At 43.6% G+C, this 144179-nt stretch overlaps 3 protein-coding genes across 4 annotated transcripts; all 3 read right to left on the bottom strand.

Moving 5' to 3' along the window:
- Positions 1-81124: 81124 nt before the first annotated feature.
- HSD17B3 (hydroxysteroid 17-beta dehydrogenase 3) lies at positions 81125-99352 on the bottom strand. Its single transcript, XM_044446595.1, has 11 exons — positions 99199-99352; positions 96461-96507; positions 94764-94839; positions 94001-94108; positions 92885-92952; positions 91318-91353; positions 89866-89900; positions 88409-88490; positions 87148-87213; positions 83496-83642; positions 81125-81723 (listed from the first exon to the last, which is right to left on the bottom strand). The coding sequence occupies exons 1-11, from the start codon at positions 99350-99352 to the stop codon at positions 81613-81615; spliced, it is 930 nt and encodes a 309-aa protein (XP_044302530.1). The 3' UTR covers positions 81125-81612.
- A 7713-nt stretch (positions 99353-107065) lies between these two features.
- On the bottom strand, positions 107066-127533 carry SLC35D2 (solute carrier family 35 member D2). 2 transcript variants are annotated; one of them, XM_044446582.1, is made up of 12 exons: positions 127334-127533; positions 123171-123204; positions 121772-121858; positions 118974-119041; positions 116964-117035; positions 115558-115626; positions 112312-112414; positions 111530-111622; positions 110631-110698; positions 109912-109990; positions 109089-109171; positions 107066-108992 (listed from the first exon to the last, which is right to left on the bottom strand). In XM_044446582.1, exons 1-12 carry the CDS (start codon positions 127492-127494, stop codon positions 108890-108892), a joined length of 1020 nt encoding a protein of 339 aa, XP_044302517.1. In that variant the 5' UTR covers positions 127495-127533; the 3' UTR covers positions 107066-108889. The 2 variants fall into 2 exon arrangements, with proteins under 2 accessions (XP_044302517.1, XP_044302518.1); XM_044446583.1 differs by having other exon boundaries at positions 110631-110653.
- Positions 127534-135713: 8180 nt separating this feature from the next.
- ZNF367 (zinc finger protein 367) lies at positions 135714-143606 on the bottom strand. The gene is made up of 5 exons (XM_044446861.1): positions 142998-143606; positions 141812-141962; positions 140538-140657; positions 138565-138703; positions 135714-138300 (listed from the first exon to the last, which is right to left on the bottom strand). Exons 1-5 carry the CDS (start codon positions 143358-143360, stop codon positions 138066-138068), a joined length of 1008 nt encoding a protein of 335 aa, XP_044302796.1. The 5' UTR covers positions 143361-143606; the 3' UTR covers positions 135714-138065.
- Positions 143607-144179: the final 573 nt, after the last annotated feature.

The following is a 144179-nucleotide window of genomic DNA, read 5'->3' as shown; positions in this document are numbered from 1 at the left end:
TCTTTCCCCATAAAACCTGCTTTCTTTTTAGGCCACTGCTCTGCTTTTGTTTGGAATGGGCTGCAAGAAGCTGCAGCATGTGCCATTTTTGCTCTCCTTTCCCCTACAGCCCGGGCAGCACTTTTCACCAAGTGGCCGAATGTCGAGACTCTCAATGTCCAGACTGCAGCACTCAAGTGGTCTTCCCAACCAATCTAGCACCCTCCAAATCTATTGGATGGCAGCTCCCACCATCCGTATCCAACAGGACTGGTCGTCATGCTGGCTGAGGCTGCAGCAGCTGTAAGTCCAGCAATGCTTTGGCCAGCCGTCATGGCCCAACCGTGATAGCACACACCTGAACCTGATGTGTGTATGAGTGCATGGAGGAGACACGGTACCGCTGGAGCAGGCTTTCCCTCCAAAGGTGCTGGAGCACAACTCACATCATGGCCAACCAGCACTGGTGGAAATTGTCGTGGAGTGCATCTAAAGGGCATTGGGCTGGGGATGCTCTCGCATACCCTAGGCCAGTGGTGGCGAACCTATGGCAGGCATGCCACAGTGGGCACACAGAGCCCTCTCTGTCTGCACACGAGCCAAGCCGCCCCAGCATCGCCCCAGCAGCCAAGCATCAGATAACAGTGCACATAGGGGCCATGCGCATGCTCGGAAAGGAGTAGCAGCACCAGGCAATGATGTCACGAACTGTGACTCATTAGCTGTGACTCGTCCGAGCTTTTGCATGGCTGGTCAGTGCACTGCCAAGAAGAGAGAGAGAGAGAGAGAGAGAGAGAGAGAGAGAGAGAGAGAGAGAATTGCTTGGACTGGCTGTGAGTTTTAATATGTTCGTTTTTATTAACTGAAGATTTTAGCTTTGAGTTTTCTTATGTATGAGTTGTTTTTTCTAAACTAAAACCTCAGTATTCAGGTTTTATTGCAGTGTTGGCACTTTCCGATAAATAAGTGGGTTTTGGGGTGCAGTTTGGGCACTTGGTCTCTAAAAGGTTCGCCATCTCTGCCCTAGGTAATTGCATTTTAAATGCAGAGCTTTAAGAGCTCTAGAGCTGTTGTTCTCATCAGTGCCAGCACTAGGTTTTCAAGGTCCTTTGAACCAGGCAGCCTCCGTGGGCCCTCTCCTGCCATGGGTCTAACTTCTCACCTTCAGCAGCTGCTCTTGCTCCTCATCGTCTTTTCACTGTGGCTACTGCTTGCTTGCAAGCAAGCAAGTCTGGGCCGGATTTAAAGTGCTTGTGCTTACATATAAAGCCCTAAACAACATGGGCTCTGGGCACCTGAAGGACTGCCTTCTCCCATAGGTCCATATCCATCTGTTAAGATCTAGTGCAGAGGTCTTTCTTAAGGAGCCACCCCAAGGGAGGGGGGGGGGGGAATGGCAGCTAGAAGAAGGGCCTTCTCAGTGGGTGTGCCCCACCTCTGGATTAGGCTCTCCCGAGAAGTGCACCTGGTACCATCACTGCTTTCATTTTGGTGCCATTTCTCTTCTCTGGCCGTCTTTGGTGCCATTTCTCTCTGTTAAAAATCTATTTAACAGTGGATTTTAATGGCAATTTTTATTTTTACTTGACCCTGGCTCATGGTTTTATTTTAGTTGATATTATTTATTAAAAATGCTTCATTTGAAGTTTTTATGTAATGATCTTAATTTGCTTCGTCAGTTAGTTATGTGTTGGTCATTTTGGGGGATTGTTTTTAGCGCTACTGATTTTAGAATGTTATGTTGTTTGATCACTGTAAGCCACTCAGGGAGCAGAACTATGAGCTGTTGCGGCGGCACACAAATGGAAATAATAAAGAAACAAATAATAGGTACGCAGCCAGGGAGCAAGGGGGCTGCGGCAAGAACTATTGCTCGTCTTTCACACCATTACTGTTGGAGCAGAGCTAGAGGCAGGTGAACGGGCAGGCTGCAATGGCGAAGAGCAGAAGCAGGTTCAGCGGGCTCTTGTCACTGGGCCCCTGCTGAGCTGTGGACTGAACCTGTTGGAAGGTAACACAGACGGCCCAGCGGCAAACCTTTTCACATGTTCAAATCATCTGTTTTACCACAAGGGTTGGCAGCAGAGCAGCTTCCCTGCCTGCAGCAGGTCCCTAGGTCAATGATGGGGCTGGAAAAACCTCCGCCTGGGGTTCTCCTGGGGTTCTGCTGCCAGTGAGTGTTGCCAGCAGTGGGCTGGATGGACCAGGCTTGGTATAAGGGAACTTTTATGTTCCTATTTCTACTAAAACAGTTTTTCTGCTTCATGTTCATTGTGGTCAGTGGGCCACAGGAGCAAAGAACATATTTCTGAATCACAGCCCTAAATTTAAAGGTATGGCTGAAAAATCATGGGACCTGTTAATTGCACTAGAGGAAACTTGTGCTGTGGGAGCAGTCAGCTGAGGAAACTCAGACGGCTTTTGAAACTAGTTCCATCAAAGGCTACTGCTTGACATTAGCCCTGGCTTTACTCTGGTGCCTAACCAGGTTGACAAAGATTGCTTTTCATACCGTCACTTGTACTGATTGTGCTGATTCTTGATTCTTCCTTTTTAACGCCAATGGTAATGTTATTTAAGCATGTTCCCCCAGATCAAGTCACCGGAAAATGTTCCAGTGATTTCCACCTTATAGTGGGCAACACTCAGAAACTTTATTATTTTATTTCCTGGCCATCTGATGCTCAGTGTTTGACTGAGGCAGCTAGTGGTGAACCTTAGGTACCAACACTGTAAGTTTCTTGCATTCAATCCTATGCAGGTTTAGATGGGGGTAAAAGTCCTACAACTCCCAATATCCCCCAGCCAGCTAGGCTGAGCATTACATCACTCTGGAAACTAAATGAAAATGAAACATAGTCACAAGAGGCAGATTTAATGCCTGTTTTAGCCTGGAAACTGTGTTTTAGGGTGCAATCCTCTCCCCTCTGGCTTGCATGCATACAGCACTGCTCTTACCATTTAAAGGAGCACTTTTATTCCAGCGGAATCTCCACTAATGGAAGGGGAGGGTGCTTCCCACCACTTTCCCTTGCAGCCCCACATGCCCCCTCCCACACACTTTAGGAGCGCCTTCCAACCCTCTGGAGCAGAGGGGGCTACAGGGGGAAGCCCTGTAGGAAGAGAAAACTCGCTGCAGCTAAAGCCCTTCCACAAACAGAAGGACTGCACTCAACACGATGTCATGCATTAGAGTGCAGTGTTAAAATGCTTCATTGGGAAGGGCAGGAATGTGGCTTCGGCAGTATTAATTTCAGGACTGTAGCACTAACTCTGTTTTTATACATGCAGGATTCTTTTGTTCTCATCCAGTGGAGCGGCTTTCTGCTTCGGAACGCGGAAGGTTGTCTATGTCAGGAACAAAGTCGGAGACTCACCAAACAATCGGCGCTTACACAAGAGGGAGCATGGACCTCTGGGGGGCCCCAGCCGCACAACAGCGCCCCGGGCAGGCTGGGCACACTGACTTGGGAAGAGGGCCTATTGAAATCAGTGGGGCTTACTCCAGTGTTGGTACACATTGCACTTCACTGCATGGAATGCAAAACACCTGAAGTAGGATAGGAAATACTAAACGCATTACAGCGAAGGTGCCTCTTGAATGGACAGGCTGCCCACTGCCGAAGAGAAAATACATGGCAACAGCACTGCACATTTAGGAAATGGCAGGAATCACTGTTGCAGTACCCAAGTGCCCTCGGACAGCTCTTTCTAGTTTATGAGGTGCTAAGTTGGAAAGACACCCAGAAATCCAGATGAACACATCTCTACTTTGCACATGTATAAGAGAAAGAGGGAAAACAGAAAGGCAGGTGACGTGTTCTTATGTTTTCCTTCCTTCTCTGTAATTAATGAAGCAACTCAGGGGAAATTTGTGCAACCAGTGTGTGTCTGCTTTTAGGTCTTGTATATGTATGATATATGTATGAATGCTGTTAATGTGGCATGCGGTTTTCTTTTTTTAAAAAAAGACTTTTGAATTGGATGTAATTTCTAGCACTTCTTTCTCTAATTTATTACATTTCTTTACTGCCCAGTAGGTAAATCTTTCACAAAATAAAACTGAAAAACATACAATATAGAACATAAAACCTAAGTAAAGTCCTAGCAAAGGAAAGGTTTAAAACAGCAACAGAATAAGCCCAGAGTAAAAAATAACACAGTTTTTAAAAACCCTGAATGACCAGGAATGGCAACGTACAGATTTAATTCAACTGTGAATTAGTAAAATGAAAGAAAAAACCCATACCTCTCTGTTTGTAAAACATACAGTTGCCAAATGAATCATATCAGGAGTTATAGTTAAATACATATGCATGAATACGCCCAGTAATGGAATGGAATTTATTTATTGAAGTAATTTATTGCAATTTAAGTAATAGATTGAATTTGCTACAGGCATCTTCCCGTATCATGTTAACCCACCCTGTGAACAAGCTGTGGTGTGTTGCTTGTTCAACCCGCTTTGCCCATGGGTTGTTCTCCCAGCGCTTCCCACTCGGTCTTCCAACTCGTTCTTCTGACCTTCATGCCAGCACCTCTTCTCTCCTGCTCCTTCCCACTGTGATTGTTAGCACTTTTCTTTTGCTACCACTTTGGAAGATGTTCAAAGAGGGGTAGAAGTTATACTTTTTCAGTCACTGAAATCGGCACAACTGTATTCACAATGTTTTTATTTTTATTTTATTTTTTGTTAGTCTTAATTATTTTTTGCCAAAGAGATTTCCCTCCTCCCTTCCATTTTTGCCGCTCCTGTTCAGAGCACTTAACTGCCCTGACACCAGGACCCCCTTGCAAAAATACACACAAATGGATGGGAAACCTGCACCAATTTAAGGGCTGAAAAGGAAAGGGAGGCGAGATCTGTGCACCTGAAGAAATTGTTTGATAAAGGACCATGGAAAGGGGTTGGGGGAACTAATCCTTGCCTGTCCATTTGCAATATGATCCCCCCACGGCTCATTCCCAATTTTTGTCTCTGGGATTTTGGAGTTCAATTTTTCCATGCCAGAAGTGGTTGCCCAGGCTGTCTCAAAGCCTGATAGTATCAGGTTTGGGATGGCCATAAGCTTTTCCAAAAAGAGGGCAAGAGCGGATACAGAATTTCATGAACTAATTTATATGTATAGATGCACATTTAGAAAGCATTACTAGAAATGCGGTACTGTCATGGGGAAAACTGTTCTCCAGGTGCTAACTGCTGATGGACAACATCAAGGTCCCTGCTTATGATTTTTTAATCTTAAACCAGGCTTGGACTGGACGGCCCTTCAAACAGGGGACATCTTTAAAGAGAGACACATGGCCACCCTACGCCCTCATTGCTACACATTTAAATCGGAACCCTTTCTCTACTTCCTATCCCGGCAGTTCCATTTTATAGGAGAGCTTAATTTTTTTCTTAATCTTTCACTTCACATGAACACAGTTTGTATGTAAAAGAGGCAGAGAGATACTCAATATATATTTAATTAAAATTTGCATACTAATACTTAAATATAAAGGTGTTTTAGTGCACATTTAAAACTAGTTCTTAAACTCCTATTTAGCCCAATTTTCCAAAGTTATGAAAATCGTGCAACAGCACCTTTATAGAAAAGTGCTTTAGCACAAGTTTAGACATTTTTAAAAGAAAAAAAAAGGAAAAAAGTAAGGTGGCATAATTGTCTCTTCTATCCATGCAGCAATATCATGCCCATATGTGTGCAAAGAATATATCACACATGCCTATATAGAAGTATGGTGTTGTTACAAACTGCCAATCATCACCATCATCATCATCATCATCATCATCACTATCATCATCTGCCAACATGCAGAAACTCCAGATTTAGCTCACAGTACAAGAGGAATCATTAGGCAGTGCCTGGAATCAGTAGTCTGGAAACCCTTCTGGTTGTAAGCACAATGCATCTGCCACTGTTACAATTATGCAACCTTGTTTTTAAGTTTAAACTTGCCAAATATAGCATATGGGGCAAAGCAACACGCATGCAATTGTCTGGTCCTCCAGAACATGCAGTTTCCAGATGTTGGTTGATCTTTATTCATTGTTTCCATTTTATCATCCCTGTTCAGGAACCACTCTCCTTTCACATGCATTGATCCTTTAAGGTAATTCCAGTCCTTTCTATTCTTCCTCTGGAATCGTTGTAACAGTGGGTAGACAAAAATCTGTTTCTTGTGGGTTTGTACAAGCTTGCTTTTGCCTCTAGGCAAATCACCTCTTCCCCTGGCACCAGTATCTCAAGTGTCCTTCCCACTGGCGTGGGACCCCTGAATTGAGGTTAACTGATGACAAGGTGCCTTGTCTCACTGGCATGAGTGCAGCTTGGGTTTTGTTGATATGATGCTTATTTTCTGTTTGCAGAGCAACAACCATAGCAGGTGTGTGTATGTATGTATGCCTACAGTGACTCTACTTTAAAGTTAATTCCAAGTAATTTGAATTAAATCAAGTAAAAGGACTTGGTTACCTGAAGGAGCATCTCCTTCCATATGTGCCTCCCTACTCCTTAATCTCCTTCATGGATCGCTGCCTTGCCGTGGCGAAGGGGCTCGCGTAGCTCAATGAAGCTATGAGGTATGCCGTGCAGGGCCACCCAAGACGGACAGGTCACAGCAGAGAGCTCTGACAAAACGTGATCCACTGGAGAAGGAAATGGCAACCCACGCCAGTATCTTTGCCATGAAAAACCCCATGGACAGTACCAAAAGGCAAAAAGAAATGACGCCGGAAGATGAGCCCCTCAGGTCGGAAGGTGTCCAATATGCTACTGGGGAAGAGCGGAGGGCTAGTACTAGTAGCGCCAGAAAGAATGAAATGACTGGGTCAAAGCCAAAAGTACACTCAGTTGCTGATGTATCATGTGGTGAAAGGAGAGTCTGATGTTGCAAAGATCTATACTCCATAGGAACCTGGAATGTAAGATCCATGAATCAAGGCAAGCTGGATGTGGTCAAACAAGAGATGACAAGACTGAACAGCGTCATCTTAGGAATCAGTGAACTAAAATGGACAAGAATGGGTGAATTTAATTCAGATGACCATCAGGTATACTACTGCGGGCAAGAATCCCTCAGAAGAAATGGAGTAGCCTTCATAGTCAATAAAAGAGTAGGAAAAGCAGTACTGGGATACAATCTCCAAAATGACAGAATGATCTCAGTTCGAATCCAAGGCAAACCATTCAACATCACAATAGTCCAAGTCTATGCCCCAACGCCTGGTGCTGAAGAGGCTGAAACTGACCAGTTCTATGAAGGCCTACAACACCTTCTAGAATTAACTGCAAAAAATGATGTCCTCATCATCATGGGGGATTGGAATGCCAAAAGATAGGAAGCCAAAAGATCTTTTGGTAGGAAGCCAAAAGATAACCGGAATAACAGGCAAGTTTGGCCTTGGAGTACAAAATGAAGCAGGGCACAGGCTGGTAGAATTTTGTCAAGAGAATTCGATGGTCATAGCAAACACTCTTTCCCAACAACCCAAGAGACGACTCTACACATGGACATCACCAGATGGTCAACACAGAAATCAGATTAACTATGTGCTCTGCAGCCAAAGATGGAGAAGCTCTATACAGTCAGTAAAAACTAGACCAGGGGCTGACTGTGGCTCAGATCATGAGCTTCTGGTTGCAAAATTTAGGCTTAAGTTGAAGAAAGTAGGGAAAAGCACTAGGCCACTCAGGTATGACCTAAATCCTATCCCTGATGAATATACAGTAGAGGTGACAAATAGATTTAAGGATGCGGGTGAAGGAGGAGAGCGCAAAAGTTGGCTTGAAACTCAACATTAAGAAAACTAAGATCATGGCATCCGGTCCTCTCACTTCCTGGCAAATAGATGGGGAAGAAATGGAGGTAGTGACAGATTTTATTTTCCTGGGCTCCAAGATTACCGCAGATGGGGACTGCAGCCAAGAAATTAAAAGACGCTTGCTCCTGGGGAGGAAAGCTATGGCAAATCTAGACAGCATGCTAAAAAGCAGAGATATCACCCTGCCAACAAAAGTGCGTATAGTCAAGGCTACGGTTTTCCCAGTTGCAATGTAAAAGCTGTGAAAGCTGGACTATAAGGAAGGCTGAGCGCAAAAGGATTGAGGCCTTTGAATTGTGGTGCTGGATGAGACTCCTGCGAGTCTCTTGAACTGCAAGGTGATCAAACCGGTCAGTCCTAGAGGAGATCAACCCTGACTGCTCTTTAGAAGGCCAGATACTGAAGATGAAATTCAAATACTTTGGCCACCTAATGAGAAGGAAGGACTCCATGGAGAAGAGTCTAATGCTGGGAACAATAGATGGCAAAAGAAGAAGGGAATGGCAGAGGATGAGGTGGCTGGATGGAGTCACTGAAGCAGTTGGTGTGAGCTTAAGTAGACTCTGGGGGATGATGGAGGACAGGAAGGCCTGGAGGAATGTTGTCCATGGGGTTGTGATGACTTCGCGACTAACAACACTCCTTGATATTTGGGGCAGAGGCCCTTCTCTAGGAGCCCTCCTTAAAGGAGATTAGGAGGGTGACTACCTGGATAAGGATAGGGCTTCTCTGTGGTGGCACCCCAATTGTGGAATATGCTCCCCAGAGAGGTTCACCTGGCACCGTCACTTTATACTGTCGGTGCCAAGCTAAAACCTTTCTATTTTCCCAATATTTTAAGGTTTGACTGTTATTTTAATATGGGTTTTATTGTTGACTGGTTAAGAATTTGATTAAGATGCTGTGTTTTATTTTATTTTTGTCTTACTGTTAAACCATCCCAAGACTACAGTAAAGGGCGATCTAAAAAAGTTTTAAATAAATAAATTCATGAAATGTGTGATTTGAGATTAACTGGATTTCAATTTGCAAATGTCAAGGGTTCTGCTTTGGTAAGATGTGGCAGGGGCCAGTTTACTAAGAAACGAAAAATTCAAATGGTGACTCATATAGAATGCCATATAATGCTCGCTCGCTCGCTCGCTTGCTCTTTCTCTCTCTCTCTGAAATGGTGAACAAATCCGAGCTTTTAACTCAAACCTGCATCTTCCCATGTGGAGAACGCATGAACATGGTTTATGAGTAAGCTTAAAGGCAAAAGTTTGTGACAGGCAATATGTTATCTATTACGTCAAGTAATGCCTCTTGCTGCATTTACACTGCATCACATCAAAAGACAAATGTTATGACATCCCGACCGTCATAAACCTTGAAGGATTTTCCCACCCAAACAGAGCTCTCTATCTCTGAAACAGGATGCCTGCTGTCACTGTCAATCGCAGCCGCCTCTGATCTCCGCAGCCTGTGGCTGAGCGTGCAAATACTTACCTGTCAGTGCTCTGCACAGAGCCAGGAGCAATCAGTGATTCAACGTCACCTGCTCTAGTTACAGCCTGGATATGAGCTTGGCACCTTTCCAGCTTTGCCTGCGATCGAAGCACACGGAGGAGGATTCCAAAGGCAGAGAAGGCAGATGATTCTGTGCCGCACTGTCTGCTTCCAGGATCTTGTTTGCTTCGGTCAAGAATTCTGTTTTTCCCTTTCCTTATCCAGAATCGGATACATAGATACTTTTATTGGTCTTGTCATTTCAGTAGGACATGATAATGCATGGAGAAGAGAGCTTGATTTTGGACAGTTGTCACAATAAGGGGAATCGCAAAGGTTAACTGAAATTTCAGATGACTTTGGTCATTTCTCCCCCTCTGCCCTCTGCTCTTTGTGGTCACAATAGGAACCACTTAGATATGTTGGGGGATCTGTGACAATCTCCCAAACCCCTTTCATGGCTTGAAACAGAGATGGGGACATCAGTTTTGGGGGTCGAATTAGCATGAGGAATTTGTGTGGAATATCGGTTTATTGCAGGTCATCAGTGTGAAATCCAGTGTGGTGTAGGAGTTAGAGTGTCGGACTGGGAATCCGGGAGATCTGGGTTCTACTCTCCAGTCAGCCAGGAAGCTCATTGGGTGACTTTGGGCCAGGCTCAGCCTAACCCTCACTTCACTGGGGTGTTGTGGTGAGCATCAAGTGGAGCCATGTAAGTAGCCTCGGAAAAAAGTGGGCTATTAATGCAATGCAATGATAATAATATCAAGCATCTCTCACTGAGACAACTGTCTTTGCTAAATATGTTGACTCCATTTCAAAACACTGCGCCAGTGGGGCTCATTCACCTTGCCTAAATAGTTAAGCACTAACTATTCCTGCAATGTTTTATTTGATCTAATTACATCCACTGCCCTGTGATTACAGAGGAACAGATTTTAACGTAGGCAGGATAAGGTAGCAAGCTAGCTGGGTGCTGGGAATGCTGGTATTAGCGCAGGCATGCTTAGAAACGCGCTTCTGCTTCCTGATTCTTCCCAACAGCCGAGCTAGCTCAGCTATTAACACTGTTTCATATGGCTCTAGAATAAGAATGTTTCTGTCTACTTTGTTCATGCAGAATGAACTTGCATTGCACCACTAGGTGTGAGGAAGATTTTACTGCTTTCATACCACACCTGGGCCTTTCTTCTTAAACTTCAAACACAAACATTCTCGGGAAGTGTTCCAATGTCACTTCTGCCCTAAGGAGAAATCTAGTGATTTGAGGGTGTATAGAAATTCACTACAGGTCAGTGCCAAGTTCACAGGATGCAATTCCAAAGCCCAGGACCACTGGAAGGAGCGGACACACAGAGCATCACATAAGCCATTAAAGGAAACCGAATGTGAACTAAACAGAAGGCAAATCAAAGTGCAGCCCATTGATACTCCTGGCATTTTACTTTAGGGATGTGTCAGATTTCTGATAGTTTAAAAGTAAATCTGCAGAGTAAATCTGTAATATCTGTTGGCTTAAATTAAAGGTGGGCTTTTCTTTTCATTTCATATTTATTGTTATTCTTGTCTGTGTTGTGAACTTCCAATGCACATGCCTTAATTTCTAAAAGCCACCTGTAACGGGAATAAAAATGGAATATGTCACTGTGTTACTAGGCACTAAACATCAGGACAATTCAACTGTTCCCAAAGAGTGATGCTACACTGCCAAGGTGCAGGGAGGGGTTTTCAATCTCTAGCCAAGATGAATTTGTGTCTTCTTGGGCACTTAGCTTTCAGCTCCTTCAGTCACCTCCTCTTATGCCACCCTAAATTAAATGAAACTCCCTGGAAGATCCTACTTGATCGCAATGTGGAAGGCAATGCTGGCTGGGTTGACATCCACAACATTTCGAAAGGGCGAGAGTAGCTACTTCTTTGGGGACCGTGCAGGATATGTCACTAGATAGTCAACCAGCAGTGTCCAAAACAAGCATTGACTTACAAATGAGGTTGGAAAGAAAAACATAGTTGGCTGAAAGCCAGCCTTTCACACTGTGAACTCCCTGTGCCAGAACACTGAGAAATTTTATGACCCTCATTTTCATAGCATTGGGCACACAGGATTGTATGAGAAATTGCTCTTATTCAGACTAAAAGCTTTGGATAGAGCAAAGGATGCAATGAAATAAATCTGTAAATCTCGTTCATTATCCCCTCCGCAACTCCATTTCACTCTGTTTTTCCATCCACTGGCATATCCCCATCATACTGATTTTTCTGTCCCTTTTCACTCTGTATCCTCTTCTGTTCTTTCTTTCTGCACTTGAAAAGAAAACCCATACCTGGCTGCCTTTTCCTGCTCACAGCTACCAAAATGGTAATAATTAGGTCTAGGCAGCTTATAACTCATCAATTACACATCCATAAAATGGTGTTAAGGGGGTTAAAATGCCAGAATATAACATGCAGCCAAGCACTGCACCATGATGCAGACTGGCAATTCTGTACTTCAAGGTCAGGGCTCTCCAAGCCTTTTGATCTCCCCCAGGAATGCAGAGAAGGGTACATACAGGAAGGTAGAAGAGAGGCAAGGAGATTCTCCAGTCCCCTGGGAGCGGCCTTGTACTGGGTCAAAGGGACAGGCCACCCATTGGCTGCAGTTCCGTGGTGGAGCACATGCTGTGCCTGCAGAAAATCAGCTTCCCAAGTAGGGCAGGGATATTCTGGAAAGTCCCTCTCAGTCAAGGTCAACAGGAGCACCAAAGGTCCGACAACTCAGATTCCGATGTTCCTGGCATGTATTCTTGGCAATGACGGGCTGCAGCCCTGCAGGGTTTCAGGCAAGAGAGTTTTCCTGCCCTACCCAGAGATGCTGGGGATCAAGCCTGGACTTCCTGCTTGCAGAGCAGGTGCTCTATTCCTAAAGCCACGGACCCATGCCCAGCTTGGAGATGGTTAACCTGCCGTGATTTGGGGAAGCTCCCTAATGCCACAGGCTGCTGGGTTGCCTTCCTCAGTGAGTTCAGGACACAGTTAAGGGAGCCTCCCTTTCGCTGCCAGGACTGGCAGCCGAAGTTGCAAAGAGGTAGCCCTGGAGTTCAGAGGTCCATGGGGAAAATGGCAAGCAGGGAAAGCGTGCTTTGGGGCAGAATGCCCCATAGCTATGTTCCCCCTCACTTGCATCCGGGTAGGCTTTACAGGACTACATGGCTCATGAACCAACACAATGCAGCTCTTTATTGTTCTACTCCCCTTCCACCTGATTTATATGACATCGCATTTGCAACAATACCAACTCCGTTCTCACCATTAATAATTATTCATCATGCCTCTGCAGAATTGTTGCTTTGTTTCAAGGATCTTTCACTCTTTTATTTAGATTGTAATTCCTTATAAAGTGCTACATAAATTTACAGCATTGTGTAATTTATGATCATATGCATAGGACAGATTTCAGTATGCCCCTCAAATTTATGTTTTGATAGTAGTAAATATAGTCCCCATGACTGTTCTCAGGCATTTTATTTTTAAGTGCTTGTCTCGATTTTGTTAAAAACAAAACAGCACCCAAATGGAATTTAAACAGAAATCTTCATTGCAGCTTGGAGAGCTGGAGGACCAAAAACATTGTTTTATAATATTCATTGGCCTATATAGAGAACTTGTTTGTAGTTGACCAGAATTTCATAGAAGCTAAAACGGCTCAAAGAATGCAAACGTGCTTGTGAATTAATCTGAGAAACATAAATGTTGTTTTGATACTGAATGGACCAAGTACGAATGCTCCTTTCTTAGGAAAATATTTGGGCACAGCTGTTGCTCTCAACTGTCCCATATGGTTGTGTTTTTAAGTATGGCTTGAACTTGAAGCAGTTTCCATTTATAAAAATTCTTTAGCAAAATCATCTTTCCAATAATAATAATATTCACATGTGTGCCTTTGCTTCTGATGTTTTTCTCCTAATTAATTAATCTGCAAAATGTAGTTCTCTTGCTCTCTTGCTTTGCTGCATTTTCTGTGTGCCTATTCTTAATGGCCTTTATGGTGTGGAAAGTTTAAGTCACCTTAATTAATTAATTATGCTTCCAAATCAGAAGGAATTCTGCCACTATCCCATCTTTCCTTCCTTAATGGATTTTCTGTGTCAAGGAAAAAGAAGGAAGGACTGGGAGGATTATGAGTAGAAGTTAGTATTGTCTGGATCTAACCCCATTGTAAAATCCTGACAATGTGAGCATGATAGAAGCTTGTCCAAAGCAGACTCTGTTTCAAAGAAATTAGACTCCTCTTGTGGTTGGGGGGTGATGTGCCATGATCATTTTTGTAATGGGTTTTTGGCCAAGCCTGTCTGATTCTGGACAGAGAGAACTGATGGGCCACTTTCTAGTAACCAGCCTGGGGCTGGTAGTGAAATAAAATGCAGCTGAGACAAACTGCCTTGCAGAATCGGATGCAAAAAGTGGGCCACGGTATTCGTAGAAAAGCTTACCAAGCAGGTACTTGCACAAAGGAGCTCACAGGAGTGGATTTCTACAAAATTTAGTACCCAGAGACTCTGCTGAATAGAATCCAGGAATGTCAAGGCCCCAGTCAGTACACAGGGATTTCTGGAAAGTTCTGCTTTCTGGGAGAAGCCAAATTACCTGCCCTCACTCCCCCCACCACACTACCTTATATGATGTCTTGATGCGACAGTCTTGCTCACAACTGTTGTTGTCCATGCAGTTATCTTTAAGTAAACCTGTATTGTCATGCTTTACAGATGGAAAAACACTTTTTAAAAAAGTTAAACTTGTATTATTTCGACAATAGTCGGAACGCACATTTAGGTGTGTGGGAAGAGGAAGGCTAAAGTAGACTTTCCTACCTTCTTCCTTTGGTGGACCCTCCCAACTCATGGCACCCCCCCCAGCCCTCAAACATTCAACACAGAAGGCTGGGGGACCCTGTTGAATAGGGAGGGTTTTAATATGGGCAGAATTAGGAATCCCTGAAAAAGGAGCTCAGGCACCTTTCGTACACAGCCCTTCCGTCCAACCTGACGTGTAAAAAGTGCTCCACATACCAGTCATTAGGTCCTCAGCCCGATCACCACATTTTTAACCCAACTGTTATTGTCCACACCGCTGAAAACATGAGAGAATGTTCAAGCACATCTAGGGCACAAATGCTCACAAGCATTAGTGGTGCCACAGGCACACGTTCCCCGCCCCTCCCCAAGTCTGTGGCAAGGCTCAATTTCTGGCCCTGGGGCTCAGGACTCAGACAAAAATGTGAAATGAAATGGTTTCTTGGCAGTTCTCTGTTGCCTGCTCCCAAGAGTCCTCGTTCTTTGCCCACTGAAAATGCCCAGCCCTCGCTGGGTTCAATTTGCTTTTTTCCTGCAAGTTTTGGAGGAGGAGAATGATGTAAGCTACTTTGAGTTCATTATAGGATAAAGTGGGATATAAATCTAATGAATGAATGAATGAATGAATGAGGGCCTGGAGTATGGTCTGAAGGCACATAAGGCATCCACATGCTGAAGCGAAGCATGTCTGGTGCTGGCCTGAGTGTGGAGGGGAGACCACCCAGAAGCCGCATGTAGCCATCTTGAGTTCTACAATGGGAGGAAGGTGGGCTTTAAATATAATAAATCAATAAAAGCTCTTTGCTACCAACAGCAGTAATCATCATTGAACAAAGGTTCAACTGAGCCTCCTCCCAGGTTTGTATACTAGTTTGTACTTCCTTTATTTCCTGTAAGGGAGTATTTTAAAAAGTGGGCCCCTTCCCAGCAATCTGAATTGGTGGTACAGTCTGTTGTACCTTCTCAGAACTGCCACCTGCTTCTGCTACAAGTGCAGACCAAACCTGTATCTCTCAGCAGCCAGACTCTTTGTAATGCCTTTCCCCTGACCTTTCCTTGTGCACTTCGGTTGCTTTCAAACTCACTCAAAGGCTTCTTATGCTCAAGACAAGAGAAAGCATCAAGAGGGACATCTGTTTTCCTGGGCACATGATCTGTTAACTGCAACGCCAGCTAATGAGGGCTCCTAGTCTGAATTACATCAATGCATAGACAGTGAATGGATAGCGCCGGGTCAGTTCTACAGGGCTGCTGAAGACTTTTGTACTACGGTACATCTAGCATCATTATAGCTAATTTTGGCAAGAGTTTGGATAAAATACTATCAGTGAACCTCATTTGCATGATTTCTCCCTCCTATGTGTGTCTGAAATTCACAAATATGTTTCAGCAGCTGGTAAAATTTCTTGTGCATAGTCGGGAGGGGAATAGCTTAGCTGGGGAATGGCAGCATACAGCTGACAGTTAAATTAGAAGAATAAAAGATGCACAGCAGTCTTGAAGCAAAACTGAATAAACAGTGTGTTATCAAAGCAAGTAAGCTCAGTTTCATTCAGTGTGATGTTGTGTATCATTTTGAAAAAGAAGGAAACAGTGTACAATTTGGGGGTGGATAGAAGGGGGCAAACAAGAAAAGCAATGTTTTCAGTTATCCAAGCCACTTTTGTGTGTGTGTGTGTGAGAGGGAGAGAGGGAAATTTTGGTTGGAATTTCTGTTTCAAGGACAGTACATGATAGATCAAGGAGAGGTTGCAATATAAATTGAGAGGGAGTTTACCACACACACACACACACACACACACACACACGACCGTGAAGCCTCTGGCAGTGACGTTCCCAATGCCACGGAGGAACAGGACAAACTGAAGTGCCTTTCTTAGTCCGGGTCAGGGTGGGCAGAGAATCCAGGGAAGAAAGAGCAGGCAAGGCAGAGAGAGTAAGCAGCAGGGGTTGGCTTGGTCCAGAGGCAGGGCTGGCCCTAAGGGCTGTCGCCTCAGGTAGCAGATACCTGAGAGGTAGCAGCACGGTGGTGGAAGAGCTGTGTGCCACATGACCTGCTCTGTGCCACCTCTGCTGGCCTGCAGACTTCAGGTGCTTTGTCGCTGCTGGCCAGTCAGTTTTCATACATGGAATGGACATGGGTGCCATCGTGTTCGTCGCTTCACCCAGCAAACTGTCTTGGCCAGTGCTGTCTAGAAGAAAAGGCCAGAGGAAATGGCAGGAGAGGGAGGGCGGGTATATTTACATGGCCAGGAGCTTCAGAACGGAGAAAAACCTGAAATGCCCATATGAACTTGAGATTATAACTAGTGTTGGGGGTGGGAAAGATGGTTGCTTTGGGTGCCCATTCTCTGGGGCTGCTGGCTGGTCCCAGAAGGAAAAAGAAGGAAGAGAGGCACAGGGGAGGGCCTGGGAATGTATGTTCTTCCAAGACTCTGAGATGAGAGAAGCAGAGGTGCTTGTCTCAAGGCCAGGTTTCCCCTGTGGGCAGGCAGTCTCTGGGAATAGCCAAGATGTGCAGTAGGCAGGAGGGGACTTGGAGCAGGGGAGTTTCTCAGATACAGACGAGGTATTCATGGCTCTTGACCCCAGAGGAGGGCAGCCCAATTAGAAGATTGACGCACAGAGAGGAGGTGTGCTCATTTTCGGAAGTCTCCTCCTGAAGGGATGGGGTCCAGAGATGCTCATAAGGAGAGTTCCTGGAGGTGAATACTAGATTGGGTTCAACAAACCACTCTGTGCATGCTCAGAGATTTATTCTGGGTGTTTTGTGCTTTTGGTCAATAAAGAATGCTTTGTAAGGAAAAGGTCTATGGCTTTTGAATGCATGAAGGAGGAATCTCAGCTCCGACAGTAGCCATAATCATAACTAGTTTTGGCTGTCAGTCTCCAAAGCAGAGGAAGAACAGGGGCAGCAGAAGGCTCTTTCCTAGTTCTGGATTAATCCAGCTCATGTTTCTTTCCGAGACCAACTTGACTATCTTAAAGATTCTAGGTGTCTGCTTGTTTTGTTCTGTTGCTCTGGAGTTTGTGCAAAGAGTCAAGAGTTACAGTGATTCTGTGTCATTCGCTGTGTCATTTGCTCCTTTCTGCCCCATTGTGAGCCTTCCTCAAGCTTTTGTAACTCATTGCATGTAATAATCTTACCACCCCTACCCTCAGTTCATGCTTCAACAAGGCAATTCTATACATGTCTGCGCAGAATTAAGTTCAAAGTGGCTTTCCAGATAAATGGGCATATTGTAGGAGAACTGATTGGTTTTACTAAACCTTTTCATCTTTCATGGTGTCACAGGATTGCGAGGAACTAGATGCCCTCGCCTTTCAAAGCACAGTCTTTCACTTATAAGCCTGCCACCACTTCCTCCATGCACTGCACAGCACAATGTGCCTGAGCAGAAGGTAAAAGTGAGCAAGGGATATTTTATCCAGGCAGTCCTTAATTTTCAGCATCTGGTCCTGGGCTTCAGGCCTGTCTCCAAGTAACTCCCTCTGGACTTGATATCTTGTCCTCTTCTTCTAGGGTGTGTGGTCTGTTTTTGTGGCAAGGGAGGCAACGCAATCTGTCTGTATACTCTTCTTTATTTATCACATCCTGTTGTCTAGCCTGACTTTGAAAATAGATTCCAGGTTGCCTGCCTAATTGCTCCTCCACCCATCTAGATACGTGTGAAGATTTCTGTCTCTATAGTTCACCTCCTGGCATGTTTACAAACCAGGCAAGCAATGGACCTCCCAAGGTGTTACTTGTGAGGTTTGTACACAAGCCAGAAAACTGAACGGCACAGGCAGGTCTTTACAGGTAATGAAAGACCATGGCAGTAACAACAGAGACGGCAGTAACCACAGTGGAAAGGCCTTGTAACTGTGCCAGGAGCTGAACTGTGTCAGCAAATGTCTTCATGTATGGCTGGACTGGAATGGGAATAGCCACAAGGTCAGTGGCAGCCAGGTGTGTTCAGCATGACTTAAGGTGTGCTCAGAAAGCCTGCAGAGAAAGAGAGTTTCAGATGATTGATGAGTATCAGTAAGTACATAACTCAAAGTGTGTGTGGGAACAGAGTGGGGTGAAAAACTAATTGCATCTGGAACCTCTTTGGATCTTGTCTACTGTTTTCCTTTACATTATTGGATCCATTGAAGTTTTGCTCTGGAACAAATGGAAACTTGGGGAGGGCGGGGGGCTGGATGAGATTCCACAGGGCTGCGGGATGACTAGAAAGGACTAAACCTCCATCCAGCCCAACCAGATACAAATCTCCTTACAGTCCATGTCTGTTTAAAGATTCAAGTGCAAATCACAAATTTAACATAGTGTGTTATTTGGTCCATAATAGGAAATAAGATCAAGTGGATGCTTCATACCTACAAGTTAAGATCCTTTTTCTAAAATATTGTTATTCTTTCTGCTGCAGGCACAGAAAGTGTTGTCTTTCTCCAGGCATCTTTCCTAGACCACAGAGACAAAATTTGTACCATTCTTTTGATATCAATCTTCTGAGTTACCAATCACTTTTGTGTTATAGTCAAAAGCCACTGGGGGAAAAAAGGCAGAGTCCACCATCTTCAGAGAACACAAATCATTATATGCAGGTGTAAATAGACAAACTAGCAGTAAAATTAAAATCTAAAAGATAAAATTTGGGTAAAAAGTTTAAATGCATTATTAGAAAAGAGATCAATTATAACATTTTTGTTCTATAGCACACTAAAAATTAGAGTAAAAATATTACATGGGTTTGTCCTTATTATTTAACAGTCTTAATAATTAAAACATGTTCTCCTTGATTAAAATTGACCCTAACCCTACTTGATTACAGCACTAATTATCATCTTTCTTTTGCTACTTTCCTTCCTTGCAAAAAAGCAACTAATGAGTTATTGTTTTATTTTCACTTGAATAGGTTTGAGACTACCACTAACTACCAGTGATTTGACAAGAAGCTGAAAGATAAAGCCTGCTTTGAAATTTAATGCAAAAGTCATTTCCATACTAATAGCACTTTTTGACCACGCTGTATGTTCACTGGAATTTTGCTTTGACTGTGAACCAAAGTACATTTTTTTCAAAGCCTCATGTGTCCATCCAGCAAATGTTATGTCTTAAATCCCTCTTTTTCTCTTCGCAATGACTTCATGTGCTAACAATTTGACTTAATGAGTAACTGCAATAAATGTACAGTGTGGAAATAGTGTTAAAAGCCTGCAAGAGCATTCTTGGTCTTTCTAAACCAATGCGTTGAAAGATATGTAAAATGTATAATTACTATGAGGCCTTGAAGAAAATCCTGTTCTTATTTCATTCCTTTTTCAAACTTTGCCCGATGTATAAAAGGCCCTTTAAACACGTGGAATTTCCGACTCTGAAAGTACTTCCATTAAGGAATAGCTGAAGGTGGAGAACAATGACCAGACATGCATTTATTTTATGACAAAGTCACATTTGACCACATATATTGATTGACTGGGCATACACAATACAATAAGCCATGGTGGTTATGAACCAAACAGACTGGTTAACAAACCACACTACTGGGAACAGACAATGTGATAAGCCACCCCTAGTTTTAAACCACCATAGCTTATCATATTGTGTGAACCCAGATATTGTTTCTGATATCTTAACCATGATTAGGAGAATGGGATCATATCATAGCATCTGTGCTTGCTTTCGGATTGTGTATTGCTTCCTCCATCCTTTTCATAGTTCCATGGTTCAGTCACATCTGCACTGATGCTAACTGGAGTTTTAATCTGAAGTTTGAAATTCTTTTGCAAACCCTGGTCATGAGGCAATATGCTTAACATTAACCATGGCTAACATGCTGATGCCGTGGTTTTGCTACGCTATGTCTGATGTCAGTGATGCAGCCACATTTTGCAGTTAGTCGGCTCATAGGCTGATACACAACCATTCATAATGCTTGCCTTTGTGGCAACTTGGACAATTTAGCTGCTGGGTTTGGAACTGACTTCAGGCTTCAAAGCATGAGCTAAATTACCTTCCTGGTCTAATTTTCACTTGTCCTACCACCTAGATCCCTGAAAAACTTACTTGCTGTAGTCTCATTAGCTGCTTCCCCCATTTTCCCCATTTTTCCTGCTCCTCCTGAGCTCTGGCTCTGAAGAGAAGGATTCTGCAAGCCCCCTTTCATACCAACAATTGGCAATGGTGAGAAATATACAACATAATCATCACATGTATGCTCATCTGAACACCCAGACCATGCCAAAACGACTGATCAGGATGAGGCCACATACCATGGTGACACTGCCCAGTTCCAAACCATCGCACTCAAGATTCACCATGTGAATACAAAAAACTTATACATAGAATGAGAGTCTATACTAAAGGAGGGCTACTGTCTGAACTTACGTGGACAAGTTTTTTATTTTTCAAGACAATAACAAATTCATTTAGGGTAAGCTCACCCATCGCAGCTCAAAATAATCCAAGAAGGGGAATGTTCACAGGAAACAAGAAGATAATGGAAGGGTAAATAAGATCTGGCCTTGGAAGTCAGGAACAACATGTCTGTACTGTCCCAATGAGACAGGAATATGTGCTATCACCAACCCAGCCCGCTGCACACATTGTTTCCACACTTTGGACTGGATCCAGTGGTGTCATTCTGCTAGAGGAATGCTAATGGAATTCCATCTGTCATGAAAAGGGAGATGGCCTGCACAAGCGCCCCCGATGCACTCTCAGAATCTGCCTTGAGGAGCTGGGAAACCCTGTGGAGCAGATATTTGGGCAGCCCAGAGGGCTGCAGGGGAGGAAGTGAGAGGAAGAAAGCCGTACTGCACGTACGGATGTCCATTAGCGTGACATTGGATTTAATCCTCTGTCTTATGCAGAAGTGCTTACTGAGTAATAGATGTCTAATCTTTGAAACAACTGTAGGAATGTCTTTTCTCCACATAGAGGTATCAGCACTTAAGGATTCATGACTTGGTTTCCTTTTCAGGGATACAATCAAACTGTTCCAAGCAATAGAGTTCTCTTGTTTATTTTATTGTGAATGCTGCCCATTTCCTTTCCTAATGAATCCTTTACAAGATTTCATATATGCATCCTAGTAATTGTATTTGGAAATTTAATTTGCTTGGATGCAACAAACAAGCTGAACTTAGATTGAAATGCAAGGAGATTTCCTTCTCTAAATATTTACTTCAATTAGACAGTCTGTTAAATCTGCCTTCCATCCGCTTTGGTGCCAGCCTGTTGCCAATTTGTTTCTCATTACTCAACACAGTGGAAAATTATTACGATGAGATAAATGTGGAATCCACAAGTCAGTGATGTATCTGTCATCAATTATAGTTGTTTTCCTCAAAATCTAAGCTTTTATGATTTAAAGGGATAAAGGATGAATTGTGCTAAATTATACCCTCTAGGGGGGAAAACAGCTAGTTCTTGTTTATTTGTATTATAGACTGAAACACAGAACAGTTTTTATATTAGGTTGTGGCTATACAGTCCAGCCACAGGACTTGGTATGGTAAGTTATAGGAGAAATAGTTGAAGAAACCAAATTGGGACTGGACTAGCTTGAGATCCCCTGGTACAAACACCTCCATTAACACAGCCTAAACATCAGGGTAGCAACTGGAGCTCAGTACTGCTGGTTGTGTGATTTTGCTGTGTGCCAATGCACATTTGATGGACAAAGAAACCACAGCCGATTACTCGTATTTCATGGGTGAGTTATGTGTTCCAGTAGTGCATTCCAGTCTTTTGGAACGGGGAGAACTGCACAAAACTGGGGAGCCACACAATGATTGGAGGGTGGAGGAAAGAGGGTGGGGCAAGGAGAAGGATCGTGGCATTAGCAACACCCCTGGAGGGGCGGATTTGACCTCTACAGCTGACCTGAGGTGCTGCAGTGCTGGTCTAAGGGCTGCTTTACATTACATGCTTTCTGCAAGCAAAGAAATGTATATGTAACATCTGGATGTGTGACTATCCTACATACTCAAAAGCAAATCTTGGCCAGAACTTCCCTACATGCTGGATCGCCACATATGGCCTGTACGACGACCTGTGCAGGGAGAAGGACAGGGGGAGTACATCCCTGTTGGTTCTTCTGGACCTCTCGGTGGCTTTCGATACCATCGACCATGGTATCCTTCTGGATAGACTTGAGGGATTGGGGGTTGGAGGCACTGCTTTGCAGTGGTTCCGCTCCTATCTCGACGGTCGATTCCAGAAGGTAGTGCTGGGGGACCATGTCTCTACGTCATGGCAGCTATGCCATGGGGTACCACAGGGCTCCATTCTATCCCCTCTGCTATTTAACATCTATATGAAACCGCTGGGAGAGGTCATCAGGAGGTGTGGGCTGCGGAATCATCAATACGCTGATGATACCCAGCTTTACCTCTCATTCTCCACTAATCCAGGTGAGGCAGTGGCTGTGCTGAACCGGTGCTTGGCCGAGGTAAGGGAATGGATGAGGGCCAATAAACTGAAACTCAACCCAGACAAGACGGAGGTCCTGTTGGTTGGCGGATCAGGTTTCGGAGAGGGTGGATTTGACCTGGTCCTGAATGGTGCAACACTCCCTCTTAGGGATAAGGTCCGCAGCTTAGGTGTACTCCTCGACCCGGAGCTTTCTTTGGAAGCTCAGGTGACAGCGGTAGCGAGGAACGCCTTCCTTCAGCTTCGGCTGATTAATCAGCTGCGCCCCTACCTGGAATACGACTGCCTGGCGACGGTGACACACGTGCTGGTGACTTCCCGCCTAGACTTCTGTAACGCGCTTTACGTGGGGCTTCCCCTGAAGACAGTCCGAACACTTCAATTGGTGCAAAATAGAGCTGCCAGGTTGCTGACGGGGACGGGGCGTTATGCTCACATGACTCCAGTCCTCCGTCAGCTTCACTGGCTTCCCATTGAAGCCCGGGCCCAATTCAAGGTGTTGATTATGACCTACAAAGCCCTAAACGGCTTGGGTCCTGGCTACCTGAACGAGCGCTTACGTCCGTATATGCCTGACCGCCCTTTGAGATCTGCGGGAGAGTCCCTTCTCCGGGAACCCTCCATGAAAGAAATTAGGAGAGTAAGTACCCGGAGGAGGGCTTTCTCTACGGTGGCGCCCAACCTATGGAATTCACTCCCCAAAGAGGTCCGCCTGGCACCGTCGTTACTGGTTTTTCGGCGCCAAGTAAAGACCTTTTTATTTAAACATCATTTCAATTGTTAAAACATATGATCTGGCCTGGGCAACTTCTTCTTCCTTCTCTTTCTCCTCCTATATTTTTATTTTATACTGATAATTTTAATTTTGTATTTGTAAATCAATGTATTTTTTGTATTGTTATATTTAATGGTAATTTATTATGTACTATTGTATTTCAATGTATTTTATCATGTTGTAAGCCGCCCCGAGGTTTCGGCAAGGGGCGGCATAGAAATGTTATAATAATAATAATAATAATATGGTGATCTGCATGTGACACAGGTTCCCCATATCTTCCAAGGCAGGAGTACTTTGTAGCTTAAAAAAAGCAGGAGATGAGCTTCAGTTGAGCTTCCAGCAGCAAGGAAATGACCAAATTTCCGCAGCTCATGAAAGGTCCCTTGATTCCCCATGATGCTTTGTGTTCCTGGTGGTCTATGGGTGTTCTTCCTTCCTTTCTTCTTTCACCCCTGCTAGTTTTAAAATGGCCAATATTTAAAAAGTCACAATTAAAACTGATTAGATGTTTGAAACATCAAATTTCATCATGTCCTTCTGTTTGCAGAATTCACCAGTGCTGTATGTTTTATAAAAAGTGAAATTTGTGGTAGAGCGAAATCTGCTGAGTTAGATATCCAGTGCTGGTGATTCAAAGTTAAAATATGATGTATCCTAACCAGTCAGCTAAAGAGAAATGGCATCCATTCATATCAATGGAGGAAGCTTATGGAGCCCCTCTGTTGAAGTAAGGCAGAATACTGCTTACATGAGTACTTCACAGGTTCGTTGTGTCCATCAGAGCCATTGTGTAACTTAGAGAAGTCACTCTTGTCCTTGCCTGCTCTTTAAGCTCACACCAACCAACAACCCTTTTGCAATGATGGACATGATAAAAATGGCTGGAGGGCCAGCCTTGGTAGCAGCAACACACACACATTCTTCTGGCATCTAAAGGAGCAATCCTATAGACATTGTCTGAAGATCCATAAGATGCTGAGGATTCCCCCACTCTGAGGTCAGAGGCAGCAGTCCAACTTTGGAAGTAGAAGTCAAACATCTAACCCACCTCCCTTGTGCCCTTGCAACCAGCACAGAAAGAATATGTCGGTTGCTCTCCAAGGCTGGAGAAGTGGCCTTGGAAAAAGGGGAGAAGGGGGCATTCTGAGCTAACCTGAAGCAGCATCCTTTCCTCCCTCGATGAAGATCCATTGCTGGATGGACAAACAAGTCCTTCTAGAAAAAATGTAGGGCAGGAGGACAAGGAAGTGAAGTTCACCTCTGGTTCTCCTCCTGCTTTATGATAGGAATTCTCTGATTTTGTGGGTTACCCAGTCATTGAAGGCACGGCTGACAGGTGTGGAGCACCGACTTCACCACTTCCATTAAATGTTTTCCTCAGTGGGCAGGTAGTGGGAGTGTGGAATTCAATATAGTGAGGTCAATGGAAATTGAAATGCAGGCAGTGATAATTCCCTTATAAATCGTGGGTGATCAAAAGTCTTTGTCCTGCTTGTCTTTTGGGACAGAGGAAATTCTGAGGAATGGGGTTGTGTCTTTCTGCCTCCAGCTCAAGCCTGATCCTTCACACTCAGCTTGTGCATGAAAGCGAATGAAGATTTGGCATAGTTCCTTTTGACAGGTAGGCCTGTTATAATGGGGAATCCCTGTGGTGATTGGCTGCCTCTCCATCACTTCACCCTTCCTCTTAATGTCACAATTCTTTCTCCAGAACAGTTTTCAATAACAGTTTTAAAACAGTGGTACCCAAACTTGTGACAGCTCTGTTCCGTGGTTTTACAAGCTCATAACTTGATCCCCTTGCTGGGGTGAAGTACAAAGGCTTTGCATTCAGAGCCCCTCCATTTGGTGGCTGGATTACTGCCTTGTAAAACGGCAGGGCAGAACAGTTATTGCTGGAAAAAGAGCCAGTCACCTTGATTTCATGTGACATAATATTTATATTCTTTAAGGTACCATATAAAACGCAAGGTTTGCAACTCTAACACCTAATAACTTTCATTCAGGGGGCAACTGGAAATCTTTAAAAAAATAAAAATTGCTTGCTTAATTTATCATGCCCCTGTTGATATGATAATTTGCAACTATGCAGCATTCTTTGGCTAAATCAGGGGCAGGCATCCCTGATGCACCTGCTGGCCAATGTGGCTGGCGCACTGCCTAAAATTGCTCCTGCACCACTGTGGTTCTGATGGGGGACAAAGCATGCAGAGAGCTCTTCCTGTTGCCCAGCAGAATCTAGTTCCGGGTTCACAGGCTGAGGGAAGTACCGTTCTGCGGGCAAGCAAGGTGCACACTTCCTGTGCTCCTGGTTTCCAGGAAAGAATGCCAGGATTCTGGCCCTGCAGCCAGTGCCGCCAGTGCCGCGGCCAACTTTGAGGGGTGAAGGATTCTCAGGACAATGTGTCCTTTGAAGTTGCTCCCCCACTGGCTAAAAGCTTAAACTTCTGAACTTCTGAATCGTCTCACAATGGAAAAAGCCACCTTGCTCTGAGGAAAGGGGGAAGCTCTGCCCTGGGAATGAATACTGGGGTGTCATGGCTCTGTAGCAATGCTGCAGTACTTTTTTAGTGCAATGGCCTTCAGTTGATTTTTTGATTTTTTGGATTCCAGGCAGGCCTGCTGCCAGCACCTGGCATGATGTGGCATTTTCCAAGACTCACACAACCTGGAAGGCCCCACGAGACTGGCACCTTATCTAGTGTCCAGCCCTTGTCCATCACACTTGGGCCTCCAGAGGCACAGAGCAGTGGATCCTACTAGAGCAAAAAGTAGATCTCCAGATGTTTTGGACTTCAACTCCCAGCATTCCTGACCAATGGCCATACTGCCAGGGGCTTCTGGGAGTTGAAGTCCCTGCAGATTATCCTCTGGCAAACCCTAACACTGTCACAAAGCCCATGAGCACTACTGGGGAGGAAAAGGCAAAGCTCCCACCTCAGATGCTTCTGCATAGAAGCTTACCTGGGTTTGGGCCAGTAGCTGCCACCATTGGTCAAGCCCGCTGGTGAGTGCCATGCTAACAAGGTGGTTGGCCCCTGGGATGGGCTACTGAGGGCTGCTGCCCCAGACCTCATCCCCCTGCTCCAAATCTGGACTTTCTGGTCCTGAGTCTGAAATATGGCAGTCTACTATTCTGCAAATAAAGCATACCCATTTTCCCCCCTAAACTGAACATTTTGTTTTTATTTTGAAGAATTTGTTTCTCAGCGGTTGAGGGAGTATGAAGAGACTGATGTAACCTCATCCATCAACATGTAACAAAGGTAGTTGTTTTTCCCTTCCAAATCCTTATTTCCTATTTCCGATTGAAGACAATATTTTGTACTACAAAGCAACCCAGGCTCCCAGTGGGTGACACTCCACCAATGCTGCCTTAGGACAGGCATTCTATAATGATCTGGCAGTCCTGCCAAGGGTGTTGCTTGAAGCTTAAACCCCTATCCAACAGCTAAGTAGTCTCTTTATATTTTTATTGCATGGTTTATAAGATGGTAATGTTCGGTGTCAACCCCCCAGCATTTCACACCCTAATGAAAACTGCCCCCCTCTTCCAGAGAGAACAGTTGAACAGAAATGATCTAAAGCAGATTAAACACACACCCATTTAGGAATGCACTTTGTCAGGCTGATGTTGCATCAGAATGAAGTGTCTTTTAATGGAGTTACAGTGCTCTGGTTTATTTTAATTAAATGGGGCAGTGCAATTCAAGGAGGCGGCCTGTAAACCTCCAAACTTGTGGGATTATGGGCACTCTGTGCATGCTGGGAGGATCCCAGAAGCAAAGGTCACCTCTGTGTTCCTCCCGTCATGCCAAACAGATGGCCACCAAAATGCTTTGGATCACATACAACCCCATCTGCTTCCCTCGCAGTTCCCAAACTCTGCAGCAGGCATAGATCTTTCCATGCTGGGCACTAGGGGAGGGGGGGGGCACTTGGGGCTTGGAGCCCCAGTTCCCACTCTGGGAGAAAAGAGCTGTGACTCTCAATTCTACTATGGCCATCTAGACAGCTTCTAGCAGCTATAGGGCTTTTGTCCTAAATGGATATAATCCATTGCTTTTAATCAGCATGTTATTAGCCAATTTCAATTTATACAGGAATGTTCAGATGCAATTTCATGTAGGTTTTGCTTCTTTTACTTTGTTTTTTTAATAATAGCAATGTAAAAGATTGTACTTCCATCTCAGTCCTTACATCTTCCATAGTTCAAAAATGCCTTCAAAATCTGCCTAAACAGGTGTACCAACTTCTTGTTGTTATGTGCCTCTGACTTATGGATACCCTATGAATAAACGCCCTCCAAAGTGTTCTGTCCATAACAGCCCCACTCGGCTCTTCAAAGCTCAAGGCTGTGGGTTCCTTTATGGATTCAGTCCATCACATGTTTGTTCTTCCCTTTTGCCTTCTGTCTTTTGACTTTTCCTAACATGATTGTCTTCTCCAGTTAGTCTTCCCTTCTCATGATGTGCCTGAAATGTGACAGCCTCTTTTTTTCTTTTTTCTTTCTTTTTTTTTTTTTGTCATTTTTTATTCTAGGGAAAGTTCTGGCTTGATTTGATCTAGGACCCAGGTGTTTGTCTTTCTTTTGGTTCATAGTGTTCACAAAGCTCTCCCCCAGCACCATGTATAACATCCAAACTCATGGAACTGTGGTTTGTCCTAACTACTTTTAGTTAACAAGCCAGTTTCACTGGGGTATATATAGCATTTTGCAGGAAAAGGCCACTAAGAGATAGACACTAATGAATTACTAACAGCAAGAATTAAGGGAAACTGGAAGGATGGAAGGATGGTGAAGTTCATTTTTTAGTTGATTCTTGTATATGGTTAAGCTAACGCATCCAAGAGTGGGAAATCCTTTGGGTCATATGGGGACATTTGAAGTGTTGGAAAAACACTGTGGGTACCACTTCTAAGTTACTCTTCTTCATCCCTGTAGGTTCCACAGAGACAGAAAGCAACACACATACACTTTACTTTTTCATGGACTCTTAAATAACAGTCAGATCCAGTAGAATTAAAATGGACCCATGTGAATTTGCATGATTCTTACATGGATTCTCGCCTAGCCAGCATTGATTGCTGACTATAGACTGCACAATAAAAATTTCCAATACTTGTAAGCACCACCTTGACATAAGTAACATAGCTCTTCATGCTTTTTATATGAGACACCAAGAAAACCCACACTGAACCACAGGCCAAATATGTAGACAGGGCACCTGCAGTAAATCAGACGACAGTCTCTGAAGCAAATTTATTATTATTATTATTATTATTATTATTATTATTATTATTATTACATTTCTATGCCGCCCCTTGCCGAAACCTCAGGGCGGCTTACAACACAATAAAATACATTGAAATACAATAGCACATAATAAATTACCATTAAATACAAAAATACAAAAAATACATTGATTTACAAATATAAGATTAAAATTATCAGTATAAATTAAGTAAATAAAAATATAGGAGGAGAAAGAGAAGGAAGAAGAAGTTGCCCTGGCCAGATCATATGTTTTAACAATTAAAATGATGTTTAAATAAAAAGGTCTTTACCTGGCACTGAAAAACCAGTAACGACGGTGCCAGGCAGACCTCTTTGGGGAGTGAATTCCATAGGTTGGGTGCCACCGCAGAGAAAGCCCTCCTCCGAGTACTTACTCTTCTAATTTCTTTCATAGAGGGTTCCCGGAGACTCTCCCGCAGATCTCAAAGGGCGGTCGGGCATATACGGACGTAAGCGCTCGTTCAGGTAGCCAGGACCCAAGCCGTTTAGGGCTTTATAGGTCATAATCAACACCTTGAATTGGGCCCGGGCTTCAATGGGAAGCCAGTGAAGCTGAGGGAGGACTGGAGTCATGTGAGCATAATGCCCCGTCCCCGTCAGCAATCTGGCAGCTCTATTTTGCACCAATTGAAGTATCCAGACCGTCTTCAAGGGTAGCCCCACATAGAGCGCGTTACAGAAGTCAAGACAGGAAGTCACCAGTGCATGTGTCCCTGTCGCGAGGCAGTCGTACTCCAGGTAGGGCGCAGCTGATGAATCAGCCGAAGCTGGAGGAAAGCGTTTATGTGCCTGAAGCATAGCTGGGTGGCAAGTGTGTGCGCATGTGCCCTTCTTCACTTTCTGATACCTCAGACTCTTCACTTGCACCGCATTGTCTCCCCCTCTCCCTTTCTGTCTCTACTTCTTCTTTCTGAAAGTCCTCTCATTCTCCTGTTCCCTGTTCCAATCAATTTTCTCCCCCCTGCATTTCTCTCTTCCTCCTCAGCTCCATGGTTGTTCCTTCCCCCCGTGTTTCATTCTTCATCCCACTTCTCTTCCTGGTTATTCCAATTTTTCCATTCCTCCATTTCCCCCCTTCCTCTTGATGTCCTTACTTTCCCTCTTTGTGTCCTTATTATGGTACTGCAGTTTGGAAGGCACTCGCTCCCATCCTTCTGAGGCCATTTTAGAATTACACAAAGGCATTTTCTGGTCTTAAAGCATATCTACATTTCTTAAAGCATTAATTGTGCACTTGTGATTTGTTGCTTGCCATTGTTTAAAGGCTCTTTAGATGACATCTTCCAGTTTCACTTCTTTTTTTTAAAGTGCAATTCTCCAGCTTTGTTCATTTGTTTTTCAGAACAAGGAAAATGGGGTATTATATTAGACAACAGGAAATGCCATTGCCTCTTCTTGTGTATTTCAACTATTCCACTATAGCAGAGCTCCACCTAGTGGGTATATTTTAGAAAAACAGCAAAGGAAATGCTTTTCATGTAGAATTTGATCTCAGTGCTGCCACAACATGGAAATAGCTGCAGCGATTGGCAACCTTGTGTAGAAAAATCTTACTGAAAGAAGGGAGCAGTTGTAAAATCCCTCTTTGTAGGGGTCAAACAAGCAGGGTATTTCGCCAATTTTGAGAAGTTGGTAAAATTTGCCACCAGTTTCATGATGACCAGGAATGGAAAGAGAATTTATTATAGCAGCAGTAGCAGCTGGCTTTGCTTTGTTCTGGTTTTGCCAGAACCATGATAACAGAACAGCATCTTTTGCAGTGTCTTGGCCACCATTTTGTTCTCCACAGAATTCTCTGGACATGATCCCAGGTTATGATGTCTGAATCAGACACACCCTACCATACCTGCTATTTTTATTGAAATGGTTTTGAGCTATTTATATTGCTTTAAAATTTTCATATTGTGATTTTATGTGGCATTTTATTCTTTATGGTTTGTAATTTTATCAATTGTTGTGAACTGCCCAGAGAACCATAGCTACTGGACGATATGGAAATATATAAATAAAGTCCCAGAAATTTGGTGGGCAGCTCAAACTGGATGTGATACAATTATCTCTGGATCTTAAAGTCTATTATGGATAGTGTACACTCCACCGGAGGTAAAGTTGCCTTGCAGGTCAAGGGCAGAACAGATTACGGTAAATCAGAACAAGGTTGTATCTGTGTAATCCCTTTCCAAACACAGAATTTCAAAGCACACGTTCTGGCAGAGCAAAAACAACTTTACAACAAGGCAAGCCAAGAAGGACTTAAAGCATAAATTGCTAACCATTTCTGCTGTTGTAGCTGCGTTTTACACATCTATCTAGAGGTGAGCACTAGAGCTACTGCACCGTGGCTGGAAGTCCCAGGGAAGGAGCCCCTGTGGCTGCCTGTGCACAGCCTGGGCCTCCTTCGTTCTGGCCTTCCGTCTTGCCATGGCTCAGAGCACTCCTAGGCAGGCTAACCTGGGGCCAGCCCTTCGGAGCACAGTACGATTTCCTTGCAGGACCTGTTGAATATGTATACAACTCCTCTAGGTCAGGAGCTCTGCCCAGTGCTGACGTCGGGCATTTTTGTTCTCATCTCCACTTGACCAGGAAGCCCAATGAGTGGCTTTGAGTCACTCACACTCTCCATCCAGCCTACCTCGCAGGGTTGCTGTGGCGAGAATGAAATGGAGCTATGTAAACCCCCTTGGGTTCCTCACAAGGGGGATGGGGTAAAGGCTGGGATAGAAATGCAATCGCCATCCTCATCCCCACTGGCGTTGGACAGAATTTGATATACATTAACAAATTGCATTGGTTTGTTACAGCGAAGCACTGAAAACAAGCAAATGCATTTGTCAGTGCTGGACACGTCGTGCTCAGGGCTGGTGACCGAAGCCCAGTCTACTCACATGTCCACACAACTGGTCTGAGACAGGGCGACCACATGTTACCCTGTGATCTACTCCCCAGCTTCAAACTGTGCAGAGCGCAAAGCTGTGTGCTACTTAGGGGAGTGAGCAACTGAAGGTGTTTCTGCAGACTTCAAAATATACAGACACATTAACATTAATTATTGTGTTTTAATAACTCACTCCAAGGTGCACACCCCTAGGGTCCCCTTAGTTTGCATGCTAACTTTCAAGTGCCTCAATTTCACAATCTTGGCACCACGATACTGACAGACAGGCAGGCACATATCCTCTTGTTTGTTATAGAAGAGCGAGATACAGACTAGAGATAGGAAAATGGCACCCTTTCTGGAGTGAAAAGCCTAGTGTGGTTTCTTCATGGATGTCTTGGTCCAAGTTCTGCCTCAGCTTGAGCAGTCTTGAGCAGTTCCAAGAACAAATTCACAAAGCAGTAAGCCAGAACTCCAGAGGCTCCAGTCAGTCCTGAGTAAGCAGGTGAGGGCCTGCTTCCCCTTGGCTCCTCCCACCAACTCTGCCACCAGGATCTTGGGGCAAGAAAAAGCATCATGTTACAGCCAAAGCAGGAAAGTGGCTCCTGGCTCAGCCCAAGTCACCCACCTCCGAGCTAGCAGGAGGGAACTGTTGGGCAGCTGCCTGCTCCAGCAGCTTGCAGCCGAAGAGCATCCTACAGAATCTGGGTGTATCGTTTTGTCTGTGCACAACAACAGGATGCATGCTGAGTTTCGAAAACCGAATCACAGAACAAGAGAGAGAGATGCTGGAATTAATTATTCTGCGTGAGACGTTGGTGTCGATATTCCCATACTGTCTACAACGTGTTGCATTCAGAATGTCATTTGGCCCAATGCCCTGCAAGGCTGCCTTTCAGTATAGGCAGAACTCTAAAGGGCATTTCGATCCAGCTTGACGCTTCCCACAGCTACTACTAGCTGAGTTAAGACAAAAAGACAGAGCACTTTTAGTAGAAACATATACATGGTCTAATTTCCTGCATCTGGGTTGTTACGACATCACAACTGATCTGCAAACGTTAATGAGTTATTGCCGGATCGAATGAACTGTGTGGGACTTGCGCTAATGTAACCCTGGTGAAGCTGTCTCCATGAGATCGTTGGTAGGAGAGGCAAGCTACTCAGCCAGCCAGCCAGCCAGGAGCAGGAGAGAGTCCCAGAAGGGAGAAGGCCTGTGACTAAGGGACTAAGAGTTTCCCTAATTTTATAGGCCAAGCTGCAGTTCCAGCAAGAGGATTGCTCTTCAGCACCAGTATGTGGAAGAAGAGGCCTTGAACTGAGCCAAAGACCCTGAAAGCACCTTGTGGGGATTTCTCACTTCATTTCTCCCGCAAAGATGCTGCACAACCCTTCTGGTTCTGTGCACTATTTCTTCTTATGCAACTGGAATTGTACTGTTGTTAGTACATGTCACACATTATTTTGCTTCATAGATCTCTGATAAAAAAATAAATATGAATATTTGATCTCAGAGATTTTATGATCTCTGATCTCGTGATTCCAGGGCCACACAGGGTAAATTTTTGAACGAACCTGTGGGCAGCCTTTGGGCAGGTTTACCCTAGACCTGTGGGATTCTTGTTGCCACCCCCACACCCGACTGCCTGCTTGTCAACAGTAGAATCTCATGCTGTAACACGAACTACATTTGAATTTTCCCTTAGTTTTGACTCCAGTTGGCCATGAAAAGTTTTAAATGTCTGTCTTGCATTTTATCATCTGCATTTATCATTTTAATTGCTGTGAACCACCCAGAGAGCAGTTGGGTGGTATGGAAATGTACTCTAATAAATGCATACGCAGGCAGGGGATGGCCAGCGGGGCAGGGCGGGGGGAGAATTCTCAAGGCTCCTTGGGTTGATGGGACAGGTTTCCCCATCTTGTGGATCCTGCCTGAAATTTCATGTGCGCAACATGCTGGACATCAATGGGAAGATCCTTCCCAATGTGAATTCCAGCTTCACTGGAGAGATTTTGGGCACATGGTGGTAGTGGGGAGAACAAGTTACATTCCCACCCCCTTCCTGCCAGGGTCCCTCTCAGCACACCCTGCACAGAAGCGACTGATATTTTCAGTAAAAGCAAAATTACACATGATTTAATGCAACACAGAATTTGGCACTTGGGTATGAGCACCTTTTTTGTGTCTTTTTTTTTAAGAAACAAAATAACAGGCATGGGGCAGTCAGGATCAGGCCATGGCATGCAAGAAGGGGATGAGGGTAACCCTTCTGATAAAAGCCCCCACCCGTATTTGTGGAGGGAAGCTGTCAATGGCTTGGAAAAAGAGCACCATCCGGCCTTCCTCCTGAACGTGTATTAGTATCAAAAACAAAAGAGACATTCAGTGTCCCTTCTGAAAGCATGTGAAGTTTGGATGTCACTCGTTTTTTGCAACCCAGTGGCTTAGGCGTCAGCCATCCATTAGAGCAGTTTATAGACTTCTCAGTGGTGCAGAAAAACTGACTCCAGCAAACACAGTGACTTGCCGGAACTGGCGAGAGCGAGGAAGTGATATTTACATTATATTTGCATTCCCCACAAATTGGCATCTGCTCTGAACATTTCAGCCATAAATGAGGATCTAGCCACTGGGTTTTTCTCTGTTTTTTCCTCCTCCTCCTCCTCCCCCCCCCCACCCAGACATCCCTTTTGATATTTAATGCAACGTGATGACTGTGATTACTAAAACCAAAAAAACATTTGCAAGCTATCAAAAGCAGGAGAGCCACTCATCCCGCTAAATGGGAAACACTGTTGGGTCTCAGGATATTTATAGAAGGATAACCTCAGCACCGTTCGGACTTTCAGGGAGGTCCTCTTGATTACTGATAGTGTGTGCTTTGGCCATGTGTGGTGCTGTGTACAGAACGCAGCATAAGGAGTCACATCTCTCCTGTCCTAGTTCCCTTTTAACTTTACAGCTCACTGCAATAAGCGTGGCCACCCAGAGAGCTGGTCGAGTGGTGTGTGTGTTTTGGAAACACTCTCCACTTCTTTGTGCTACTCCAGCCATCGTACAGAACTATCTCACTGCACCAGCTCATTGCTTCCATCCTGCTTGTGGAGGACAGAAAAGCAGAGAATCCCAATTCTGTGTTCCTAAGGCCAAGATGGATCTTAATTTAACAGTGTGTCTAGAAACTGTACCTTCTTTTCCTATTTACAGTAGAGGTGCAGGGACTTGATCCAGCTCATAAAATCCCAGTGACCATGCACTGACTCTAGAGTGAAAACCATGGAGGAAGGTACAGGTGTTAGGCCCACCTGTAAAGTAATCTCTGAATTTCGTATCTGTCAGTAAGCAGAGGGCCTATTTTTGATGTTGTACCCCATTATGGACTGAATTTCCTAGAGAAGGTTGCCCAGCACCTGTACTGTATCCTTCCCAGTGACACGGAAAATAAGACATTACTTTCCCAGGCATTTTAGTTTCAGCTGCTGTTGTCTTAAAGTCTTTGTACAGCTACTAGGTTTTTCTCTGGGTTTTGTTTCTATTTTATACTATAGTTTTAAACATTTACATTTTTATGCTGTATTTTATGTTTTTAAATTATTGTGGACTACCCAGAGAGCTTTGACTATTCAGTGGTATTAAAAAGTAACAAGTAAGCAAATAAATAAATAAATAAATTTGTGGCTGTTGATCAAATATATTTCACAGAGGACAGTGAGTAGTTTTATTTTGGGAAATCAGCAGAACCTGGGTGCTTTGGCCCACTGCACCTTGTCAACCGTCCTGATTGTTGCTTCACCCATGCTCTGGTGTGGTTAATATTTGTGCATTTCTTCTGGATTTGCATTTGGGTCGGTTATTAGGATTTCTCCTTCTGGTCAATTGCTCCTTTCCGCGTTCATGATTGTGGCAACAGGTATATAAGGGGAAACATGACAGAGGTGTTTCAAATTATGCATGGGGTGGAGAAAGAGAGACATTTTGCTCCTTCTCCCATACTAGCAGCAGGCCCATCTCAGGAACCTGGTGGAAGCTGCCAAACAGATAAAATGAAAACTATGTGCTGTGTACTTCCTTACACAGCACATAGTTAAACTATGGAATTCACTGCCACGAGAATGCTGGTTTCACCTGCCACCTCCTTACAATTGCCTGTTTCTCTGAGTTTAGCTGAACTCCTTTTAGAATCTTGGGGTGAGCTTTTCTCAACAACAATCCTTGTTTTTTATACATACTTTTGGGGTTTTGTTATACTTTTTGATATAGTTTTATATCAAAGTATGTTGGGGTTGGCTTGGTCTTGAATGGACAGGTAAGCTATATAAGCTTCACTGATAAAAATAACTAGAACTGGTTCCTTGATGTAGATCAACTGCCTGAAGTTGTGAACTTTTCTTGCGGGGTAGCTATGCAGACTGTCATGATCAGTTCCAGCACTCCAAAATCTATAAAAGAGCTGGAAACTCACTGTGTTTATTTTCTTCTCCACTCTTTGCACTTTATTCCTTCTCTCTTTGCACTCTTTTTTATATCATATCTTTTCATTTGGAAGCCATGATTATGAAATGTAAATAGGCTTCAGTGTTTTGGGAGACATATGACATTAGCCAATAACAATTAAAACATTCATAATTATTTACATATTCTTGATAGCAACTCTCTGAGTATCTACTGTGTATTCAGTGTTGCTGCTAAACCAAGAAAAAAATTATCTGTATCTTTGATATAGTTTAATAACAAATGATCAGGATGTAAATTCGATCCTCACGTCTTTCAGGGTTAACTCTCCTCAGATACTTTTTCACAGCTGGACGGGTGCACCATAAATGTGCTGTAGTGAAATGGTTAGCATATGGGGCTGGGTCTCAGGAGACTCCCCACACAGCCATGAAACTCACTAAGTGACTTTGAACTGCTCACTGACTCACAGCCTAACCCACCAAACAGGGTTGTTGTGAGGATAAGATGGAGGAAAGAAAGAGGATTATGTAACCCACTTTGCGTTTCTTATAGGAAAAAGGGCAGGATATATAAATAAATAAATATCCCCTCCTGCATTTTGGGAGATGAGTTCCAACATGTATGCTTTTAATTCCTATTTTGTCATTAAACACATATGACATTATAAACCATCTCAAATCATTTAAAAGCTATTTTCACTTATATCCATAAGCCGACATTCTGTTTTCCACACTGCATCTCCATGCATGCTCTCCACTGCAATTGTGCAAGTGCGCATCCCAGCGCAGATGGAAGCAATGTATGGAGCTTTGATAGAGGTTTTTGTTTTGTTTTGTTACTCTGTTTCTCAATTTGCCACCTCTCTTAGAGAGCATTCCTGTAAATTACCAGACCTACTCAGCAAGCGTAAGATTGCCCCTATTTCTTCTTTGCACCTCCAGTGTGTATAAATATTTGGGCAGAGAAAAAAAAACATGTTTACCTTTGGGACTGCAGGAAGACTCATGCCAGTGGAACCCAATGCCAGCAGGGCATTGCCAGTGCAAGGAAGAGAAGGTGCCCTGCGTGGCCAAGGAGACGCATCCTTATCCTTGCTCAGGGAATGATCCTGCCATTGGTGATGATCTAACAGCTGAGAGTTGAAATCCAAAACATCTGGATTTCAACGAGGCCTTGGCAAGGGGCGGCATAGAAATGTTTTAATAAATAAATAAATAAACAAACATCTGGAAGGTACCAGGTTGGGAGAAGGCTGGTTCAAGCCTTTTCAGCCTTGTACGGGTCCCATAAACCATTTCTTTACTGTTGGAAGCTGTTTTGAACACCTGTCCCACCCTTCCTTCTGCCTTCCTCCAGCCAGGCATCTTGAGGACACCAGTCTGGGGAAGGCTGGTGGAACATCAAGCCTTCCAAAATTGCATATGGAAGAGGAAACAAGGTTTTGACATTACTGAAAGCTGCTTTCCCTAACTAGGCACTCTCCAAATGAATAGGACTACAACCCCCATTATCCCCCAGCCAGGTACATATTATGGAGCTACCCGCCCCCCAGGAGTCAATAGCGTTGCTTCAGAATACTGCATATAAGAAAATCCTCACACCTTCTTCAACAGAAGTTGAGTTAAGTAGGATAAACATTAAAATAAGGTGCGTAGTACCTGGAATAGCCTGCTCAGCCACAAAGAAAGAGAAGTTTATCCAGTGGTCTCAACAGTTTCTCTTAGGATAGCTAGCAAAGCCCGATCCATCATCCTGTCAAAATGTATACTCTGTGTTTTTGAATGTAAACTTTAAACAGTCCCTGGTGCCATGATAAATGACTCCAGCGAATGCCTAGCTCCAGAATTTAGAGCATGTTAGTCATTTGTAAAGGATTTAGTCAGATAAATTGGCACTCAGATCACTGTGGTAAATATACATAAATAAAAGGCACTGCACTCACCTGTCAAAATATCCTATATTGTTATAGGTCAAGATGGGAGGCCCCACTGTGGGACTGGCTTACTTGCTGTGAGGATTCAAAGGCTGTTTATCTCGATTAGTTAAAGACCTATAATTGCAGCAGTTTGACCTCAAGTAAGGTAATTACTCTACAAAAGCCCTCTACAGGAAACCAGACATTAGACTTGGCTAATTAGGCTGACATTCACAAGCTGCCCTTATCAGAATGCAGATGGTTTGGCAAAAGCATCTGTAAAAGCAGCATGAGTGGTTCACAGAAAATTTTGGCCACAAAGATGGCTGGGATTGGAGTGCTTTTCCTGCTGCCTGGTAATACCTTTCTTCAATTAAGAAATAAAGGAAACTGGGTTGCAGGGGGTGGGTGACAGAGCCCAGGGAAAAGATCCCTTTTTTCAGGTGCAGTTTCCCAGGAAGGATAAAGGAAGCTGGCAGGAGACCAGGATGATTTATTATGGGATGGAGTGGATATGAAGCATGTTCAGTAAATGTTTTTGTCCTTCCACAACCTGATGATATGGACTCTTCCTCTTGCCACCTGTTGGCACATTCTTCAGGCCCTGTTTCCTTTCCTTTTGCCCAAGAATGCTTATTGTCACAAAAAAGAAGGACATGATCTCCTCTTGGTCATCCCAGAGCGCAGGATACAGAATAATGGACTTAAGTCATAGAAAACCAGATTCCAAGTAGATATCAGGAAAAGATTCCTGATTGTTAGAGCAGTACAACAGTGGAACCAATTACCTAGGGCGGTTATGGGCTTTCCTGTGCTAAAAGCATTCAAGATGCAACTGGACAGCTGAGTGGGATGGCGTAACGTGGTGTCCTGCAACAGCAGGGGGTTGGACCGGGTGGCCTTCACAGTCCCTTCCAACTCTACTATTCTGTGATTCTGTATTGGTGCTCCTGTCCTGTTTACATTCAGGATGCACTTCCCAGTCTACATGATCTGAATGTGTTGTATCAGTGATCAAAGCAAAAATGGCATATGACTGGTGTGAACACGTCTACAACATGCTTACTAAATAAGGCCTTGTATGGTTTGGTCACCTGTTATACATAAGCAACATTCCAATGCACAACTGTGGAACTCTTGATGTTGTGACATTTGTGTATATGACCAAATACACATGCGTACACAAAGGATGCATGTGTATATTTGACCATGTACAATGACACACAATGTTGGAAATACATTTTTACCCTTCATTAAACATGGGAATGTCTTATGACAGTTTAAACAAGACAATGTTAGCTCTGACCGTCTCTAGCCTGGTGCCCCCAGTTCTGTTGGAGTTAACTCACATCATCCTCAGCCATCATGGCACTGCTGGATTGCGTGCCCAGAAGATACCAGGTGGGGGAAGGATACTTTAAGAAAACTAAAGACACTGTATTTTGTACCACATCAGTCAAGCAATACTAGATGTTTCACTGTAGGATAATCAGACTGCTTGCATGTTACAGAAATTACTACAAAAGGTCACATCTCATTGTTGGGAATTATTCAAAGATACTTTATGTATTATTTCTTTTTAAAAATTGCACCTCAAGTTTCTAACAAATAATTTAGGCAGCTTACAATCAAACTATATACCATGATTTATCAAGGCTGGCTGAATAATGGAGAGAATATCATTTAACATTACAAATGCATTAGCAGCAGAGATACATTCTTATTATATTGCCGTTATAGCCTGCTTTCCTTCCTTTTGTGAGGAACCCAACATACCTGACATTATTATCCTCACAACAACCCTGTGAAGTAGGCTAGGCTTAGAATCCGTGACTGGCTCAGAAGCCCACTAAGTGGGCTTCATGGCTTAGTGGAGATCAGAACCTGGATCTCATGTCCCAGTCCAACACTCAGACTACCATACCCCTCTGATTTTCTTTCAAAAAGCCAACACACACACACACACCAGCATTTCCAGGTGAAATCCCATCCAAGTACTAACCAGGGTCAATTCTGCTTAGCTTCCAAGATCAAACAAGGTCAGGTGTGTTCAGGTTGGTACACCTGTAGGCAAAAGCAGATCAGACACACCACACATTAAGCAAGAAGCTCAAAAGTGGCAACCAAATTATTTGCTGAACACAAACAACATCTGAATAAAATCAACTGGTAACACGCTTACTTTAGATTCCAAGAGGCGCCACTCTGGATCAGAATGTTCACACACGGGCCGGTCAGCTGCCTGTGGGAAACTACCGTGCGTTAGCTTTCTCCTGGTTGTGTCCCCCAGCAACTGGTTTGCACAGGCATACTCCAACTGCCTTTTAAACCAGAAGTCCACAAACGAAGGGGGAACTTTGCCTAACAATAATGAAAAATTTCCCCAGGCAAATCCCCTTGGGAAGCAGGGGCTCCCACCGAAAAGAGCTTCTCCTCAGCGATCGCCACAGGCAGGCCTACAAGGAAAATCCCAGCGGCTTAGCATCTTGTTACTCTGCTTTCCCCTTGGCTTTGGTGGTGCGTGATTGCATCGCATAGAAATGCTGCCCTGCACCGTAGTGGTAGAAACTGATAAGGGGGTGAAAATCAGTCAGATTTATGCAATTCCGCACCCCAGGATTCTCGTTTGTTAGTCCTGCCCTGGCACTGGTGCATTATTTATTTTATTTATTTTTCAATTTATATCTTGCCTTTTCCCTACAAAGGGCTCAGGGCAGCTTACATCATTCTCCTCCTCCATCTTATCCCCACAACAACAACCCTGTGAGGTAGGTTGGGCTGAGAGTCTGTGACTGGCCCAAAGTCACTCAGTTGGCTCCATGGCCGAGCGGGGACTAGAACCCAGATCGCCTGAGTCCCAGTCCCACGCTCTTAACCACTGCACCACACTGGCTCTCCTGGCATTGTTGAGTGAATTCAGTCAGCTTGTGGACTTCCAAGTCCAAGACAGGCCACAATTTGTGCATTTAAAAAATGCTAAGGACATGTACATAGCCCATGCTATTTTTGCTAACTGGAAGCCAAAAACTTTGCCGTAATTATGTAGTTTGCAGAAAACAATGTAATTTCAGACTCTGACTTGGTACAAATAGCTAATTTGTGCGAATTTGCTCAGCATTTTTTTAAAATGTGCAAACTGTGACCCACTTTAGAGAAAGAAATCTGTGGGAAGCCCCTCTACCCACAACTTGATCCACTTCTGATCAGGAAGTCTGTCAGGCTTAAATGATCCAGATTTCCCAGCACCCACAAAGCCCAACTACAAACTCCTGCTGTAGTGTTTGGCCGGCCGGCCGGCCCGCCTGCCTGCCTTGTGAATGATAACACTAACTGTGTTAAAAGCACTACTACATACCAGCAGTGTCAAAAGAGTGTCAAAAGTGATTGTAAATATACTTAAAGCTTCATTTCTTAAAAAGATGCTGATGATAGAATCATAGAAGAGAAGAGTTGGAAGGGGCCATGAAGGCCCGTGGGTCCAACCCTCTGCTGTTGCAGGACACCAAACTACACCATCCCACTCAGATGGCTGTCCAGTTCCTTTTTGAATGTCTCCAGTGTGGGAGAGTCCACCACCTCTCTAGGCAGTTGGTTCCTCTGTCGTATTGCTCTGGCAGTGAGGAAGCTTTTCCTGATGTCCAGCCTGAATCTGGATTGTTGCAGCTTGACTTGATTATTCTGTGTCCTACAGGCCAGAAGTTCTGAACTGCTATATCCTTATTACATTAGGTACAGCAAAGGACTACAGTTTTGCTAAGTGTTTTTACAAAAGTTTTCCCCTTTGAATGGCCACCTTTAGCCACCTGCAGACCTAGGATGAATCCACAGATATGAATATATGTACTAATACTGAGCACTGATGCGCTTAATGGTGAGGTTCAGAAAAACAATAGCCCATACTCATGGGCTAAGTACAGTTTGAGTGTGGGTTGTTTAAGATCTATGGGTTGTTGCTGAAATCTGAATTAGCATCTCATCTGAACCCAGTTGTGCTAACAAACCATGATTTGTCAATCATGAACAACCCATGAAGAAAACCCATAGCTTGTTGTGTAGATTGTTGTGAATCATGGTTTGTTCATAGTTAACAACAATGGTTAGTTAGAGCAGCTGGATTCAGATAACATGATAACACACATTTCCACAATAACCCAGAGTCAACCGTTATCATGTTGCCTAAACCCAAACACTGTTTTTCCTTAATGTCTCCCTTCCACAGGAGCTAAATTCAGTACCGAAAAGTATGAAAGATCAACTTATTGGGTTGTAACTAGAAAATGAATTTTACACGATTCAGGATACTGCTAGCAGAGCAGGCCATGTGCATCCTGCTTTCCAAATCTCCTGCTTTCCAAATCTGCTCCAGAGGCTTCAGGGGTGGAGAGAATAAAGATGACAGAGGAATTCCGCTTACATTTCAAGGAAATCCCCATAATGCTTATGAACGTAATGCCATCAATGATGTGATCTCACTTACCTGTGCAGCAAAGTTTGTTTGTGCAATCTGTCTGAGAAATATCCCAACTGAAATGGGTCTTTTATCACAAAGATGCAACTATCCAAATTTGTTCACATGTGGTCAGAAGTCTCACCAGACCATCTGGGTGAAAGAACATAAGAAGAGCTATGCCGGATCAGACCAAGGGCCCATTTAGTCCAACTTCCTGCTCACACAGGTAGCAGTTCACAAGAAAGTCACAAGCAGACTTATCCTCCATGAATTTGTCCAGTCCCCTTTTAAAGCTGCCCAAACTGGGGGCTATCAGTACAACTTGTGCAAGTGAATTCCATAGTGTAACTGTGCATTGTGTGAAGAAGCATTTTCTTTGATCTTTCCTGAATTTCCCACCAATGCGTTTCATGGGATTCAACATTGTGAGAGGGGAAGAGAACTGTCACCCTCATCACTTAAGAGTTTCTAGTAGGTGTTTTGCAAACTCTAGTGTGAATATACATCTCACCTCCAAGACACAATGAAAAAGGTAGCCAGCATGAGAACCTTTTGAATCAACCTGTTGCTAAGCTTCTCTACTGCAACATTTTTTGGTAGGTCCCCACTAATGCAAACCCAGTTCAGGCTAAATCTGCTTTCAGGATATGAACATGGCTTAGTTTCAGGTCAGGATCCAAAGATCTGCACAAATACTTCCCCATTCCCAAGGCATCTCTGAGCCTGTGTTTGCCAAATAGCAAGTCCATCGCCCCCCCACTGTGCCAGATGGCAAACTACTTCTGAACGCAAATGTCTAAAATCAGTCTGTCATATGGCATGGGGCTTTCTATGGCTCAGAGGAAATAAGTCAAACATTCCATTGGGCATGCCAAGCCCAGAGCAGCTCTTTGGATTTCAGACACATTGTATTATAAAACTTGCGGTCCCTTTCCACATGAGAAGTCAAGTATTCATCACGGATCTAGGTCATGGTTGGTCATCTAACAAACATTAGATTCAATCCATTGAACAATTCACATGGTTTAATTAAAACATTTTATTGGAAGATGTCTTTTTAATGAGTTCATATTTTTTGAAAAGGCAGAATGATGTAATGTTGAAAGGACATCAGTTGGTTCAATAATGCCATAAATAGGCACTATGAGTGAAGACACGCTTTGCAGAGGAGAAACATAACTGGGATGAAGATGAATCAAGGATCAAAAATATGAAAATACCCCAAAATAAACGTTTGGTTTCCATCCTGCCCACAAAACACCTCTCTCTCTCTCATTTATATATATGGCTCTCTCATGATATATATGGCTTTCTATCATCCAAACTATTCTTACATTAATCTCTGTGCAATTATATCTGAATTTAATAGAGGAAAAGTCTACTCTATCTTTCTTTGTTTTAAAATGAGATACAGCTGACATAAACCCTTCCAACACTTTCTATAGGCTTCCTATTCATTTTAAATAAACTATTGTTTGTTGGATATATGAGGTGTAGCAACAAGGGGGAATTGCAACACCTCTGAGCTTGCTTATCATTTTCCAGTCTTCGTTTTATAGCTAATATAGTAGGTGACATAGAAGTGTTATTAGATATTTGAGAATCTTAAACTGATGCAAGTAAGTCAATACATGGAAAATTACAGGAATTGCCCCCATAAGAATATGTTTAAACAAATGTCATAGCTCACCAACAGGAGGCAAGTTCCTGGAATGTATGTGGGCACTGAATCATATAGTCCTGCTGTAAGTCATGGAATATCTCAGTTATCCCCAAAGTAGTGTGCTCCAGATGTGGTGGAGTACACCTCTCGTAAGTCTGGGAATCATGGGAGTTGTACTTCAACCCTTCTGTAAGGCACCAGTTTGGAGAGGGCGGGTATAAGAAATGAACTCCTGATGGGTCCAGGACTGAGGGGATGACAAATCACCGTGGTCTCCTTGGACATAATTCAGGCTCAAGGAGAGATAGATGCCAAAGAGGAAATTAGATATGCCATTATGCCAGGGCAATGGTATTAAGTCAATAAAATGAAGTAAAATATACCATTATAATAAGGCTTGAAGCTTACATTTTAATCTACTCATGTGTTCTAGCAGTTTCTTCACCCTGCATCAATTAGTGTTCAGGAATTTCCAGAGAGGCAGCCATGTTAATCGATCATAGCAAATACGGCAAAGAGTCTTGTGGTACCTTCAAGACTAACAAGTGTATTATTAGGGCATAAGCTTTCAACAACCAAAGTCCACTTAAGTAGGTTCATGAAGTGCTGTTGAGAGTTGGAAGTGCAGGGAAATGGACAATGGGAAATTAAATGCAAAAAGTACTGATAGCGACAATATTATAAAAATAGCAGGCATAATGCTGCTGTTGTGGATAAACCCAAACATCCTGTAAAACAAATAGCATATGCGGATTGATGAGGGCAGGCGGAAACAAGATGCTCTGTCAATAGTACTGGATCTCTTGATGAACTGCAGCTCAACAGTTTCTTACTCTAATCTCCCCTTTCTCCTTGCTATTTTAAGGACAGTGGGATTGATCTTAAGGGGCTGAATTTTTCTCCTACTGGTTTCCAAATATTGCTATTTCTTATGTTCAGTTTGGGTCCATTATTCCTTTCTGTACAGACGGTTTACCCTTTGTACTATGCTGTCAGTAAACGGCATATATATATCACATTGGAAAATGAGCAAGTGAATGAACTTTTGAGATTGTGGGTAACTTTATTAGGTCAGACATTTGCCAGACTAAATATGGGGACAGGGTTGACCTCCAGGTTTGCTGCGGATGTCCTTGTGATGTGGGCAGTTGCTGCTAGTAAGTATCTGCTTTAGGCTGTGCTGCTTTTTCTAAGCTCTGACTCCCCTGAGTAGAACCACAGGGAGCTACATAACTTGATGAAATAATTTCTGACAGATATGCAATGCCAGATCTATACAGACACACCACACATGTGTCCAGGTTTTCCTCTGCTCACAACCCAAAATGCACAAGCCTGGGCCCCAGTAGCCTCGGGCCATGGTGCAATAGCAATTGGAGGCATCTGACCTGGAGCATTTCATGCACCTTTGGCCCTTCCTGCAGATTAAACCAGCAGAGTGGCAGTGCTGGAGGTCTTCTCAAACTTGTTTTGTTAAGTTACCTACAACCTGATAGCCCACATAGCCAGAAAGCATTTAGATAAATCTTGCATTACTGTACAACTGGTGTGCTGTTAGGATTGTCTGTATAAAAGTTATTAAAACTAACCCTAAACCTGGAACTTCATTGGTCAGGGCCACTGGGAGCAAATATTTTGATGCTGACACCATTTTCTTGATCTGAACTCCCTCCTTGTAGCTGCAATTTGCTCCATGAAGGGGAACCTCATATTATTCTGGATTTGAAATGTTCTGCCAGTATATAAATCAAAACCTGGAAAGATTTGAGCTTATGATATAAGCGAATTAAACAGTCTATTGCTACACAATGATCAGTACAGGACAATCGAAAACAACAGTGTGGATTTTATGATATATCTCCGATTCTTCTCCCCATTACTGCTTCATTTTTGGAGAAGTTGTTTATCATAGAAGACTGTGCCGGTGTGCCTATCCAATTTGCTGTCTGGATGCTCACTTCATGGTCTCCGATTCTCCACCTAGTTAGTCCTTTGTCTTTAACCAGGACTTGGATTGGATGGTCCTCCAAATAAAGGAAGTCTTCAGCTAGGGGCCTGTTCACTGACATCATTTTAAAAAGAAGAAAATGTTCTGTAAAGTAGGTCACATGCCCCCTTAGCAGGCCAGCTCTTCCGAGATGAAAATTCCATCACATGTTGGTAGCCTGCTGAGTTACTAGTTCTCATCACAGTCTGAAAATGAAAATGCAATGCATGATGAATGTGGAAAACTGTATTCTAAGAAACTGAAAATTTAAAAAGTAAATATTAGAAGGACAGACACGATACAACAAAATACATTCTTTTATATTTCCACCATCAGCTGCCAAGGATCCCTCAGGTTCGTACCCATCTAATGTTTGGTACACCATATGTTTTTGAAGCACTGGATTAGACGTTCTCTGTGCTTGTGCAAAACATCATTGCATTTGTCCTGGCCATTTTTCCTCAGCATTTGTTGTTAATTTACAAGTTTCTCACATCCCTCTGATGATTTCTGTCAGACTGTTTACATGTTTTAAATTTCCGATGGAATGTACTTTTGCCTTACTGGAGTTGCTGCAGATTTTCCATAGGATGAGTTGATTGAGCACAACTGTGCTCTGTTGTACATTTCAGATCACTGGCAGTGAGTACCTGTAGCACTCATTGAGCCCCAAGAACAGAGGATCAGGAAGATTTATCTTGCAACGATCAGCACTGCAAAAGTGAAGTGGTGCATTTAGGGACATTGCTAGGCCTGGGCCCCAAAGCCATTTCTCTGTGTCCTGCATGTCGGTCAGCCACTGTTGCTTAGCCAGTAACAGCCTGGGCCTTCCCTGCCCCTAGCAACCAGTGAACTGAGAAGACAGCTGGGAGGAGCTGTGTGGAGAGGACAGGTCTGCCTCTTTTTTGGGAGACTGTCCTCTGCTGAAAGGGCTATTCACTCTAAGTCCAGTAAATAAGGAAGCCTTGGAAGGGTGAGCAGCAGCAGGGGCCTTGAAATGATCAATCAACAGCATTTGGTTACAGACCTGTCAAGGCAAAGCCATCACCCAGACATAGTCTTCCTCACTATAGTAAGAAAAACGGTATTCCTTTTGAAACTATAATGCACATTTCTAAATTTGCAGCTGGCAAATATAAAATGAACTCATGTGTGTTTTATGCAGAGAGGTATCCCCTTTTTCCTTACTTTTTATGATACATGTTCTTGTTTTAGTCATTTTGCAAATGTCCCCTGCCATGTTGCCCAAGCTGCAGCCACTTTCTCTTGTCTTGAATGGAAGGGGAGCGGTGGGCAGGATTGAATCTGCACAGCAGGACTTGCTGCTTGGCCACAGCCAGAACCTGCCTGGTTCATAGCAGGGGATCCCCACCTCCTGCACATCATCTGGTGCCATCTCATAAGACTTTGGTGACGTTTTTGGAAAACCTACGTGAAACCTCTCCCAAAGTGGCCTAGCCTCAGTCTGTGGATAGTCTGTGCCTCCAGGCTGGGGACTCCTGCGGCTGGCCGGCCCAGCTGGGTGCCAGCCGTGGAGTGCTGAACCAGGAACTAGGAGGAAGTAATACCCTGCAATACCCATGAGTAAATTTTGGGTTTATTCTTTTAAAAAAAATATTTGCAAATACAGCAATAACTAAGACCAAAACAAAGGCAAATCAGAAAAGGGGGAAACAATAAATGAGAAACTAAAAAAGGAACATACCATAAAATAAATCCATGCACAATAATAATTTGCATTACTCTTAATATAAACAGAAATATAAAAATGACATAAAAAGAAAAGGAAAAGAGGGAAAGAATGATTTGATAATTTACTCCTACAGCTGTAAGGGATATGTTCAGATAATGCAAGAGCAGTAAGATCTTCAGTCCAGTGAATGATAGGTGGAAGATGTTTATCCTTCCAAGCTCAAAGAATGAGTCTCTTCACAACCATAAGGACTCAAAGCATCCACTTTGGCTATCTATTAATCCCATATTGCAGGAAGGTGATTTAAAAGTGCATGCACATCCTGTATTATCACAGTTTTCAAGAACAAAATTTATACAGGCATGGACTTTCAAGTAAAAAGAATCCACTACTGGTCATAGCCACAACATATGTCTCAAGGAGGCATTGTCTTCATTACATTGCCAGCAACTGGCAAAACTCCAGGCGTAAATCTTATGGCTGCCAAAATCTGCATGGACTCTGAGATCATTTTCCCAGGCCCTTCTAGTCACCCCACTGCCTGATATAAAGTGGGGAATAACCCAAAATAGGACCTTGTTCTCCTCCCCCGAGAGGTTCACCTGGTGCCAACATTTCTGATACCTTTTGTTTGTCTAGGCTTTGGGATGTGTTCATTCTTCTTTTGTCCTACTGGCACAGGTTTTTAAATGGGTTTAACATCTGCCACTACGTCTAATGCGCTGCAGCTTTAATATGATGGTTGGTTTAAATGGTTCTTTTTCATTGTCAACCCCTCTGGATAGAATGAAGAATTCTATCCCCTTATGGATAGAATGAAGAACACTCTTTGTGCGCGTGTACGCTTGTGCGCATGCAAGCTATGTTCAAGGCATGAAAAAGGGCAAAGTAATCTCTACAGACTTTTCAACGTAAAGAAATGCCAAAAAACGACCTTGCTTAAAGGAGCCTAGCATTCGTTTCACTGACACTTGAGGCAGACATTTTCAGCTAAATATTTCTCTTTGCTGTCTGGTCTACATAAGGGTTAGTTTGATTCAGTGGGAAGTGTTGGATGGACTTGGATCGAATTCTCACTGCGAAACAAGGTTACTGGGTGGCCTCGCATGTGTTATACAGACCCTCCCACAGCCCACAGCCCAGTTGCTGGTGTGGAATCTAGTTAGCATGGCCAAAGGGAAAATGTAAGAAATTGACTAATCCCCTACCTGCCTGCTCAGTTGAATTTTTCAGGGGACCCAAGAGCTGAGAGGTTTGGTCCAACATGACTCGTTAACTTTTAGTGTTGCAGTGTTTGCTGTCTTGATTTTCTTTAATACTACAAATTAGATGCCAATATTTCTGGGTTTTCAGTGCCTACTAAGAACGTTCCTCTTCCAGCAAGGGCTCACAGAAATGTAACCTTGTTCTCTGCATGAAGACTTGTTTTTATATTGCTTGGAAAAGTCTTTAATATAGTCATATAGGTAATTCATAAATATTGTTAAATTATTAGACAATTAAATAATAATAGACAATTAAACAAACAATAAAAGAGGACACAATCCCTGCTCCTTTAATAGTTTTGCAGAAGAAAGAACTTCAGTAGTTGTAACTTACCATACAAATTAAACCTAGTGCAATTCTCTACTCTGTGCAACTATTAAAGGTGTAGCAACCATCCTATTTTCCATCTAGTCACATTGAATGTTGTGTTAAAGCAGTTGCTCATTCACCCCACACCCCAGACACTCACCCCACACCCCAAACACTTGCATAACGCAATGTGTGAAATGTCCACAACAACTTAACACCATCATTTATTGATCCATTTTAATTCCTTCCTTCTGGGCAAATGGGAAGGGGGCCAGTGCAGGTTCAACTCTGTGTTTGTGTGTGCACGTGCGTGCAATGAATTAATCTGTTTGATCCCAAGATAAGTCTGAGTTCCCTGTCCAATAAATAAGCACATTGTGGGTGACATCTGCTGGTGGAAGAGAGTTCCGGGAGCATAACTGCTCAGTCCCCTTCTCTGCATCAGCTGCTCATACTGCAGCCCAACCCATCCAGGAGGATCTGCCAACCATCTTTGTTCTGTGTTCATGGAGTTCTGGGGACTGCTGGGAGGAGGAGGAGGAGGAGGAGGAGGAGGAGGAGGAGAAAAGGAAGTTAACTTCCCAGAATTCCCTCTTGTCAGTCAATTGTTGGATACTGCTTGCCTCACCAGTCAAAAGAGACAAGCAAGGAACCCTTCATTTTCATGAGCATAATACAGGACTAGGAGAAGAACAAAATCAAAAGACTGCCACTGAAATTCTTCAAAATAAGTTGAATATATAATGTGCTATGGGACTGTTGCATTCACGGTCATGCAGGGTGAGACACACCGAAATAATGAGCAAAAATAGAACTGGCTCAGTACTGCCAAGTAAACAAACCCCAACATTGTTTTTGAATTGTTCAACAAATATGTTTCATATGGACTTGTACCCTTTTGGTGGTTTTTTTGGTTACATTTGTGTCCCTTTCTCCAAAGAGTTCAGGGATAAATTTTAGCCATTCTGCCAAATGTTCAGAACTTGCAGTTAGATGAGGCATGAAAAAGTACAAGATCCACTCCTTTGCTACAGGAATTATAACCCAACTTCTCTACCTTTGCCCTGTCCCCTTGTCAAAAGACCGGCAGTCAATATTGTGCTTTAGATCTTACAAAGGAAGAACTGAGTGTTACACAAACATAAAAATTCTGCCATTCTAGTCCCCCTTTCCTAGAATTTTCTATCCAGCAATGGGCGGAAGATAAGTTTTCAGAAGTTTCAGACTTTAGAAGCTCCTGTTAACATGGCCATTCTTCAGGATTCTAGGAATTATTTTTAAACAAATCAGGAGATCTACTTTCTGCCCACCTCTGATCCAGTGGACACACATTTTATGGATCATGGGGCAAGTGCATTTTAAAAACATACTGTCATGTTTTGTGCCACGGAGGAACTATTCTTGCCCATTACAAATGCATATGATAAACTGCCTTTTGTTCAGGAGAAAGCCATATTCTTCATAACCTCTCCTATTAGAAAATAAAATGATAGCTATGATAGTAAAGGAACATAGGAAGTTACCTCATGCTGGGTTAGACAATTTGTTTACCTTATACAAAATCAGAAAGTTATTTATTTATTTATTTAAAGTATTTGTATGCTGTCCTGTCACAAAAGCTTCAGGATGGCTCACATAAAGTACAAGAAAATATAACATAAATAAAATTATCGACCCACACTGGCAGCAATAAAAACATATCGGTCATGATATTAAAACTTATTAAAATATTGTTGAAATAAAAAGGTCTTAACCTGGGACCGAAAAACATATAAGGATGGCGCCAGGCGGACCTCTCTGGGGAGTGCATTCCATAGGCAGGGCGCCACCGCAGAGAAAGCCCTCCTCCAGGTACTTTGTCTCCTAATATTTTTCACGGAGGGTTCCCAGAGGAGGGCATCTGCTGCCGATCTCAAGGGGCGGGGTGGGGGGGGGCAAATATGGAAGAAGGCGTTCCTTTAGGTATCCAGGTCCCAAGCCATTAGACCCAATATTTACTGTGGTTGGCAGCAATGCACCGGGATCTCGTGTGAAGAACTTTCCTTTCACCTGCAACCTGATCCTTCTATCTAGAAATGCTGGAGATTAAACTTGGGACCTTCTGCATGCAAAGCATATGCTTTGCTGATATGTGATGGGTTCTCCCTGTAGCTCAGGTTACTAAAATCCAGGCTGAATTCTGAATCCTTGGAACAGCAGCCTTGTAAGTCAGCTCTAAGCGCCCCCAAATATACTTGCGTGAAGTCCTAACCTAATTTTTTTTTGTGCAACACAGTGGAGTTGGAAATGCATTCTTCTCTCATCTCAATGGATTAGGAGGACTCATCTCATGGAAAGCAGACTCCACCTGATTTTTAAGGATCTGCTATACCTCTTTGTAACACAACCTTCCCTTTCTGCAGGATTTCCCAATCCTCCTGGGTAGCATTTTCAGGAGACTGGCGGGTTTGCTATGGAATTGTGGGAGTCTATTTCTGCCGGTCTAGTTGCATGCTTGTAAAACTGGATTAACCCACTTCAACGCTCAGGGCTATCCAGACTAACTCATTCTAACTCATCTCCCAAGAAATTTGGGGATTGGATCAAGATTTAAGCCAGATAAATCATGCTGGAGGAAGTAGTGTTCTTCTCTCCTTCTTTTCCACAGCAGCCCCTCCTGAAAATACTGTGCATGGAGACCTGCTGAACGGAGTAAACATTGGTGTCAAGGGAGGGAGGGCTCCCCAAAATGGGGACAGGAAGCATTTGAAAGCAGAGCCCTTCCTCTCATGGATGGTCTCTTGTGGAAGGCAGGTTCTAGACACAATTCCGTTTTTGTTCCCAAGTGTAATCCAACAGCGCAGTGTCCTCCTGGTTATATATGTAAGTCATGTTTGCATCAGTCCTTAGCACCTACCCCTGAAGAAAAGCCTAAGAGTCATAGAATTATAATTTTTTAAAATGCAACTAAACTTGTCCTTCAAATGCCTCCATTAAACCAAGACAGGAAATCAGAAGTCTCATTTCCAAACATATTCCAGTTCAGGTTTCTTTCATGCTTGTGGCCACTTTTGAATGCCATTTCAAACCTAACTATAGTTTTATTGCTCAATATATTCATCCACAAAACATGTGCTAGTTCTTGAATGTGTTCGCCCATGTGCTCATATTTCATGGAAGAGAGGGCATGTGGATTTTTGCATGTCTATCCGTGCATATCTAGCTGAATCTTAAAATAGGATCGACTGGCTTTTTTCTAATCACACACATTCTGCAATAAAATATAAAACTGTTTTTGAGAAAACGGTGTGGGTGACTACTATTCAAACCAGTGGCCCAGAGAAATGACAGCTGTTTGTTCTCATGGGGGCTCTTCATGTCACAGCTCCTCTGAATATTCAAAGGGATCATTTGTGTGTGAGGAGGCTAAAGAAGGGTCAGGGTCACATTGTTCTTTCTTGTCTTTGTTCTCTTAGAACAAAGTGAAGAGTCAAACTTGAATCCTCGGAGTGGAGGGAAGCCAAAGAGCATGCTTGGGAACCTGTTTGCATTTGTAACAAGTGTAATGTTAATTAAATTGGGACACACAGGAACTCTCTGTCCCCGCTTGCTTTTGGCTTTCTCAGCTTCTCAGGCAGTGTTTTCCTCCTCCACTTCTTAAAAAGCTCAAGCCTTTAAAGCCCTACAATCTACTTATGAGGGGTTTCTGGTTACATTTGGGCAGCGTCTTTCAAAGCATGGATCAAGAATGTTATCATTCTCAGATGGAGAATATCGTCATATTCAATTATAAGGGGAATAGGACAGGCAAAAGCAAAAACGTGGGCTCTGATGATATTGTTACACACACACAGGGTGAATAGTATCCAAAGGTGTAGTACTTACCAGGATTTGGCTTCATTTGGAATAAGATCCATGCAGATGGTTAGTAGCTGCATTTATTTACAAATATACAAGTTGAGCCTAGGTAACAGTCCAAATCCACGGCTCCCACAGTAGAGGAATTTTTATTGTGTCATTATCCTATCTTATTCACAGAATTTGATGCCATCTTCCATTCTTAACCTCCTCATGTTTCCCCACTTGCAGAAAATCTGTACAGGAGAAGATATGTGAATGGCTGCAGAATGCCTTTTGGCTAGTAGTCTAAAAATGTATCTGGAAGCACTTAGGATCTTTAAGGAGACAGCCAGCACTCCTAGAGGTTTAGAGCACCCTAACTCAGCTTTCTGTCTCTCCTTTGTCCCTTCCTGTGGCATTAAAAACTGCAGTCTAGTGTTCTTCTCCCACAGTTGCCCTCTTCTGCCTGCCCAGTGTGCAAATATGTGTGGGAGAGAGGGAGAAACCCAGATAAGCCAGCTCCTCCAACCATTACCTTATCTTTTGGCGCTATATTAGTCTCCATCTCCTGAACATTGCAGGATACCTTAATTATTTTCTCAGAGTAATTCCTCTTGCTCAGGCATGCATCCAGAAAATTCTCAGGACACCGAAGTCTTCTGTCAGCATCAGATTTTGTTATGGCAAATACATGAATGGCCTCAACAAACACTCCCAGGCAAAAACCATCAAACACCAAACAAGACTTGGCTAGTTTTATTTTCCCATTTGCTGGACAACTATTTCCTACAATTCTCTTAAAGCAGCAGAGCAGAACCTGACAGCTGGGGGCTGGATTCAGCCTTTTGGGAGTCATAGAACATAGAATAGCAGAGATGGAACAGGCCAGAGGGCCATCAGGTCTGTGGAGTCAGGTTAAACCATCCCTCTCAGATGGATGTCCAGTCTCAGTCCAGCCTTCCCTTTCATACAAGCAGAGACTGTTTGGGGTTTCCCAGCTTTTGCACAGTTCCTTCTGCATTCTGAAAAGGTGAAATGCTTCTCCTAAGACTTAGTCATGGGTAGTAAGAGATTTCAACTAAAACATGTTAGCTTTTGGGAAGCTGTCCCTTTTTCCTTTGGTCCCACTGGTAAGCTACACCCTGAGTTAAATTTGGCCATCACATGGGAAGAATCTCTGCAATGAACAATGTACCACAGTCAATGCTGGCCAGGTATTGTCTCGGACCAACCTGCACTGATATCCCTTTTCAAAGTTCTCTGACAAGACATGCAAAGTGTTATGTTCTACTTGAAAGTGTGGTTTTGAAGGTGCCTTAAAATGTTCCATTTGAAGGTGCAGGATTTAATACACAAGTTTCATGAAATAATAGAAGTTGTATGAAAATTGTTTTGTTTGTTTAGTCAGTCATGCCCAACACATCACGACCCCATGGACAACATTCCTCCAGGCTCTCCTGTCTTCCACCATCCCTCGGAGTCCACCCAGGCCCACACCCACTGCCCCAGTGACCCCATCTAGCCATTTCATCCTCTGCTGTCCCCTTCTCCTTTTGCCATACGTACAAAAATAGGGCCAACATATAAGATCTGGCATTTGCAACATTAATTACTTCCTTGGTAAGCATGGGAAGTGTAGCTCCCATGGTATCTGGTGTCCCTGGATACTGCTTATGGTAGTGTACAGACTATGAAGCCTGAAGCATTCCTGTCATGGGCCCTGGGAACCCTGCTCCCCTTCGTAACATTGGGAAATGAATGAGCACCTGGGACCTTTCCACATGAGGGTCTCAGACTTTTGCAGGCCAAACACTGAAATCTACTTTGGACTGGTCTCATGCAGATTTCATCCTCAATGGACTGGGAGGCAGACCCCAAAACTGCCTCTTCAGATTCTCCTCCATCGAATGCTAGGGATTGCATCTAAATCATGACATTCTTTCGAGGTGCAATGACTTTGGATCCTCAGGGGAGCCAAAATTCCTATAAAAAGTATGGGATTGCTGCACTGCAGCACTTTTGCTACATGGGCACGTTTACTGGGCACAGCCTCCACAATCCATGACACTGAAAAAGGTTTGGATTCCTTCCTCCATTTTCTTACTGGACATGAGCACTGGGCTGTTATCTTTACCTTCACTATAGCCCTAGTGCTGACGTTGACAAGACTTGGTTCAAAGCTGTACCTTCTTCTGTAGAAATGACATGGACTTCTGAAAAAATGACTGGTTTGTGTGACGAAAACATGTGGCAGTACAGTCAGCACAAGGAAAATATGCCTTGCTAAATCTTACCTTCACAGCAAAGTGTTGTGGTTTCAGCTCACACATGCTGTGCCATGCCAAGGCTGCAAAGCTCCAAGTGCCACAGATTCTCCTCAGGGCCAGACCAAAAGACCACACACTCCACTGACTGTGACTAACTGTTCTAAACATGGGTTTTGCTGGGAAGGAAGTTTAGCTGTCAGAGTTGAGCTTATGATTAATACTTGGAGGTTTCGCACTATCTCTCACTGGAAAACAATCCATCCATTTTAAAGAAATTCACTTTCTCAGGGTTTTCTCAATCTTTCTTTTCTTCTTCTTTTCCCTTCTTTAAAGCAAGATGCTTTCAAAGTTGCCCCGTGGCTGCCCTCCATATTTGAAAAGCCAAGTGCTAACAGGACGCTGACGGGGGCTGTGCTGACACAATTTGGTCACTCATTGTCTGAAGGTTTGAGCTTAGTGGGTGGCATTGAGTCTCTCTGAGTTTCTTCCCTTCTTGTAATTATTGGCTGCTCCCCCCACCCCAGTTTTTCCCCTTTTTTTACAATTTCCCTTGGGATGGATGGAAAGGGGTGTATGTGATGGGAGCAAAGAGCATTTGCTGCTAGCCTGAGACACTGACTGGTTTATTTACTCAAACAACAAACATTTGGCCTACCATGAGTGCAGTGACAGAGGGCAGTTCCTGAATGGGATGAGACAGGGTGTCTTCACAGGCGCCCACCCACGTCGACCAGGGCTCTTTCCTTGCAAGGAAATGACAGTTTGAGTCACAGGCTGACCAACAATGTGTGTGCATGTGATTCAGAGGCTCTCACAGGCTGTTTGCTAATAGCCAGAGGCAAAAGCTCTGCTCCTTATTTTCCTTTGCCTCCCCCCTCGCTTCCCCCACTGCCTTTCCTCAAGTGTTCTTTCTTCACACTCTTCTTCATGCAGCTGGCCCTAAACACAGAGCCGTCTCCAAGCATCCTCCTTAGATGGGCAGCAGGGGGCAGGGAGAGATGCTGGATAAACAAACACAACAATAAGGCTAATTCTCAGAGAGGGGTCCAAAACTGACCTTTTGCTTTTTATGGCAGCTGTCATAAACAAAGGACTTCTAGGGGAGCAGGCTCTGTGGGGAGCAGGGTCCCCAGGAATGGATGTGTCTGTTCTTCGAGGACCACCTAGTGTTCTTGCCTTGAACCTGTGGTTTTAAAAATAAGCCGGAGTAATCTTCCAGCCACGTACAGTCAGCAAAATGCAGAAGGCTAATGGAAATACAGGAATACCCCATCATGTCTTTTTCCTGCTAAGCCCAAATCCTTGAATGCTGTTAGCAGTCTTTTGCTAATACGTTTTCTGCTCGACAGTCAAGTGTCAGATTTGGTTCCAAGATGGTGCCACATTTTAGAGGGTGGCTAGGTGGCATCTTTTACAGGAAACTACCTTAGGGTTGAAGGCATGTGTTGTCTGCAGGGCTACACTATACAATTCCAGCGTAAAGGTCACCACCGCCACCCTGCCCCAGGAACAGTGGCTCATCTACACTTGGCACCTGGATAGCCTGTTGAACAAACAGGCATACCAGTCACCTGGTCACAGTCTTCCACAGTATGGTGATTTAAATTAAATTAATGGTGCATTTGGATTTAAATTAAAATAATTGCTTCTAAATTTGCAGCAGTGCATATAAATTAACATATGCAAATATGCAAATTGCTGCATCCTATTTGGGGGTTCTGCATTTCTTCATGCTTGAGATGCCCAAGTAGCCATGTTATGTTTTAAAAAAGTCTGGTTGAAAAAAAAAAGACAATATGAATTTCTGGGAGAGAGATGGGTGGATGGATGGATAAACAAACTAGAGACTGTGTTGCAAAATGGCATGAAATAGAGGGAGAACGATCTTCCTCCACCTCTTAGGTCTCTGGAAATGAAGGCAGCTTAGTAGAGAACTGAGCCAGAAGAGGGCTACAGAGCTGGGAACAAAGAGCAGAAGACTAGGGCTAGTGGGTGTAGGGTTCTCTGCCCCAGAACATTTATGAATACCGGAGCTCTCCTGTGGAACAGAAGCAATAAAGAAGTGCCACCTTGAGTGAATTCCTGCCCTTAGAAGCAGTCAAGAAATATTCTAAATAAATAAACATGGGGAGGAACTGCCCTTGAATGCTCACAGAGCAGAAGTGCTCCTGTTGGGTCTCCCAAAAGAAGCAGTGAGAAGAACCCAACAATATAGTCCCCTTGCCCTGCTCACACTAGTGTGGAATTGTTTTCTCCAAGAGCTGCATTATGGCCTTTAATTTTGTTCCTGATGCTTAGAAGAAAGCGGCACCAGGTTTTATCCAGGTTAAGACTGATACACAGGATCCCTTGAACTGCTGGTTACCAGGTTTCATCAATTCACTGGAGTCCCCTTCTGGAGTCCACCAGATTGGAAGAAAGCTGAGCCATAACCAAGGAGGTGGGATTTTGCTTCAGAAAGTGAGGGTCCAGCTTGCCAGACAGAAAATGATGCTTTTGTCAAGGTGGGCCATGTTATTAGTAGAATGAAGTTGCCTGTAAAATCAGGATGCTAATTCACAAAGTACTTTGAAGTAACTGAATTAGAGGAAGGGCTCGATTCCTTGAAAGTCTATAATGAAATAGCAGTTTGCCTTTGGTATGTCTTCAGGATCTGCCTTTAGGGCACAGAAGCTGTGCATGGATCTTCCAACTTACAAGCTTCCAGGTGTGGCTATATGCACCCACTATAGCTATCTTCTTATAGCAGTACTTCCTCAATTGTAAAAAGCAATGGGCTGTAGAAATAAATCAATTATAAATGACAAGACATTTCACTAAGTATATACTGATGCCTCACATATATTTCTAAGTTAAGAACAAGGAAATAGAGCTTACACTTCAGTAAGCTTATGGGAATCTAGAAGTCAGTGCATGGGCAAGGAGAAATCCCAGGCTTGTTGTTGTTGTTGCTAGTTGTGAAGTCATGCCCAACTCATCGCGACCCCATGGACAACATTCCTCCAGGCCTTCCTGTCTTCCACCATCCCCCGGAGTCCACTTAAGCTCACACCAACTGCTTCAGTGACTCCATCTAGCCACCTCATCCTCTGCCGTCCCCTTCTTCTTTTGCCATCTATTGTTCCCAGCATTAGGCTCTTCTCCAGGGAGTCCTTCCTTCTCATTAGGTGGCCAAAGTATTTGAGTTTCATCTTCAATATCTGGCCTTCTAGAGCAGCCTCCTCTAAGACTGACTGACTTGATCTCCTCGCAGTCCATGGGACTCGCAGAAGTCTTCTCCAGCACCACAATTCAAAGGCCTCAATTCTTCGGCGCTCAGCCTTTTTTAGGGTCCAACTTTCACAGCCATACATTGCAACTGGGAAAACCATAGCCTTAACTATACGCACTTTTGTCAGCAGGGTGATGTCTCCGCTTTTTAGTATGCTGTCTAGATTTGCCATAGTTTTCCTCCCCAGGAGCAAGTGTCATTTAATTTCTTGGCTGCAGTCCCCGTCTGCAGTGATCTTGGAGCCCAGCAAAATAAAATCTGTCACTACCTCCATTTCTTCCCCATCTATTTGCCAGGAAGTGAGAGGACTGGATGCCATGATGTTAGTTTTCTTAATGTTGAGTTTCAAGCCAACTTTTGCGCTCTCCTCCTTCACCCGCATCAAGAGGCTCTTTAGTGCCTCTTCACTTTCTGCCATTAGAGTGGTATCAACCCATTAAGACTCATCTGAGTTATGGAGAATGTATAACCATAAAGTTGGCAGTTCATCATTGCTCACTTGACAATATCCTTCAATGTACTTCTTGGACCCCATGGGGTCTGACTGCCATGTGGAAGCCCCTCAGAGAGACCCCTTTCCCCCACTACTCCTAGCAATCCAGGAATCAGTTTGAAGGTGTAGCTCTTGAGGCAATGATGATCTGTCTTGAGTTGGAGCTGAGTCCTTGGGGCCAGAGATTTCGTCTTCAGCGGTTGTGGCAGAGACATATTTAGGGTTTTGGTGTTGCTGGTTCTGTAAAGAGCATATTGGACCAAATTCATCCCGGGACAGATGGCTGGAATTAGAGTCATCTGTCTGAAAGCTCATGGCAGTAACAGCTGCAGCATTTATTTATTTTACTATCTACTATATGCTGCTTTTTTCTGCTTACAAGGAATTCAAAGAGGCTCACGTGGGCTTCCTTCTCCTCTCCTTTTTTTATCTTCATAACAACCCTGTCAGGTAGGCCAGACTGGCCCAAGGTCACCCAAGGAATTCCCCACTGAGTGGGGATTTTCATTGCTCCTGAGTCCCAGGGCACTACACCACATGGACTGGCTTCAGGCAGCACACTAACACACACTCGAGAGTCGAATGCAAGGGGTTGCAAAAATGTGGGTCATCACATCATCTGATCTCAGTCACTTGCTCTCATGTAGACCCATCCAGCATGAACACCACGTCAAATACCTCCAGATGTGACTTATGGGCCACCAAGCCCCAAGAACCGAGCCAGTTTTAGAACTGATCAACGGACTTTATACAAGCGCCAAGACTTCTGCATCAGTATTTTTGCATGTGCATTCTTAATCCTGTGAAACTACAGAAACTGTGGTCAGCTGGTCCAAAATTTACCCAGGGAAGAAAAGAAATCTGGTCTGTGTGGCCGTGAGACGCCCGTGATCAGTGCACTCGGCCTGAGAGTGTGTTGCAGGCAGACCCCCACGGCACTTTGAGAACTCCAAAAGTGCACTAAGAGAGAAGGAACTGCAGCTTGATAAAATGGCAGCCGCCGGAGCATGTCCCATGTACTCATGTATCTCTTCTGCTTCATGGAAAGCCCAGGGCATGAGCCAGAATGACTCTCCCAGCCCTTTCCACTGTGGGGAATGTGAAACTATTCCGCTTCGGGGGGCGGGGGTGCCTTGGCCTCTAAAGACAGTATAAAGTGTTTACTGGCTACTTCTCTTTCACTCAAGATGAAAGGAAAAATATATATACAATATGGGAATTTGTTATAAAAGAGGGTGGCCATCATCGAGGAAAGGATAAGTTTGAGGGCTTTGGGGCCACACACACACTGTTTGTGTGCCCACAGAGACTTATACGCACACACGAACACACACAAAGTGCCCCCATCCCAGAAAGTTGGATCATGATCACTGGGAGGAGAAAGAGGCTTCAAGCTCACCCCACTCCCAGCAATCATGATCCCAGTTGCTGGTGGGGAAGGTGCTAAACCCTCCCCTCCCCATCCCAGTCCCTTCGCATTTCCACTTTCTCAGTCCCTGTTCCATGATCCTTTCAACTGCAGATGCCAGGGACAGATGCCAGGGACAGATGAGACAAGCATCTGCCTGCGAACCATGTCTGTGCCGCTGGCTGATCATTTCTTTTCTGCTTCTGTCACGATAATGCCCAAAGTGAGAAGTAGCATGGATCAAACCAGTGCTCTCTGTTTGCAAACTGCTTTGGCCATGGTGAACCACTTCTAAAGAAGGAAGTGCTCCTGATTCTGTGTCATACGAGATGACACACACAGAAAGCAGGACCAAGGGGCAGATGGTCATGCTGCATATTGGGAAGGGGAGATTGAAATCTTTGCAAATTGCAGAACCCATCATGCACGCCAGCATTGCAGTTTCTTTCATTTGCTGTGCAGACTAAAATGGGGCAGGCAGAAGTTAAATATGGATTTGCAGATAGATCTCTGGGTCTTTTGTAGTAGACGAACAAAGATTTCTGACTCTGAAAGGTTTAACAATAGTATCAACAAAACGACAACCCTCTCCAAATTAGATTGCTTGTGATGCCTAGAAACAGACATTTGTATGGAATGTTAGCGTTGTTTAGTTCTCAGGTATCAGCACACAATTCTGGGTACAGAATTATTCAGTATTAAGTGTATGTCTTTTAGCACCAAGTTCCAGTTGGTGGATCTCCAATTTAATTCAACCACCACCACCACAACACCAGATCCTGGAAGCATGAAGTCTGCTCAGTCCTTATCTAATTGTGATTTAAAAAAATATTGCTGGGAGCTTTGCAGACAGCCTCAAGTGTTGGGTGATTGTAGAAACGAAACAAAACAAAGAATAGAAAGGAGGAAGAGAAGGAGGAAGAGGGAAAAGTTCTATGTAGATATGTCCTTTCAGAGGATTGCCAACCCCACCTACTTGGGCAAACTAAATTTCCAAATGAAGGAATAGCAGATTCCTCTTTTTCCATTTGGATGAAGTATAGAGAACAGAGTTTGGTACCCTTCATCATTTGTTGCTGGTGGTGGTGGGGTGCGTATGTGTGTTAAAAAAACAAATGGCTTTTTTCCTTTGCTGTGTTTAGCAAGCCAGATAATGAAAGGCTGCAAAGAGAGGAGGAGGAAAAACAAAGCAAAATTGGATAGGGAGAGACACAGAGAGACCCACAAGAGAGCATCTGGAGCAGCTGCTAGACCCATAGAAGCCACACTATTTCCTGTGTTGATTGTTCAACAGGCTGAGCTTGCTGAAGTCAGGGTGACTAGTTGGAAGCGCTTAGAGGGGAACTATTGACTGAAGAGCCTCTATTGTATGGATCACTATTGTCCAGCTGAATTTTATGGCTGTGCCACTTTTTAACAGGAAGAATTTTAACAAGGAAAGTTTAGTTCGAGATTTCTTTATGAAGTGGGCAAGCCCCATCCCACATTTCTCTGTAGGTTTAAAAGCTCTCCTTTCTAAGGAGCCCTCTCATATTGTGTGGGCTAGGAAAAGAAAAGAAAAGGTTGGTTTTCATTTTTGCAGTGCAAAGCATTTATTTCAGAGGATTTCTCCATTTGGTTATTATTAGGTGGTCTCTGTACTTTCCAAAAACCTCCATTTTCAAATTGCAGGGCATATCAATGGGCGACTTCCTGTGCTATTCAGTTCTAAATCAGACCTGTAGGGTGATTGCCATGAAGTAGCAGCTATTTCCCTACACACACACACACCAAGCTAGTACAGTAACACTGCCTCTGAACATGTGACACGCTGTGGTTTGGTGAAAGGTTGTGAAGTGAAGGCAGGTTTGACCTGGCCCTTATAGCTGTGCATTTAACCATCACTGCAATAGTCTAGAATCTGTGGGGCCGGTGCTGCCAGTATGCTGATGACTACGGAAGTGCAAGGAATCCATTTTGTGGAAAATCCATCCGATTCCTTGGCTTTGGTTTCTCAGACTATGATGCACTTTGCAGCTTTCCAGAGTCCAAAGTGTTGGTCAGGAATCAAGTCCCAAGCAGCCCCATTCTCCATGCCCACCACTGCCGCCTGCAGCAGAGAGTGGAGAAGAAGGCTGGTCTCCAGGAGTGGCAGCTGGTGTGCCCTCTGCCCTCTTTGCCATCTGCAGCTACTCCTGATGAGGAAGGGTGCCTGTAGCCCAGCTGAGGATCCATGAGCCTTCATGGACCTCCTCTTGGATCAGATCATTTTATAGCACTGGGCAAGCAGAAGAGGAAGTCTATAGATTCTGAAAGGGTTCATCCCAGCCCTACTGATGACACTCAGCACAATCTCTTCTTTCCATCTAAATCTAAGGAAGTTGTTCTAGTTCTAACTTGTTGCCTGTGAGAAACGGACAAGATGGGGGCAAACAAACTGAGGTTTAATTTAGACAAGACAGAGGCACTCCTGATTAGTCAAAAGCGAGGGCGAGAAGTAGGGATTTAGCCCATGTTGAGAATGCCCCTAAAGACTTGTCATTGTTTTGGTGAACTTTTGGACTTGTCTTGAACCTGGATGCCTGGTGTTTGGTGGTAGCCAGGAATGTGTTTGCACAGCTGAGGCTGGTGTGCCCACTGCACCCATTGCTAACTATACCTGATCTGATCACAGTCACAGATTCCTTCATTACCTCCTGCTTGGACTCCTGCAATTTGTTCAATCTGGGCCCACCTTTGAAAACTGTTCAGAAGCATCATCTGGTCCAGAGCTGTGGACCAGACTGTTGAGCAGGGCTGGTGACAGGGAACATGCAGCTGCCTTGTTGCCACAGCATCAATGGCACAATTCAGACTAATAGTTATGATTTACAAAGGCCCATATTCCTTGGGACCAGGCTACTTGGAGGGCTGCCTTCTCCCATATGAGCCTGCCCAAAGCTTAAGATCTAGTGAGAGGCATCTTTGGTGGTAATAGGAAAGGGACCCTTCTCAGTGGCTGCTCCAATCTGTGGAACAACTTGCCAAAGGAAGCTGGGCTTGCTCCCTGCCTGCTGCCTCTCTGTGCCAGGCAAAGATTGCTTAATTCAAGAGCTTCTTTGGTGTACAAGTGGCTCTGTTGCCCTTTCGTGTTTCTAATTGTAATGTATTTGCTTATCCCTGTTCCCCCACCCCCAAATGCTATTGTGATTGTAAAACATCTTGAATGCTATTTTTATAAATAAACAAATAAGTTGGCTCTTGCTTTCCCCCTCCTTGTGTGGTGATTAATAAAGAACATTAAAAGAACACATTTGCCCAGGAATTACCCCTGCTCCTGATTTAGTATAAACATAAAATAAAATAATAAAAAATAAAAAGCATGGAATAACCTCTCCCAGGAATGCACCCTTCCCTGTCTGGAGAGCAAGGGAAATGCACAGCTCCTGCTCTTGTGTACTGTGGGGTAACAGGGCATGTAATCTCTAAAACAACCCCTTGCATGTCTTCTGGAATGGTTCGTCTGCCTTCAATATCTGCATGACAGGTAGAAATCCAAGAAGTTAGTCCTCAGGAGAGAGATGAAAGGAACACTCTTCAATCAGGCCAGAGCCCTTATACTCCACCATCTTGTTTCCACAGTGGACAATGAGAGCCCCATAAAATCCCTCTTCCACTCTTTTTCCTAGTGAGTGGCACTCAGAGGGATGTGGCCTCCGATCGCGGAGGCAGTGGGCAGCCAAGATAAATAGTAGCTGTCAATAGCCATAGACTCCATGAAGAAGTCGAACTCCCTTTAACTCCACCTGAGCTAACAGCTGTCACTGCAGCATCGTGTGGCAATGCCTTCCATACATGAATGATGTACAGTGTACAAAACTGTGTCTATTGTTGCATGGCATGATGCTAAATGTTAGTCTTTTGCAGGAGAAAATCTTTCCAGAAGCCATTTTCCATGCAGTGCATAATAGCATAAATGTCTATCATGTCCCATCCTTCCATACCTGACTTTATAAATATTGGGGAAATTTGCAACAGACTCAGATGAGTAAAATGTGTAAGAAACAGGCCCATGGATTCAGCAATAGGCCAGTTTTCTCAAGCCATGAAGAATTCTGCATTTGCTGGCTGCTTTTCCCATTTTACAGGGACATTTTAGTTTGTGTGTGTGTGTGTGTGTTGGGGGGGGAGGAGAGTAGCCAGAAGTGTGCATTTCCCCCATAAACAAAAACATTAAATATTCATGTTTCAAGGATTTGCATATTTTGGGGTGGTTTGTGCATATTCAGGAGTGCAAATTTGCAGAAATGCATATGAACACATCTGTGCAAAGTCCGATTTTGTCAATGCACAGATGACAGAATGAGAGATGGGGGGAAATCCATGACTGTACATTCCCAGTTCACTATTTTTTCTAAACTGAAAAGTTCCAGCCATGGTAGTGTTTCCTCTTAGAAGAATGAGCACTGTTGTATGCCAGTCCTCCCAGACAAAAACTTGCTACCCCAAAGTCCAATGCGGATCTAATCTCCTAAGAAAATACACTCTTAATAGCTTTCCAGTGGATTATAATATCCTATTAAGCCTTCTGGGGAGAGTTATAAAAGCATTTGTTTTTTGCTCACAGACTTCATGTGTGTCTTGGAACAGCCATAATGGAAAATTTTCCCATTATAGCCCTTGGACAAAAACATGTGTCCTCTGCTTTCCCAGGGCAGCTAATTTACAGCATTCGAAGAAGACAGTCCAAGTTGTAGATACAAACCTTCAAACAAAACCACCTGCATTTCATAGGCAGTCACTTAGATCTGTTGAGGGCAGTAAATAGGAGATGGCATTCCAGAAGCTCACTAATCTTTGCAGCTGCAAGATGTAGATTACAGACATTTCTGATTGCTGAATCAGATAAATACCGTGTTGGTTGCAGGGCTCTGTATGTGTGGTCTTAACAGAGGGATGTTTGCACTTGCAGTCCTGGTTAGACTGTTCTTCAGTGAGTGGAGTATGTGAATCTGAGGAATCTGACTACCTGAATGTGCCAGCATTAAAACTTCAGGGCTCAGTGAGTGACTAATATGATGAAGACCTCAGGTAGCAAACCTTATAGATTAGGGGTTCAAAAGGGGCACCTGTGGGGGTAGAGGTAGCCCCCAAATCCCACACCATCTGCTAGTGCCATAAAAAGAAATGCTTGAGAGGAAAGGTGCCTCTCCAAAGGTCCCTGGGGTGCTATCCATCCCATGAACCAAACCCACACCCCTCAGTCCCTCCTGAGCACACAGAAGCTGTCCCTCCTGTGATGCTGAGGTCCTCAGGCTGCTGGTCCCAGGGACATCAACAGGCCAGGGACATCCTGTCAAGAATTTCATGGACTGTGTGAGAACCATAAGATTGTCCTGATATGACTTCGGCATGACTTGTTTTTTCCAGTTGGGCATGGGGACAGTGATCTGAGGGGGACTCTGAATTGGTCCCTTTGTTATTGTCAGATTACTGCCTGCTGAGATTTAGAATAACAGTAATTTTATTCCACCCTCTGCAGGGGTGGGGAAACCTATTAAAACAGTCTGCCCCCAGAGACTGATGGGTCCATCTGGTTTCCAGATGATATGGCTGGTGGTCCTGTCAAAGCCCTGGCTGATTTCTGGAATACAGAGCTGACCCAGGCAGTCGAGAAGCTTGCTCCTGAGCAACCTCTCTGAAACAGAGCTTGCACAATGCCAGAGCAGACCCAGGAACTGGGAGCAATGAAATAAAACAGGAAATGGCTTGAGTGCAGATGGAGAAAAGCTCCTAGTGGATGCAATCACGTCCTGGCATGTGCCTATAGTTGGATATTCGTGGGGGCACCGAGAACAGCAAAGAAATAATACATCACTGTCTCTATTCAACTTTTTTTTTGGCCCAATAGAGATTTTTGTTTAAGGTCATCTGGGGCCTATTTCACGCTGGCCTGGTCTCAAAGTCATCTTAGACCTGTCTGAGGCTTTCTGCAAAATGTTTCCCAGCATTTCTAGGATAAAATCTCCTGCCTCTGCCAGGCTCCAGTGTTATAGTGGTGAGGTACCCAGAACACAGTCAGATCAAGGTTTCTTGGATGAGTTCCAGTTGGTGCAGCTCAAGGATGTTGACAAGGTGCTTGAACAGGTCTGTGTGACCACATCCATACTGGATCCGTGCTCCCCTTGGCTTATAATAGCTACCAGGGAGAAACAGCCAGCTGAGTCAGGGAGGTAAGCCATGTTCTCTGAGAACGAGTGCTTCCATGCCAGCTGAAATGGTGCCGGTAAGGCCAATCCTGCAGAAATCCTATCTGAACCCAGAAGTTCTCAATCATTTTAGACTGGTGGCAAATACCTGCTTCCGGAGCAAGATTTTTGAGCAGGTGGTGACCAACCAGTTCATGTAGAGCCATTTCAGTTGGAGTTCAGATCAGGTTATGGTATATGAATGGCTTTGGCTTTGGTCCCCTGTAAGATAACCCATGTCAGGAGAGATACACAGGGAGTGAGATCCTTTGGGTACTCCTTGATCTCTTGGTGGCTTTCCATACCTTGATTGTGGTTTCCTTCTGTGGCAGCTGGCTGAGTTGGGAGTTCTGCATTGCAGTCATCCTGTTCCTGCTCCTTCAGATAGTCAACTCCAGAATGTGGTGCTTGGGGGATAGTCCTCAGCCCTTGGACTCTCCAGTATGGAGTTCCTGAGGGGTCAGTCTTGTCCCCTGTGCTATTTAACAGCTACAGGAAAGTAGTTTTGGAGTGAGTTGTCATCAGTACTCTGATGGAAAACAACTCCATTTCTCCTTTTTATCTTCAGCAGGTGTAGCTGTGGATGTGCCAAACACTGGGTCATAGCTTGGGGGTACTCCTGGACCCATCTGTGCTGCTGGAGGATCAGGTGGCCTCAGTGGCATGGAGTGCCTTCTTCCAGCTTCAGCTACCTGGTTTCAGTCATTTCTGCTCTGGTGATCTTTACACTAGATTACGCCAATGCACTCCATGCTTTTGAAAACTTTTCCGAAACTACAGCTTGTGAAATATGTGACAGCTAGTTTAATAATTGGGTCCAGAAGGTCTGAGCATATAACACCAATTCTGATCCTCTTGTATTGGCTGCCTTTAAACTTTTGCACCCAGTTCAGGATGTTGGTTTTAGCCACTAAAGCCCTGTGCAGCTTGGGACTGCAATACTTGAAGGAATGCCTCTACCAGGAACAATCCGTCCAGGCACTACGGTCAAGATTCAGGGTCTACCTCTGATTGCTACCTCTAAGCGAGACTTGTTGGTGGCAGCCTCCAGTTGTGGAACAAACTCCCCAGTGAGGCCTGCCTGGCGCCAACTACTATCTTTCTGGTATCCAGTGTTCCCTGGTGGTCTCCCATTCAAGTACGAACCAGGCCCAGCCCTGCTTAGCTTCTGAGATCAGACAACATAGCAAGTATTCAGGGCTGCAGACTTTCCGACACCAGGTTAAATGATAGGGCATTTAATTAGCCCCAGAGAGTAGACTGAGTTGCCACTTCAGCTACCTACTAGGTCTTCTGATTTCTTTGTATTAGCTATTGTGGCTGCTTAAATTTGGCTTCAGATTTTGCAGCATGATTTTTGTGATGTTTTACTGTTATTTGTATTTTTATACTGTAGTTCCATGTGTCACTGTAAACGTCTGAGAAAGCTCTGCCTATTGCCAGGTACTGAAATAAATCATCACCATCACCATCTTTCTAGTGCTAGAACAGCAATCAGAGGCACCCGCCTGTTTCTCTGAATGTTTTGGGGACACTCAGGGAGTGAGGCTTCTATACCAGGAACCATAACTGTGTTATGGAGAGGCAGGATCTTTCCAGCCCTTTCTGGAGACGCTGAGAACTGAAATGAAGACCTTGCACATGTAAAGCACGTGCTCTGTCATCGAGGTACACACAGCTCTTCCCACATTGTGCATGTGTGTGTTAAGGGGGCACCTGAAACAACTCAACTCCTGGACAGAATTCCAGATAGTATCTTCCTTTGTTTATCTGTGCCCAAACACCCATCTGCCTGAGAATGTCCTTGTGAAACTGCATTGCCAGGAATGCATGGGACAGGCAGCACAGACAGACCTGTAGCATTTCCAAGCTAAGAGCACAGGTATTTCAGGCAGAGTGCTTGATCTTTTCCTGGTTATTCAAGCCCCCTGAAAACCCAAGTTCATCATGGGGGATTAGTCTTGTTGATTCTATCAGGATTTTTTGATCAATAGCTTTCCAGCATGCCTGTCCTTTCACTTCAATCAGGAGAGTCGCTGAGCTGCGCTGTTGTAAAATACAGAACATATTATTAGCCAAATAGCAGCAACGCCACACATGGAGGCAAACCACACACACAGAGGGACACACGGAAGGTCTTTAGAAATGTTGGTTTTGATGGCTCACGCTGCTGGATGCTGGAGGGGCAGCTCGAAAAACAATGGCTTGGCTCTTCAATAATAAAGAGTGGGCTAAGTGGAAACTTCAAAAAGCAAAAGCAACACACACAGAACCCCTCCAGCTGAGTGGCTCTCCTGCACATGTATCAGCAAAACTCTGTATTCCCTGCTGCTGCTGCTGCTGCTTCTTTCTTATACATTTTTCCACACAATTTAATACTTTCTAGTTCCACAAGCTGTAGGAGGTTGTGGAGAAAACCTGTGTTGTGCTGGGGAACATGTGGTCTACCAGATATTGCTGGATTCTAACACCCATCATCACTAGCTACACTTCGGGGTTGGTAGGAGTTGGAATCCAGTGAGCAACTGGAAGGCCACGGATTCTTCACCTTTGGCCGATGGCTTTCCCAGTGCTTCCCCGTCCCATTTGACTTACAGCATCTGTGTTCTAGCTACACCAAGTTGCCTCATCATTCAATATTCAGCTTGCAGTAAAGCCTTCACCTTCTGATTTCCTAAAACCTCAGCACGACTTTGTTTTCCTAAACACATGCCCTTTGCAGCCAACTTGATTCCTGTGAAACTTCCTTGTTTATTTAAGTTAACTGCTTCTTTGGCTCCGTTGTGTTGCTTCTTTGCCAGCTGGCCCATGAGGACCAACAACTTCTCTTAAGCCTCAAATTTATTAATAATCAAGGAGACCAGCAGATCCTTAAAAGTGAGCTTAGTAGAGACCCAGGTCAGATAAAGGGGAACTGCGTGCACTGGTCAAGGAGCTAACTGGGTAACTGATGAGCGGTTTGCAGGTTCTGATGGTTGTTGGCTGTTTTTTCAGACCCTTTGACATGCTTAAGGTCAACCCAGAAGCAGGTTGTGAAAGATGATACAGCATCAGCGTCTTTCCTCTTCTGGAATCAGCCCTCCTTGCCCATCTTCCTCCTCTACATTCTGTTTGGCAGAATGGAAGGCCTGCAGAAATGTGGAAGGAAAAGCTGCTGATGTCTTGCCTCTTCTGGCCATGCAGCTTTTACAAGGAAATGAAACCATTTCTGGTTGCGACCTGGAAATCGTTCTTGCACAGGGCATTAGGTTTACCCTTTCCAACTACTGGCCCTGATGCTGGAGATACAGATAGAGTTAAGGCATACAGTTCTGTGTAGGTTATGTTTCCACCTCTCACAGGCTACTGTTAAAGAAACAGAAGCAAGAAGAATAAGACTAAAACATTTGGAAAAAATGTCAGTTGATTAAGGTATCCACGGATGAAGTTTAGCTGGCTTGTTAGTGCATCTGCCTTAGTTTGTATCTTGAGAAGTGCCTACTGAAAGTTCAGGATGGTGCAGTCTCTGGAGATCTCACATCACTGTGTATTATCCAGAATCTTATTCTGCAAACACAAAGAGCTCCTTGAGAGCCATTTCCGGTGCTAAATTTGTTCTTGACACATATCTGAGACCTCTACATTGAAATGTGTGTCAACAGTCACTTTGGAATAGTCATGTCTTAGCCAAATCCGGTCGCTTCCACTTCTGACAGGCAACCTTAAAATGAAACTTGTAAATAAGTTGAGAGACTGAGGGCTGAAAAAAATGTGACATGGGCAGTTTGTGATTTGACTTCCTGATACCTCTTTTCAAGCAATTGTGAGAGAAGATAAGACACTGGGAAAATCCTGGGACACACACCAGGCTTTCTCCCAATAAATATACATTGGAGCAAGCCCTAATGACTGAATTCTCACCTTATCTGTGTTTCAGCCATGATATGAAATTGGCATGCATCTGTGTCCAACATCCACTGAAGCAGGTGAAGAAGCAAAAGCATCAAGCAAATGGATGTTCTACAAATTATATACATTTTTTGGCTGAATTGCTTGTTTTGGCATTGCAAATCTGAAACTTCACCAGAGGCAGACTCCATACCTAAAAATAAACAATATATATTACAAACCTGTCAAACTGGCAAGACTGTGATGTGTCTCACCTCACATGATACCTGTCTGAAGGGAACTCCTATCTGTCTAGCAAAAGTGAGAAATGACTTCATGCCTATTACAGACTTCCCCACGTGAGTGTGCCTGTGCCTTTCTTATTAATTTATTTATTGGATTTATATCCCACCTTTTGTCTTTTAAAGAACTCAGAGAGGCTTACCTCTTTTTCTCCCTTCTGCTCTCAGTCTTATCCCTACAACGACAACCCTGTGAGGTAGGTTGGGCTGAGAGTCTGTGACTGACCCCAAGTCACCCAGTTGGCTCCATGGCTGAGTGGAAATCAGAAGCCAGTTCACCTGAGTCCCAATCCCACACTCTTAACCACTACGCCACATTGGCTTTCTTAGGGAAGGTACTTGAGGGGATGTGTGTGGAGCAGCTGCAGGGACTCTTGAAGAAGATGGATGATCTAGAGTCCTTCCAGTCTGGGTTCCACCCTAGTTACAGGACCAAATCAGCCTCAGTTGCCCTAGTAGATGCCTTTTATTGAAAGAGGGACAGAGAAGCGCAACCCTCTTAGGTTTGCTCAATCTCTCACTGATTGTTGATGCCACGGTATCATCCTGGATTGACTCCACAGGCTAGTCACTGGAGGCACTGTGTTCCTCTGGTGCTGGTCCTACTTGCAGGAGTGATCCTACCAGAAGCAATTCTGGTAGCTGAGCTATGGGGTTCTGTAGGACACCATCTTGTCCCCAGTGTTGTATAGCATCTACAGAAAACTGATGACTCTTCTTCCTGTGAAATCTGAATCAAGTGAGACCATGCAAGTCCTGGATCAGTGCCTAGAGTCAGTGATGAGCTGGATGAAGACTGGTAAGCTGGAGCTGAATCCTGGGAGGATGGAACCCCTGTGAGGGAATGGTTCCTGAGTCCAGGAGCTAGCCTGGTCTGGAAGGGGTTGCATTCCCCTTGAAAGATCAGGTATGTAATCTAGGATACTCCAGATTCAACCTTGTCACTGGATTCCATGGCAGTTTGGAGTGGTTTTACCAGCTTTGATGGGCTTGCCAGCCATGACCTCTTCTACACAGAGATAGCTTGGCCACAAGAGTACAATGCACTCTATGTAGCTGCTCTGGAAATGGAGCTAGTGCAGGACACAGCAGTTCAACTGTTGACAGGAGCTGCTCCTTTTCAGATGCAGCCCACTGGCTACCTATTCACTACTGGGCCAGGTGTCAGGTCTAACGTGAGAACATCAAACTTGAGATGAAACCGTCTTCCTCACCAACCCGCCCAGTCACTGAGATGGCATGTTCCTCGTGCTTCCCATGGCCCAACGGCCCAACTGAAGTCTATGTGGAGAAGAGTCTTCAATGTGCCAGCTCCATTTCTGTGGGACTCTCTGCCTCTGGAGGTTAGGCAGGCACCAACATCGTACGGTTTTCAGCACCTCCTGAAAACCTATTTATTCTAAGCAGCCTTGCTTGTTTGACCAGCCACAGGTTTTTATTGATGTTTGACTATAGGGTTTTATTCTTTTTCACCTTTATCTTTTATTTTTCACCACCTTGTAATGGGTTTAGATGTGGAGCAGAGTGTAGTCAATAGAAGTTGCAAATAAATAAGTTATGGAAGAGAGGATAGCATTCGAAACGGAGTCAGCAGATCAGGGGTTAGCAGATTCAGCTGGATTTCAGGGATGTGGACATCATGATCCTATGTGTGCTTACATGGAAGTAAGTCCCATTGAGTTCGGTGAGATTTGCCCCTGTGTAAGCATTCACAGCCCTGCAGCTGCAATTCAAGTTGGAGAACCCTCCCCTTTACTGTCTTTTACAGGAATTGGTTTCAGCTGAGCCTCCAAAAAGCTATAGCTTTCCAGCATGGTCTTTGAAGTATAATAGCAGACACAGTTTGGGGACACTTTTGAACAAGCAGTGATTGCCTACAGCTGCCTCTCCCTTTGGGAAACTTGGCCTGCCAAAGTCACAGGACAGTGAACGGCGACATCCTGTGTGTGTGAATACAGAAGATGCTCTGCATTTAACTCTTGGCTGCCTGACTGTGAGCAACAGACCCGTTTTCAGCCTTTGTTCAGCAAATTTCTTCATGCTACTGCACAGTTACTGGCCGGGTTTCATCGCTGATGATATAATATAGCCACAGGCATTAATTAACAAACCTAATCTTTATTTTTTATTTTATTTCATTTATTTTCAGTGAGGAAGTTAGTCAGACCCCGCTGATAGAAAATGTCTGAAGGCCTTTTCTGTGTCTCACTTGTCATCACTGGCTCCCAAATCCCAGTACGATCCTTTCCAAATGGGCGGGCAGAGAGCCTCCCGTTGCATTCCCAAGGAAGTGACAACAGCTCTGGCGAAGGAGGGCACGTCACTACACATCCAACACAAAGAAGAAGCAGGAAACTCTTGGAGCCTGGGATTAAATGTTCACAAGGCAGCTCATAACCATCTACATGTGTTCATTATACAGAGAGAAAGCTTGCCAAACTCATAAATCCCATTTAAGAGTACCACAAATACCCCCAAACCCTTCCATTCTGGTGCACCGGGGCCAGTCCAGGCCAACCCAACCAAAAGTATGGGCAGATGCCAGGAAGGGGGCAGTAGAATCCCACGTGCTCCAGGCTAAACACACACACACACAGACACTTGGACAAACATTGGGTTGGACCCAGGGGGAGGTGTGTGTGGAAGTGAGCTGGTGCTGAGCTATCCCGCCCATCCTCACAGTGCTAGCCTCCCTGCTGCCGAACCCAAAAAACTACAGAAAGAATCAAGGGACCCTGTAAAATGGGGAAGGTTGTCATGTGAGGAGAAGGGAAGATCTCCAAAAATAAGGTGGATGCAACATCTTCCACCAGCTCCTACATCTGGTTCTTGTTCATCCCCAAACTGGTGCCCCCTGATCTTTTCGACTCCAGCTCCCAGCATTCCTGATCCTTGGCCGTGATAGCTGCTGCTGAGGTGGAGTGAAGACCAAAACATGTGCAGGGCACAAGATGGAAGAAAGCAGAACTCTGCTGTGAGGATAATTCCTCTCCTTCTGACTGCATGCTCTGTTCACTCATTCCATGCAAATAAATGATATAAAAGGATCTCTCCTCTATTTGCTTGCAGAAAACAGGGGAAAGATCCTTTAGCAAAACCAGCACCTGATCCCTTGCTCCCCTCTTCTGCACAGGGCAATCTGCAAGGTGTGTGTGCGCCTTAAATTACCTTCTCCCAAGGGCAGCAAGGTAGCCTTGGCCCATTCTGCAATACGCAGGAGATGCCCTCTTCCATTTTGGAAAGCTTGCTGCCAATCAAACAGGGTGGCCTTTCCGATGATGATAATCACCTTGCTTCTCTTCATAAACTGTGCCGTCCACCCCCATCTGGATTACAAACTAACTGTCTTGAGTCAACTACTGAGGATGTCAGTAAAATGTTGAATAATATTGTGTTAATGGGGAATCATCATGTTGACCTGGCAATGCTCACACAACATCGCCATATGGCCGGCACATGATATGCATGCTGTGCTCCGTGTCAGGCCTCTCCCTTCAAGACTGCTTCAGTCGGAGCCGTTCCACAGCCAAACACATGATCTGTGATAGCATGCTGGAAGAAAGGGATACCGCAGGCAATTGAAAGAGAGACAGAGGCAGAGACACAGAGAGATGGAGATGACGGCAGCACAGTATCATGTTCCATTGGATCCGTAAGTCTGGGCGAAAACACTGGTCCACACGGTTGCAACGGCAGTGCCCGTCAACAGTCTGCAGAGCACGGCCGCCCCCTTAACCTTTAAAGTTTGCAAGTCCTTGCTATGCACCCAGCATGTGGGAAGTTCCATTGCTCCTCACGCCATGCTACTGGAAGCCGTTATGATGCACAAAGATTTGCAATACGACAGGGGCAAGTATTGCAATGAGTATTTCCTCACATTTGCAAACGATCGGTGCTGCTTGGTCTGTGTCACTTGGAGGAACAGTGACATAACAGCCACCTTAAAATATTTGATGAACGGCCACATAGACAATGGAACTAACTTGTTTTCCATTGCTCTGGGGCAGTAGTGTGGATGGTGTGGTCCTCCAGCTTAGTTTTCAATCACCAATCCATTGCCTGTCCATGGGAGATGGACAGGGGAGGGAGGTGCATCCTGCTCACCGCAGACTGCACTCCACCACCTCTTCCTCGTTGGCCTCACATTTGCGGGGTGTGCGCCAGTGCTGCCAGGGGGTACCAGGGAGAGGAAAGACAGCTTGGTAGGAGCTAGCTAGGAGCCACACTGTACCAACTTCAGAATTTTATTCTTTTGTTGGCATTTTCGTTGCTCAATTTCTGGTTGTTTTGGAGAATGTTCATTATTTTTTGGTATTGTGTTTGGAAACTAATACGCAGAATACTGTATTATGTGTGTGGTGCCTTTTGTTTCTGCCTCAGTGGTCCCTGAGGTGGTTTTCCTGTTTTTGCCGGTCCCCAGCTGTGAAAAGGTTGAAAACCACTGCTCTAGAGGATATTGGCGTGCAGCTCCCATCAGCTCAGCCACCATAACTGATGGAGAAAGATAATGGGAGCTGTGCTCTAGCAACATCTGGAGGGCCACATGTTCCCCAGGCGTGCTGTACAGAGTAGGTCTCACACCACCAAGGAAAAGGATTTTAGCTAAGCATAAGGAGGAGCTTTCTGTTTGGAAAAGGAACAGAGGTTAGTGTGCTTTCTTTTCACCAGTAGCTTTTATACAGAAGCTGGTTGACCACTTAGCAGGGATGCTGTAGAAATGAAATTCCTACATTGGCAGGAGTTTGGACTAGATAACCACTGATGACCCATCCAACTCCATGATTCCACGATTACAGGCCGAATGGGTTCACTCCCCTCCCGTCCCGTCCCTTCCTTTCCCTTCCTGAAAGTATGAGAGTCACTATAGATGCTGCTTGGAGTGTGGGTGGCCACAGAAAGTGCAGAGGAGGGGCAAAGGACATTTTTGGTTGGATTAACAGAAGCAATCACTTACTTGTTTCAGTACAACTTAGAAAAAAATACCCAGGAATTTCATTCTCTTTTCCCGTTGAGGTTTGCTTGCATGTGCCAGGATAAATATGGGGAAAGGATATGTGCATGCATGCACATGTGCAGGAATGAGTTCAACCTTTTCCACCAAAGCAATTGTGATGATTTTTTTTTTTAAACGTTCCTTCTTAAAAGTTAAGTACCAGCCTATTACAGTGCGTAATGTGCATGAAATGGGAGGTTAACGTGAGGTTACCTATTTAAAAAATAAATAAATAAAAATCACTGTGGAAGGCGAGGGCAAGGTAAGTAGATGGATTATTTTTTAATAGGCCATAGGATGAAATGCAACTCCAGTGAGAATTATCCACAGCTCATTACCATTTGATGGCTCTTTGGTGGTTATTTTATATTTTTTGGAAAGGATTGCAGTATTGTCAACCAAAGCTTCAGCAGCACAAAACCATTGCTGATTGACCTCGGTAATGTGAGAAGCAAATAGGTGAACTTCATGGCGCTGATCCACTACAGGATATACAGAGCGGCCATGGCTGGGTGCAGGCAGCAAACTCCACCAATCAGGGAGCCATAACACTGAAGCTCCCCCTGCCCCCCCCCCCCCCGTTTCCTTCCTGAACAGCACACTGCCAGGACTCCAGCTCCCTGCACCCCAGAGCTACAACTATACGTGCGTAGTCCTTACTACTGGATCGGGCACACACAACCCTCACAACGTGTGCATGGGTTCCCCATCCGACCGTGTGTCCGGGTCCACGTGCACAAATGAGCGGCCTTTCACTTATGCGGCAGGGAGCCGATAGGTTGGTAAGAACGTTTGTCTGCTGCAAGAGGGACAGGAGGGCCCGGGAAGACAGCAGCTGGCCCAGGTAGGGAACTGGAACCCCCACATGTTATATCTGACCCAGGAAGCAGAGGTTCCCTATGCATGGCCTAGTCCCTAACTCAGCACAGTGCATCAGCACCTGCTGACCAGTATAAAATCAGAGCATCATCAGGCTGAAGTGCTGTTTTAAACACATTCCTAATTCTCTGTCAATTGCATCCTCTCTCTTCCTTCCAGTCCCCCACCTGCCAACCCACCCAGTCATTTCTGCATTGCTTCAGCCTTTTCCCTGATCCTCCTTCCCATCTGTTGCCTAGCTTTCAGTACCTGGAACTGAACTGACTTGCTTTTCTCTTCCCTTAGCCTCATCTTTCCTTCTCTTTCTTCCAGTGCTGCTTCCCATCTGTCCCAAGACCTTTCTGCATTGCCTTTTCCACTCTGCATGTGCACAGGCAGCAAAGTATTCTTAGTAGTAGCAATTTTGATCAGTGGGATTTCAAAGAGTGTAGTGCTGACTGGATCATACCTTTTTGGCACTAAATAGGCAGAATTCTTCATTCGTGCTTTTAAGGGAAGTATGTGGAATACAAATATCAGAAGGCAAACACAAATCACAATTTGAAATTATTTATTCCAAGTGTTGCTTGAAAAACACTATCGAACATTTTTGAGAAATCCCAAATTGTATTTGCTTCTGCCTTTCTAATGTTTTGATTTCCTCACAAGAAAGAATGAAGAAGGGCTTCTCTACATGAGGGATTTAACCCCGCAGATTTACTGAGGCTACTTTTTTGATGGAGGAAAAATGTGGCCTTTATACCTCCCCTACTGCCCAGGTCTGTCTTTATTGGCTTTTCCATTTATTTATTAACCAATCACAAGATGGCACTGTGGTATAGATGCAGTATAACAGATTTGCAGCAATCTGCAAAAGCCTGAAAAAACTGAGGCTTTTTTTCAAGTTTGCCCCAATTTAAAATTTAATACCAGACTTCCTGTGCGCTAAGGGATTTGCTATGCTAGGCATTTGTTGTGTGCTCATGATCTTTCACTCATGGAGGCTTTTAGGCCTTTTCCCAATGTCATTGTTCTCCAGGGCCAGTTTTTAAAGGCTTTTTTGCAATCTTCCTTCTGTCCTTCCTTCCATCCAAGCAAAATCTGATATTAAATTTGAAACAGCGACATCCAGAACAAACGCCTCCTGAAAAGACGAAAAGCTGCTCTACTACAGTTATACCACACCGCCACCTTGTGGTTGGTAGGTAAAGTATATAGCAAGCTAGAAAAGCAGAAAAGCCCTTTGCAAAAGATTTTTTTTTCTCTGCAACAAAAACGGAAGAAGCGCCCTTAGTACAGCCACAGGTTAAACCCTTCATATAGAGAATACCCCGAAAAAGCCAATGAGGCTGGAAAACAAGGGAGAGGCTCTGTTGTACAATGATGCTGTAGGAAAGCCCTGCGAACTGCTGTGAGCAAGGGATCGTAAGAGCACAATAAATGCCTCGTTAGATCCGTAAGATCTGTTTTAGCTGCTTTTGGGACAAACAGAGCTTGTTGTGCCCAAAGTAAGTTCTATCTCCTCTCATTAAAGGTGAATGAATAACAAAAACCCCTTCTGTTCCCTTAAGACTGGGAAAGTTGTGGAAGGTCTTAATTATTTAAGAAGAACTTAAGAGGATACTGGATCGTTCTGAGAAAACTAAGTAGGAGAACTAGAGACTCGCTTTTCAATCTGTAGCTCTGTAGCCATATTTAATGAGGAGGGACTTGGCTCATATCGAGTAGGTGCTTCACCTGCAGAAGGTCCAGGGCATTGCAGTTCCCACTTCCATCTGAAAGCATCTTCCATGTGCACAGGCGTATGGGAGTCCTGCTTGAGGCAGCTTTCCCTGCCTGGTACACTCCAGATGTTTGGGACTACAGCTCCCAGCATCCCTTACCATGGGCCATCCTGCATAGAGCTGATGAGAACCGGCAGCCAAAACCTATAGATGGCACCAGAGAAGGGCTGCCACAGAGCACCACTGCCCAGTAGAGCAGACAGAGCTGGGCCAGATGGACTCTATACGTTCCAACATGCAGAGGGTGAGGGTGAGGGTTAGACATCATCTTAGCTGGTGGGCAGGGGAACAACAAAGGTTTCCAAACACACCTGCAGACCAGCTGTGGACCAGCTGCAACCTGCACTACGAACGTCTAGGGTATCCAGGGCAGTGCACTGATTCATTTATCAGGGAAATGTGCTTGGGCAAGTTCCCAAGTGATCTCCCCGCAACCCAGCTTGACCAGACACGTTAGGCTCTGCACGTTTCTCCTCAGCCCCACCTATCTGTGCTTTAGACAGCAGTTGGTTCATATGACCAGATGCTCTTTTACACATACATGCACATACACAGAGAGATGGCAGAGACAGAGATTCATCACCTACTATACAGATTGTGAGAAAGGACTAGGCTATAGCAGGAAGGGAGGAGTTGAATTGTAGCCTGGATTTAGGAATATGAAGCAATAGTGCCCTCTCGTGGATTCTTACTTTGTTCTTTCTTTTTCTTTTTAAAGACTATTGTCAAGGCATTTAAATTAATTGCCTACAATGCAGCAATGGCCCAGAAAACTGTGCTTTGAGACACTGGAAATGCAGAATAGGCTGGTGACCTTTTTCTATTGAACCGGTGTAAATTTGTCATAAAGTCACACAGTGCAATTAGACAGAAACTGTAGGAAAGAAGTGAATTCGGTCAGATATACAGAAGCAAAGAATATATGTTCCATAAGATCTTGTTTAAGTGGCTTTTGGCACAAATAAAGGCTTTTTGTGCCCAAAGTAAGGTGCCAGCTGCTGAGCAGGTATGAAAGTGATGTTTCCTATCACTTAAGACGAATGAACAGTGAAAATCCCTTCTGTCTCCTTAACACTTGGAAAAGCGGTGCCCAGTTTCACAGCACTATGCAACAGGGTCGCTCTCGGCTCAGTCCCAGCCAGTGTTGAGCAGAAGGGGCCACCTGCTGGCCCATCAGTGAAGAGGCTGTAGGTGAAATGTTTCCATCCTTTATAGGGTAAATGACCGCAGACAAAAAGATGATGCAGAAGAAAAATGGTCCATTCCGGTTGCCCACTTTTTCCAACATTTGCTGCCTGATGCAATTATTTTCTTGTTAAATTATGATTCCTTTACTCAGAATGCAGAATAAGGGGTAGATCATGAAGTATGGCCTAGCTCATAATTTCAGCCTCTTCTGATGAGGTTTCCAGTCTTAGAGGTTTCACAGGAAGCACCGTTTATCAAACCCTAACCCTAGGCTGAGCTTTGAAGCTAACCCTAAAATAGTGGTGAAATACCTCGGATAGCAACGGCTCTTTAAAAAATGAGATTCCTGAATTTTTTTGATCCAGCTCACACTTTCAGCCTCTTCTGAGGAGGTTTCTGGCCTTAGAGGCTTCACAGGAAGCACCATTTTTGAAACACTAACCCTAGGCTGACCTTTAGCCTAAGCAAATGGAGAGGTGAAATACTTAGGATTGCAACAGCTTTTCAAAAAGTGAGATTCCTGGATTTTTTTTTTTTTTGGCCCAGCTCATATTTTCAGCCTCTTCTGATTCTGGAATCTCACTTTTTTAAAAAATCATTGAGATGCAAGGTATTTCATCTCTATTTTAGGGGTAGTGTCAATGGTTAGCTGAATAGCACCGCCCCCATACTTAGTCAATACGGGCCCAGTCCCACAATGTATGTACATAATCAAGCCACATCCACCTTGAATCTACTACTTTAAACCAGAGGTGGGTATCTTCATGGGGACAGGGGGCATTGTAACCACTCCCCCCTTAATGAATTGCACTTTGTGGGATGCCACATACTCATGCACACCTCAGAGGTCTGCTGCTGAAATGCAACACACCACAGCATGCTATGTGAGTCAAACCGTGCTTGAAAATGAAGTGCATTTGATCCTGTTGATTTTCTGTAGCAGAAAAACTCATGGAAGTGGCAGGGTCTAGGTTAGGGGCAGCAAAGACAGCATTCGCACTGTATGCTGTATGTTGTCCACCCTTGGTTTAAAGATTCAAAAAAGTAACACAAAGGAAAACAAAAAACAAGGGTATATGTATTTAGTAAAGATGAATTTATTAATTAACCTGAGATACATTAATGCAATAGGTTATAGGTTGGATGCCATACAATTCTGCTCTAGCAAAGCAACCTCAGCTGCATTATAGATTCAGCTTTTTCAAAACCTTCAAGGAGGATTGAATTTGAATTTTCACATATGTATTAAATAGCAGTGAAAAACTAATGTTTTTAAATCAAGGGGAAAAGGTTCTGTTATGGAACTACTCTAATTTGCAAAATGTCTTGAGCTTGACGTTAATTTCCAATATCCTTCTTAAATGTATTCTACTATCTTAGGATTTTTCATGATATTCTGATCCATATTTTGTCAGGGAATTAAAATGTCTAACAGTCTAATAGATCTCAGCCTCTACTACCCTTTTTAGTTCATACAATTTTTAATACAAGGATTTATAACAGAAGCTTAAAAGAGGCAGCCTTCTAAAATGATACTTACTGCAACATGTGCAAGAACTTTGTAAAAAAGAGAATGTATGTTTCCTGATTCAGAATTATTTAATTTTGCCCACGTGCAAATTTAATCAATGAAGTAATTGATTAAAACAATACCCTTCAAAATCATGCTTCAATCATGTCATGAAAACCAACATTAAATGTGAAAATCAGTACTGTGAAAATAACATCATTTAAAAATATGTACCAGCTGTAAAGTCAGGCTCCAGAAAAGACAACACAGAACCAGATAAATTTAATAAAGGATTTTGAAGGTCTCCTCAAACTCATATTTAAAGGTTTTCAATCAATCAAAATCATTGCTGGCTTAATTCATACCAGACTGCATTCCACTGGTGTTCCGGAAGGGATCTTTATCAGGCGCATTTTGAAGACTTTTTCACAGAAGGTGAAATCATGTCTATTATTCTGTCTTGGACTCTTGGATTCTCGAAGACCCACAAAGGAATGCACTGTCTCAGCAGTGCCTTTAAAAAGGATACAAAAGAGGAAGAAAAGCTCGTTAAGAACTTGCATATGTGGTCAGATTTTATAACACTGATGAAACATGGTGTGCTCTTTGGCAAGATACATTTTGGGTGCCTGTCTCCCACTGTATTGCCAAGTAAAGCTGCCCAATATCTAAGCCTAGTCAGGTTACTTTGGTACCTGAGGCAGGAAAGCAGCCATCCCTCTTCCTGGCTTAACAACAAAAGGAAAGAACCACCCCTCTCATGACACACAGTATCAGGTGCTTCTGGCAGCTACCCGATTCACTTAGATGGGTTCTCCACCTTTATAGTGTTGCAGTGAGAAAGAGAAGTGCCCTTTCACATCTCCATTGCCAAGCACAGAGGATCCATCCCTCTTGTATGCAGAAGGAGGGAGAGAGGGGACTAATATACTGGCAATGCAGGCTCCTTGCCTTTCTGGGCATTCAGGACAGGCAAGGAACATAGGAAGCTGCCTTATACCAGACTAGACTCTCCATCCGTCTAGCATGGTCTGTTCTGGAGCAGCTGCTTAGGGAAGACTCCCCAAACTTTTTGGGTTGGTGGTTGAATCTGAAATTTTGTGAGAATGTTATTTATTTATTTATTTATTTATTTGCATGCATGCATGCATTTATAGGCCACCTATAATTGCTGAGGCCTTCTGAGGTGGCTTACAATGCATAGAGTGACTGTCATGGGGTGGGCTTGCCCATTCATAAAATAGCTGGAAAAGGGGAGGTCACAAAGCACTCATTTCTCCAAAGGCAGAGATTAAAAGAAAAGTAAGTTCCCCAAGAACAAAAGTACAGGACCTGAGCTCCAAACCACAAAACCACTCTTCTGCACCAAGGTAAAGATGGTGCTAGAGAGTAGCATTTTGATTTGAAGCATGGCATCCTATTTTAAACTAATAATTTAAAGCCTATTAATAAAATAAATAAAATAAAATAAATTCAGAGGAGGTAGCAGAAAAAGCACCTATAGACACTATGTTGGAACCCTGGGATCTCATGCAGTGGCCTTTCTAAACATCTGCTACCCAAAGGCCCTCTCTGGCTGGAGATGCCAGTAACAAAACCCAGGATCATCTGCCAGCCAAGTCTGTGCTCTGCCACTGAAGGATGGTCCTTCTCCAGTTCTCCATCACTAGGCTGGCATCTTCAGATAGCTAAAAGACTGACTTCACCCCACTGGAAAGACAATCAGGGACCTCCCATGATGTAGCGTAATGGAGACTTGACCACACTGTCAACATTTGAGATGGTATATAGATTCCTTCTATAAATGCAATATAATTTGGACAAATGGTCTGATTTTGTTAGCATTTATGAATAGTTCTTAGAAATCTGTATTTTCATATGTCTGCCCTATAATTGGTATATTCAAATCTATGTGGCCACCTCTCTTTTCTGTTGTCAAAATGTTACTTTAAAAATAAGCAAGAGTGTTCTCAGCCTTCCAGTGCAGGCTCACAACCAATCACATCATGAAGATCTCAGCTTTCCCTCAATATGGTACAGCAGAATCCATAATATCTGCTTCTGTAACTTGATGTAGTAATTTGTGTACAAATACAAGAACAGACAGTGCACTCCTATCTTCTTTAAGGGACTAGTCCCATTAAACATAGTAGGACTTCTAGATAGACTTGAGTAAGCTTGAGTTGGGCAACATTTCCGACAAACATTAAACAATATCCTCAAAAGGATGGTGATATAAAGCCCTAATAACCTCTCTCATCAGATCAAAGATTGCAAGAGAATTACCAATATTTCATGGGCTAAGCATCCAAAGGTTGTATCGCCAAACTTGACATACTCCAGTGACTCTCTACAAAATTCTTCTGCTGATTTGATGGTTAGACTGGGCTTTCTCATGTACATTTGAGTTGCAACAGCAAAAGGAGTCACTCCCTGAAATGAGAGAGAAAATAATAGCCACAATCGCCTCACTTTGCTGAATGCTTTGTCACTTACAGCAGGGTTCTACAGTACGAATTGGAAAAACAGTAGTTGCTAGGATGTTGTAAAGCAAGAGTGTGGAAACCCTTTCAGCTTGACAGCAAAATTCCATTTTGCATTCCATTTCACAATTCTGCAATGAGCATGGCAGAAGCCAAAGGAGCAAGGTCAAAAATGCAAGTCCCTTTAAGCTGAACACTCTTACAGCAGAGAGCATTGCAACATGCTAAAATTGGAGGAAAGCCGGAAAAACACCATAGTATTGGTGGTCAGGAGCAATGAGCGTGGCCATCTGGGGTTCCTGATGGGCTGCATTTGACCCTTTGGGCCTGAGATTCTGCCCCATCCCCAGCATAAAATACAGAGTTGGACAGGAATTTGTCAGGGTGGGGGCAAAGCTGTGATTGTTGTTTGTTTACATACTGCACACTGCTATGACACATCTGCACATCCTTTCTGGGTATACTTAGCTGCCTACCATCACATGCCATGATATTTAGAAGCTGTCAAAAGTGGCAGAGGATCCTGGCCATCTGACCCCACTAGTGCAGAATAGTGATATATTCAAGCATCATGCAAGAGCCATGATGATTTTTGTATTAAGGTTGAACAAGTAGTATAGTGAATTTTCATCGTGTCCAAAAGCCAGGATAGTTTACATATGGTCTCATCTTGTACTAGCTAGAAAAAGCACCAGAGATACTTGTTTTGCCGCTGTCTTCCCAGTTGATGTAATTTAGATAAAGGCTGCCTTATTTATTTATTAACACATTTCTATGTCGCCCCATTCGCCGAAGCCTCGGGGCGGCTCACAACATAAAATAAAATACAAAAATAACAATATAAAAATAACAATATAAAATAAATAACAATCTAAAAGAAGTCGCCCTGGCCAGATAAATAAGCAAATACTGTTAACAATTAAAATGATGCTTAAATAAAAAGGTTATTTTTTTATTTAGCTGCAAAAAACAAGACTGTTTACCGAAGCAGTTTCATCTCAACCCATACCACCCCTCATCCACCATGTTGTCTTCCAGGAAGGAAGATTAGCTCTTGGCTTACTGACAACCTCCGAAACAGTGGGCGAGGAGACCTCTAAAACATCAATAGCTTGTTGGCCTGTGCATTGGCTTCCAGCCCAGACCAGCATTCCAACATGTCAAGATCACCTTGAATTCTCTTTCTGTCTTCCAGGGTATTAGTTATCTCAAAACTGATAAGCATTCCCTGCACTTTCTCATCCAAATCATTAATAAAAATGTGGAAGAGCGCTGGGCCCAGGACTGAACCCTGTGGTACCCCACCTGTTACCTCTCCTCAGGTTGAGAAGGTGCCACTGATGAGCACTCTTTGATTCTGATTCTATAACAAACTCTGGATCCACCTGATAGTTGTTCCATCTAGCCCACTTTTACCCAGCCCACTATGGCTAATCAGGATACTATCGGGCACTTTGTCAAAATCTTTGCTGAAGTCAAGATAGATTATGTTCACAACATTCTCACAGCCTACAAGGGAGGTTATCCAATCAAAATCCTGGTTATCCTGACTTCTAGTAATCACTGCATTATTTTCAAAGTGTTTGCAGACCAACTGCTTTATAATCTGCTCCAAAATGTTCCCAGGGACTGATGTCAGACTGACTGACTGGTTCCCAGGTTTTTCTTTTTTTCACTTCTTGACGATGGGGACAACATTAGCCCTTCTCCAGTAATCTGGCACTTCCCGCGCCATCCCTGATTTCTCAAAGATAGTAGACAGTGGTTCTGAGACGTCTTCCACCAGCTCCTTTATGATGGAGTTCTAAGGTAAAGATCATCTAGTCCTGGAGCTTTGAACTTATTCAACCCGATAAAAGATCCTTGGACTATCAGTCTTGGGCTGCCATCATGCTCCTTTACCTTGTACTTCCCCTTTGGGATAAGACTGAGCCAAGGTAGGAAGTGAGTGCTTCTGCCTTTTCTTTGTCACAATTTTATCATCCACATTGAGTAGTTGAATCCCAATTTCTTTCCTGTGTCTTTTACTGTGAACATATCTGAAGAAGGCTTTTTACTTGCTTTTAGCATTGCTTACTAACCTCAATTAACTCCTACCTTTAGCCTTCCTGACTCGATCCCTGCAATTCTGTGCTACTTGCCTGTATTCTTCCTTTGTAGTTTGGCCTTCCTTCCACTTCCTATATGTGTCCTTGCCACATGGGGTTCTTCTTTTGTCTTCTACCTGTTTTTCTTGTTGAAATTGTTTCTAATTGTGCCTTTAGAATTTCATAACTTAAAAATTCCCACCCATTTTGGTCCTGTTTTCTCATTATAGTCACTTGCCTATCATTGTTCTGAGCTTCAGAGTATGTGTTTGGCTACACTTTGCTTTTACTTCCTTTAGAATCAAGAATTCAAGTATGGTATGGCCACTTTCTTTCAGGGTTCTGTAGCTGCCAGTTTGTCCACTAGGTCTATCCTGTTGGTTAGAATCAAGCCAAGGACAAGCCAAGTTCCTCCAGTTACTTCCTCCAGTTTCTCTTGAAGGAAGTTATTAGCAACATATGTTAGGAATCTTGTGGAAGAGCTGTGCTTGGCAGAATTTGTCTCCTAACAGATATTGGGGAAATTGAAGTACCCATAATGATGACATCATGTCTTTTTGAAAAAGTGGCAATTTGCTTTTCAGAAGTTTCATCCTTGTCTTTTCCTTGACTAGTGGTTGGTAAAAGACCCCAACCACTGTTATCCTTTTATTCCTTGCGCCATTTATATTAATCCAGATGTTGTTGATGGGGCCACTAAGCTCATCCTCCTGTATTTCTGTGCAGAGATATGTCTCTTTAACATATAAGGCAACTCCTTCTCCCTTTCCATTACTTCTGCTTTCCTAGAACAGGTTATATCCTTCAATGGCTGAATTCCAGTCATGGGAGTCATCCCACCAAGTTTTAGTTATACCTATCCAATTAAATTCACTGTCCTGTATTAAGCGTTCAAGTTCATGCCATTTGTTTCCTGTGTCCTGGGCATTAGTATAGAGACATCAGATGCCATGTGCTTCATACTCTAGCTTTCTTCCTGCATTTTTGGAAGATTATTATGAGACACTGTTAGAGCTGCTCTCTATTGCAGTGCATAAGCTTTTTTCTGTTGCTTCATCCAGATGTACTTCTCCCTCCCCTGTAGGTTTCAGTTTAAAGCCTCCTGATAACTTCTTTATGCTATGGCCAAACACATTCTTTCCTGTCCCTGTAAGGTGCAAGCCATTCCTTTTCAGTAGTCCATCTTCCAGAAAGAGTAGCTTGTGGTCCCACCTTCACAGCCAGGCATTCATCTGGAGTATTTTTCTTTCTTTGCCTATTCCTCTCCCAAGAACTGGAAGGATTAAAGAGAAAACTATCTGGTGAACAGAAACTGATAATCTATTCAGTAAATTATGCTGATTGCAATACAAAATAAAAATATATCACCTGTATAATGATTCCTTTTGGTTTATACTCCATTTGAAGTGCTCTTGAAAACGTGTATACAAAAGCCTAGACAGACATATATATGAGAAGAAAATAACAATCACTGCATACATTTTTTCTTCACTTAATTACTGAAATGATAGATTGCATCTAGGACCCCCCTTTTAGAAATCTGTGATCTTTCCTTCCTATCATCACCCCACTACAGAGTGCAGGTACACAGAATTGCCCACAGTTGTCCAGTGAATCCAGATATAGAGCCCCTTCAGGCATTCAAGATGAAGCATGAAGGGTGAGAATGTGTGTGTGTGCGTGTATGAATCGCACATTATCTCTACCCTCAACACCTCCATCTCTATATAGTGAGGTCCGGACAAGCACACAAGGTGTACAAAGGTATGAAGTCTATCAGTGGGCTGGGCTTGGCCAGGGGAGCTAAGACTCAGTTCCGTGCTCTCTTTGAAGAACTGTCTCATGCAAGACGAAGAAAGCTCAGAAGGAAGATGGGCTGTTGCCATTAATGGGTGCCCATCAGCACTCAGCACCTGAACAGCAAGAGTGAGTAGGAATGTATGGTTTTTATTTACACGCCATAGGTTCCTCCAGGGAAAGCTGGGAACTGTAGAATCCATACTGGTGATGACATCAGCCAGGGGTGAGGCCATGTATCATATGGAATGCTGGCCATCTATATTTATTTTGACATCAGTGCCATTCAGTCAAGTGGAGTTTGTGTGTGTTTGGGATTGTAGTTCTACCAGGCAGGAAAGAGAAAATCTAAGATGGAGTGCCATCTCCTCTGCCCAGGTTTAATTCATTTTTGGGAAATAGTTTCCATCCCACAGATACCAGCTGGAGGGACATAAACTATGCAAACTCCCCAGCTGGCATTCTTTCTTCCTGTTCCAAGACTATGTGGAGGGGCTTCGAATCCTGCATATTCACAGCATTTGGTGGAACACCTCCATTCTGTGCTCTCAGACACTAAAGCTGCAGGATTGGAGAAGCATGGATAGCAGGCACCAGCTGCAGCCCTTTCCACAGCCTTGTGGTAGATGTATATAAGGTTGGCCCTCTCTCTACCAGATAGACATCTCTCTCCATCCTTGAAGGGAAGATCTTGAAAACATGATGGTCCCTAGGACATCCCCTCAGCAAACACAGGAATGTAGCCTAGGCCCCTAAAGCCAATGTAATTTTAGTCTCATAAACCCAGAAGTATATACATAAAGCTTGCAACGCAAAGAAACAAAAATCTTACTTTAGAGGCAGAATAGATGGCAAAAAGTGGACAAGGAAAAGTACCAACAGCAGAAGAGATGTTCAGAATCAGACCCTTTTGTCTGAAGAATGAAAAACAAAAAAATACAGTAAATTAGCTTTTATCTTACCTGCAGTAAAACATCCAGGACTTTTCATTCAATGCCAACCAAACTACAGATGACACATTATGAACCATGTTAGTCTCCCCATTTAAAATAAATAATAGCAGATGGGGTAGACTTTTATTTCACTGTGACTGCTATAGATTTGAGAAGACGTTCATGGCAGTCCACTTGGACTGTAGGGGAAGAAAAGATTTAACCTCCCATCCTTGCATGGTGTGATGCTGAGAAACTGGTAAAGTGGGCTGCATCTGCTCTACATTTTTATTTGCCTGAAAAAACTGGTATTGTTCCTTCCAGTGCATGTAGTTCCACATGTAGTTTGGCCCTCAAGGTTGTTGTGTTTTTTTTTAAACACTGTAAGTGCACATTTATGTCCCAATTTTGTGCACACATCTCTCATGACAGCACTTTAACTGTGACGCAAGGGCAAGAGAGAAGTTGTACTGCTGGTAATGTAGAGACTGAGCCTCTCTCGTGTTCATTAGGTATGTGTTGCTTCTGCAATTGCAGACCAGAGCCCCACTGTACGAATGCCATGCCTCCTATTGGATCCCGCATGTGACCTTCTTCCCTTGCCCACGCTTGCTGCTTGCATATGTTCCACGGGGCAATCCTGCCCCTGTCTCCTCCAGGTGCAAGCCCAGCCAGGTTCACTGGGACACACTGCCAGAGAGGTACACAGAGGGCTTTGGTCTCTTTTTAATTTTGCTCTAATGTTAAGATTTTCACAGTCATTTGGAGGTCATGCACTCTCCCACAGCAAAACACCTGAGTACACATCCAGTTAGGTTTTGGAAAAAGGGAGGGAAGCACATAGCTTTCAGTTGAGGGTCATCAAACCTCTACCAGCTTGAGGGCTGAACTTCATTTTGGAGATGCTCCTGGGTGGCATTCCAGGGGTTGGGCAGGGCCCAAACTACCAGAAATGCCACCCAGTGTTTCCTCAAAGCTCTTACTGCCAGTAAGGAAACCTTAGACTTTTTAGACATTGGCTTTGTCTGCAGCCATGCTGGGTGGAGTAGGAGCTCTGAGCTGGAACAGAACACAGGCAAGACTTACACTTAAGCAGACCAGCCATCCCTGCCTGCCTGCTCACATGTTAAAGTTATCAGAGCCACTGGCCTTCTGCACAGAGCAGTGCCAAAGTTCAGAGCCTGGCATTTACATCCATCTGGGATTGTGTATTCTTTGGAATGATTGTGCGCTGAGTGTCCTTCATTGCAATAAGTCACCCAACTGTATTACGTTAATGCAAAGCTCAACAACATTGCAAAGCTACTTTAAAAACGGGTGAAAACAAACTAGAACTAGAAGGTAAGGAAGAACTTACCTCGGGATCATCTGTTCCAAAATTATCCGTGTTATCTAAAACACACACACACACACACACACAGTTAGAAATGTAAGATGGAGCCTGTCTGAGACAATTACATCATAGAATTGTAGAGTTGAAAGGGGCCTTGGAGGACATCTCATCCAACTCCTTGCTCAGTGCAGACAGCTTGCAGCTCTAGCAACCCTGAGAGATGCCTGTCCATTCTCCACTTAGCCAAGGAGGACCCATTAGTGATTCAAAAGGGCTATTGATATTCAAAGCTGCTTCAACATCATCCCCCTGCATGATGGAGGAAGCTGCCTCTACTGCACAGGTGGGAAGGCAGCACATAATGAGAGGAGCAGAAACATGAAGGAATGACCTAGCACTGTGTTGCATGACTACACCACCAGTAGTTAGAATAGTTGGACTGAGACTCTGGAGATTTGGGGTCTAGGCACCACTCAGCCATGAAGGAGTAGAAATTACCTATTTTGTTTATCACAGCACTTTTTCCTCTTGCAAGAAAAAAACCTTTTTTGCAAAATTCCTTTTGCAAAGCTCTTGCCCTCTCCATTTTATCCTCACAACAATCTTGTGAGGTAGTTTGGCTACACATCAGTGTCTGGCCCACAAAGACTAAAACCAAAACACATGAGCAGGAAGCATTGGGCATACGTGAAATGGAAGGAAATCAGGAAGACCCAATTAGCTGGGTGAAGAAGGTAGCTGGCTCTATAATTAGGGAGAATGAGGCAGCAGTATCAAGAGGCGGCTGCTGGGGGAATGGGGAACAGAGGATCGGCACCGGGGGTCATGGCTGGGGTGTGCTGGGTGGCCTGTTCTTCCTCCATATGCTTCCTGATGCCTTCAGCTGTGGTGAAAGACACCATCCTCTCAACAGAGTGGAAGCTTAAGCTGCCAGTCCTATCAGCCTCTGTTGAATGAAGCGGGTGCGGCATCTTATCCTTCACCTCAGAGAGAAAAATATCTTGTGGCCTGCATTAGAGAACTTCCGTGATTGTGCAGATTAGTTCTTTCCACCTCTTATGATAAGCCTTGCTCTTATCAGATGCTCCCTTCTTTTATTTATCCCAGGGAAGCTAGAAATTTCTTAAGAAAGGAATTCTTAACTAAGAGAACTCAAGTCTTTTATCTCTGTTGCCTGGGTAAAGTTTCTAAAAAGATATATATTTCTTTCAAATGTTATCCTCCCTCCCTTCCTCCCTCCCTCCCTTCCAGAAAATGTATAGGATGTGTATAGGCCTACAGAAAGTCTAATTCAAGGCAATTTTGAAAAGCCGCTTGCTCCAAGATCTTTCCAATGAATAGATAACAACACTATAATCAGAAAGAACATTTTGTAAGAAAAAGGTATTTGACCATACATTACTTATTTATGACATCCTCCACACAAATGAAATGCTGCTCTTTCCAACACAGGATTAGCTTGTATGTGGTACATACCTTGGTGAGAGACAAGATGTTGCAGTTGAGGATGGCCTGTCAGGAATAATAAACAGGTTACACAGGAGGTTTGGTGATCTGGTGAAGACAAGTTATCCAGAAGTGATTTCCAAAAGGAAACACTTAAAGTTGGCAAATTTTGCCACCTGAGTAAGGTGGCACTTAGGGTATACCAAAAAATGGGATAATGATGTGCATGTGCTAATTTATATGTATAGATATGAGTTCAATGGGACTTATTCCCAGTAAGTGCAGAGGGATGCAACCTTAGGTTGCTTTTCTGGTTATTTCCATCCCATTGTAAAACTGGACATTATAAGTAAATTCTTCTATATCCTTCCTTCAAGTTTACAGGATTTTCTGTGGCATTTAGGAAGAAATTCCCACATGGAAGGGTCCTAACAGTCAAAAGACACTCTGTAGTTATTCCATTCTCTCCTTAATGGAAGAACTGATGGAAGAAGCAGTAGGAAAACATGGGAGGGTTTTAAGTGGAGAAAGGTTCTGTATGGCAGTGGTTTTCAACCTTTCCTTTACCAGAGACCCCCTTTAAATACCTTTTGTGGCTGCAGACCACCAAGACTTAAGATTTAAAGCACTAGACTGCAGCAAATATTTATTTCAATTTTCTCATGAAGGGCCTTCACATTTGGAGGGAAGCAGAAATAAGTTAATCTGTTAATGCACACACTCCTATTATAATATCTTTATTGCAATGATTCCATATGAATTTCAAAGAGTAGTATCAACATTCTTTTCACTCAGATGGCCCATTTTATGGTATTTTGACATGCTAATTCATAGCCAATTTATATATCTGATTGTTTTTAATTGAGACAACAGGTTTAAAAAAACCAAGTTTTACAAAACAAGCATGGAAAATTTTGTTCTATTTTTCAAAATCTATAGATTTTGTTCTAATTCCCAGTCCCTCTTGCTTTCATTCATTCACCCATTTGTTCATTCAGATTTAACTGCAAAAAACATAACATTTCTTCACGGCTCTGGAGACCCCCTGTGATGGCATCGCGTCCCCCCCAGGGGTCCGCAGACCTCAGGTTGAGAACCACTGCTATATGTGCTCCTGCAGAAATCTGTGAATTAAGCTGGCAAGCTGCACAATAAAGGCATTCTAGAAGCTGCCATTGTCAATTTGGGTTTTTAAAAATATTTTTGGAATATGATTGTGAGGGAAATGGAAGAAGGTATAAGGAATTTGACTGGCTTCAAAGTATAGGGCAATTAAATTTGTGGAAATCTTGTGTTCCAATCAAAAGAATCTTCATCAAAATAAATTCAGGCTGCAATGAATTGAATGCTTTATTTCAAAACAGGGGTGGAGGACTTTTGCCCCTCCAAATGTTTTGGCCTACAATTTCCATCAGCCAGCATGCAAATGGTAAAGGATGATGGGAATCAGATCTGGAGATCCACATGTTGCCCAGGCAACCTGTCTATTTGAAGAGAGATATTAGTTGTCTCTATTCTGTATGAAGGGGGGTGGGGGTTGTTGGCTTTAGCGACTGCATCCATCCATGAACACATACCATCACAACATGGTCCTTACCTGATCATTGTCTGGCATATTAAGAAAACGGCATGGAAGTTTGTCAGGAAGCATCCCCACATTGTTGACTAAAAAAAGGAAGCACAGTTAGTGGAATCACACAGCTGGATGGTACAACTGCCTAAGCTGGGTACAATCCTGCTCATGCATAATAAGGTTTAATTAACCTATAATTTTCTATATCATGTCTCAGGTGCAGGATGCTTCCAATATCAATATTCAACCTCCAATCAACCTAATTGCTCTGTAACATGCAAACTAAGATACTTTGGCTTGTTCATGGGTTAAACAACCCACAGTGAACCTACCATTAGTTCTCATATCATCTTTGGGTGTTTAAGAGCCCAAAGTGTCTGGGTTTGCATTCCAGGGAGCTGCCAATAAGCAAAGAGATTGCAGGATGCATAACGAAATTGGAAATGGCTCACACCAAGCACTTGTCATAGCAAACAGGAGTAACTAAACCCCCAATTTTCCATCATTATGTGTGAACAGGCCAAATGAATCCCAGACTACTGAGCCTGCCTGGTAGCACCTCGTACATTCCACATGCAAAAGCAGGACTGGATCAGCAAGTTGAATTTTATGACAACATTGGTGATAGAAGAGTACCCTTCTGTTGTCACTTGGGCAGAGAGCAGAGAAGACTTTTCATTCCGGTCTTCATGACATGATATTGTCACTTTCAAGAAGTTCAGCCTGGCATCTGACATAAAGATGAGCAGAAGGGCTTGCATCTTTTGCTGAGCTGAAAGCACTGAGCAAGCCGTCTTGGATCTCTTTCAAATCATTTTGTGAGAACCCTGTAAGAACTCTGCACACCCACTGTACCCGGTCTCTCAAGGAAAAAGAGACTTAAATCACTCACTGAAACCACTTAGAACTAAACACCTTCAATTAGCCACCTGTTTTGCTGCTTGTAATGATAGGAGACATTCTCAAATGCTTGGCATCGTTTTCACCTTCAAAGATTGTCTCACACATTTTACCCATTCATAATTATGGCTTTCTAAACCATTACAACAATTTCTAAACTCATATATACAGAAACAAGACATTTCTCATGCTGATTTGAAATTAACTCTAGGACATCAAAATAACTCTTCAATAGCTTACCCAAAACACCAATTTCTAATCCTTGGAGACTTTCTTTGATATCATCATATATGTCTGTTCGGGTAAAGTCAGTTTGAATTATTTTTGTTTTTCTTCCTGTAGTCTCTTCTGCATTTGGAAGAGAAGATATGAGATTGCTGTGCTCTAAAATGCCAGAACAATAATGCATAACTGCATAGAGGCAGCATGTTAGCTTATGCCAGAACACCTCTTACACCTCTTACAGCTCTTACATTTGATCATGCAGATTTCGAAACAGCTCACAATTCAGACAATTCCTAGTAAACATGCAGCGGGAAGTGACTCCTGTATACCTCTGCATTAGAGATACGCAGTTAAACATTAGGGTGTTCATTGGAAGGCAAACTCAGTTTGAAACAAATTCAGTTCTTTTGTTAAACATAAATCCTCTCCCTTTTGCCAGCAACATACTTCATTGTTAGATATAGAGGACACTTTCCTAGCAAAGATGAATCAGGAAAGTGGCAAACTTCAGATAGCAAGTGTTTTGTTTTTTGTTTTTCCTCCCAGCAAGGCTATCACCCAAGGAAAGAAAATGTGCTGATTCATAACATGAATTTTGCAATGCAATCTGAAACAGCCATCCCCCACCCGAATGGGTGCAGAAAGCTTGGCTGGGATTGGAGCCTCAGCCACCCTTCCCCAACCTGAAGTCCTCTGGCTGTGTTGGACTGTAACTGCCATCATCCCACCCGTCCCCCAGGCAGCATGGGAAGAAAGCTTTCCCTCTGGAGAGACTTACCAATGCCAGAGGCTACCTTCTGCAATTTTTCGAGTGTTCTGCTTATCAAAACAATATTTAGTCCTCGTTTGGCCAGCTACAAAAGCAAGTGTTAAGCATATCAGTATTTCAGAACTGAGCAGGCAATGATGTGATGGAGCATTTTCAGTGTGAAGTTCACTGCACTTTAGCGGGACTGCCCACCCTGCGTTAGTTTAAGTCCTGGTGGCCCCCTGTTCTGCTGCTTGCTGCATTTGTCTTGATAGCAGCGCGTATGTGGAATGCCGGCACGACATTGCAAAGCAAAGCAACCGGAACGGAGGAGCGCAGGTTCGCTCAAGGTCCTGAGATGCAACAGCGGGAGGAGGCCGAGATTAGCTCAAGGGCAGACTCTGCATTGTGCCAGAAAGATCCTGGGGATGGCATGGGCATACAGCAAGCAGGAGGGGCCGCTGAGAAGGAGGACCTCCAGACACAGGCCAGCCCCCTACTTCAGGGCTGAGCCCCACGGCTCGGTGCCAGCAAGAGGCAAGAGGCCCAGTTAGAAGAGCAGAGGGTGGAAAGGAAGTGTGCCTGCTTTCAGAGAGCGACCTCCTCAGGGATTGGGGCACAAGCACATCCGTAAGGAAAGTTCTGGGAGGTAATCACTAGACTGGGGTCAACAAACCGCTCTGGGCACACTCTGGATGACTTGTACTGGATAAGATAAACAGATTGAGGCTGGTGTTTGGTCAAGGGAGGTACCTTGGCTCATGAGATAAAGTGCTACAAGGCTCCAGTATTTTAAAAAAATTATGCACTGTTTGGGTAATAAGATAAACAAGCCGTGAAGATTTCTCATGTGGAAGCTCTGCATGTGTTCTGCTCATAGGAACACACCCAAGACAAATTTCCACCAGATCCTCATGTGTGTCTACTCAGAAGCGAATCCTACTGTGTTCAGTGGGACTTGCTTGCAGGGACTGCCGCCTTCAACAACCTGCTGCAGGGCTGGGCAGATGTCAAGCTGGGCTTGTGGGATCTAATACAGAGGCTGGTAGTTCCCATGTCAGTGCTGTGATGCATCCATTCTGGGTTGCACCTCTTGCTGAACGTCTTGCTAAAATGCATTCAGCACCATGGAGGACCCCTTGAAAGTTCAAACTTTAACCACAGTGGATGTGCTGCCTCACTGGCACTGAAGTCACCCGTCCTACTGCATTTTTATTAGACCCCTGGAGGCCCACCAACCCAATCCAGGTGCCCAACACAGACTGAGCAGGACAATAATTGCTAAGAATTAAGAACAGGGTGCCTCTGAGCAGGAAAAAGAACTTTTCACATGCACAACGTCCTGTTTCCCTGCCACAAGCATTTTTTTCCACAGCTGAGGGGGCGGGGGGACGGTGCTGCACAGTGCTGTACCAAGGTGGATATAAACGATATTGTTGCCATTCTTAGATTGGTGTCAGAAAACCTTGCCAATTCTACTGAAAACGACCTAGAAACCTCCCAGGTAGATACAAAGAAGCTCCAATATCAGGCTGCAAGGTTATGCAAAATACTCTGAATACTTTAAAGTACAATATGCATAGAATAACAAAATCATAGATTCATGGAATAGTAGAGTTGGAAGGACTCATGAAGGCCATCAGGTCCAACCACCTGCTGTTGCAGAACACCAATTTACACCATCCCACTCAGATAGTAAGTTAAGTAATGTTGCACATTTATCCTACCTCAAAGGCATAGGCCCTTCCAATGCCATCTCCTGCTCCAGTGATCACTAAAAATGAAAAGACAAGTAAGATCTTTAGCTGCCGTGTTCTTTCATATATTTTAAACACCTTGATTCCTTGTGGCCTTTTTATATCCCAGTTTCCATTGTCAAGGTATGTAGAAAAGCTTCTAGCACTGAGCAGTGGGGATAACACGAAGTGATCTAACCCAGAAAATGGAACACAGGAAAATATACTATGGCGCTGTTAACATGTTACAAGATGCTGTTCTTGGAGTAAATATACCTAAATCAATGTGACTTGGGTTTCTTTGGATGGGTGAAGTCCCCATTGTTTCCACAGATTTCTTACCTACCAGGGTAGACAGAAATGATTATTTTTAATGGACCTGTCTCTTAAGTCAGGTGAAGCTGAACAACTGCCTGTTAACCATTTTCAAGGATCGGGGAGAAATTATGGGGAAAGAGCAGTGTCACGTTACACTGAGCTTGGATTTAAGGCAAATTAACTGAGGGAAGTTCATGGAAGGAAAGGTTCTCGTGACTCACACACACTTTCCACGCACCCGTCTACCTAGCCACAGAGCCAGATCCATGTTGTCCAGGAGGCCACCCTTGGCCAGGGGGGCTCTTCAGGTGGTGTAGGGCATGGGAAACTTTTCTTCGTTAAACTTGCTTAGGTGAACTTGTCTTGGGAGGCAAGTCCTTTTTAAAAAAAATCATCGATTTATGATTGCCTTGATGTGCGTGTGGAGGGAAAAGTCCTAGGTTGACTTAAACACATTTATTTAAGAATGTGAATTCTTAAAATGTGTGATCCTGTATGTATCTACTCAGTAGGAAGTGCTACTCTCACAAAGACTTAGAATCCAAGCAGTGTTTTCCTATTCTTTTTAAATAAAAGTTTACTTTTCATTTAGTTTCAATTATACTAAGTGTATCCTTAAAAGACTACAACCACTCCAAAGCTAACAACTTAAGATCTGCATTTCATATAAATAAGTTTGACTAAGTTTATAGATTAAATCTTTTTAAATCTAATCTACTGCTTTTATGACCCGCTGGAAAGAGAGCACGCTGCAGCGGTTGGACTCGGACTTGGGGGACCTGAGTTCTCATCTCTATTTAGCAAAAGGGACTCACTGGGTAACTTTGGGCCATCCACTGACTCCCAGCCTAGCCTACCTCACAGGGATGTTGTGAGGAGCATCTGGTAAAGTGCCTTGGGTCCATTGCAAGGTGAAAAGGTTGAGGTATAAATGTAACCAAAAACAGACACATCAAACTGCTGGATAAGCTATTTTGTGATGTAAACAAGAACTACTGCTGGGAAGTTGGAGGAGATGCGCCTATGTAATGTACACAGTGATGATGCACACCAAAAAGGAGCTTTCTAATTTACAACCTCAGGCCAAATGCACCAGGGGAAAAGGGGAGCCTGTATGGCACCCTCTGGGCAAGTTTGTGCTATTTTAAAAAGTGACTGCATTTTAGGAGGGCTTGAAGTAAAAACAAATGAAGCCACATTTTATCTTAGTTAGGGCTTAACCCTATGCTGCTTTACTCAAAAGTGAATGGCAGTGAGTTCAATGAGACTTTGACTCCAATTAAGTACAAAGTTCTACTTTATGGCACCACATTATGCATTTTTACCCAGAATCATGTGTATTTGAAATCATGCTATATTTGAAAGGGCTTATTCTCAAGCCTCTGCAGGACTGGAGCCTGATTGCTTCAAATCTATTTCATTTCAGTATGTTTTCTTTGTCTCTCCAGTGTTGGTATTTATCAGCTATCTTTGAACTGGCTTTCTTTCAAGAGGCTATGAGATGGCTTTAAGCTTAAAGATAACCTAGATGTAATTTTAAGTGAATAAATATGTTGATAAAAGTAGTTCGTTTTTTATACAGTCCAACACCCAAAGCTCTCTGGGTAGTTCACAAAACACATTTAAAAACTAATAAAAGCTGTATTATTTTAAAATATTAGAAATATCATTAAAATTTACAATACAAAATTTAAAACCATATATTAAACAGGTGTGTGTGTATATATCTCTTTTTTAAAATGAGAAAGCCTACGCTGTAGAGAAATGTATTTCTGTTATAGAAAAAGTCTTGAAAGAATTGCACCAATTCTGTGTACCCTCACTAAGCAGAAAGCCCATCAGGCTAATAGGAATTTGCATCAAAGTAAATAATTATTCTTGGGACTGTGCTGCAGGGTAAACTAACTACAAACAATTTCAAAAACGTACTTGAATGGGAGAGGGAAACCCAAGAAAACAACGTTACTTGTTACGTTGTTTTGCAAGATACAGCATTTGCAACTATATTCAATTTTTAAAAATCACAAGTTAATGCTGACCATCACAACACCAGTGACGAGTTATGTTTCCATTTTATCTTCTCAGCAATACTAGCTTTGAACAATCTTTGAACAAAACCTAAAAAGTAAAGAGTTAGGTATCTTTTACAATTAAAGAAGTAGTATTATTGAATTAATGCACTAGCCATGCATGGTAGGAACATAAACAGGGTGCTGTATACCAACAGGACATTGGTGATCAGTTTCAGTAATCTTTCCACAGGCAGGCAGCCTCTCCAGGGGTTCAAACAGGGTTTTTTCCCCCAGCCCTATCAAGACTCCGCTATACAAAGCAGACAAAGCAAACGGTCCGTCATTCTACAACACAGCACAGCACATCATAGCAATACAAAAGTAAGTAAGTTCCTTTACCTGCCCATTCTCCCATTGACTGGAAAAAAGACTTAGGCAAAGTACTGCATATATGTGGCAGGAAATACTTCAAAAATTGGATGCATTTCACCAGAAAAATAAGACAAACGATGCCACCAAGGAGAGTAAGCAGCCATGGCTGGAAGTCACCCATGATGAATAGAGGCAGTGAGCTCAGAGATGGTATGGGCACTATCTCACTGCTGATGGACTGCTACTTTTGAGTTCTGGCAAAGTCTCCAAACAAATGTAAAGTGGCATGTCTAATCATAAACTTTTGAGTAATGTGATTTTTTTCGCCACTGAGTGGACAAAGAGTTTTAGGAGAATGATTTTCTTGGCTCAGATATGAACACTCCAGGAACACTCCAGGGTTATTATTGTTGTTGTTATTATTATTATACACAAACAAAAAACAAGATCTATACCAAGAAAATGTTGAAGAACTAAAATGTCTGGGCTTGTTTAAATAAGCAGAGAGCTGTTCATTGTAAACAAAGACAAGGGGGGCCATCCCCAACCTGATGGCCTCAAGATATGTTTGACTACAACCTCCATCATCTCCAGCCAGGTACCAGGTTTGGGGAAGGCTAATTTCTCAGGATAGGTTGATGGATTTGCAAGATGAACTTGCTGTTGAGCTCAAAAGATTGCAATTTGGATCCTGCTGCCTCTTTCAGCTGAAAGATGGATTTTAGTAATCTCTGTACACTTAAGGGGTTCACATACAGTGACTGAAGTTTGTGTTGTCATTGTGACAGAACCTCTTGGCTACAGAACCCACAAAGCAATCCTGTACATGACTACTTTCAAAAGTGAGCCAAATTGTGCTTAGTAAGGCTTACCCCTAGTTAAGTTGACATAGGATTGTGGACTCTCTCTCTGTGCGCACGTGCGTGTGTGCACATGTGTGTGCATGCAATCTTGGTTCTCCCCAGAAGGGATCAGGATGGTACACAATTGTTGTTGGCCCATTCCACACCTGATCCTCACAACAGCCCTGTGAAGTAGGTTCGGCTGAGAAAGAGTGGCTGACCCAAAGTCATTGAGTTTTGAGTGGGGAACTGAATCTGGGTTTCCCTCCTCCTATTCTGACACATTAACTGCTACCCTATATGAGATCTCTGTACAGAATCTGCTGGCTGTTTTACTTCTGTAATAAAACTAATTCTCTCTTTGGGCACAGGCCTCATTATGAGCCTCTTTCAACAGCCCTGGAGTCTGGGACCATCTAAGGTTCAGCTTGTTCTGTCCAAGCATGTTATTCAGCAGCCCCCAGAGACTAAGCTTCCAAGAAGGTCACTACTGCCATCACTAGAAACAGCAAGAACACCACCTGCCTCCCTGGATGGGGAAAAATAGCATGAAGATGAATGAAGGATGCACAACTGGGGCTGGAGAAACATGAGGTTTTTCTCCTGTTGTAGCCCGAAACTAGAAATCTTGTTGTATTTCAAAAGGTCAAAAATGCATACCTTGGGGAGAAGTGATCACCGGAATTATCTTTTTGGAATAAGTGCACAGTGAAAATACATTCACTGTTTTGTTCAAATTTCTTTTTAAAAACCCCAACAAACCAAAAAAGCAGAAGTCAGAAAAATGTGAAACTGTGGGAGGTTTTCCCATTATAAGAACATAAGAATGTAAGAAAAACCATGCTGGATCTGACCAAAAGTCCATCCAATCCAGCATTTGGTGCACATGCTGGCAAACCAGCTGCCCACAGGATCCCTCAAGCAGGACGGGTGCAAGACCTCCTTCTGCCCAAGCTCCTCAGCAGCTCGTGCATCCAGGCAGGTCACCTCAGGTAAATGGGGAAGCACAAAGCCAGCAAGGCTAGTAGCCACTGATACCTCCCTTCCTCATGAATCTGTCCAATCCCCTTTTAAAACTATCCAGAATGGCGGCCACCACCACTTCCTGTGGCAGCAAATTCCACAGCTTAACTATATGTTCTGTGAAGTGTTTTCTTTTCTCTGTCCTACACCTCTCAAATAGCAACTGCAGCTTTAGAGGTGGGTAATTAGGTCAGCAAAATGGTAGAAGAAACGGTTCACATTATGGGTGCAGAACGCTAGAGTTATGGGCCAAATTGCCCCTCTCCAGAGTTCCCCAGTAGGTGACACCATTCCCGCCCAAACCCACTCCTTTCCCCCACACCTCCTATTGCCCGGTGGTTTTGAGCATGTGCAGGGGTATCTCTCTTCTAAGTGACTAGAATGCCTCTCCTAAGGCTTAGCTACTGGTACAAGCCTTAAGCAAGACTATGTGGACATTCTGGCCTTGCCCCTTTTGCCTCCAGCACCACCCGTCATTAAAAGCCAACCCCTGAGAACTTCTCTAAAATGGAATTTGGCCCTCCCGCTGAAAGAGATTCGACACTCCCAGTTTAAATGGTCTTGATCTGATTTGCTCCACTCCCGCAAAACCATTTGCCTTTACTCACCTTCTTTATACAAAGTATACTTTTATAATTAGCCGTCCAGAGACGCTGGTAATTGGATGGCATACAAATTTCATAAATAAATAAATAAATATTTTTTTTATCATGTTACCTCTTACAAGGGACTCAAGGTGGCTTACATGGTTCTCCTTCTCTCCATTTTTATCTTTATAACAATCCTGTAAGGTAAGATAGGCTGAGGGTCAGCAGCTGGCCCAAAGTTGCTGAGCAGGGACTACAAACAGGGCCTCCCAAGTCCCAGACCAAGACCCTCACCACTGCACCACACTGATTTGCCAGCATCAATAGCTCACGTCAGGTCCCCTATCCCACTTGTCTTTTCTCTCAGCTGAAGATTTCCAAATGTTTTAACTTTTCTTTATATGGGACATGCTCCAGCCCCTTCATCATTGAGGTGCCCCATTTCCCACCTTTTCCAGACCTGCAGCATCCTGTTTGAGGTTTGGAATGCAAGTGTGGCTGGGCCAAAGATTTGTATAAAGGCATCAGCACATCCAGGCTTGCCTGGTACAAATGGAAAAAGAATGTCCTGAGTCAGTAGTGTATCTTCTAGATAAAGAAATTGTGTATTCTGTCATAATAAACAAATGAATGCTCTAATAATGAAAATAATTATAAGTTACAAAGGAAAACAATGAAATTGAATATTCCTGCTGTGGATATTTCATGCCTAAAACAATTGTGCCTGTGAATTAGGCTTTGCACATGTAATTGGAAGAAAATTTTCCTTCCCATCTTTCTAACATGAGGTCAGAACTTTCTTCTACTCCCAGACATTTGCCTGCATATGGTAAAGCTTTTGAATAGGTCCTGGACTTTTGATTGCCAATTCCAAAAAAATGTTTTTGTGTTTCTCTATGAATGACTGGATATTATACTGATCGTATCAGACTGGTACACCATACTTGCATGAGTTTAATCTTTGTAAGCCGCTCTGAGAGCCTTGGCTATTGGGCAGCATAGAAATGTAAGCAATGAACAAAATACCTGGAACCCTTCAAAATGGACGGAAAGCTCACATAGGTAATAAAACTCCACGTACAGATTTCTGTTCTCATACCCATGAAGAATAAGATGCCTCATTCTACTGTGCTTATTATGCAGTGATGCTTACTGAAGGTCTTATCGTTTATGCTGAAACATTTCATCATCTGATGCTGTCAATCACACATGGGCCAGATACTTCATCAGGGTGTACACAAAACAGGAGTAACTCATGGGGTAATATGTTGCCATGTTTTAAGAAAACATCTACAGAATTTTGGTGGCACATCAATAGAAAACTAAGTTATTCCCTGCTATAAAGGAAGTGTTTGTTTGTTTGTTTAAAACTTTTGTAGACCGTTCCATTACCAAAGTCTTGGGATGGTTTAACAATACAAAATGTAAAAAAAAGCAATATAATGCTTATGCTCTGCTTTTGTGTCCATGAATATTCCAGGCAGCTAACAGGAATTAAAAACAGGATGTATATATCACACATACAAATTAAAAATACAAACAACAAATAAAATAGCTGTAAGGAAGCATAAAGAAAAAATAACAGGCATCAAGCAAAGAAAAAAAGGGGAAGAGAGAAAGGAGTCAACATAGTTGAAGTTCCAGAGTTCCAGAGCCACCATGGAAGAGGCCATGTATTGTCTACCCACCATCAAACTTCAGACTGTGGAGAAGGAAGAGAACAAGGCCTCTGATGCAGCCATATTCACACATGAGCTACCTGATGGGCCAATATGTGAAAGTGGGCAGGCGTGGGGAACACAGCTTACATTTGTTTCTTAACATTCTGAGCAAATAATTCATCAATGTTTTAGATATGGACTGATTTTCTATCATTTTATTTTTCATTTTCATGTTACAAATTATAAAAACAAAGAAATAACATTTAAACACACAAACAAGTCATAAACAGAACTAGTTTCGTTTTCATGATATGCACAAGGTAAGACCACCTTCTGCAGAAATAGCTAGCCAGGTGCTTTCACATTCAGAGCACTTTATTTTTATTTATTGATTACATTTTTATACCATCTCGATAGCCCAAAAGGCTCTCCGGGCAGTTTATAAGTAAAAACATAAACAATGACAGAATAAGCAAGTACACAACATTAAAAACCAGCCAAATGCCAAATACACAAAACTTGTTCAGATAAAAAAACAGCATTAGAACCAATCTAACCTTCAAAACATTTGGTCGATTAAAGGGTTTCCACCTGGCCAAAAAAGAAAACAACATTGCCAGGAGAACCTCTGTGGGGAGCATGTCGCAGAGGCAGGCTGCAAGCACAGAGAGGTCCCTCCTCCTGCCCCCCCCCCCACTTCCCAGAAAAGGACCTCTGGATCTTAAGGGCCAGGGACAGGGCCAGGCAGGTACATACAGAGAAAGGCATTCCTTCATATAGCCAGGCCCCAAGCTGTTTAAATGCTCACACCCGCACTTTGAACTGGGCCTGGAGTTCAACAGGCAGCCAGTGCAGCTGAGGGAGGAGCGGTCTGATGTGAGCTCGTGGGCTAGTCCTTGCAAGTGGCTGTGCTGCCCTGCTTCGAACCAGTGCGAGTTTCTGGACCGTTTTCAAAGACAGCCCCAGACAGAGGGCATTACAGTGATCCAGACGAGAGGATCACTCCAGATCCAGAGCATGGATCACTGTGGCGAGGCTCTGTCTGTACAGAGAGTTTGTAGTTGGTGAATTGGCCTCAATGGACAAAAGATGCTCCTGGCCACCAATCCGCCCCAAATTGCAAACCTTGTCCTTTAGGTGGAGTGCAACCCCATCCAGGGCAGGCTGAAGATTTTCCAGCTGGACAGATGGTCTGCTCACCAAGAGTACCTCTGTCTTGTCTGGATCGAGTTTCAGCTTACTTGCCCTCATCCAGTCCTTCACCAAGTTCAGACATGGATTCAGAATAGCCACTGCCTCACCTGGGTTTGATGAAAAGGAGAGGTAGAGCGAAGTGTCAACTGAGTATTGTTGATACTTCAGCCCATACCTCCAGGTGATCTCAGTGGTTTCATGGAGACGTTATATAGCATGGGGGATAGAACAGAGCTCTGCAGAACTCCATGGCAAAGTTGCCACGGCACAAAGCAACAATCCCCCAGAACCACTTTCTGAAATTGGTCAGCCAGGCGGAAGCAGAGCCACATAGAGAGATGCCAACCTAGACAACGTATCCAGATGGATACCATGGTTGATGAGCTACAAAAGTAGCTGAGATGTCCAGGAGAATCAACAGGTTTGCACTCCCATCTTTCTCCCAGCAAAGGTTATCCCACATTGTGACCAAGGCAGTTTCCACTCCAAAACCACGTCTGAAACCCGATTAAAATGGATCTAGAAAATCCATTTCCTCCAAGAGTACCTGGAGTTGCCTGGCCAGCACCCTCTCAAACTCCTTCCCCAGGAAGGGGATGTTGGCAATCGATCTATACTTATTCACATCCCTTGGGTCCCAGTTAGGCTTTTTTAGGAATGGCATAATCACACCCTTCTTTAAAGGGGCTGGGACCATTCCCTCTTTCAAAGAAGCACTCACAGCCTCCTGTGCCCAAGGGCAGACATGGCTCTGGTTGGGTTGGTATGTGCCACAATATTTAGGTAGTTATTAGAAGTATTCATAGTCTGCCTTTCCAAAGTATTTGCATCACTAAAGGCAGACTGCAACAGACATTGATGACTTGTCTGTTATCAAATCCATTCAAATGCCTTCCAATTGCTTGGATTACAAATTACACCAAGCTACAAATTTAGAGTTTTGTAAGAGAAAGGGCAGTAACTGAATGAAATAGTAAGAAAACCTTTTCCAAGAGTTCTCCAAACATGAACTTTCCCCCTTGCTGAAGTCATTAGCAAGACACAAAGTTCCAAAACCTGAATGTAACTTGATATTCCTAACTGTGCTATCTGTGCACAAGGATATATGCATATTTGAAGGATTTAATTCCTGCATACCAGTTTGGGCAGAATACTGTACAAGGCTATGTATCTGAATGAATCCATTCTGGGTTTGGGAAATCTCTGGAAATGGAGATAAAGGAAATAACTGGAACACAATAGCCCATACAGAACGAAGAAACAAACAAAAACCAAACATTAAAAAGGGAGACTTACAAAAAAGACTACAATTCCTAATTACCAAACAAAGCCATGTTTTTGTTCCTTAACACCAAAAAGTATTGCTTCTGGTGGTTTGTCTTCTCACCTAAATTAGAACCCGGCTAAACGTTTCCTAAGGACAAAGCAGCATGCTCTATTTTCCTCAGACCCAACTCCACTTTCCAGGGGTTGTAAAACTACAGCTCCTAGATGAAAGCTCAGAGAGAGTTTTCCATGTGGTGTGACTCCATTAAGCCCAGTGTTTCTCCACTGCACAAAGAGCCATTGATGAAGCAGGCCAGGGGGTCAGGAGATGCTACATTCCATGGCATGTCATATGTCTCAACAGTTAGTGGAGAGGGGCAGGAGATACTGGGCAGGCTCACATGACACAGCACGACACATGGCAGAATAAGCCATGCAGTGTGGCTCGTTTGCCCCAGTGCCGGCTAGGGAAACAGGACTGCTCATGGCTGCAACCTACCCACCAGCTGGCTGAAGTGATAAGCACCACCCATGGCATGAAAGATCCCAAGTGAGCGCCGTTGTGCTGGGTAGGGATGAGCTCAGTTTCTCATACAGGCAGCTGAGTATAACACGTCCCATCTCCACCTGGCACAGTGTGGATGGGCCTGACTGGGGTCACACAACACAGCAAGCTGGCGATGGCTTGCCATGTTGTCTGAACCCAGCCAGAGTGGCTAACAAACCATATTGCCTATATGGGACCGTCTCTTATCGTGCTGTAAGAACCCAGTTGCTGGCTGCTTGCAGACCAGGTTTTTATTGAGCAACACCCCCCCGCCCTCATTCATGGGGATGCTCACATGGTGTCATCTTCCATTTATAGTCTGTGTTTTCCCACTGTTTCTTCCACGTTTTTTCTTGCTAGGAAAACATAGAATAGCTGCACAATGGCTTTGGATTAGGAGCCAAGGAAGCCCTTCGACGACCATCCAGAAGCAACAATTACACAATTCTTGTATAGCTCTTAACAGTGCAGACAAATGTATTGTATGGGGACCAAGGCACTGCTTGAAACTCAGTAGATGCTAAAGGGCCAATTGAGTTTCAGGGATTTTCAGGGTCCCCTTTCAACAAGATCCCTCAGCAGGTGGCAAAGTCTGTTATGGGTCTGCACATGGAAAGGGAAGAAATGGCAACATTCCCATGCACAACTACATGCTTTAAGTAGGTAAGCACCATGGACTCTGAATCCCAGCCTAGGCAGAAAAGCCCAAGGCACAAGATGGGTCAAGGTGAAGCTGCCACCTTGCAGAAGGCTGAGGGCCAAGCGGGAATTTTCCATTTCAGAGTAGCACACCTATGAGACAGACCGTACTGTCCGAATTGCCAGAGAGCAACTCTGCATGAGAAGAGCCACTGCCTTATTTTCCCCAGGCCTAGGTGGGGCAGCTCTGTCCCTTGCAGCTGTGCACTTTAGCCATGGGGTAGGAGCAGCTTTCCAGGCTGGTGCCACTCCCCACCTTGCTGATTTTGGCTTCAATCAACCAGCACGGCCAGTGGCCAGAAATTGTTAGGAGATAAAATCAAAAATAGCAGGCGAGCAGCAGGTGAGGAAGGTGAGCACAGAACTTCAGCAAAGCTCCCGTGCCCCAGGTGAGGTTCGTGCACTCATTTTAAGCTTTGCAAGCTGCAGAATGTTCTGTAGCCCAGAATTCTACCCCTTCACATAACAGTCATCACTATTCATATGAAAAGGGGGAAGTGTTTGGAATGCATTTTAAAGATTTTGGGCTGCACTGTATCTTCCATCATCTTTTACACTCCACTGGTTATGCATTGCTTTCTGTTGGTTAATCCAGGAGCAGAACCCTGGGTGATCTATCTGTGACAGCAAGAAGATGACCCACACAGGTTTGGTTCTTCATGTTTGAAGCAGACTGCTTTGCTGGGAGAATGAAACTAACAGGACTAGCACTGACAGAAGGAAAATGCTTTTTCAAATGCACTGGCTTGGATCCACTTGTTACACATGAGGAAGGCAAAAGTGTTCCCCAATATTTATTGACCCTCTCTTCCCACTGCAGCCCACCCAGCCCCTATGCTTTATGCCCTGTGCCATTCCAGAGGGCTCACCAAACTCTGTCTGGAAGAGGCTCCATTAAAGGCTTCCTGAAAAGCTCAGCTAGAATAGGAAGGTGGAAAAGCGCTGTTCTAGGATCAGAACTCTTCGCAGAACTGAGGATCAAAAACTGCAGAGTGGAAGCCTGGCGTTCCTGCTTAAGGCACACGGGCATCGGATATTTATCGGACATGTTCTTTCAGCATATATGTTCTCCAGAAAATCTAATGCTCTGGGGGACGGGAGATAACAGGGAGGGCCTTGGGCATCCATACGGGTGGTGTGAGGGCATTCATGACATCAAAGACTGTGCAGCTGAATGGCTAGTTTCTTGGCAGCGCTGAGGCTGACCCAGAAAAAACAGTGCTTGCCTTTGTGAAGGACACATTTCCTACCTCCCAAATACAGCGCCATATTGCTGGCATGCAGCCAGAGGGAAAGCTAGTCCAAGCTCCTACTCCAAGGCAGAGATATTCTTCCTTCAGCCAGCCTGCAGATTGAGCCACAGCATTTAGACCATGAAAGTTCTGAAGAAAGAGCTCTATGCATCCATTGAGACATGCCCATGTTCCTACGGAAGGCCCATGTGCAAAAGATGGTTGATTAATCTATATTTTGCAGCCTGTAGACAGTGTCCAGTGCCAGCATATCATTTTCAAAAATATAAGGCAGCATTTTATCCTGAGGTAGGCAACCTCAGGCAGGATAGGTGAACCAACACCCACCATATTGGAATGGAAGTCTGAACTGGATAAAACCAATCAAGGATCATGAGATCCTGCCTGTTGCAAACAAATAAGAGGTTGCCAAAGCTTGCCATTCATTTTTGAAGGAGTCCAGAGTCTACTGCAATAAGTCTTGGTATCTAAAGAATCCAAAACATCTTCAGGTTATGGCTTTGCAGCTGTCAGCTTCTATCTGAAAACAGGACTTGGCTTATGGCACCACCAGGAACACAATGTGAGATGAGGTAGAATCCATACCCTTTTTTGCAAAATTTTTTCTAATTTCTAGAAGGCACCTTTTCGGCTTCTCATGCTTCTGCTAACTCTTGGTGCCTGACAGTGCTTTTTCTTCATCTGTGAAACGCTGAGGATGGTCCAGTCCCTGGATTGTTAGAAATGAGTATGTCAGCCCTCCTGCCATACTAAAAAGGGAAAGCAGAGAACACATCCAACATCAGAAATGAATGTTAACTGTCTTTCACATGAATTTGTATCCATACATTCCAAACCCTACTCACCAAATATTGAGCCCAATGAAATTCAACAAGGAGAAGATATAGTCTCCACCAACCAGCATTCCGATATAAGCGATGGATACATTCTGTAAACAAAGAGGGATGTGTCGATTTGGTCTCTTAGCATCACTCAGCTTTTAGGCATGCCCCCGACCTCCAAGATGAGAATGACAAACCATGAAGGAACTAATCTGATCTAATTTTAACAAAAATTAATATGTGGGACCCAGGCTAGAAGATGATGGAGATCACCCCATGTTATTGTGTTCTACCTATGTGGTTGTATGCCCCTATTTGATAAGCTGCATGGAGTTGGGTCCAAGAACTGGCTTCTTGTAAAGAATGGTGCTACTCATATAGGTGTCCCTGCCCAAGTTTTGGAGATCACCCATCCTCCTAAGTCAAAGTACATCCCATTCAGCAGGATTCCTTGACTTTCTGTGTAACTTTTTATGGAGCTGGAGGGGCTGCTTTGGGAAGGAGCCAAAGTGGCCCAAAGCGAAATCTGGATCCAGCCCATGGTCTTTCTGGAGAATTGAAGACAACAGGGAATCATTCAGGGAATAACTCTGTGCCATGAACGGCAGAACTTTGCCCAACGATAAACCATATCTGGTCTCCAGTGTGCCATCCTTCGCTTCCTTTGGAATCTTAAAAATGTTCACACTTTTATAAGTTTGTGGTCCTCCAGAGCTTTAAAAAAAGCCATAATCAAGACAGCAGAGTTCCCTTTTTTTGAAACTGCTCAAGATGCCGGGTGACTCAAATGCCTTCCACAGCTAATCCTGACACTGACACCACCACCAGTCCTCCTTGGTTCACTTACCTTTAGAGCACCAACCACCGTGGTCGTGAGGGCAGAATTATAATGACTGCAGAGGACTGTCGAGTATATCAGAAGAAACCTAGTGGAGAGGAAGAGTTCTCACAGATGGATTCTCTGCACTGCCCACCGCCTCTCACCCCGCCAATGCAAGCATGCACGGAACTGCATCCTGCAACCATCGCGCTACGATGTCCACTCGACACAGTTGTGTGTGTCCTGAGCAGCCCCATGTCATCTCAGCAAAGGTGAACTGGGAAACTTGTATAAAACTACACAGATTAAAATGGAGTCCAGGCAGACTTTACGGCCCATACTGGCCCTTACTGTTTTCACAGTGTTCCACATGGACTGCCAGAAATAGCTCGGTGACTTACAGTATATGTGGTACAACAGTAACAAATTAATGAGCGGGAGTCTTATCCCTTGTTGACATGAAGAATAAAAGTGGTGACAGAAAGTCAATGCCTTCTGAGGAAGAAGCCGACAGTCTGGAGAAATTACCTTTGCTCCCTGATCAAGAGTAATTTTCAAAATGTACTGGGCCTTGGAGAAAGGGTGAACACAATAAATGTATTGTCTGAAGCAACTGGGTTTCTTTTCTTCCTTTGGGATTGCAGTAGCTATTGGTTGTCATCTCACTGGGCAGACTAGATACACATGTCACGAGTGGGGAGCAAACATGCCAAACATTGCTTCCTCACTTGTCCAAGATTCCTTACCCCAGTAAACAGGAAAGAAGAAACTGAAAGATAAATAAAACATTTGTCCACTGCTTGAAATCGGTGGCCTATAAAAATCAAGAGTATCTGTTTTAGGTATACAGTAAAGAGAAGAGTCATTTTAATCACTAAATGTGATTAAAGCTGAAGCATCCCTTTGTTGTGCATGATCTACCTCCAGCAGAAAGCACAAGACTCGCTTCTACCAGCCGGCAATTGCTACTGCTAAGGCCGCTGGAGGAAGAGGAAGCAACTACCCTTTCACAGAGTTTAGATCCAGCTTGCTGAATTTGGCAGCTAAGGATCTAGTGCCTCAAACTGCTTTTTCCCTCCTCCATCCCAAGCCCCTTTCCTTGTTTCATGTCTCCTATATTGTAAATCTGTAAGCAGGGATTATCTTATTTCGGATCTCTGTAAGCGGCTCTAAGAGAGCCTTGGCTGAAAAGCAGGCTCAGAATACTTGGAACAAATAATTAATTGAACTTTTTAAAAAATCACATTAGTATCTTGCTCTAATTTTCACTCTTGCTCTTCAGGATATTACATTAAATCGGTATGGAACTTGAAGACTTGCTCCTTAATACCTTTGACAACAGATCACTACAGAAAGGTTCCAGTTCCAGATATGTCCTAAGAATGTTGTGCATGTCCCCAATGCTTCAGGCCCATTCCAGAAAAGACTACACATCAAATCTACAGAATGAGGGCTTTCTTATGAGAAAGCACCTGGCCGTCTTTGTGGGGAGGGCAGGATGTGGGGCTTAGATCTTGTTTTGGCCCCACGTTCAGAAGAATTTGCTCCATTAAGGGAAGCCACTACCACCCAAGGAAGAGCATTCTAGATTCTAAGGCAGTGACTGTATTGCAGGAACCCTGACTTGTCTATGAGAGCTGCTTACCTGTTGGAAGTCTCCAGTGAAGACACATATGAGAACTGTAGGAATTACCACAAAACAGGCATTATAAAAAATGACTCCATATTTTCCCAGCTCCTGTGTAAAACAGACACACCTGTTGACAAACTGGCTAAAGAATACTCAATAGCTACTGAAGGGATGCATATTTAGACTTCCAGTGGAAGCACAGATAGAAACCAGTTCATCAAGTTACAGTGTGTGCAGATGCTGAACTATGCATACAGTTCTGAAATAAGCCTACATGGCACCCCATCCAGGTAGGTGGCAGCATGTATAACATTCCTTTGGATACGGGATTTTTCCTATCCGAAAGACTCTCTGCATGGTTAAACCTAGAAGAGCCTGTCATAGCAATGGCTCAGAAGAACTAGAATAGGTGGCCAGGGAGGGAAGCAGAGTTTTGAGGAAGCAGAAGAGAAGTTCTTGAGAGCTATAAGTGGATGATAGGAAAATCTGTTACAAACAGAGCAAAGACATTCTCAGACTACCAGTAAGAGCGTTAGGGCTGAAAGCCTTTATGGCTAAAAGGTGGCATACAAGTATATGATAATATAAAAAATTTCACAATGAGATTCTCACATTTTTGCCATTAAGAATATCAACCCTTCAGATACTGCCTGAAAAATAATGAAGCTAGTTTTAAAAATATTTTTCTAGCTCTGAGTAGGGCCATCTATGAACATATTTATAAAATCAGAGAACAAAGATAACAATTTGTTTCTTGAAAATACAAAGGAGGATGAATGAAATCCCCATATAGTTACCTTTGGGTCAATTTTTTGTTTTGTGTAAACACCATTTGCTGCTGTGAAGAAATCATTCAGCAAAACAGAAGCGTAGCCTTCTAAACTGAAAGTTAGGTCTGATCTAGAAGATAAAATATGCCGGAGTGAAAGGGCATTCTTTGCATGGCTCTGTCTTTGGTTAGCTGCCAAAACTACTTCCATATTACAAACTTGCACATCCAAACAGCAAGTTCAGGAGTTCACAGCAATGGAACAGCCTTCTTCAACCTGGCCTTTACATCATCCATGATCCACAGCCAGCACAACCAATAAGCATGCTGGCTGGAGATGATGGGATTTGTAGTTCAACACTGCTGGAAGCTGCCCAGCACAAGAGAGCCTGTCACACAGCCCCAACCGCAAAAGGAAGAAAACAGTTGCTGTATTTCATATGACATCCTGCTCAAAGCTCGCCTGATTCATTCCTGACAAATTTTCTAATAATGACTTAACTGTTCAGTTCAGCCCAAAACTGTAATCAGACAAATTCTCAGAAGGGAGTCAGACAGGAAACGTCCATGAGTGCAATTTTAACAAGTACTACAGCAGAAAACCCTTGCCTGTTTCAACAGAACTCATACAGTCGATGTTTTCAGTACTCTGACTGGAACTTCTGTTGCTTTCAATCTTCCCTTTCATATGAAACAACACTGCCCCTCCACTATCCTCAACTATTTTGGTGACCTTGGAAAAAACAATGTATATTGCATAAGAAATATATCCCCACGCTTAGCAAGTATCCAAGAATTGGGGAACGACAGAGAAACACGTTGCCAAGGAGAACTAGTTCTTCTTTATTCTTAGCAGGTTTTCCTTGCCGCTTTGGATGTACATGAAATGCAAGATGGTGTCATGCCTGTTCCTACTAAAGCTAAACCTAGTTTTTAAATTTTTAAATTTTATTTCAATGCTTCATGTCCCTGGGGATTCAAAGAACTCTGAAACAGACCACTTCATACAACATGGCAGCCTACCATGGGTTAATTAATCAGTCCCAGAGCATCTGGAGTGTGTGCTGTTACTATTTTGAATAGCCCTCCTCCAAATGGAGCCATCTGTGTTGCGGCATGTTGCCCAAATCCAGCCATCACAGGTTAATCAAGAGTTAAACTACCCACACTTAACCTAGCTAATCATCCTGATGAGATGCTACATATTCAAAAGGGCAGCTGCATGTGCCCCTGTGTAGTTGGGGTAATTATTGGTTAATTAACTTAAGATAATCTGCCATGTTGTGTGAAGCAGGTCAGTGAATCTGAAACACCTAATGGAGGCTTGAACTTGTGTTTCTCCAACATCAGCTCTCTTTTGAAAATGGGCCTTGGTGCAGTCACCACAAACCATGGAATATTAATCACTGTCAAGGAGAATATAGCAATTTCTATAGGATTCCTATATAAGAGCATTCATTAAAAATAAACAAATAAGAATTGTGTAAATTTCTGACTCAATATTATAAACAAAACAAAATGACCTTTGCTTGATAGGGCAAAATTAGGACTATTGTTCACTTCTCCAGATGTGTTATGCTTACTGCTATCTCTACATAGCTAGGTCACATCCAGCACACAGATAAGGAAATGCTTTTTTCAGTAGGACATCAGTATCATTAGCAATGACTCAAGGCTGCAATAACTTCAGTGTTTAGTGACTGCCAATCCACTTCCCTCTGAAAGTAACAAAATTGGAATTTTCCCTGCTTCCCAGCTTCCAAAATCTGAAAGATGTATGTACAACCAAAGTAAGGCATAGAGATCAGGTCAAATTATGTAAATATTTTTGATCTGCATGTATTCTAAGAATTCTGTCTGTTTTGTTAGTTTTTCTTCACTGAAAACTTTGGGACATTTTGTAGTGGATATCAGATTCCCCAGTGACTAGAACAAGGTTAAGCAACTTGTTTTCCAGATGTTCAGGCATACAACTTCCATCAGCCTTAGTCAGTATAGCCAAAGGTGAAGGTAGACAGGAGTTTTGGGCCAAATTATTTGGAAGGACACATCTTGTCCTTACTGGTCTAGAGAAGTGGACAGAAAGCAGATCTCCAGATGTTTTGGACTTCAATTCCCAGCATTGCTGATCCCTGGCCATGCAAGATTTCTGGAAGCTGAAATCCAAATTCTGTGGCCTCCCATGATCTAGGGGACAGGCAGCTAGGCTCAGTGAGAGTTGTTGGCTCCCATTTTGAGTATCCCAGGGGACACCATGGAAGGAACAGGTCACTTCCATTCTGGTATTACTGTGGCTTTTTTCCTCTTTAAACATTTTTGAGGAGGAAGATTTCAAAAGCGGATGTCAAGCTACCTTTCATGATCCCTGGTTTGGCAGATATAAGCAGTTCCTTCAAGGTATCCCAGTGGCATGCTGGATACCTGGGGTCCTTTTGTGTGTGCCAATGCAAGCCCCCTGCCCATTTATTTATTTTAGCTGCAACTCGCAACAGTGAGCTTTTACACTTGTGCTACTACGGCAAACTTAAAATTCAGCCGGGGCAATGTCCAGGGGGATACCTATTGTCAAGGGACACCAAGAACTAACCCTGCACCTTGTCTAGAACAAGCTCCAAATATTATTTTCTTCCCTTTGTTTTTCCTTTACAGCTGTCAAAGAAAATCAAAGGTAAAGGTCTTTATCTGCAAAAAGGGTGTTTTGGAGGATTGGCACACCCTTGGCAGCAAATTCATCTCCCCATTCCCTTTATTTCCCGCAGGGTGTATGGCCTGCACTTTGCTCTGAGCAGCTAGGTATTTGGAAATCTGCAAAAGGCACCCCACCCCCTTTTTCTCAGGAAAAAGTTTTGACAGCTTTGGCAACTGTCAAAATTCTAGGTCCCTTTAAAAGAGGTTTTGATTAGAAAAGGAAGGTTTTGGGTTGGTACCAATACTGGAATGTTTCAGATGAAAACTACCCATTGCCCTGTCAAAATTCCATTTCCAAGCAAGCTGTCAAAACTCATTTTCCCATGGAAAATGCCGGGGGGGGGGGAGGAGGCAAAGCTCTTTTGCACTTACTTGATCACCTAGAGCATAGGTCCTCAAACTACAGCCCAAAGGAAGGGGAATAAATATTTGGAGCCTCTTCTGGGCAATGTCCAGGGTTAGTACCTACCACCTCTTGGCTGCAACCCTTAGACTGCATTCAAGGCTTTAAATCCCCTTAGTAGTGCAACTCCAGAAGTTCATGAAATGAAGATACAACTGAAAAGGAAGCTGTTTAAAACCTTACCCTGCTGCTATGAAAGCTCCCAAGATGATTGCTGTCACACTGATTATAATATTCAATGGATAGCGTTTCCTGTAAAGACAAAGTATACAAATGACCTCATAAAGTTTATATTTGGGGATCAGGAAAAGAAACTGGACACTTATCTGAACCAGTGTTATGCACACCGGAGAAGTATCTGTGATGAACCAAAATAAGGCAAGATAAGCTACTTTCTTTTTCTTGCTTAACTTCAGCAGATATGAATGAGGCTGTAACCTTCTCCTCCTAAAGGATTTGGACACTTCCATCAGGAAAGTCCATTGCTTAGAACAGGAGTGTTGAACCTCAGGACCAAAAGCAGCCTTCAGACCTCCTGGTGTTCCTTTCCAGTGGTCCAGGGTTTAACTTTCTCCTTCCCCTGATCGTACTCCTTTCCCCAGCTGCCAATCATTTGATGATTTCCAGTATTAATGAAGATTGTTTTCCCATTCTAAAAGGCTGAAATGGCACTCCTAAGGTTTGAAGAGATTTAAGCAAAAGTATCCTTGCATTTTTTTTGTCTTTGTCCTGCAGCCCCACCCTCTACAGCTGCCTCTTGTATGCCTCCGGATTGAGACAACCCACAACTTCACTGGGTAATTGGTTCCAATATCGTATTGCTCTGTCAGGACATTTTTGCTGATATCTAGCCAGCAATCTAGCTTCCTTTAACTTGAGTCCCTTATGTCAAGCCCTGCAGTGAGGGATGACTGAGAAGAGATCCAGGCCCTCTTTGGTGTGACAGCCTTTCAAGTATTTGAAAGTGCTATGCTATCTCCCCTCAATCTTCTCCTTGCAAGGCTAAAAGATACTCAGCATTCACCCTTGCAGGGCTTGTTTCCAATCCCCCTGTCATCTTTGTGGGCATCCTCTGAATTTTTCCCAGTTTTTCTGCATCTTTCTTGAAGTGTGGTGCTCAGAACTGGGCACAGTACTTAAGATGGGGCCCAACTAGTGCCATATAGAGGGGAACCAGTACCTCATGTGATCTGGAAGCTATTCTTCTGTTAATGCAGCCCAATATGGTGTTTGTTTGTTTGTTTTTGGTAGAGCTAAAGCACTGCTAATTCATCCTGCCAGAAATTCTTGCAATGAACCATAATTCTGAACTGAAATTATGGTCTCCCACTAAAACTGCTGGTTTTTACCTCTTTTTGATGAACAAAAGATACCAATCCCTCGTAAACGCAGCTCCCAGCTCATAAATCAATTTTATACACTAGAATTTCCAAAGTAATACCTGGGTACAGATTTAGCATTCCCATTCTCTGCAAATTCTCTTAGTTAACAAGCATTACCTATCTCTGCATTCTGACAAGATACCACAAGAACATTATATCATTCAATAAGCTGCAGTGGTATTTCAAAAATGGGAAGCTAACACTCACCCAAGTACAACAACTTCCAGCAGCAATGTAAGAGGAATGGTAAACTTCCTAAGGACTGTAAACATTGGTAGACTGCATTTTAAAAAAGATAATGAGAGAGACAGAAATTACAGGTCATGTCTGTTGTGAGATCTTTTGCTAATGCTTATTTGTTTTCATTACTAAGTTCCTTCTCAACTTAAGATGGACATGAAGAATCTATCTGAACAAATCTCAGTCTCTGTCACAGCCAAATGTCAGTTTGACACCAAATACTGGTTCGATAACAGACTGGCTGGAACCAAACATTTTTCTCTCAAGTGAAACTGAGACTACCATAACACCATATGCTATGCTGGCTTCCATCCATTGCTGGTTGTTCCAGGCCAAGGCATCTGGCAGGTCACTGGGAGAGGCTCTCTGGGCCACTGCATATCCCAGTGACTAGCAGAGTAAAGCAGCACCACCCCATCCATCTTACTTGCCAGTAAGTCCATGCATGGGGCTCACTCCCAGCTAAGGGTGCACTGGCTTGCAAACCAAGTCTCTGGCTGTGCCGGCATGCTATGAGAACTCCAAACACAGCTCCTCTAAGTTTAATGCAAAATCAACCACCCATGCAAGAACGCAAGGGTTAATCAGTTGTTAATCAACAACCTATTATGGGATGGATTATAGGTTGTGTGCCCCATGAACCCAGAGCATTGTGATTTTCAGAGGCTAAACTAGTTAATGGTTAACACCTGGCTTGTGCTAGAGCAACTGATAGGGTATTTAAACCTAGAAAGTCCAATGCTCCAGTTTTGCATGTCATCCTGATTGCCTACAACCTGGCCAGTCCTGCATTGTTTAAAAGTGGACATGAGGAATGGATGAGAAGCCATGCACTCTCTCAGTCCTGATGGCACATAGCAAACTGCCACTGAATTAATCCATGACTTGTCATTATGTGGGAACTGTGCGCATGTCTGAAAAATCCAACTTCTGAGGCTCCAAAGGCAAAAGTAATGGTACTATTTTAAACATTCACTTGAAATATTTCATAACTGCAAGTCAACATGTCATTTCTGGACTGGTATTCTAGTATACAAGTGGCAGATTCTTATAAACTGGTATATACATGTGTGACCACAGACATGGCACAACAGGGGTGGAGTTTCCTGTGGCATACCAATTCATTTTATTTAGCTAAGGCAGCTAACATTTGCAGAACAGCAGCTTCAACTTTTATATAGCAATCAAATTTGCAATGAGTACAGCCATGTTTCCTGCTGCAAAAACCCAAAGTATGTTACATGCCTGAGCATCTTTGATGGTTTGCAGTTCCTTGATACAGTTATGCAGCTGTTTGTAGGTGCACACCTATCCTTCTCCCTATACATATTTTCTACACACAGGAGTAAGACTGGTGTCCCTTGTGTCAGCTAAAACTGCCACATAAATCATGGAAGTCCTCCCAAGTGAGCAACTGTTCATGGCATACCAGCACAAGTGCTCACATGAATGGCTCACTGTGTGGAGTTCAGACTAGATGTTTTCATTGTGAACAGTCACTTATATGGATCTCTGCCTATCCAAATCGAACCCAGGGTTGGATCCAACCTCATTCTGCCAATGGAACCACTTCTGTTGGTGGAACCCACATGCCCTCAAAATCTCTTGTGGATATTGTAAGGAGAGCATGAGAAAGTCCCACGGTGGATTTAATTCACAGGCTGGCACTCATTAAATGGAGAGCAAGAAAATGACAAAATACGTGGAGGGAAGGCAGAAAGGCTGGTTTCATCTCTGATCAATGAACAAAATGTTTCAATCTCTCATAAATGCAGTTCCCAGCTCATAAATCAAGTTTATACACTGGACTTTCCCAAGCTGCGCAGAGGTGTAGAGATATCACCCTCATTCAAATACACAGGCAGCACACAGACATCACAGCCCTGATATTCCCAAACTACAGCAGTCTTTGACTTTTTACTTACAAGAACTAAATGAAAACCAAACTGCCCAACAAAACCCCAGCTTTCACTGTACCTTAGTTTGCTTGTGCTTATTAATCCACTTATGTGATTTCCAACATAAATCAGAGGAAGCGGAAACAGCTGCAATAAAACAAGTGTCCAATTCAGACTGAACCCCTTTTATCCAACTGGGGAAGGAATCCATTCAGGTTAATTCATGCAACCAGTCACAGTCCAGCATCAACATCAAAAATACACACACATACTACCAATAAATATTATTTATTTCAACTTTATAAATAATATCCACTTTTACCTGCACATCTTTCATAGCCATAGTTTTAATGGCCCTGTTTATTTCAGTGAAAGCACTAAACATTGCCAGCGTTATCTGGATCCATATTAACGTGGAAAATGATGCTGTGTGTTGTAGTTATAGTTGTCATAATGTTGGCCCTGACTGAGGCTAAAATGACAGCATACAGAAGAAGCTATGCAGACTTTAAAAAGGCTAAACTGCAGATTGTGCATGCTTACACAGAAGTAAGTTCTACTGTATTTAATGGGGCTTACTCCCAAATCTACATATGGTTGCAACTTATTGTCTGATTTACATGCATTGCTAAACTATGGTTTGCTGAATTCTGGATGTTGTGTTGTATGAATGAAGGCACAATAACAGCCCATGCATTATCAACCACAAACAGCTCAGAAAGAGAATCTATAGTTTCTTTGTTTGTGAACTCTGGGTTAAGTCATGGGTTTCCTTATGCGTAAATTCAGACTGGTTTGCATCCGTGGAAAGCTTATATAGGCAATAAGCTATTGGTAACCATTGGTTACAGACTGACCAATGGTAGAACAGAATCCCTTAGCCATCTAAAAGAACAAAAAACAAAATCGGAAGAAAGGCTGCTTTCCACTTTCTGCACCAAATCTCTTTCCCAAATCTCTTTCCCAAGACATGACAAATGCAGCACAGTTTGAAAGGAAAAGGCATCATAAACAAGTACAAACACAACACACAGCTGTATCTATAATGTTCAGAGGGATGTGCCTCTCTTTCATGTGTTATGGTACTGTAGGTATGTATTTGGCCTTTCAACCAAAATGGAGCTTAAGGTAGCTAACAATAAAAATGTATAATCTTTACTAAAACATAAAAATCAATTAAAGCCACAATGTAAAAGTACAGAAGTAAAAACATAGAAACATAGAAATGTAGTGAGTCAGAAGGAGTCTCCTGGGCCATCTACCCAGCATGTGGTTGTCTAATCTTTCCTTGAACACCCTCACTGATGGGGCCTCCACCACCTTCCGTGGAAGCCCATTTCATATCGTAGGGGCCCTAACCATCAGGAGGTACCTCCTGACATCCAACCTGAAACCTGGTTCCTTCAGCTTTAATAAACAGTTCAAACCCCCTTCAGCAACAATCCACGTTACATGCCTGAAAGCATGCCTAAATAAATACATCCTTCCTGCTAGTAGAAGCAGGTGAGAGCCAGTGTGGTGTAGTGGTTAAGAGCATGGGACTGGGACTCAGACGATTTGGGTTCTAGTCTCCGCTCAGCCATGGAGCCAACTGGGTGACTTTGGGCCAGTCACAGACTCTCAGCCCAACCTACCTCACAGGGTTGTTGTTGTGGGGATAAGATGGAGGAGGAGATGTAAGCTGCCTTGAGCCCTTTGTAGGAAAAAGGCAGGATATAAATCAATCAATAACAAAGAGGTCACACTATATAGCAGTAGATGTGATTTTTTTTTCAGATTGAGGGCAAAACTCAATTTCAGAGACAGTTTCAAGAGTCAACAAACTTTCATATTTTAGCTTAAAGCTCTTACTACTCAGCCTTGATTTGACTGAAAATGCACAAAAACCAGGAAACTCAATCATTGGTTGGAGAAAGGTGTGTAGCCATTAGGGGAATTTCAGAGAGCCAGACTGGGATCACAGAATTTAGCCCCTGGCTTTGATATGTTAGATTCCTGCCCTATTGTGATAATATATCTGCCCTGCAACTTGTGACTTGGTCATAAGATTTAATAATCCTCACTCTATTGAGGATGTATGGATTTGTCTGTTTTGAGAACTTTCAGGCACATTTATTGTTGCCTGACTTTTTATATGTTTCTATAACTACAAATGTATAAAATTATGGAAAGTTTTTGTTAATCCATAAGTCCATGAAATCCAAGCAACTTGGGAAAAGCCAATCTATTGCAGAATCCACAGGTCAGATACATATAAATCTAAATGTATTTGAGTTCATTGTGGATTTCTCCAACTTCCCTAAACTCTATGACCAAAGAAGGAAATACAGTAAGACCAGGGTTTTCAGAGGGCAAAACTCCATTTCAGAGATGCTTTCAGGAGTAATTACACCATGAGCCATGCTACAGTTCAAAAACCAGAATAATGTATGAAAACGGAACTGTGAAGAAAATGTAACTGAAAGACCTACAGGAAGCAATGGAAATATTGCAGAACAACATGGAGAGATGTCAACACAGAGGAATACTGCTGTCGCCATCCTCAACCTAGTGCCCTTGAGATGTGTTTATGTACAGCTCCCAGCATTCCCAGCCTACTATGCTCTGTGTGTGTGTGGGAGGGACAGTGGAAGTTGTAGGCAAACACACCTGAAGGCCATCAAGCTTAGAAAGCAATACTACTGACTCGCTTTGAGCAGCCAAGAGCCCTTCAGCAATGCACCCAGCACTGGAAAAAAAAGCAGAATTCCTGGTAATTGTTAGGCAATACTGCGCAAAGTTGAACAAATATGCCAAAGTCTGGATTATATAATATGCAACTGAGCACAAGAACAGGCTCTTTATGTTCTAAATTAAGACCCAAGTAGTTGTTCTTACCTTCTTAGGGATGCTTTTGTCAAAATCAGGGAAGTGGATGATTTTATTTAACTTTGATACATATAAGATCAGAATAGTGGTTACCATCTAAAAAGAAGAGGAAGAAGGAATTATATGAAGGAATTATTATATAAATAAAAGACTTTCAATATACAGTTTACACTGTTGGTTTGCCCAGCAAGAGAGGACTCTGTTGAACTATTTAACGGGTCAGTAAAGAATTGCCCCAGGACCAGAGGGCAGAAGGGAAACACCCTGGCTTTTGCCACCAAGCAATGGACCGAAGGCCACTGGGAGGCCACTGTACTCCTCAGGAAAGACAGTAATTCAAGGAAATGAGCAACATGGCCCATCTATCGGGCAGATACAGACAAGATGCATGGAACACACTTCCTTTTATCAGCAAGAAGGCACACTAGATTCCCACTGTCAGTTGCCCCCACAGGCCAGAAAAGGAAGGGTAAAGGATGTGTCAGCCTAAAGGGTAAAGAATCCGTCAGCCCACACAACTACAAATACCATCAGGCTGGCCTAAAGGCAACTTTATAACTCATCACCTTGTTCCGGTTTGTAAAACTGATCTGCCTGCTTTTCCTTTCCATTCAACTCCCCTTCTCATGTGTGTCTTGACTTTTTATTTTACAAGCCTGATGGCTGGGCCTCCCGCCCCCTTTCCTGATATAAGCTGCTTTGGCAGACAGTAATTGACTGAAAAGTGAGATTAAAAATACAGCAAACTGAAAATGAGCAACCCAGTATGCAGATTTCACTCACGGAAGCAGAGCTTAAATTTGTCCTGCTCCTTCAGAATGGAGTCACTGTAGCCCACCATTATGGCCACAGCATCCCTTGATGCGTGCATTAGCAAGTGGGTGAACCTCAAGAGTTAGTCACTGATCCTTATTCATGAGTCCTGACTCATAAACACTGGCAGAATTTACATTTATGAACTGGCCTAGTAATCTATCCATCTGTCATTTGCACTGCAACACCTTGATCTCTGGCACCGTGGCACAGGATTTTTCAGGTCTCCCTGTTGGGGGACAGAGAAAATTGTTTGCCCTTGGAGAAAGAGGGAGAGATCCAAATTCAGAACACTCCTTTGTAAGGTCTATAGCCAGAGCTCCCCTGACACTGGCGCTTCAAAAGGGAAGCATTCCAGGGATGTGAAACTCCTGCTCCCTTGACGTGTCCATGGATGTGGCCATGACAGAAGCAAGCTGTCCTTGGTGCTGGCACAATTTATTTCCCTTCAACTGGAAGCAAAGTGTTCCACCACTGCCTGTCTTCCAGACTGCTGGCATGAGCCCTGGAGGGGAAAGGCCATTTCTCCAAGTTGGATTCTCCCTCTCTTGTCCTGGAAGACTCCTCTTCTCTTCCATTTTATCTTGGTGCATACCTGTCCAATTCCAAGAAACACTGGAGATGGGAATCTAGAAAGAAAGCAAAACTGTATCAGTATATTGCAAGCATAAAGATTATACTATGCATCACCTATTTTTCATTTCAGAAAGAAACATACACATGGTAGGACATGCACAAGGTAGGCATGTCATGAGCACAGCTGGCTGGAGCTGGGGGTCAGATTAGATGGCCTGGGAGGCCCTTTCTGACTCTCTGTTTCTACAAAGTCTTTTAAACTTTGTGTAAAAACAAAACAACTTGAAAGCATGTTTCAAGTAAGTGCTTTAAAGTTCTAATGCCTTCATGAAGGGAAATAAATGCATCTTAAACCTTTTTGAAATTGTTCAGAGAACAATAAAATAGAATTGTTCACAGGTCAAGTCACAACTTTAAAAAAGGATATGCAAACCAATTTATCAGATTTAGGGAGAAAATACGATATTATTCAATTTCCAGTACAATATTTTCATGACCACTGAAAGACATGAAAGCAACAGTTGAAGTACAGATTATTTGTAGGTTTTAGGCACGATTGTATACATAACCATATACATTCTGGAAGCTCATGAGACTTGTCAAGTATGACTTTCCTTTCCTATTAGCAAAGATAGATGAAACTATATCTCTATACAGAACTGCCTAATACCAAGGCTAAGCATAAAAGGCAGCTTAATTTTCATTGCTTCAAAAAGTTACTTGGAATTAAATTGTTGTGATTTCTTGAACATTTCCTGCTACAAAGCTATGAACTTCTTTTAGAATAGATATGGGTTTTTTGGGATCCACTGTGTTTTTCAGTAGAACCATAAGATCCACCAGCAGAAGCTTGGTGTGAAAGACCAAAGAATTCTAAGCCTAGGGATCTGCTCCTGGTTGCCCTAGTGTTTCCAGAAGTGGTTTCAAAGGGCCTAGACAAATCGTAATACCCTCCTCTCTATTTTCCCACCACTTTTTCTGTCTTTTTCTGTGAAAAAATGTGTTAAGTCAAAAGGGACAGGATTGGAATAGATGGCCTTCTCATTGATAATGAGCTTCCATATAGCGTGAAGTGCCTGATCCTGACTAATCTTGGAAGCTAAGCAGGGTTGGGCCTGGTTGAAATCTGAATGTTGTGAACGGCCCAGAGAGATTTGACTACAGGTGGTATAGAAATATAATGCAATAATAATGCCAACAGTCGCTCCCTCTTTAGGGTGCATTATTTTGCTGCTGGGGATGGCAGAGGATGAGGTGGCTAGAGGGAGTCACTGGGGCAGTGGGTGTGGGCTTGGGTGGACTCTGAGGGATGGTGGAGGGCAGGAGAGCCTGGAGGAATGTTGTCCATGGGGTCGTGATGGGTCGGGCACGACTTTGTGACTAAACAAAAAACGAACAAAAAATGCTGCTATTGTGAAGCAGCTGGGAGCCAGAGATCTATCAGCACATCCAGATCTACCTTCTGCCCATTGCTATCCCAGCATGCTACATTTCATAAGAATCTTCAGAATGGCAAATGCAAAGACTTCAGTTCGACTTCCAAGTGTGGAAGCCCAGCAAATGGCGATCGTGCCCAGAACTCTGTCCGAATGTGTCCAGACAGAACATCTATGGCACTGTCACCAAGAGGACAAGAACATCTTCCTCCTGTAACCCTCCCATGCTTTTCCAATGCCTCTTCCAACTTCTTCTTCCTAAGGACAGTCTGTTAAGAAAAACCTTCATAGATTTCTGGCATGATGCTTTGGACTTAAGGTTCAATCCTGCCTGGAAGCAATACCCTATAATCCAACCTTCACTCACGCAGTGCCACGTAGATGTTTTGGATTACAATTCCCATCAGTTCCAACCAGCAGGAATGCTGACAATTGAAGGCCAAAACATGTGGAGGGAACCAGGCTAGTGACAGCCACTTTAATGAGTTGTGCAGAAAAGCTGCAACTGGTTACTGGCTAAGAATAGTGCTCTGAATATTCTTATAAACCAGAGATGAGAAACTTGTGGCATCCCAGATGTTTTGGCCTGCAACTCTCATCTCGACTCATATTGGCTATGCTGGACAGCCAAAATAGTTGGAGGGTCACAAGTTGCCCACCCGTGCAAAAAGTCCTCTTTATAACCTTGCAGGTCCTGGGGTGTTGTACGCTTGCCTTGAAAAGATGTTTTCTGGGGCTTGCTTCATAGCCAAATGGAACACTAGCAAATATTCCTGCCTGTTCACTGCCTAGTACAAGACCCTGAAACAGTTTATTGGTTAGCTGAATTTTTCAGTCCACTTTAGACTGTAAGTCCACTTTTTCTTTGTTGCCTGAAGTTGCCAAGAGGCCTTTAACACTCAACTAAAGACTATGGGGACAAGACTGCCTGATCCTTAAAGTGGACACAACCTGTTGGGTGGATCCAGCAACAGTCCTTTTCTTAGCAGAAACTATTTTCTACTCACAGAAGGACTGTTTCCAACTTAGCAGAAGAGTGTTACATGAGGGAAATGTCTTGCACTTTGTGCAAGCTTTTGTGCAAGGCTTGCCACAAGCTCACTCTCAAGACCTTTAAATCAGAACTGGGGGTCAGCAACCAGGTCTTCTCTACATGCTTTGATGTTCTCCAAGCTCCAAATAGCATGCCCATGGGGTGGGATTGACAGAGTTGTGGTCCAAAACTTCTGGAGGACACCAGGAGCAGTAACAAATACTGATTTCTGGAATGGGACAACTCTGTAGAGCTCACAGAAAAGAACACTGTCGTGTCCTTTCCTCAAAGAAAAAAGCATTTCCATTCATTGTTACACATAAGCCATTGGTGCAACAAGCTCAACGGAATGAGCAGAAGCACAGTCGCGGTGATGGATACCACCTCTGGTTGCCTACCTGTGCACTACAACCTGAATTGACAGTTTCTTATAGTGCATAACACAATCCTTACTGGGGGAAATCTTGTTCAAAAGGGAATGGAACCCCATACAATTCAGTGAACAAGGTAGTGCAATTTCAAAATTAAAAACCTTGCCTGGAAGCACCCCAGCTAGCTCTTAAGCTTGTGTTCACAGATGAGCACTGATGCATTTTCTCCTTGCTGCTGAATAATGTTTTGGATCAGGGACCCTAAGTATTTACTTTGTCACAGCTGTTGAAACAGTCTTCCTTAATCCAGTAGCCTCCAGGTGTTTGAAGCTCTAACTCTCAGTGTTCCTGACCATTGGCCCAGCTGGCTGGAGCTGATGGGAGCTGAAGTCTTAGAGTTCTGAAAGGCACCAGGCTGGGGAAGGCTGTGTAAGAAGGAGCAACACAGCATCCCTACCAGGAAATTAGGCTCACTGAAAGCAACATAATTTGCTTCTGGATTAGGAAGGGAACTGGCAATAAAATAGTTTAATTTTGAATGCATTGTTCTAACAGATAAAAAGATAAATTCTTCTTAATGAATGGAAACTGCCCTGAGTTCCTTGCAGGAAAAAGGCAGCATAGAATATAATAAACTAACTTTGTCTACAGGCAGCTCTGATTTAGAAAACATATTCCTGGATCTCTGATTCCCATTTCTGTCTACTCCAACTTTATCAGAAAATGTATGGAGCAAGTGCTTTGTAATGAAACCTTTGGAACTGAACTTTGTCCCAGTTGCAGCATCTGTCCCCTGCCCATTTTAAGGGCACCAAAGATAATAACTGAAACACCTTCTGACATGAAACTGTGAGCGTTCAGGAAGACTCGGGGTATTCCTCTTACTGCGGGGTTAAGTGTGGCGGTTCTAATTAAGCCACCAAGTATGACCCAGCCAGGGAAGCAGGGAACCAGGCGGGCGTGAAAGAGGGGCAGATCGCTGCCAGGAGGCAACCACGAGGAAGGCAGGACAACAAAATATTGGGTAGGAAGTAGGTTTCCATTGCGACCGGGAAAGGTTCATGTACACGATCTGCGAAGAAACGGAAGGAGCAGCGGGAGGTGCAAGGGCAAAGTAATTACAGGGGACGTGGATTCGCCCCTGCGATCATGAGTTGGCTTCAGATATAGTCATACTTAGAGGAAACCCGCTGAAATCAGTAACAGCTGAGTTCATCCCAACCGTCAGGCCCCTTGATTTCATTCGGTGTGCTCGAAACATGCATGGCTAAATCTAGATCAACGCCGATGGACCGAGCTGTCCAGGCCGCCCGGCTGCCGTCCAAGCTGCTCCTCGTCTCACCTGTAAGCGGTCAGCACTGTCTTGTTTACCAGGACGATCAAGAAAGAGCAGGTCCCATAGAAGAGCGCAGAGAGCAGCTTGGGCAGCGGCGAAGGGGCGGCAGCAGCGGCAGAGAGAGAAGCAGGAGGAGCCGGCTCCGTTCCCCCCTGCTTGGCGGTCATTGCTTTGCCCGGGCGGCAACTCCCAAACTGCTCGCGCACAGTAAGGCATATTCACGGGCCACAGCAAGTGCAACAGCGGCCCCGCCTCGTCCAACAGGAAGAAGGGCACGCCCAGCCGGTCCGTCCCCGCCCACTTCGCCGCCGCCGCCGCCGCCACTACCGCTGCGGACACCCCTCCTGCGCTTTCTCCCGTTCCAACTTCTTGCAAACAAGGTTGACTTAGGGCGCCCTCTGGCGCAATTTTTGTTTTTTCGCCATGCCCAGGGAGCCTTCTCCTCCAGACTGATATTCTTCCACGGACACGGGCAAAATAAAGGAGATGGTACATAGATCAGAGTTTGTAGCTGGGATGTGTATGTGGGAATTTAAGTCACCATGCTGAGAAGCTGTAGCATTGGATTGGGCAATGTCTAACTCTCCAGATGTTGGTGGACTGCAACTCCCATCTGCCTGGCTAGCACATCTCATGGTAGGGCATGAAGGGAGTTGCAGTGCAGCAACACCTGCGGCGCCACAAGTTGTCCATCTCTTGCACTACAAGGGCAGTAGACTTTGAAGTTCTCCAAAATGGGACTCCTCCACCTATGAAGCCCACTAAGAAAACAAACAAACACTCTCATGTTTCTTCCCCATAAACTCCACCAAACTTCCCCATAAACTTCCTTTTAAAAGAAGAAAAGGTGGTGATGGCACTGGTGACACACCTTCCTCCCTAGATGATTATGAGCCAGAACCCGCCTGCTAAAGAGCAGGAAACAAGATTACACTGCAAACAGCCTTCTGTGTATCCGCTGGCATCCATATAAAATGTAAAAAATGTTTTTTTGTTGTTGTTGTAAGCCGCCCCGAGGCTTCGGCGAATGGGGCAGCATAAAAATGTTTTAATAAATAAATAAAATAAATAAATAAAAGAAAGCAGTTTTCTTCTATCAGTGACCATTTCCCATTAGTGCCTCTGATTTAAAAGAGAAATGGCCTATCTGAAGAAAAACTGCTCTCAGAGACAAACCTAGGCCCACATCGTAGTGGTAGCTCAGATGGCTGGATGCAGGAAAAAACCTGGGGATTTTACAATCTGGTTGGGACTCAAGCAAGATGAGGGTTTTCTTTCCCACTGCACGTGTGAAATCAGGACAGCAAAATGAGGGTGGTCAACTTATCAGCAGTTACTCTTCTTGGGGAAGGCCAGTGTACTTCTCTATAGATCCAGAAATGGGAACAATGTTTTTGAAACTAGCATAAATGATTTAAATCAGTGAATCTACACTGAATTAGGGGTGAAGTTGGTATATATGCCACAACAGGAAGAAGGCGCTCCTGGCCACTGAGTCCACTTGGGTCTCTAATGATAGTATTAGATCCAGGAGCACACCCAAGCTGCGGACCCTGTCCTTTAGGGGGAATGCAACTCCATCCAGGTCAGGGAGATGAGCACCCAACCCAGCAGACGAGCCACCTATTAACAGCGCTTCTGTCTTGTCTGGACTGAGTTTCACTTTATTGACCCTCATTCAGTCCCTTATCGAGCTCAGATGCTGATTCAGGATAGCGAGCGCTTCACCTGGATCTGATGTAACAGACAGGCAGAGCTGAGTGTTGTCAGCATATTGCTGACAGCTCAGCCCGAAGCTCCAGATGACCTCTCCCAGTGGCTTCATGTGAATGTTAAACAGCATGGGGGATAATATAGAGCCCTACAGTAGGTATGTATGTATGTATGTATTTAAAACATTTATATGCCATCCTTTATGACAACGTCTCAGGATGGCTTATAACATTAAAATCAAATAATAGTCAAAACAATCCATAAACAATAACAATAAATAAGAAAGATAGATAATTAGTAAAAATACAAACAGATAAAATTAGATAAAAGAAGCAACTGATACCTTTTAAAATCAAAGGTTTTTAAAATAGCGTTCGAATAAAAAGGTTTTCACCTGGTGCCAAAAAGAATATAAGCTAGGCACCAGGCAAACCTCTCTGGGGAGCGCATTCCACAGTCTGAGCGCCACCACAGAGAAGACCCTACTCTGAGTAGACATCCTCTTTACCTCCTTCAGGGAGGGTTCTCGGAGCAGGGCCTTTCCTGCAGATCTTAAGGGGCGTGAGGGCATATAAGGAAGGAGACATTCCTTCCAATATCCTGGTCCCAAGCTGTTTAGGGATTTCTAAGTTAAAACTAGCACCTTGAATTGGGCCCAGACTTCAACTGGAAGCCAGTGGAGCTGGTAGAGGACTGGTGTTATATGAGAATAACAACCGGTCCCCGTCGGCAACCTGGAGGCTCTATTTTGTACCAAGTGAAGGATCCAGCCCATGTTCAAGGTTAGCCCCACGTAGAGCACATTACAATAATCCAACCAGAAAGTTACCAGAGCATGTATCACCATTGCTAGGCAGTGCTCGTCCAGGTAAGGACGCAGCTGATGGGCCAGTCGAAGCTGGAGGAAGGCGCTCCTTGCCACCGCCACCACCTGGATCTTCAGTGACAGCTCTGGGTCAAGGAGCACTCCTAAGCTGCAGACCCCTTCCTTTAGAGGGAGTGCTACCCCATCCAGGACAAGGTCAAAATCACTTACCTGAAAACCCAAGCCACCCCCCAACAGGACTTCCATCTTATCTGGATTGAGGCTCAATTTATTGGCCCTCATCCAGCCCATTACTTCAGCCAGTCACCAGTTCAGTACAGCCGCTACCTCACCTGGGGAAGATGTGAACAAGCTGGGTGGAACTGGGTATCATCAGATGACCTCTCCCAGTGGTTTCATGTAGATGTTAAAGAGCATAGGGAACAAAATAGAGCCCTGTGGAACACAAGGGTAAAGCTGCCATGGCACAGAGCAGTAGTCCCCCAGCACCACCTTCTGGAATCGGCCGGCCAGGTAGGAATGGAACCACTGCCATGCAGTGCCTCCTACTCCTAACCCGGCCAGCCTATCCAGAAGAATACCATGGTTGATGCTATCGAAAGCTGCTGAGAGGTCCAGGAGAACCAACAGGAACTCACTCCCCCTGCCCCTCTCCCTGCACAGGTCATCATACAGGGCTACCAAGGCAGATTCAGTACCATAACCAGGTCTGAAGCCAGACTGAAATGGGTCCAGATAATCCGTTTCATCCAAGAGTGCTTGAAGTTGTCCCACCACCACCAACTCCAGCACCTTGCCCAAAAATGGGAAGTTGGCCACCAGTCTATAGTTGGTGGCTACCTCTGGGTCCAGAGATGTCTTCTTCAGGACTGGTCGGATCGCCGCCTCCTTTAAAGGGGCAGGGACCCGGCCCTCCCTCAGCAAGGTGTTGATAACCTCCTGGACCCAGGCACCAACCCCATGTCTGGCTTTCGTCAGTAGCCAAGAAGGGCAAGGGTCAAGCAAGCAGGTGATAAGCCGTACCATCCCAAGCACCTTGTCCACTTCCTCAGGCCACAACAACTGAAACTCACCTAATAATGATGGACCAGACAGCGCTCCGGACACTTCCCATTCTGGAATCATATCAACTGTGGAGTCCAAGAGAATCAACAGGGTCACAGTCCCCCCCCATCTCTCTCTCAGCAAAGATTATCATACAGGACAACCAAAAGAGTCCCCTTCCCAAACCCCAGCCTGAATTCCAATTGAAATGGATCTAGAAAATCAGCTTCATCCAAGAGTGCCTGAAGCTGCCCACCTACCACCCATTCCCACACCTTGCCCAAGAAGAGGAGGCTTGCCACTGGCCCGTAGTTAGTAGCCAACCCTGGATCCAGGTTTGGCTTTTTCGGGAGAGGTCTTATTACAGCTTCCTTTAGGGAAGAAGGTACCATTGAAAGCCTCCCAGACCCAGGTCCAAACCGTCTTCCTTGATTTTCCAATCAATCACGAAAGGCAACGGTCAAGTGGGCAGGTGGTAGGGCAAACCAAACCAAGTACCTTGTCCACATCATTGGGTTGCAACAACTGAAACTCATCCATAAACAGACTAAGAACTGGTGCACTGGACATATCCAAAGATTGAACTGACTCAGCTGTAGAGGTTTTCAGCTCAGTGATTTTTCCTTGAAGTATACAGCAAATTAGTCACAGAGAGATGTCAAGGACTCTGGGGTATCATCTGGAAAACCAGACTGGAGGAGGCCCCAGACCACTTGAAATAGCTCAACTGGACAACACTGTGAGGAAGCGATACAACTGGCAAAATGCTGACATTTTCCTTTATTGCCATGAAATAGACTCGATAATGAGCTCTAAGTCATGTTCAGTCGGACTCATCATAAGGTTTTCTCCACCAACACTCTAGCTATCTCTCTTCTTGCTTCATTACGCTCAGTTCTGGTTTGTCCCATGGACCTGACTGAGCTCTGCCGGAGTGGAGAAGATGTTTAGGTACAATCGTTTCAACTGCCAAACCATCTCCCTATTCCACAGGGAAACTTGGGCTTTGACAGGAGTGCTGACCATATTCACTGGGTAATCCCCCAGAGCATTTTGGAAACCCACTGGATCCATCAGTCTCTGGGAGCAGACCAGTCTAATAGGTCTTCCACCCTTAAAGAGGGTGAATGAGGCTAATAGTCTAAACCTCACCAGGAAATGGTCCATCCATGACAATAGAGTTAAGGTCATTTCCACCACAACTGAACCACCATCTCCCTGGCCCATTGAGAAAACCAGGTCAAGTGTGACTTTTCTCATGCATTGGGCCAATGACATGTTGAGACAGCCTCAGCAGCCATGAAGTCCTGAGCCAACCCAGGTAAGGTAGCCTCAGCATGGAGATTGAAGTTTCCCAGAACCAACTTTCTGGTGGTCCTCTACACCAGGTCCAAGACTGCCTCTAACAGCTCAGGCAGGGACACTGCTGGAGCACACGCATAGGTTATTATCTGCAATCCATGGCTTGCAGTAGGCTTATTAAGGACCCATGGCTTGTAGTAAAGTTTTCTAGGGTGGCTTGCTCTCAGGGTGGCTTTTTGTGACCTGGCAAGGCAATTTTATCAGGAGTTGTTGGAAATGCCTAGAAAGCTGGCCAGCAAATGCAGTGAAAACCGCCTCTACTTGTGATCATGCTACTGCCACTGACATTCTTCTTCATTCATACTTTATTTTATTATTTATTTTATTATTTTATTAAAACATTTTTATGCCGCCCCATTCGCCGAAGCCTTGGGGTGGCTTACAACAATAAATTAGATTCACATAAATACTTGGTGACCTCTGCTGTGTTCCTAAAAAGCAAGGATATCAGCAAGTGTCTCAGATGTGTCAGCATTTTTGAAAATAATCATTTTTGGTCCTGCAGAAGTGTGCTGGAGTGAATGTTTGCAGCTGGGCAATTGGCATATTTTTTTCCTTCAGTTTTAGTGCTCTACCTTGAACAAGAGATTTAAATGCCTTCAAAATGCTGGAAGGTATTGTACCTTGAAATTTGTACAATATCCCCTTCCATTGTAATGCTTTTCCACAATATTTGCATGTGTTTAGTAATTCCATTTGCTGCTCAGAAATGCTTGCTTATAATATATAAGCTAGAATGTATACATGGGTTAGGAAAGGACCATGAGGTTAACAGTGTGGTTAATGAGGAGTGTCAAGGAAACTATTGGAGAAAAAAGGCTTTCTTTAGAACATGGAAGTCTTGCACAAATGAGAACAAAAGAGATGCAAGCAGACAATAATAGAAGTAAAAAAGCATTTTGAGGAGCATATTGCTAATAACATCAAGACCAAAAATAAAGAATTAGTTAAATATATCTGAAACAAAAAAACAGCTAGGGAGACAGTTGGACAGTTCAATGACAATGAAGTTAAAGGAGAACCAAAGCAGGATATGGAGACTGCAGAAAAGCTAAATTAATTCTTTTCATCTGTAGCCCTTTATTACAGAGAAAGTAGGACAGATATCGGATCCTAAACTGAAGTTTTCAGGAAAGGAGCCTGAACAAATGAGGCAAATAGTGGTGAGAAAGGACAATGTTTTCAACCTTATTGACAGCAGAACATTAATACATTACTGGGCACAGATGGTGGCTATTGTAGAGTTCTTAAAGAATTCAACAGTGAAATTGCCCAATCATCTAAAATGTGTAACAGCTCTAGAAGGTCCACCTGTGTACCACAGGACTGGAAAATGGCCAATGTAACATTAAGTTAGTTCAGTGTGTGTTTTGGGTTCATTGGCTGACAGCATTATTAAACATAAAATTAACAAGCATGTAGAAGGAAGAACCTTGTTGGAAATGAATCAAGGTGGCTTCTGTAAAGGTAAGAAATTATATCTCACTAATGCACTAACTCTGGACGGGTGGTCTGGTAGACATTGTTTACTTGGAGTTCCAAAAAGTAAAGAGGTCCTCTTATGGATCAGTAACTAATTAAAGAACAGATGAGAGCAGGAATAAATGGTAACTTATTTCAAGGAAAGGATATAAACTTGGAGTTCTCGGGGATCTGCACTGAGACCAACGCTTTTCAGCTTGTTCATACATAGTCTAAATTTCACTTTAAGCAGTGATGTGGTCAAGTTTCTGGTGACACCAAATTATTTAGGGTAGTTCAAACAGAACTGTGAGGTATTCTAGAAGGCCTTCTCCAGACTGGGAGAGTAGGCATCAAAATGACAAATGCAGTTCAGTGTAAGCAAGTGCAAAGTGATGCACATAAAAGCAAAAACAAAACAAAACAAAACTCAAGATTGCATAGAAAATGACGGTATCCAAGTTAGTGGTGACTGACCAAGAGAGACACTTTGAGTTGCTGTGGGCAGTTTGAGAATGTTGACCTGGTGCATAGCTGGTGCGATAAAACAAAAAAAGACCAATTCCATGTTAGGTATAATTAGGAATGGCAATAAAAAAAACTGCCAACATCATACTCCCCTTATCCAAATCTGTGCTGTGACTACACTTGGAATACTGTGTACAGTTCAGGACACCACACCTAAGAGTAACAAAAATGATCAAGGGGCTGAAGCAGCTTCCATATGAGGAAAGGCAACATCTGGTGATGCTTAGGGGAGACATGATACCGATCTACAAAATTATGCATGGCTTGGAGCAAGTGCATAGGAAGACCTTTCTCTCTCGCTTTCATATTAGAACCTGGGATCATTCATAAAGTTAATGGAGGGGAGCTTCATGAGAGATAGGACAGACTTCTTCAGACAAAACATAGTTAAAATATGGAATTCACTACAAAAAAATATTGAACAACTTTAAAAAGGGATGGGGCAAATTCATGAAGATGAACAGTGGCTTCTAGTGTTGATGCTTATATGCCACTTCCAGCCCTAGAAGCAATATGCTTATGTGCATCAGTTGCTTTGGAACATGAGTGGGATGGTGCTATTGTACTCATGCCCTACTTATAGGTTTCCCATTGTTGGCTTCTGAGTGAAGAGAATGCTGCACTAGATGGCCCTTGGTCTTATCTAGTATGGAGCTTCTTATGTTCATGTTAAAAGGTTTATAAAGGATTTGTGTTAACCGAGTAAAGGATTTCCTTCTCCCCATCATAACATTACTCATTCTAACACACTTCACGTGGCATTAAGACAATGGGAAGTATTCTGTAATGCTAATGCACCTTCATTAGTACTGTTGTGCTAGTGGAGCTTATTGGTAGCACTTATGATAGGAACCTTGGAAATACTAGTTCCCAGATTAGTACAAGTAGTTTAGCAGAACTTCCTTCTGGGAGCTCCACTGACTTTCCTTGGTCAGCAAATGTTTCTGCTCTTTCTGGATGCTTGAGGAACTGCTTTACATTGGCTAATCTTGAGTCCCAGTAGAGCATGGACGAGACAGAATAGTGCCCATTATATTTCTACAAACCACAAATTGTGAGCACTATAGTAAAGAGCTTCCTTTGATCCTTTTTGTTGGGAAGGAGTCTGCTTGTGAACTTCAAGGGACATCTGCCTGACCAGGATTTAAACACACTATGGGCAGCCCAGCAAGGCAGGGTTTTAAAACTATTTGTAACCACCCCTCCTCCAAGGGCACATTTCAGAAATCTGGAAAGGTTTAATACTTTCTCAATGATGCAAAAATATAGAAACTGAGATAAATATAAAGCTGCACAAGCTACGCAAGGGCCAGAAGTGAGAGCTTTTCCATTATCTTGTGTATCAAGGAAGAATCAGGCACAGAACTGTGTACACACCAGTGCTTTGAAGAAACTTTGAATGCGGCTGATAGTATTTCTGAGCTATAATAAACCACAGCACCACAATGAACACAAAATTTAAATTCAGGCAACTTTTTATTCCAAGCTTATTAGAATTACAGCACTTTAACTCATGCCAAAAATACAGCTTAATCACATGAAGCAGAGAATTCTTTAACCACCACTTAAAAAAAAAAAAAACCCAAATCTTTTTTCACAAATGGAGTTTTTCCAAATATGTATTTTATACATAATTGGTAAAGCAGCTTGATCTGCCTACAGCTAGGCAGAATGTATTTCAATTAAATACATATTTTCAATATGTATTCAGTGTAAATAATATATAGAAATAGGGAAGAAATTTGCGTGCATTGACAACAAATTAGACTTCATTCTCATGAGTTCCTGTTGTCATAATTTCTACAATGATATCAACTGGATTCCATGAAGTGCAAATGTCTTTCTCTGCTGCTTAATTAGCTTCAGAGAAAACATCAAAGTTGCATTTTAAGTTCCTTAGCTTTATTTTCTGACATTCCGAATCAACTTTTATATAGCCAAAAAGGTCCAAGTAGAAGTGCTTTTATTACAGAAGCAGAGGTGTCAAACATATGATGTTAATAAGCCCAAAAGTGACAATTTTATGATTCAGATCAATTTCCTGCACTATCTTCCCCCTTTCTAGCTGTTTGCTAACATTAATACACAGTTCTGAGGATATATCAAAGTTAGGTCGACCTTATAGGTATAGAACTGGATTCAGATAGTTACCTGTGGAAGGGGATGAAACTGAATGTTGACTTTCTTGCCCCTCTCCTAGTCCTCAGAACCTCCAAAACACATTTCCTTGCATCAGGGCTCCTGCAATGTGGAGTTCTCTTGGTAGGAAACCAAGGAAGGAAATCACAGAAAACTGAGCAAAAGGCACCTTCTGTAAACTATCTGAATCTAACACATCATCTATATAATCTTGGAAGTAGCAACAAAGGGCGTGCGTGTATTTTCATATTGCCAAACTAAGATATTAGTCATTGAAGTTTAGAGAAGGAAAAAGCTTTCTTTGCTTATATGCTGTGATCAGGAATTCTAAGCCAGCTTGACTCATAGGAGGAGGTCATTTGGACAATAATTAGATAAATCATATGCTTATGCCAGTAGCCTTTATTCTTTTAAAATCAGGAGTATGGAACTTGCTCAGTCTATTATACACCTTTACTCATTTTACTCAGGTACCTATCAAGGCACATATCTGGCATATGATAAATTACTTAAAACTACTAAGAACAATATGATGTTCTGCTAAAACTTTCTTTCAGTGCTCAACAGCACGAAGTGCTAGTCTACAGCTTCACTTAGGGAAATCCTAACCCATACATCCCACACTTGCAACTACTGCTGGAAACTATTTTCCTAATTTATAGCAACATTTCATAATTGTATCAGTAACTGAGCTACAGTTAGTGAACAAAAACTTGGCATGTAAGTTTCAAACAAACAATAAGGTGGCGTTATGCAATAAGAAAACTATCTGCAAGAAAATTTTCTGAAGCAGTACTTTAGTGTTTGCAAATGAGAATCTCATAACAATGCCTTGTAAATATTCCTATGAACAAAACATACATGCTATTGTCTAAGAAATCCGAAAGAAATCCATGCTTTATATGTTACAATGCTGAAGATTTGCAAGGGTAATCACTCAGTTTTAGGCAAGTCCAACAATGTGCAAACATTCCCAACATTCTATTAGGAACAACAAGTGCTACTCAACCAAGAGACTGCTGAGATCCCAGTCCACAAAAGTCAGCCTTCATGTCATCAGTCACAGTGAAGATTCTGAACCAACCAACCAATTCTTCTCTACAGTAGCAATGTTAAGAGTTATTCTGGCATCCTTGCTGGTAATGCTAAGTAAAATATTGATTTTTGAGAAAGCATGGATCCATTACTGTTTACATCCAATGTTAAAAAAACCCTTCAGACTAATTTCTTTGAACAGGTGTACCATTGTTCCAGCATGAGTTCAGAAAGTGCTTCCTGTGAGAACTGATTCAAAGAATGACTGGCATCCTAATTTTAAGCACTTTTACGTAGAGGCAAGACTGACTAATTTCAGTGGCTCACTTCCACATAACTGTGATTAAAAGCACAGCCCTAACCTTGCAAATCTAGCATTCTATAACATGACCATTTCCATCCTGCATTATACAATCTTCTATTTACAAAATACTTAAAAAGCTTTACATCTGACTTTACCATACAAAAAAGTGCAATTCTTTTACCCCATTTTCTGGGGAAACAACATTCTTCATAAATTCTACATAATAGCAGCCTATGGAAGCAAGTAAGGTGCTTAGCTTATGCTTGGGAACTAATTGGTTTAGTACCAAAATGCAGTACATTTTATCAGCAGGTCCAGTTCTTCTATTACTGTCGCAATGGAGCGCCGGCTAAGTTTGCGAGCTCAATAAGTGCCAGTGCCCCATGCAAGCGTTCACGCTGTTCTTGAATGCGGCTACAGAGGGCTGAATGAGCAGTATTTTTTTCTTCCTCTTCATCTTCGGATTGCAGGAATTCCATGGGATCTTGCTGCTCCTGGTCAGGCTTATGAGTAGTTTTGCTTTTCAGTGTAGGAGTACGCTGTTCTCTCATTTCCCAGTACCTGTCAGTTAATAAGAAACATTAACATTATGAGTTATCACAGAAATATTTGAGCCACCAGCTCAAGATTTTTTCACAGAATGAAGATAAGAAAACAGATGGTTCATTTTAGGCAGTAATAACTCTGAGCTAACAAAGAAGGTTATTTTTAAAAAATATCCTGAAGACTGAGGCGTAGAATGGTATACTTTAAAACTTCCAAGATAGCTTGCTTTTGAAACTAGATTTCTCTATCCTAAATGCTGTTTTTATATGAAAGACTTACTTTGCCAGCCATTCAGCAACAGCCTTGTTGTCTGCAGTTTGTTTTTTATTCAATCTATCTGTAGGTTCTTCTCTCCTCAACTTGGCATATGGATGCTTGGGGCAATGACGATTAGCATGTGTAAATCTGCTCACACATCCTTGTTAGAAAAGAAAGAAAAAGCATTGAGCATACAGGCACAAAGCCATCCCTGATCTTCTCTACATATACAATATTAGGCTCAGGATATGTAATACAAAAACATCCACTAGGTTTTCAGTTTTCTTAGTTTGATCAAAAGAAGACCAGTGGGCCTGCAAACAACAACATGACTCTAATATAATTCAGTCAATGTGGAAAACTCTGGCAATTTCCCAGGCTGCTTCCCTCACTTCTTCCAATGTTTTTATTTCCTATGGTTTCTGCACCCACAGAACTTAAGCTGTCTGAGATACTTTCCTGCAGCCACACTTTTACTGACCCCAGATTGTCAACGGCAAGCCCCAAAAGCAGGATATAAATAAACGAACAGGGAATTATCTCGCCACTGGCACCAGCCTGGTGTCAAGCTTGCCATCCCTTCAGCATCAAACAATGCCAAGCCATTTAAAGACATAAAAGGATATCTAAGGGCTAGAGAAGAATACCTGTCCCAAGTGTTTTAGAGGTTTAACTGTGCATCATATGTTGTTATCTGATTTTAGTTTTACTTTTTTGAATTATGGAAAATTTTATGTTGTTTATTGTATTATCTGTTTTATGTACTGCTGTAAACCACACAGAGAACTTCAGCAATTGGTTAATATACAAATTCTGTACAGCGGCATTCTCCCTATAGGTTGGGAAGAAGATACTCATATGCATACACAAACCTGAGTTCCAAAAGGAACATAAAATAGATCCATATTCAGGGTTCTATTTGTACTAGAGTTCATCAGGCTGAAGTTTAGAATTCACTAAGTCTAGGGTTGCATCTATGCCTCTGATGAACAATGTCTCTACCCATGCTAAGAATATACATTCCATCCTGCTGAACTATAGCTTAGCCACTGCACACACCCCTTACCATTAAGATCCAAACACACCTGACACATTGGCTTGAGTTCCAATATCACTCTCTTCCAAAATAAGTGTTGCTCCCACATCTTATTTAGTTGTATATGATCAGGATATTCCTTTTCTTTACAAAAATTTATGTCTGGATTCCTCTCATTCCCATTTTTAATAATTTGTCACGAAGAAACCCTCCAGTCCTTTCTCAGGGTCTCCAGTTCAGATTTTGACAGCGCTAACAAGCTTATTTTCATCCACCTCCCCCCAGCTCTATCTGTTATCATCCATACCACATTTCAAGACATACTCATTTTTTCAGATTTTTCTCTTTCAGAAGTCAGTGCAAATTTCAACCAAGACAAAGCAAACTCGGTATCTGAGAAATGTAAACACACTGCCATTGATTTCAATGTTTTACTTTTGGCCAATCATGTCTTTTGCTTTCAAATCATTAACACATAGTCTTCCTTCCCTTTCAGAAGATAATTTCTCCAAAATGCTTTATATACTTCTGATCACATTCACCAGCACTGTATTTAATAGCTCACCTGTTAGTCATAGGAGGCAAAGAATTCTGGGCAGAGATATAATGGGATGGCAAAGGATGGATGGATCTTTGCCCATCTAATATCAGTCTACTTGGTTTCTGTGCTGGTGCATAATGAAAGAAAACCTAGTCTTTGGTTCCATCCCCCCTCTCCATCTTCCTCTACCGGCTCGATAGAAAGCAACTTTTCTAAAAACAAATCTAGTAAAAGGCTGGCTTCTTGGGTTTCTATGCTGGCAATGGAGGAAGGGAGTTCCCTTCCTCTGTAGCTAAGATGCTGGATGACAGCATTGTAGCTAATAAAGCACATCTGAAGACTAAGTAACTTTTGTGGGCTTATTTACAAGATTCTTACAGCAGTTTATTTGAACAAAGTCATTTTCTCATGGCTCACCATTTTCTGCACAGACGAAAGGTTTCTCTCCTGTATGGAGACGCTGATGTGTTTTAAGTTGCCCACTCTGAACAAAGGCTTTCCCACATTCTGGGTAGTCACACAAATAAGGCCTTTCGCCTGGAGGAAAAAGTTAAATAACCATCATTTATACTTCCTTTTAGAACTGTATTATTCCGGCCAGAGCTTTTCTGTTATCAAATTTTAATATGTGTTTGGTTACTTTGAAAGGGTACTAAACAGAATTAAAGAATAAGACAAAAAAGATAGAAATGCACAGAAAATTGAGAATAGACCTACAGCAAATGCCTTAACCAGGGTCATGTCACAACCATTCTGACAGTTTGATATAGGGCTCTTTTAGGACCCACAGGTTTTAGTCACAGAAAGTTAAACCCCCACACACACATCTATGCTTAAAATATTGATATTAAATATTAAACATCAGCTTGTCTTAGAATGACATTTAGAAGTGTTTCACTTGCTGAACAGCGGCCAGTTATTCTAGGAAAGTGCAAAGAACTTCAGAATCCTGCATCATTCTGTCAAGATATCTATTAAACAGTAGAATCCCCCTCCCCCTCAAACAAAGCCTTTAGCTGGAGTTTGAGAAAGTAATAATGTAAAACTTATTGCCCTGAGGTTAATGAGTAATGAGCCATGCTCTCCTTCTTGAAAGTAAATCCCACTATGTTCAATAGGCCTATGGCTGAAGTGCAAGTGTAACTGAATGCCTACTCCAATTTTTCACACTGTAGAAAGTCTACTGATACTCTGATATTCATTAAGATTTGATCTCCATTCCACAGATTACAGAATAACAGGGCTAGATCCCAATTAATAATATGTTGAGTAAACCCATTGAAAGCAACGGGACCTAGGTCAGTCATGGACCTATTCTACATGTAATCCAACCAACAGTTCAATTGAAAATAGGGAATATAGAGAACTCTGGGGATTATTTTGAGTCTTCCCACTTATTAAATGCACCTACTATTCACAAGTCATAGGAAAGAATAAGCAGTCCTTATTACATAGTTAATGTGATAATAGTTATTAACTTTCAGCCTCCAAGTAAACAGTTTTGAGAAATTTCTGATTATATTATCCAACTGGCAACTGAAAAACAATTTCTGTACTTGTATAGCCAGAATATTGTGTTAGCAAATCTCAGTATACCACATATTTGACTTAGTTACTGACTCTCTTATTCTCCAATGATAAGAGGATGGGAGACTTGAAATTAACTTTATGCTTTGGCTCATTCCACTTACCAGTGTGAGTTCTTTTGTGTGCCTGCAAAGACTTCTCACGTGGGAAGACTCTGTTGCAAACATTACACCGAATCCTGCTAGAAGAATGCTCTCCCTCATTTATTAGATCTCGAACTGTGTCTGCTCTTGGTCGGCCTCGTCTAATACCATCCTAATAAATTAACAGACTATGATTAAGCTACTGATGAAGATCAAAAATGACTACATAAGAAAAATGGGTTCGGGAAGATACTACAGCTCGTAAGCCAGTGAAAATATTAAGTGCATTTCTTGGCAACCAAATGTTTTGAAATCCATTAGGTATTTATCTTAGATAACAGATAAATTAATACCCAGGAAGATGACAAATTCCTCACTTTGTTAAGCCCAATTTGGCACTGGATTCACTGCAGATACATTTACCAGCACTACAAAAATATTACACTGGGATCAGTGACAGCCACACTGGCATTCATCCAAAAGGAGGTTTCAAACTGTAAGGGCTTTCACAGTCACTGCCCTGAGTTCAGAGTATTTTAAAGCAGAGCGTTTTCATTCATCGTGGTAGGCAAGCCGGTGTCCTCCAAACCCTTTTGGGTACAAATCCCATAATCCTTGGCAATTAGCCATACTGGCCGATGCTTACGAGAACCGTAGCCTAAAACATGTGGAGGGCACCACGTTGCCTACCCAGAATTCAGCCGAAGGCGGAGTATCAACCCAGCAGCACGCGAAGGAAGCTGCTGAAACAGAGAACGCCTTCTTTCCTTTTTTTAAAGGGCTGAAAGCGCGCGCAATCCGCCTGCCACGAGATCGGCTGGTTCCCGGGGGGAGGCGCGTGCGCTACCTGTCGAGCGGCGCGCCCGCCCTGCCAGCGCTGAGTCCCCTGCGCGCACGCGAGCCAGCGCTGCCGGCCGACATTTAAGCTCACGCGCGCACTCACACACACACACACGCGCACAAACAATCTGGATTTTGGCGCGCGGAGGTGTCGTCATTCAGCGCGTGAATCACCCGCGGAAGTGACTTAACTAGAAACCTCCGAGTGACTTCGGAAAGGGGGGCGGGGTGGGGGCTGCTCGGACATTTTAAAAGGGCGCTTTTTCAAAGGAGCCCCTTCCCTCAACCGTCGTCAGCGCCGCGCGCGCCTTTCTCTGACCCCCCCCGACTGCCTCCAGTTTTAACCCCATCGACCCCGCGCACTCACCCTCAAATGCCCGCTGCCCCCGATGCCGCTGTCCGGACTGTCCGCTTCTTCGTCCTCTCCACCCGAGCGGCTGGCGACGCCTCGGGGCCCGCCGCTGCCGCCGCCGCCGAGAGGCTGAGTGGTGGCGGGGGGAGGGCTGAGGGTGACGTTGTGCGCGTTCTCCCCCCAGCGCCACGGATAGACCATGAAGTCGCTGAAGCCTGGGCTGGTTGGGATGGGCGGCGGCGGCGGGACACGGGCGGGATCTTCGCTGCTTCCGTGGGGATGCTTGACAGGGGTGGTTTTGATGACAGAGACCAAGACACGCTTCGGGGAGTCCCCGGGGCAGAAGATCACAGGCGGAGGGCCCGGCCGTTCAGACATCCTGCGCCAGCACTCTCCCCTCTACAATTTGATCCGGTGTAGCCGACGCTTCTGGCTCGTCCTCGGTGCCCGGAGGGGACGCCTCAGGTTTGCATGGCAGGGAACGCGGGAAGGATTCTTCGTGGAAATGCTGACCGGTCACGACCGCGAGCTGATCGCGGCCTTCGCCTTCCCCTCCCACACGCGGCTTCTCACCACCAGCAGCCGCAACCCCCGCCGACCACCACCAAGCCCTAGACTTTCCCGCGTTACATTTCGCGCCTGGGCGGAACCAATCACCAAGTCGGGCCCCAACGTCAGGAAAGTGACAGACGCTGGAAACCAATCAGAAGTGGGAGAAAGCGCCAACGCCCTTCGCTTCAAAGGCGAGCGGCTGAGCAAAGGGACACGCTGGGTTGGGCTTAGCCGGATTAGGGCTCAGCCATTGGCTTGTGTTTTCTGACGCCAACCAACAGAATTCGAAAATAGGCTGGGAGGGTAGGGCTCGCCAAGGCCGGCCCCCAGCTTCTCTCTTGTGAACGATTATGGTTGGTGCCGATTGGCCCTCGGCTGAAAAGGGGCGGACTTCCTTGGGCTGGCAGTTAAATGCGCAGTAAACATGCTTCAGGAGGGATCGGAGGGGGCGCTTTGGCGCGATATTCAGCCTCAGGCGTCCGGCCTATCGTAACTGCTAGCCCAGCTCATTAGGAGTGCTCCGTCTGTTTGCTTAGCATGTGATACGTTTAAAGAGCGGGAGGGATGGAAGTAATTCCAGCATCTAAAAGCTGGGAAACACTAGAAATCCCCTTTCTCGTGCTGTTTTGCAGTCCTCACATAATG

The sequence above is a fragment of the Varanus komodoensis genome, unplaced genomic scaffold (genome assembly GCF_004798865.1).
Source record: "Varanus komodoensis strain SLA01 unplaced genomic scaffold, ASM479886v1 scaffold5, whole genome shotgun sequence".
Taxonomy (NCBI): domain Eukaryota; kingdom Metazoa; phylum Chordata; class Lepidosauria; order Squamata; family Varanidae; genus Varanus; species Varanus komodoensis.
The sequence above is the reverse complement of the archived record's forward strand: the minus strand, read 5'-3'. Positions and strand labels throughout refer to the sequence as shown.

What these genes read in the sequence shown, in the direction of transcription:
- HSD17B3 (XM_044446595.1), bottom strand. Translation starts at nt 99,352, where the DNA reads ATGGGTGACTTCCAGCCATGGCTGCTTACTCTCCTTGGTGGCATCGTT. An exon ending in GAAGGTAGCCTCTGGCATTG is followed by an intron (nt 94,109 to 94,763) that starts GTAAGTCTCTCC and finishes TTCCAAATGCAG; the next exon opens with AAGAGACTACAGGAAGAAAA. An exon ending in ACATCTTGTCTCTCACCAAG is followed by an intron (nt 89,901 to 91,317) that starts GTATGTACCACA and finishes TGTGTGTTTTAG; the next exon opens with ATAACACGGATAATTTTGGA.
- SLC35D2 (XM_044446582.1), bottom strand. Translation starts at nt 127,494, where the DNA reads ATGACCGCCAAGCAGGGGGGAACGGAGCCGGCTCCTCCTGCTTCTCTC. An exon ending in TGTTTCTTGGAATTGGACAG is followed by an intron (nt 121,859 to 123,170) that starts GTATGCACCAAG and finishes TCTTCTTTTTAG; the next exon opens with ATGGTAACCACTATTCTGAT. An exon ending in GGAGCTTTCATAGCAGCAGG is followed by an intron (nt 112,415 to 115,557) that starts GTAAGGTTTTAA and finishes TTTATCTTCTAG; the next exon opens with ATCAGACCTAACTTTCAGTT.
- ZNF367 (XM_044446861.1), bottom strand. Translation starts at nt 143,360, where the DNA reads ATGTCTGAACGGCCGGGCCCTCCGCCTGTGATCTTCTGCCCCGGGGAC. An exon ending in ACACAAAAGAACTCACACTG is followed by an intron (nt 140,658 to 141,811) that starts GTAAGTGGAATG and finishes TTTTTCCTCCAG; the next exon opens with GCGAAAGGCCTTATTTGTGT. An exon ending in TTTCGTCTGTGCAGAAAATG is followed by an intron (nt 138,704 to 140,537) that starts GTGAGCCATGAG and finishes TTTTCTAACAAG; the next exon opens with GATGTGTGAGCAGATTTACA.